Source organism: Anastrepha obliqua, chromosome 4 (genome assembly GCF_027943255.1).
Source record: "Anastrepha obliqua isolate idAnaObli1 chromosome 4, idAnaObli1_1.0, whole genome shotgun sequence".
NCBI lineage: Eukaryota > Metazoa > Arthropoda > Insecta > Diptera > Tephritidae > Anastrepha > Anastrepha obliqua.
In genome coordinates this window covers 13,815,553-13,945,322 of record NC_072895.1, presented here as the reverse complement: position 1 = coordinate 13,945,322, position 129,770 = coordinate 13,815,553, and the positions used below count along the sequence as shown (strand labels likewise).

Below are 129,770 nucleotides of genomic sequence, written 5' to 3'. Positions count from 1 at the left end.
CACGAACAGTACCTGCGCTTTCTCCTTTGCTTCAACATCCAGCAAATTATCTGCTTACTAAAATAGCGACCGTGCGACTGCGTATAATATACATACATCGTATCTTAGTTAAAACTTAGGATAATACAAAGTAATTTACAGCTAGCCAACACGACTTTTATATTGTGACGTAAATGGGCCGAACGAAGAAATGTTGTGCATCTATCAGGGCAAACTTTGTTTTCCATCATTCCTCTGGGTGGTGTGACTAAAACAGGCGATTTAGTATGTTTTTCTTCCATTTTGGTAGTTTGAATGTCAAAGTGACGAGTTTTTTTTTTTACTTTCTGATTGAAAATCGAGGTAAAACTAACTGAAAGTATTAACCTCATTTTTACACTAAAACCACCGAATGGCAAAATCAAAATTCGCATTTATGCAAATTTACATGTATGTGCCCCAAGTGATAGAATGCATGACTGTGCCTTCCGAATTCGCTGCTACGTCATCGCTTATGAATGTTCAAGCAAGAGTAAGGAAAATTACTTGTTTGTAAAGAGGAAGAATAAGCGAAAGTAATAGAAACTGCCAAACTCTACATGCTGCTACAACAACAGCAACGACCAACAAACACAAGAAATTAAACACACACACTTTCTTGCCACGGTGTCATTGGCATAGAAATTAAAAAAAACCGAATTTGAAATATTTTTATAATTCGTGCCTTCACAAATTTAACAGGCGGCACTTTATCTTCATAACTTTGTTTAACTAAAAAGTTACAAATCTTTAAATCACAAGCTATTACTGAATGTTTAGAAACAAGAAACTTTTTCTCCTTATTTGTTTCGTTTACTTCAAGCGATGACTGCTACCAGTAGGCAAAATTGGCAAACAAAGCTAGACTTACCAGAAGGCGCCATCTTTAGCTTCTGTACCCCATGATGGCTCACCTTGTACGAATTCGCCTTGGTCATTATGGAAGTAGAAAATGCAATCTTGCGATTTCGTGCTGCCACTTGTAAAATATTATATATAAATGAAAGTGATTTGAGGGGTTCGTTTTTTAAATATTTGAAATAGATCTTGTAATTTATTTGTGTTTGATATCCATTTCAAGCGCTTAATTGCCTTCAGATCTAGAGTGTAAAGTGAATTTTATCTAAATTTATTTTAGAAATGAATAAATGGCTTTGATACGCTATAACTAGTAGACTCATCACAATGTGTCCGTTGAGCCTTTGAATTTGACTGACAGCTATGTAGATAGGCTATATGTATTTGTTTCATGATTCAATTATTAAAGGTTTGCTCACTTTTGACATTAGAATTCTGACACTATTCACACACTACAATTCTGGACATACCGAGCAAGTTCTTGTTCATAGTACAAATTGTAATTAAGTAGAAATTTTAATTAAATATGCAGGCTCATTGACCTATTGTGAGCTCAACAGACCTATTGTGAGGGCTCTATAAGGAAGTTAGAAAAATAAGTAAACTCAGTATTATATTTTACTCAATGAGTCCCTTGCATGCAATGCAATTCTTTCAACTCCATTGGATATCAAATATTCAGATATTTTATACATCTCACCATTTCTTGGAATACTACTTTATTGTTTGTTGTTTTCACTATTAAATAAAGCACTTCCAAACAAACGCAATCATTTAATTCTCGCTATGAATACAAAATCAGGTGATTTTTAAGATTCATTTTCATTTTAAGGGGGGGTAAGGGATAAAAATCGATTTTTTTTTGCATGTTATTGTAGTAAAACATTTCAAAAATACCGTGTTAAAATTTTAAGTCAATCCGAGCAAAACTTTTTAAGTTATAGAGCATAAAGCCGAGCCGCCTCAAACGTCTGCCGAGACGCAGCAGTTGCGCGCGTAGTCCGTTACAAACTTTAAACGCGGTTTTCTCGAACCTTTTTTTTTTAAGTGCGTAGTCATTGGCATTTGAAAACTACTCAACCGATCCTTTTGAAATTTTGCACACATATTTTACATATAAAAAACCTCCCGCCAACGTTTTTTTTACGCCATTTTTTTTATATTAAGGTGGTTTTACACCTACAAAATGGCGGCATTTTTTCGTCAAAAATCACTTTTTACTTCAAACGACTACCAAATGGCTGAAAATGAAAATAAATCGTCAAAATAAACGTTGGGGGGAAGTTTAACTCATACTTTAACTAAATTATTCAATTTTTTTGATTTCAGATGATTCTACGCTGAGATATGCTGACTACTGCAAAATGTATTTTTGAAAAGGCGTCTACGTAAATGTGCTCTCATTCGCTCATTTTGCAATATTTTTACATGAAAATTTTATCAAATATTCTTGAAATGTTACTTTATAATATGCAACAACTTTTAATAAGCTGACTTGAACCGTTTCGCTACAATAAATTCATGAAAAAAGTGTTTTTTTTAGCGTTTATCCCTTTTGCTTTTAGTACAATTAAAGGAGAAATTGATAGTTCATCCCAATTACATGGCATTCACTTTCATATCCCCTCTAGATCTCTATGCATCACTTACCCATTTCATCTTAAATTGCTTAAGGGGTCCCGGTGGTCTAAAATGTTCAAAAAATCAATTTTTTTTTTTTGAATATTTCAAAAGTATAGGCTTTAAGAATTTACTATTAAATTTTTGGAATGATATTCCCAGTATTTTCAATTCTACAGCCGTTTTAGCAGGCAGTCAGATTCGCGGCCGCATCAATGGTCGCACTATCCACTCCCAAAACTTTAAACTGATTTATCTCAAAGCTACTTTTTTCGGCCAGGTGTTGTCAAAAAAAAGAAAAAACTATTCAACCGAATCGTCTGAAATTTTAATATGTTATTCTCAATACATCAATGGCTATCGCCCGTACTAGAATGATATTATTATTTCAATTATTTCGTATTTTTTTTATGAAAAACCCCGATTTTTAGAGAGTCAATTTCAAAACCGCTACATTTTGTAAATTTTTTTTTTATTATTAATAATTTTTTTGGTTTTTGTGTTTCAGATAAATAGAAGAGCCAAAATGGACAGCACTGTCCAGGTCCAATTTTTCGGGAGAGTCAACTTCAGCGTCATTTTTAGAATTATTAAAATAAAAAAAAAATTTTTTTTTTTCATTTTCGTACATGAAAGAAGTTAAATAAAAAGCCTAAAAAATTTAAATATGTATCAGTTTTCATTTGTTTCATTTTTATTTTTGTAAAAAAGTTCCTGAAAATACCCTAAATTTTCGAGCTCTAGACCACCGGCACCCCTTAACACAAATCACGCGCGTAATGCTCCTATTGCCCGAGCTCTAAGAGAATTTAGTGAGATCTCGAGTTCTATACCGCTTGACATTTCGGTGTCAAAGAATGAATTTTATAAATTTCTCAACTCTTTTTTTAATTTATTGATTTAACAGTCTGTAGTAATTTCAGCGCATATTAGTTCTAAGTGCTATGTAAAAGCTATAATTATATTTTAGACTTGAAATAAACGAAATATTTAACGAAATTAAGAATCAATTTACTTTAGCTCGATATGACCACCTTTTGCCTTGACTATGGCCTTGAGACGATCCAGAAACGAATCACAAGCTGCCCGAATGTGACTTGCAGGTATTTTGGCCCACTTGCGGACAATGGCTTTTTCAGCGGCTCGAAACTAGTGAATCTTTTATTTCGGACCTTGTCCTCTGAAATAGCCCAAAGAGAATAATCTATTGGATTCGCGTCTGGTAAACTTAAGAGCCATTGTGTGAAGTTCAGAAGGTTGTTTTTTAGCTATTCTTGGTTCACTCGAGCTTTGTGAGACGGTGCCGACTGCTGTTGAAGCGTCTTTGGACTGCCACCGAAATGTTTGTCTGCTCACGGCTTCAAAGCAAGCTCTAGAATACTTTCCCGATAATATTTCGCATTTACCTTGACGCCAGACTCCATGAAAACGATTGCAAAGTGCGGTTACAGCGGCCCAAAGCATTACCTGTGGCGGGTGCTGCCTCCTGGTGGCCAATCGATGATTCAAATGCACGTATGAACGGTTGGTCAAATAAACCCTCTCGTTTTGGAAGTTTACCAATTGCTCAATTTGAAAAACTTTCTCGTCAGAGAACACATTGTTCGGAACACGGAAATTGACCGCTTTGGGCCAAGTGAAGCAACTCCTTCGCTCTCTCAAGTCTGACTTGTGGCTGCTTTGGTGTGAGATCATGCGCCTTTTGGATCTTGTAAGGCTTGACTTTGAGATCATTTTTCAGTATGCAGCGGATGCTCTTCTTCTTCTTAATTGGCGCGATAACTGCTTACGCGATTTTGGCCGAGTTTTTGCCATTTACTCTCGGCAAAATGCTTCCGCGCGCTTGTAAAGAATACTCTGGACAGCCATTTAGTTGGACACTCTAGCTGTGTTATTGTAGTTGTTGTGATGCCAGGATGCCAGGTCATTTGCACTTTATTGTTAACTGCTCTGGAGTGTTATGCAGAATTGTCAATAATCCAACCAACAGCTTGCATCAAATTTTAATGAATTGGAATACATTCCTTCTTCGATTCTGCAAATGCAAATTTTTACTCATTTTCAGAATATCTGCACATTTCAAGGCGCATTCATTAAAGGTGGTGGCACTAGACCAATAACACTGTGCTGTACGTTTGATTGTCAAAGCAAAGTATTGAGTAGCTAAAAAACAAATCGTGAATTCGCCTTGTTTCATTCTGAGCTGACAGCCACATGGACACGGCGAAAGAAAAAAAAAACAACTTAGCTGATTTATAAATACCACCTTTAATAGGGATTCGCCTTGGTAAATTTCGTTTAAGTAAAAAAGTTCAGGCTTTAATATTAAATATTTAGAATTACATATATTTATTGCAATTGTAAAAGGGTTATCAAAACATCTAAGCTTCAGTATAAACCGTTCGTTTTCACGCATATTACATAATTAGTTAGGTATATTACAAAGTATTTCTTGTTTTTCAAGTTAAATTTATAGGATGATTTGCTAGTTGAAAATCGGCAGGAAAGCACTCTGTGGTTATGTAAGTTTATTTCGATAACTTTTTTTTATGTAATTAATGAAACGAAAGCGAGAAAGAAAAAATTGGAAATATGAACTACAATCGCATTTATTGAAACATTCCATAACAAGTCATTTTTTTGTTGTATCAATACAGAAAAGTCACAAAATAATAATATAAAATATAGGGTGTAAAAAAGAGAGACATACAAACGAATTATTTTAAAGTAATTTAAATACATTTAAAACGTCTTTAAAAAAATTAAGATTACAATTAACCTGTTAAGGGGGTCTTCTGGTCTCCAGCGAAAAAAAAATCGATTTTTTTTTTGCATAATTTTGTTGTATGTGTATGCGAGAATACGCCACAGAAAGGATTTTTTGAAAATCGGATTTTTTCACATTTTTCTGGGCACCGAAGTGTACCCTCCTCCGGCCGTTTTATCATAAACTTTATTTTTAAACGCGTTTCCCCGAAAATCGTGTTTTTTAAGCATTTTGGTCACACTTTTCATAGTAGTTATACTCCGATTTCAAAGGTTTTGGTCTTAAAAGGTTCGGAAAACTTACCGCTAAGTTTCCCCGTGTACGATTTTTGAAATTTTTTTTCATTCCATTTTTATAACCTTTTAAAGTTCAAAAAATTAGCAAAAAAAAATTTTTTTTGAAAATTGTTGCATAACTTTTGAAAAAAATTTAAAAAAAAAAATCTGTCACGGGGAAACTTAACCAGGGCAACTCTGAAGACAACGCAAATCTAATTTTTGCTTTTTGATTACCCAGGTGGAAAAACCGTGACCAAAATGGAGACCTGTTTCGTTTGGAGGTGGACGTCTTCAGCGCCATTTCAAGGTCGCGGGTGTTAATTTTTTTCAAAGTCAAAACCATTTTTTAAAAGCCAAGACATGTACCTTTAAAATAAAATATTCACAGGATTTGTCACAATCAATCCCCAAAAAAACCCTTCATTTCAGGGCCTCGAGACCAGAAGACCCCCTTAAGCGATTAGTTTTTCTTATACAGCTCGATTTACTGTGCTGAATTAATTTCAAGCGAAGACTGTCGATGCAAAACCGGTTTTCAGCCAAATATTGGATGCACCGTGCGCGTTGGCTGAACGGTTATCAGGAAATTCAGTGTTCATGCTTACTTTATAATGTCGAAATAACAGGGAAATTTTCGTTTTTTGCTTAACTTTAAATTTCATAGCAAATGCAATTTCCTTTTTCGGCATGACGCACATACACATACGACATAAACAAAAAAATGAACTTTTGAAATTGACGCATATATACGACATAATCACTTAACAGGTTAAATACAAGCAAACGGAAAGTACACAATTTTCGAGGCAAATCTGAAGTGTACAGAAATAAGGTAAACCAAAAACAGAAAAAAAATAGATTTCTTAAAGTACGTATATAGAATTTCGTGTTTCATGTTTTTCAAGCTTTGTCCAGTTATACTTATCGTCCTAATTCTTTAGTTTTTGCGCACGCAACACTAGTCAACGAAATATTACGTTCATTTTCTTAGACCAGTTTAACGTATTTTGCCATTACACAGCTTCTCACATACTTTACGATTTTTTCCACGCTTAGTATAAAATTTACAACGATTTTTGTAAGTTTTTTTTTTCGTTTTTCGTTATCAAAAAATGCCTATATAAATACATTATTACTTTTTCTCGTATCATATTTAGCTTTATTTAATATACATATATATGTTTTTTGTATATATATATTTTTAGGCAATAATGTATGTATGTATAGTAAAAATACATTATTAATTTGGCATAAATTTTATATAAGTATGCTAATATTAGAGAGGACGATTTGCAGCGTTGGACAGACAGCAGAAAAATGTACATACATAAATAGCCACCCTTAAAAGAGTTTTCGCATTTTTCGCATTTTTGTATTATATGCTTTTTGATATTATCAAATCTTTGTTCATTTTACGAAAATAAACTATTTTCAGTTCTCTGCTATCGCCGCGCATTGTTTCAGTCACAATAGTAGTGTGTTTTGTTAAATCTGATGATTAGTTTTGTTTCATTAATGCTGCTCAAATACATTTATTAATTGTTCTACGTATAACATCTGGGAAATGAAAATGAAAATCAGCAAATAATTGAACATTGAAAAATTGTATTAATCTCTTAGTATTTATTTAGTACAGCATTTTATAATTTGGCGCTCACCATTTTAAGATTATTTTAATACAGTACACAGGTATATTATTTTGAGGCAACTTGAACTAAGATAATTTTATTTTTCAATTATTCACAAACTCCATTTAAAATTAAACAATTTCGTGTTAGCATTTCGTACGCAATTTCTAACTTGCCATGCATATACATACGTATGCATGTATGTATGGCTGCATATTTAACGAAATAACCAACGCGCGCGTTAACGGAGTGCAAAAATGTTCTTATTTCGGTGAGTAGCAACAACTGATTTTAAAAATATATATTTCTATTCTTTCCTATAAAGTTATTGTACAACGCGAAAATTTGTGAGCATTAAAAGGCAGCAACGGCGGGAGAGAAACACATTCAAGTGTAAAAAAACTAATCGAAACGATAACTACATTTACGGCAAATATACAAATATCATATAATCTCGAAAATTTGAATTTAAGTGCGCCTATAGCAGTCAGTCAAAAACACAAAAAGAAAAAAAAATTCTACCAGACAATCTCTTGGCTCGTTTTGTAAGAGATACAGGCGTTGAGCGCGCTTGTATGCAGGCTGGCGCTCTGCTATTCAGTTATGTGCACGAATTGCAGATGTCTGTTAATTGCACGCTTATAAGAGCTGAATACCATAATATTAATGCGTTTTCACATAACGAATTATACTTCTTTTTTGTAATAATAGTAATTTTTTGTAATTATGCATGTTTAATCACGAATTTTATCCATACAAAATGACTCAAAATCACTCTTAATATCCGTTAAAACAAAACTGTTGAACAGAACTCTGTTCGTGTCGGCAGAGCACGCAGCTGTAAGCAGAGAATGTTAATGTAATACCAATGTGTGGTGTTTCCAATTTTTGTGTGCGCAAAACTTAGTGTGGTGTTGTTTTTGTTGTTGTTGTTGCATCAATACTAAGCTCTGTCAGTGTAGTGTATATCACCGGTGTGATGTCGATAATGTCAGTGTTCCAAAATCTCTTACAAGAAACCTTTCAAAACTCAATTGTACTGAAAATATTTAACAGTAACATTTGCGCCTTTTCATTGCATTAACATTCTCTGCTGTAAGCGTTTGCTTGCACTCAAACTATGTTAATATTCATAGTCAACTGCCCTGTGCCAAATTAACGTTACTGTTGCCGTCAGCTTCTGTGTGTGTGTGTGTATGAAAAGAAATATGCATGTTTAGAGTTAAACACTCTTCTACAATCTTAATATACAAATTTTCGATTTGCTTTATTTTCAGTTGTTTTAATTACAGACAACTTCTAACGATTTTCTAACAAGTTTTGCTTTTTACATTTTCTTGTTTTTATTTTTCTTTTTAATTGTTATTTACGATATTTTAAGTCTAACTAAAGCACATTTAGAGTGTGTGAGTGTGTGTGTAAGTGGACAATTTACAAACAATATTTCTTTAAGTTTATTTAAAAATGTAATAATGAAAATGTAAAAATGTATTTTTCTGGTTTTCATAAAATTAAAAGGTGGAAAAAGCTCTAAGTATTATTTTAAAATAATTTAAAAATCGATAAAATAATATTAATATTAATACAAACGAAACGTATTTTGAATCGATAAAGCGTCGCGGAGCAAGTTTAATTAAAAATTATTTTAATATAAATTTAATTAAATTCATCGTCGTTCGCAGTGGTGGTCGGGTGACTCTGATCGTTGGCACTGCTATTGTCGTTGCTCTCCTTTTGCGCGCCACCATCTGTTGCCGACTTGGACGAAGTATTGCCGTTGCCAGCAGCGGCTGCCGACGCCGCTGGTCTTGCATCGACATCGTCGCCTTCTTGTGCACGCACAGCTGCCTCTAGCGCACGTATACGATTCTCATGCTTCACAATAATCGCCTTCAGCTTACGTATTTCGTCGGTGATGTCTCGCAAATCCTTTTCCTGTAAACATAAATTCAAATTATGAACAAGTTAGTTTTTTTTTTTTTTTTAAATATATAAAATGGTTTACTTTTTGTTTATTTTGTATACTTACGCTGACACCGCTTATACCGCCGGACCCGCTCGATGCGTTGTTGTTAATCGACGTTGCATGATTGCCACCAATTACTGCGCTGCTCGCACTCTTCGAAGTACCCGCCGAAGCTTTATTGAGGATATTCGCTTTCTTTGACACCGACAGCGACTTGCTGGCCGATTGTGAGACATAGCCACCCTGTACAATAGAGACACGATCCTATTTCAGCGTTTTAGTATAACTGTTCCGCCCACTCAGGGAGCGGATGAAAAATGGAAAATAACAAAGAACACAACGAAAACACAACGACGCCATACAACGTGCGTATTAGCGGTGGAGATGAACGAATGTCGAATGTGAATGTATGTGGGTGATGTGGATGGCATGCGTTTTGAAAATGCTGTATTGTATGAGTGCTGTATTCTGTATGAGTGTGAATGCATGCGTTTGTGAAGTGTTGTTTGAGGTTGTTTCAATACCTCTTTCAATGAAATATAATTGCAGCTTCTTGCCGAAATGTGGATTGAATTGGCGTTGAACTTCTTCATTAGATTATTTATAACGGCTTTATGAAAAGCATATGAAATATTTGATGACCAAAATTATATGGAAATGGGTTAATTTTTGAATGGGTTAATTTTTGAATGGCTGATTTTTTGAAAGTGGCTCTTAAAGCAATGAATGTTTTAGTGGTTTTTAGAAAAACAAATTATATGCGTTTATGTTTTTATGGACAAAGCAGTCTCTTCAAAAAAAAAAGTAGTTTCATTTTGTAGAAAACAAAATTTCATTTCATTTTGTAAAAAAAAAAATATAGCATATGTTTTGTGTTTGAATGAAAAACGCAATTCAACTGGCACTGTACAATTATGTAATTAAAAATTTTGGAACGGCATTCAAACAAAATTCTTGCAATTTTAAAACTGTAACGAATACTTAGAGAATACTTTAATGCTATTAGTGGTATAAGTGGCCTTCAAACATGTCAGGCAGAAGTATGCAGCCATCAAACCATGAATTGAAAATTTCAAAAAACTTTCTGAATTGGAATACAAATCATTAGATTTCGCAACGCGGAAAAGTTTTGGCACAATAACGCAGATTGTATGGATTACATTTTGAGTATATCATAAAAAATAATGAACGGATGCGTCTAAAAAGCGGTAACATTAAACGACTTCTAAAAGACATTGAAAACTATGAGAGCTACTTTGGTCTGTTCTGGCTGACAACCTGGCACAAACGCTTAACAATAAAGGATCCAAAAAAATAGGATATGCAAATAACATTTCTGTAATAATTAAAGGCAACCACGAAAGGGTCATACAGGACCTCCTTAACTACGCGGACGATATCCAGGACAAAAAAGTCCGACAATTACTGGATCGGACGGTGTACAGACAGACAATTAACGACATTCTTCGGGAGACTCTTCCCACCTTCTTAAGGGGTTATATACCTTGTGTTGGATAAAAAAATCGAACATTTTTTCATGGCATATTCTAAAAGTACATCATCTAAAAAATATAAATTCAAAAAATCATAAAGATCGGAGCACTAGAACGAAAGTTACAGGCTGTGGAAGCGCGTGACCTTATCCATAAACGAAGTGCACGCAAAACTTTAGACGCGATTATCTCCAAGTCGTGTTTTTTGAAAATTTATCATTATTTATCAAAAACTATTTGACCGATTTGCATAAACTTTTTTTTTAATTATACGAAGTTACAACCTCGTGAATCCGAACGGTTCACTTTTTATAAATATTTGCATAGATCGCTGGAATTAATTTTTTTTTTAATTTTTCAACCCCCCAAAAATCGTTTTTTTTTGGTGCAAAGCTGTTTTCATATGGAGAAACATTTTTTTTGGTAAATAAACCGTTCAGATTCACCAAAAACATTTTTCTACAATAATCATTTAATTTTTTTGATTTCAGTTGAGCTGCTCATGCGCTACCGTGATCACCGCAAGCCTCTGCTAAAAAACGGCGTTTCGAGGGAGGGGCGATATCAACAATCAATAATAACATTTTTTAAAAATACAAACACCAAAATGTATTCTTCGAGAGTTACCCTTCAGTATGATATATGCCGCATTTGAATAAAAGTTCTAAAACATATTTAAAAAAAATGATGACAATCGTCCATTTTTTCGGCCTCACAAGGTATATAACCCCTTAAGCTCCCTACCCCCGAATGACGTCATCGGAGTCCAACTACCACCCACAGGTATACAAAGAGCTCCAACTTTCTCGAGAGCCCCGCGTAACCTTAGCACAGTTACGTTCGGGATACTGTAGTAGGTTAAACTCCCACACATCCAGAATCGACCACGACCACGACATACTAAACACATGTCCGGCATGTGAAGGCACCCCGCACGACACGAATCACCTTTTCACTAGCCCCAACACCCCTCTCCCTCTGGACCCAACCTGTCGAAACAGCAAGTTTCCTGGGCTTAGCGTTAAATGAGCTAGGCGAAAACGACCGGTGATTTACACTACACTGACAGCGCAAAGTTGCTGCTACAACAACAACAACAATCAATAGACCTTTTCAAAACCACATTATCTCCTTTACTGGGAAAAGGGTTTCAATATACTCCACTCCACTCTGGAAATAAATGGAGAGAGGTTAAATCTCTAAATCTCTAAAGGGAGAGTTTCAATATCTAGGAATTATCTTGGATAAAAAACTAACCTGGGAGGCCCACCACTCAGTAATAAAAAATGCTACGAAAAACCTTTGGACAACAAAACAACTTTTGAGTAAATCCTTAAATCCTGGGGCCTGAGCTCTAAAATGACTAAATGAATCTCCAAGGAATTGTGATGATCGCCGCAAGGGACTTCTGGAGAAACGGGCTCCACACAAACAGCGATAACTTTTACAATTATTAATTTTTTTTTTTTAATTTTTGCTAAAGTCAAGACGAAACATGATGTATTAATGCTATGTTTTTATTTTTGTAAAATAAAGCAATTGACAAGCAAAAAAAAAATTTTTTTTCGGGCCTCTGACTACCCCTAACCCCTTAACAGAGTGGCAATGGTTGATTCTCAATTTCAGTCATATGACTTAAAACACAACTCAGCTTGTTGCCCTGGTAGGTTAGGTTAGGTTAGCCTGGTTGGCATTAAGCCACGCAAAGACCTTTCGGCCCCTAGCGATACCAGATGGAGACTGAGTTCTATGAATACTGAAAGTAGACATCATGTAGGATGTCAACGCTTTTGGCGAATCTAAGCTGAGCTGAGAGATCCGCTTTTGAGACAACCTCCAGACACTCAAACAGTGGGGCTTCCAGATATTTTAAACGCGTTTTTAATAATCCGGGATAAACGCACAGAAGGTGTTCTAAAGTACTTGAGCAGTAGTAGTAGTCTGGTAGTTTTCGTTTGACTTTAGGTGGATTTTCTCCGCTTTCCCACTAGGTCAGAAACTTTTAAGCTCAAAAACTGTATGATTACAAAAAAAAAAATACATGAAATCAGCTACAACTTTATAAATCATGGACCTCAATATCCTAAGAAGTTATCCAATTTAGTTGGAGATTTTTATAAAACCATCTTTTCGGACAAACTTATAAAACAGCTCACTTATTGACCGACCACTGATGATGTTGGCTAATCAAGCCCCCGAACCGTAAATGTATTCCAATTTTAGGTAGCACTCAATGTCACACCCTACACCCAATACACTTACTTTAAGCGAAAATGTTAGTGGCTCTGCATCATTGCCAGCGATCCATTCTTCAGCTGTTTGTGCCGCATCTTCGGCCAGTGTATCCGGGTACAAATCCTCTTGGAACAGATCCGATTTACGCGGCACTGTCATCGAGATCACCTGACACAAACCATTATTATTGAGCCGGTAAAATTTGGCAATTTCGCAGGTTGTGACATCGCAGCCACGCTTTGGCATCAAACCAATACCGCGTTGAGGGTCTGGCGTTTGAAATGTGTTAATATAGTGCACGAACGGTGGCTCTGGTGTTATCTGCAAATGAACAGAAATAAATAATACCATTTTTTTTTTCTGAATATGCATGCATATCTACCTCAAAGTAACGTATGACTGAATCACCTTTACCGCAGAGGTAAATCAGATTCGTATCTGCATCGTAAAGTGGGAACATCACACCGTTGGATGTGTCCAACTCCACCATGACGATGGGTTCGTTGAGGGCGTCGGGTGCGCGTAGCGAGTACTGACGTTCCGATGAGCGATTGAAACCGGTGGTGAATATGAGTCCATGACGCAGGAAGATGGCGCGCGTTGCTTTCGATCCTTCATGACAAAGTGCTTCGCTTTCTATTTCACCGCTACGTGGATCATAGATACGAATCTTTTTGTCCTTACAGGTGGTAACCAACTTCGAACCGTCCCAATTGAAGCAAGCGCTGTACACAACATCCGGATGAGAGTCGATGTGTACCAGTATTTCACCAGTGCCCACATTCCAAATGACAACCTGTGGAAAAATAATTTCATTTTCAAGTTTTATGTAAATTAATATCACATGGAGGAAGAAAAGTCTATTTTATGTCGTATCTGTAGGTCTGCAACAATAAGGCACTTACGATACCTTCTGGTGTCCCCATTTCCGCAATGAGGCATTCTGGTTTCAGATAATTCACAACACACCTTGCTTTACAAGCAGTTTTTGATGAGATGCTGCCGCAGAGAACAACCTTGACACTTCCTGGAGGTCAACTCAGTCTCAGATATATCAGAATGTATCTATTCGAACAGGTTAATACAACCGCGAAATACATCCGAAAAATCATTGGCGCATGCACTTCTGTTAGGTGTTTGGCCACCCTCCTCCTATTTGTGGTATGCGTCTTGATGTTGTTTCACAAAATGGAGGGACCTACAGTTTCAACCCGACTCCGAACGGCAGATATTTTTTATGAGGAGATTTTTCATGGCAGAAATACACTCGGAAGTTTGCCATTAACTGCCGAGGGGTGACCGCTATTAGAAAAAAAACTTTTTCTTAATTTTTGGTGTTTCACTGAGATTCGAACCTACGTTCTCTCTGAGTTGCGAATGGTAGTCACGCACCCATCCACTCGGCTACGGCGGTCGCTACACAAAAGATGAAAATCTCGCAACATATAGCGAAAGCGGACTGTCGAGAAGAATGGAGGTATATGAGGAAATTTCATGCTGCTACAACAACAGCAACTAAATGTTAAAATTTCGAAGAAAAACTAAATTCTTTATTCGTCTAAGCTTTTCGCATTGATGGCAACAACAATCCAACTCGGTGCTTCAGAAATTATCAAACCTGTGTTACTTTTCATCCGCCGCATACTGAAAAATGATCTCAAAGTCAAGCCTTACAAGATCCAAAAGGCGCATGATCTCACACCAAAGCAGCCACAAGTCAGACTTGAGAGAGCGAAGGAGTTGCTTCACTTGGCCCAAAGCGATCAATTTCCGTGTTCCGAACATTGTGTTCTCTGACGAGAAAGTTTTTCAAATTGAGCAATTCGTATAATAAACTCCCAAAACGATGGCGTTTATTTGACCAATCGTCCATACGAGAATTTGAGTCATCGGTTGACCACCAGGAGGCCGCACTCGCCACAGGTAATGATTTGGGCCGCTGTAACCGCAGATGGACGCTCTCCAATCGTTTTCATCGAGTCTGGCGTCAAGGTAAATGCGAAATATTATCGGGAGGTATACAGGGTTGCCAATATTCGACGGACCCATTTGGCAATCCTGTATCTTTTGACAGAGACGTCAGATCGCTTAATGACATACCGCGTTGGAAGCGTCAGTCCAAGCAGATTTTTACCATGGAACAGTACACGCCACGTGAGCGCTCCCAAATTGTTGAAATTTACATTCAACAAAAGAAGTCAATTGTCAAAACTCAACGTGCGTATAAAAAATTAAATAATGTGAAAAGTGCGCCTTCTAAGAACACCATTCAACGTTTGTACGAAAGATTTTCGACTGGTGATGCTCTTTCTAATCCAAAAAGGCCAAATCAAAACCGACCAAGGCGTCACCGAGGACATCCCAAAATCGCCGTTCTCAGCAGTTGGGCATTGCTCGGACCACTTTACAACGAATTATCCGCATTGATTTGCATTTATTCCCGTATAAGATTCAATTGTTGCAAAGATTGTTGCCTGCGGACAAGCCTCGTCGATTGGAATGGGCCCAAAGAGTCATCGAAATCCGTCTGGTCCGTCGAATATGGGCAACCCTGTATATTCTGGAGGTTTCTTTGAAGCCGTGGGCAGACAAACGTTTCGGTGGCAGACCATGCCCGTTTCAACAGTACTCGACACCGTCTAACAAAGCTCGAGTGAACCAAGAACGGCTAAAATACCTTCCGATCTTCATAACGTCCGCACAATGGCTCTTAAATTCACCAGACGCTATTCTCTTTGGGTTATTTTGAAGAATAAGGTCCGAACTAAAAGATTCACTAGTTTCGAGCCGCTGAAAAAGCCATTGTCCGCGAGTGGGCCAAAATATCTGCAAGTCACATTCGGGCAGCTTGCGATTCATTTCTGGACCGTCTCAAGGCCATAGTCAAGGTTGTGATATCGAGCAAAAGTAAATTGATTCTTAATTTTGTACTATTCTCCACACATTTTTTACTTTGAACTGAATAAAAGTAATTTTCCAAACTAAATTGATGGCTTTTTTAATTGGTGACACTCGAGTGACGGATCCTGTAATGCGCATAAGGCTTCAGAGCTTTAGATTTCCATATCAAGGAGAAAATCAGAAAACTAATAACACCTTGAAAAACTTAATATTAACTCAATCGTGCTGTTAAAATGGAGTTTAGCCTCTAAAAAGTCACAAGTATTGTTTGATTTTTATATATATTTTTTTTACTTGTTCACTCCTCTCGGAAGCATAGGGTCTCGACAAGACATTTGCCTTGCGTTGGTTACGTTAATCTATTTGATTTCTGATTAGCCTGCTGCTACCAGTCCTAAATTTAGAAACAACGCCTTCTTACTGCTGGGGGCGCCATCTGTGTTTTACATTTTTTTGCCAGAAGGATCGCACAGAAGGCTCAGGCCTTCGTTAAAGTTGATGTGTCTGCGCTATTCACGCGGGTTTTTATGTTACGATCTTTAAATTAACATATTTCGATAGCCTTACCTGATTGTCAGAGCCCGCTGTCAGCAGCACATTCAGCGCGGACGGATGCCACAGCACAAGACCGACACGACGTTGATGGAACACCAAATCGACAACTGGTTCGGTGAGTGTACGCGACAGACCGCCATCAGGTATTTGCCAAACCTTCACCACACAATCCTCAGAACCAGAGGCGATCACATTATCATTGTGCGGACACCAGGCAATATCCAGCACAGGTCCTTTATGGCCACCCACCAATGGATGATCGGCAGCTATGCGACCGACCTGCAAGTGTAGAGGGAGAGAAATTAACGTACAAAGTATAAGTTTTAGATAGCCAGACCACAGAGAGCCAGCTAGCAATAAGAGCAATGCAAGTGAAAATAAGTAAAATTATGTAGATATGTATGTATGTATACATAAATAAATAAATAAATAGATAAGTGAAATAAATAAACGAAAGCAAACTTTTAAAAACAGCTGAAGCGAAAATGATTCTATTTTTGCATACGAGTGCCAAATTAATTATATTCCTACACCCGCGCACATCCGTCAAAAGAGTGTGTATGGCAAGCTTCGGTGTCCACATATGTATGTATGTATGTATGTATGTCTGTTTGGGTTTATATGTATAAATAAGTATGTGCCTGCCGGTATGATGCTTTGTCAACCTCATTTCCTAATTTCTGCCAACATAACAAACAGTTTATTTTCCATTCGCTTTTCAAGCGCGCTCCTCATCAATTCTTTCCACCTCTTTGCTGTCATTTGTTTATTTATTCGTTTTGTAGATTTTCGGAATTTTCAGTGTTTTCATATTTTTCTGAAAATTAAAACTAACACATTCGTACAACCAGCCACCACCAGCCGCATCGTCGCATTTCGCATTCGATATTTCTCACCTGCTAAGTAGTGCCGCAGCACTTCCACCGTACGCCACACCACCCCGCTTCCGACAGCACCGTCCGGACCGCTGTGTCTACAAATCGGCACATTTTTATGAGCCAGCGCCTGGTAAATAATAGCAATGTGCCGTGAAAATGCGTGAAGCAGGTGGCTCCGGCCCATTCAGTGAGATTCGTAATGCCACCAAAGCACCGAAACACCAAAACATCAAAACACCGAAACACCTGACAACCGGCCATTAATCGTATTAAATTGCGAACTACATAAATAAATGTACGCATACAAGTATAATATATGTATGTATTTAGGTGTATGTGCGCATACATACATACATTCATATGTACATACTGACATTTCTAGGATTTTTATGCATATTAAAGAGCAGAGTCGAAATTTAATAACTAGAGATTGGCGTACACGTATTTTCTCCAGATCCCTCCCACCGATTATCTTTGATGCACTGCAACTGCGGCATTCGTTGCCCGCTTGCTTGCACTTATATATAAAGGGTGATCAAGTTAGAGATGTCGAATTTTATTATTATTATTATAATATTATTATTTTTAGCACTTTTTGCCAAAATTGAGTGGGTTACAAAACTGCGTAATTGAAATTTTTTGAAACTTTAAGTTGTATGGTTTTTTATAAAAGGTGATCAATTTAGAGGTATCGGATAGAAATAAAACAACGAAAATTCAAATTCATCGGGCATTCTTTATTATTTTGTGAAGAACCATTCATGACATTTATGTATTTTTTGAGGCGCACGGGGTAGTCAGAATTTAAAAAAATTTGATTTTTTCTGCATTTTCGTAAAGTGTAATGTCTTAAAAATATTGTGTGAAAATTTGAAGTGAGTCCGACAAAAAATTTTCGAGTTATTCAATAATTAAAAAAGGGCGCTCGGGCGCTCTGGAGCCGATAGCAAAACTTTAAATGCGTTTTTCTCAAAACTATGTTTTTTGAACTGGTGATCACTGTAACTTTAAAATCGCTTGGTAGATTTCAATAAAATTTATACTGCTTTAGAAAAACATAAAAAACTCGTGCCTGATCGAAGAATTTTTTTTTCAAAAATTTCGATTTTTTTTTCGAAAATCTGAAAAATATTTGCTGGGGGCGCCATATGCGTCAATCGAAGCTGGTTCATCCACAAAGCATGCAGACTTTACATACCCCCCACAAATAAAAGTTCAAAGGTGTGATATCATACGAACTTGCTGGTGCTAGTGGATTAGTCAACGAAACGACGACGCAGTAAATCCATTGTTTCACGGGCTGTATGGAAAGTAGCGCCGTTTTGTTGGAAACAAATGTTGTGGAGATCACAGATAGCATTCGTCATCCACTGGTACATTGGCGCCAACCTCGTCTTTGAAGAAATATGGACCGATGATTCCTCCTTCCTTTAGTTTACAACGATTTGTTTGCTGTTTGGCAAAGGGTAAGTATTCGTTCGATAGAACTCTTTCTGCTCTGCAAAACTATGTTAATTGTATTTTTGAATTATTTAATTTTTTATTAGTTTTGAGGCTTAGAAATGGAATACCTGGGGCAAAAATCAAAACTTTCGACACCTGCTCTTCTTTGCTTTTCTTCCAGGTCAAAAAGTTGCCGAAGCAGCCTGGGACATTTACGACGTGCATGGAGAAGATGTCACAGGCGAGTATACAGCACGGAAATGGTTTGCAAAGTTCAAATATGGCGAAGGAAAAAATAACCAGTCGTGTATTGGCGGAAAAAATGAACTGGGATCATAAAACGATTCTCGATCACCTTCATTCAATGGGATTCACCAAAAAATTGGGAGCCTGAGTGCCTCAAGGGCTGAACGAAAGAAACAAAGAAAGTTGTCTTCAAATTGCTTCTCAGCATCTCGCACGCTATCGAGCAACACGCGGTCATTAACAACGCTTTTTGTACCGAATCGTCAAGAGATATGAGAAATGGTGCCTTTACATCAATATGAAGCAAAGAAAGGAGTGGGTGGCTCCAGGAGATACGCCAAAGCCGAGAGTCAAGCCGTATCTTCATCCAGAGAAGATCAAGATACGTGCTTAGTGGGACTGGGAGGGCATGGTGCACTGTAAATACTCGAAAAAATGCCACGGTTAACAGGGATCTCTACATTGCCCTACGCGAATGAGGCTATTCGACTGAAAAGACCTGATCGACATGGTCAAACCATACTCCTTCACGACAATGCCAGTCCCCAAGTCGCACAAGTCGTCAAAGCTGCAATCCAAGAGCTCGAATGGGAGGTCCTTCAGCATTCGTCGTATTCTCCGGAGCTTGCATCGACCGATTACTATCTTTTCCACTGCCTGTCAAACTATATGAAGGGTGTTACCTTCGATAACAAAGAGGTCCTTGAGAACTGGCTCAACAACTTCTTTGACTCCAGACTAGGCGATCTTTGGCGGAACGGCATCAATAAATTGATCGGGAGGTGGGAAGAGGTTGTAAACAGCCAAGCGGATATATATAATTGATGAACTTATTGATATAATTATTGTTTTTTGTTTAAATAAAAGTCTTCGGTAAAATTTCTACGAACTTATTCCCCAACCTAATAGTTTGACTTTGGAAAAAGTACCTCCAATCTGATCACCCTTTATTCGATATTCTATTAAGGCCGCTTAGTTTATGAAAGCGACATATTTTTGAGTCATTGATTGACCATCATCAGTGGCGAACACTGCGAAATGATGGCAGTTTCCAGAGGTTGCACAGTGGTTCCGCCATAGGACATTGGATGAAAATAGTCATGTTAAAATTATGCAACAATATTTAGCTAAATGTTAGTTCATTAGTCATAGTAACTTAGAGCACAAAAGAAATTTCAACTGCACAAACAATTCACTTATAATTGTGCCTCCAAAGTAAGAGAATTTGAAAAGTGATATGTAGTTAGCGTGGTCTCCGCTCCGTACTTACGCAGTTCCGGGAAGTGTTATTTTTCTAAGCATTACTGTGTTTATGACCTGTTGTACAATGAAAATTCAAGTTGAAGGTATTTTGATATAGGGTCTAATCTGTACCTATGTGACTCATCTACGAGTAAATGTTATATTTGTGGTGCGACACCTAAATAAATGAATGACTTAGAAAAGTGTACTCCAGTAGATTTGAATTTTGTTTATTACCCCTGCATTCTTGGATTAGATTTTTTGAATATTTTATTCATGTTTGTTATAGAATCGAATTTAAAAGGTGGCAAGCACATTCATCTGAGGAAAAAACACTTTTAGCTAAGAGAAAGGAATTTGTTCAGAGGGAGTTTAGAGAACAATTAGGCTTGATAGTCGACGAACCGCGAAGTGGAGGAAGTGGCACCTCTAACGATGGAAATACAGCACGAAAATTTTTCCTTCATTCAACCATATCATCCGAAATCACAGGAATAGACAAATACGTTATAGACAAATGTAGTTATCTCCTACAATGTCTTTCATCTGGTTTTAAAATTAATTCGAATAAATTCAAAATATACGCACTAGACACTGCTAGAATTCTAGTTAGTAAATATTCATGGTATAATTTACCTGCATCAGTTCATAAAGTGCTCATTCATGGGTCGGAGGTAATCGATCATTGTTTATTATCAATTGGAGAATTATCAGAGGAGGCAGCTGAATCATGTAATAAATTAGTGAAACAATTCAGACGTGACAATACCAGAAAGCACTCAAGAACTGTAACTAACACGAATCTTTTGCACAGGCTTCTTCTTAATTCCGATCCATTTATATCTAGTCTACGAAAATTACCATGTAAAAAGAAATCTATGATGTCGAGAGAAGTGTTAGATTTATTGAGTTAAAAGTTTTGTATTTCTAAGTACATTAACTTTTTTGGAAGGGAATATTTTATTGCTTTCATAAATAAGAATAAGCTAACTGGCATTAAAGTATACTTTATGCTCATCCTTTCGGAATTTAATGTTTTTTTCTATTATTGTTTATAATTTAAGATTTATGCAAAACTTTAAACGAAACAAAAGAATTTTATATAAAAAATGTGTGTACCTAATTTTCCTTTGACTTTTTATATTAATTATATATTACTTTATTATATATAATATTATTTTTATTATATCTTATATATATTCTTATTATATATATATATTACTTTTTATATGTCTTAATGTTTTTTTAACAAATAAAAACATTTCTCAACTGACCGCTCTTCCTACGCGGCGGGACCACTGTGGGTTGTAATAAAGTAATGTAAGTTGACGGCGTGGCGATGTGTGAATTAGCCATCAAGATTACGCGATTTGTTTTGCATTTCTTAAAAAAAACAGAAATAAAATAAAAATAATCCGCTTTAAAATTTCGAAGTGCTTGAAATGGCTGCTCTTAATGACACACCCTATACTCCCATAAATACACTCAAAACATGAAATATGCGTTTGATGCGTAATTTTTCGTTAAATGCCGCAGGTTATAAGCATTCAAGAGTCGACCATTAAATCCCAGTGAAAATTTAAACAACGTAAACAACAACAAATTATTTACACTTCATTCGATGTGTCAGCAAATTGTTTATGCCAACCAAATATGACTTTCAGACGGTCTAAAGGCAGATTAGATTAGATTAGATTTGTGGGTGGTTGGACTAGTCCAAGCACTCAGTCAGGAGACCATTGTACTATACCCGGATAGATTTCAGTAGAAAGAATAGGAAAGATAAAATGTGTCGGTAAGACGGAAAAATTATTTTGAGGTCACTCTTCCACAAGTTTTTTGGATTAATTGATGAATCTTAAGAGATCCGAAAGAGGAAGAGTATGAACCTTATCCATACTCAGTATATCGCAGCCCAATATCCTAAGTTTGATTCTGCAAAACGTCGGACAGCTACAGAGAAAATGCTCTGCAGTATCGTCATCCTCAAGGCAGGCTAAGCATATCGGGCTGTCGACGACTCCTATGGCAGCCATATGCTGACCTCAGGCGTTGTGCCCTGTGATTACACCCACCAGTACTCTCGGGTCCTCTCTGCTGAGTTGTAGGAGTTTTTAGGTCTAAAGGCAGACGTTTGCTTTATCGAAGACTTCTACATGCGACCCAAATCCTTTACTACCGAGCCACATTTTTATGTTTGAAGGCAGGAAATAATCGAATGCCGCTAAATCGAATATGTTTGATGGGGAAGCAATTCGTAACTTAATTCATGCAATTTTGCCATTATGATTGTAGTCTAGTGACCAGTGCGCTGACCTGGTGGAAGCGAATAAATGCCGCAGATTTTGCTTCAAATCCGCATTGAACCAGTCCGACAGTTTAGTTTAATATCCACCAGTGAACGTTTTATTCGCACTCTTCTATAGAGAATCGAGGTGAATGACACTGTACATATCCAAAAAAAAACTATTACCACGCATAATTTTTTTTTGGTCTGGAAACAGATGCAAATCGCTAGGGGCAAAATCATTAATTCGAACTTTAATTCATGGGCTTTAGCCATTGTCAGAATATTGTTTTGGGACTCGGTGATGAAAAAGATTTTTTCTCTTTGGCAAATTGGGTATTTTTTCATTAACTTTTTCCTTAAGCTGGTCCAGAAGGTTACAAAAAAAAAAAAAAGAAGGTTCCAAAAAAACAAAAAAGAAGGTTACAATAATATTCAGAATTTATTGTTTCACCAGTTTGCAAGTAATCCTCAAACGAAATTCCTTTCGCATCCCAAAAACCGGTTGCTTATATCTTTCTGGGGCCGAAGAATCAGTTTCACACTATTCTTTAGCCTCCTGTTTTGATTTACAGCCATAGTGATAGACCCAGGTCTCATCCATAGTGATGAATAGATGCTCAAAATTCTTCGAAAACGCTCTAAATCTTGTGTAGAAAGCTATATTCGAATGTGCTTTTGTTCCATTCCAGTCAATGCGGCACCGATTTTGCACACAGCTTTCTGAAACCCAATACTTCAATTAAAATATGGCTTACATTGCCCCTTTGAGATGCCTAAGGTGTCTACTTAATCTTTTTCAACGACTTTCCAATACGATTTCCTGTATTTTTCTACGACTACTGATGTTGTTGCAGTTTTTGAACGTCTTGTAATCAAAGCCTTCACTTCTTCTTAATATGAAAAGTGTTGGTGGGTTGGTTAAAGTGTAATTCATCTAGAATCCATTTAGCGCTTCCGCACTATTTTATTGCCACACGTCCTGCCAATTTTGCATTTTGTCTGGCTCTCCATCTACAATCCGCGAATCGGAGGTATTTTACGGAAATCGTTTCTTGACTGCACCTATTGGTGTGAATACCGATTCCGCAAGAGCTTCATTCATGGCAAATCCCCCTCTTGTCAGTTCATCTGCTTTTTCGTTACCTTCAATGTTCCGAAGTCCCGAGACCCACATTTAAGTAACTTTATGGTTTTCACTCAAGGTGGTAAGACTATTCCTACTTTGTTCCACTACCACAGAAGTTGTTGTAGCCGAATCCGATGCCTGGATTGCAGCTTGGCTATCCAAAAGAATAGCGATATTGCTCTTGAAAGAGAAATCTGCGATTAGTAGCCTACAAGCTTCCCCATTTGCTAGTACTTCCGCCTGGAAGACACTGCAGGCATTAGGGAGACGCACAGATTTTTCAATTTTAAGTCTATGAGAATATATACCAGCTTCAACAACACAATCCATTTTAGAGCCATCTGTATAGACTGTAGTATCGAAGAAAGAGAATGAGGAGTGTACTAATACAAAACAAAAAAAAAAATTAGGCTAGTAGTAGCGCCCTCTCTTATCGAACCGCACACATAATTATTATAATATCTATCGTAAGATTTATAATTTTTGCAAATTGTATACAAAAAGATAAGCAATGGAGCATGTAAAGGTCAAGTCGACGTAAATCTCATACAGCACATCGTTTCACCGCCTGCGATACTCGCAGTAAGATTCCATCCCTCAGCACAATTTTGAAAAACAAGATTGCACCACTTTGGAAATATATTTGAGATATAATAACATAACAAAAACTATAACTTTAACAATTAAAAAATTCATAGTGAAACATAATAAAACACTTCTTTTCATATCCTTTATAGTCCCTCGAAATTCAATTAAAATTCACAGCTCTTAATCTCTTCGTCCTCATTAAAAAAAATAATATATATTTTTTCAAAACAATTTCTGCATAATGTCTTCATGCAACATTCATATGTATATGTATATATGCATACATAACTACATTTGTCTATACCGAAAGCACTTCGAAATTAGTAATTCTTTCAGTCGCCAAGCAACACACACTTTAAGGAAATCCCTTTATTTGGCTAACAATTGTGAAAGTTCTAAATTTAAAGCTTAGCTAATAGAATAAAAAAAAATAAAAACATAGCAGCCAAAAAAATAAAAAAAAGTTATAAAAGTAGAAAAATCGAATGTATATTAAATGAAACAGCACATAACAGTTTTGTATGCAAATTGCTTTTATATTCTGCACATACATTCAGATCCCACCAGGCTGTGTAAATATAAAACCACCATTTTACGTGGGAACTAGTCTACTAGCGACTAGATTGGCATCGGTTAACATGAAACCAAAAACAGGTGTATTTAATCGAGCTGCGCTACGGCGCTTATTATCATTCATTCACCTAGCACGCACGTACACAATTCTCCACCGGGTTATGGTAATTAATTGAAAGTGCAAACTGTTTGTTTAATCTAATTCTTCATTGCATTCCAGTCAATAGCAACTTGATCATGCTCCGCTCACTAAGAGCAAGATTCATGGCGTAGAGTTTTCGAGATGCGAGGCTCCTGCCATTTTTTTATAAATGCTAGTTGAGCAACATTACGCGCCTTCGATTCAACACTTCTCTGCTCGCTTTCTCTGGGCTCTGCTCAATTGACAGGTGAAAGCAAAGCCAAAGTTATCGAGCAATATTCGCCGCTAGGGAGTGTGGTTTTGCCTCATAAAACTGGTACATCTCACTAGTTAGTCCTACCATAAGTTCTGTGACAAGTTAAGTCCGCTATAGATATGAAATTATAATACTTTTTTTAATAAAGTTAGTTTTATGATATTTAATCATGTAAATATTAAAAAAAAAAATTTAGTCTTCATTCGAAATGGTCACCAAACCTTCAAACGATTAGGCCATTCAGCTAATGCAGCACGCAAGGTTTCCATGGATATTAAGATTGTTTAAGACTCTCCAAATTCCTGTGAGGTCTTCGACAGGCCATTTTCTCCAATTTTGACCACAAACTGTAGTCCAATGGATTCAGATCTGGACTTCCAGACGGTCAATCTTCTGCGGCTATGAGCCCAGTAACTTTGTGTTACAGCCACGGCCGGGTGGTTTTTGGCTTATGGGCTGGCGCGCAATCTTGCGCAACTGCTGCACCACGCCTTTTATGACATCCTCTTGGTACACTTTTGCCACGGTCCAATTTTCCACAGAAATGAAGTGAAGCGAAGTGCTTTTACGAGACATGTGAAATCATGTCGCGGTCAATTCTGGATAAGTAGGAGTTTAACCTGCTATAGTATCCAGAAAGTAATTGTGCCAGTGTTACGCGGGTCTCACAGGGAAGCTGGAGCTCTTCATCTGCTGTAGGTGGGGGTTGAACTCCGATTAGGGCATTCGGTAGACGAGAGCTAGTGTCGTTTAATGTCTGTCTAAACACTGTCTGGTCCAGTAGATGTCTGTTAGTTTTGTCCTGAATCTCGTCGGTGTAATTGAGGAGGTGTCTCCTGACGTGCCTGGGAGGCGGCTCTGGCTCAAGCAGGTGTCTGCAAGGGTGAAACCTGTGGTAGCACCCAAGCATAAACTGTTTGCTAAGTAGTTTATTGTACTCCATTACAGGGAACATCTGTGCCTCGTTGTGAAGGTGTTGAAGAGGGGACATCGGGGTCGGAGGCAACCCGTTGCTGTCCGAATAGCAGTGTTTTGGCAAATCTGGAGCTTTATCCACTGCGTGTTACTAGTTCCAGGCGACCAGACAGGCGCAGCATAGTTTGCGATTTTGGACTTTAGTGCCAATTGCGGTTGAGTGCGCAGAAAAGGAGAGCAAACTGTGGAAGGTTACACCCAAAATTTTGGGATTGTTTACAGTGGGAAATGGTGTGTCATCGACTTTTACCTTGAGAGGCAGTTTAACCTCCTTTGCCCAGGTGTTAAGAGGGTCGCCATAGACTTTGTGGAGGAAAGTTGAAGATTTCTCGCAGTGAAAAAGTAAGAAAGCTCGGTGAAGTAGACTTTCACAGGCCATCAATGTCATTGCCCGACGCCATTATCGTGCAGTCATCAGCGTATGAGACCATGGAGACTCCCTCTGGTGGTTGGAGGAGCTTCGATAGATAGAAGTTGAACAGCCAGGATGAAAGGACGCCACCCTGCGGAACACCTTGCTTGATCTTCCCCTGTTTGGATGTTTGGTCTCGAAAAATCACTCGTGAGTGACGACCGCTCAGGTAGTTGGCGGACCACCTCTTCAGCCCTGGGTGAGTGTCGACTGAAAAATATCATCTAGTAGCGTGGAATAGCTCTTTGAGAAGAGCTGGTCACGAATTATGCTGTCGTAAGCTGCGATTGAAATCTATGAAAAGCCGACACGTCGTCATGTCGTATTCACGAGACTTTTCCAATATCTGTTTTCGAACGAAAATTTGGTCAATCGTTGATCTTCATCTACATCGGTCGAAACTCATTAGTTAGGAGTCCGCGAATTTATCTGCATGGTTAGCACATCCTCTTATATGCAAATATACACACACATATACATGTTGATGTGTATTTACGAATAAGTGTATTACGGTGGCGGTCTGGCAGAGTGAGTGGTCGAACGCTAAAAGACGCAACTCTGATGAAGAACTAAAATTAAACATTTATTTTTAAATAACACTTCACCGTGCTGCTCGCCACTCTCACACACATTTGCAAACCTGCTGGCTTGCTGGTGTTTGTGCAGATTGTTGAAAACCAAAGTTTTTCCCATCAACTATCCTGGGATGATATAGTTTTTTCATGTTTTGTTGTTTTCATTGCACGCAAATGTGCGTCAGCGTGACAGAAAAGGGAAAGGATTCAATCTCTGATTTTATTTTTAGTAATACTTTTAAAATCTATGACACCAACCAAGGGTTAAAAACTGTGGGTTTCAGACACACAAAACAACTTAAATCGCGTGGCACTTTGCCTGTCAAGCATTAAATTACCAGATTTTAATGTAATATTTACACTACTAATCATTCATAGCTGTAGCTTAAGCATCGCAATAAAAGAGGTATAAAATATTTATTTGTTTATTTAAAATGTCAGAATTTATAGAGTTGAAAGAAAAAAAAAAACAATTAAAAAAAAGATTTTTCTCAAAAGTCCACAGAAATCATAGAATTTAATATATCAGAATTAAAAAAAAAATTCTCAAATTCTCGATAGAAATTATAGAAATTAAAATATCAGAATTTATAGAGCTGAGAGCATAAAAAGAAATTAAAAAAAAGATTTTTCTCAAAAGTCCGCAGAAATCATAGAATTTATTATATCAGAATAAAAACAAAAATCTCAAAAGTCGACAGAAATTATAGAAATTAAAATATCCGAATTTATAGATCGAAAGCACAAAAAAAAATTAAAAAAAAAATTTTTTCTCAAAAGTCCGCAGAAATCATAGAATTTAAGAGGTTAGGGGTAGACAGAACTTAAAAAAAAAATTTGTTTTTTTTTGCATTTGCTTAAAGTATAATATCTTAAAAATATTGTGTGAAGTGAATCGGACAAATACTTTTCGAGTTATTCAACAATTAACAAAGGGCGCTCGGGCGCTCCGGAGTAGATAGCAAAACTTTAAATGCGTTTTTCTCAAAACTGTGTTTTTTTGAACTGGTGATCACGGTAACTTAAAAACCGCTTGGTAGATTTCAATTTCCAATTTATACTGCTTTTGAAAAACATTAAAAACTCGTGTCTGTTCGAAAGAATTTTTGTTTTTTAACAATTAATTGTCGTTTTTTTCTCGGAAATCTGTAAAATATTTCCTGAGGCTGCCATATTTGGAAAAAAGCTTCGATCAGGAACAAGATTATCTAAAGGGTGTTTTTTTTAGAGGTTAAGTTTTCACGATGAAATAAAACGTATATAATTTAATGTTATGGCCAAGAATTTAGCTTTATTATAAAGATAAGGGTTTGCCATTATGTTTTAAAAATGATTTCGGGCCGCCGCGGCTGGCTCGAATAAATTGGGGCCGTATGTCAGCAATAACGCGCCGAATATTCTCTTCCAAGACGTCAATCGTCTCGGGCTTATCTGCGTAGACAAGCGACTTCACATAGCCCCACAAGAAATAGTCCAGCGGTGTTATATCGCACGATCTTGGAGGCCACGCCACAGGTCCACGGCGCGAGATAATGCGCTCACCAAAAGTTTCCTTCAATAAATCGATTGTTGCGTTGGCTGTATGGCATGTAGCGCCGTCTTGTTGGAACCAAAGGTCGTCCACATCAACATCGTCCAATTCAGGCACGAAAAAGTCATTAATCATGGCTCTATAGCGCTCTCCATTGACTGTAACATTATGGCCGGCTTCATTTTTAAAGAAATATGGACCAATGATTCCCTCTGCCCATAGAGCACACCAAACAGTGACTTTTTGAGGATGTAACGGCGTCTCAGCAATGGCTTGTGGATTATGTTCACTCCAAATGCGACAATTTTGCTTATTGACATACCCATTCAACCAAAAGTGAACTTCATCGCTGAACGAAAATTTCTTCGATGCGTCGCGCGAACCGAACCATTATTTTCGTAATAAATTTGCACGATTTGCAAACGTTGTTCAGGTGTAAGTCTATTCATTATGAAATGGCAAACCAAACTGAGCATAAATCAAGTGACAGCTGTCAAAAAGACCATCTACGAAAAAAGTAGTGCCAACTTGAAAACCTAACCTCTAAAAAAAACACCCTTTATTAATAAATCTAATTGTGATGATCACCGCAAGTGACTTCTGGAGAAACGGGCTCCACATAAACAGCGATAACTTTTACAATTATAATTTTTTTTTTTTTTGAAATTTTGCTAAGGTCAAGTCGAAACACGTTGTATTAAGGGGAAAGATACCTGCAAAATTTCGAAAAAAATTTTTTTTTTTTCATAAAATGTTAATATAATCCTTTAAGAATATGTCAAAAAAAATTTAGAACGTAAATTTAAGTATTTCTTATATTATAAATCGTCAACATTTTTGCGTCCGAGCGCTGGGAGAGGTATAGTTACGTTGTACTCAAACTTTAGAGGCCTTTTTCTCAAAACTATATTTTTCAAAATGGCGTACACGATAATTCGAAAAGTTATTGACCGATCTCCCTAAAATTTTGCACTCATCTTTTTAATGATATTACTTTCCATGTCAATTTACAATTTTTCGAAGCAAAACTAGTAGGAAAATTGGCCCCAAAATTCATTTTTTTTTTTAGCATTTTATTCCGCGAATTTTTTTTTCCATTGTTTTTTAATTCATATAGAAGTTACGTTATAAACAAAAAAAATTTTGGTTTTTTGTGTTCAGGTCACTGACGCCGCTGAAAAGCTCCACTGCGACCTTTCTGGAAGAATTGAGTGTACATCCGCATTTTAAATGATTAAAATAAAAAAAAATATATTGACTCTTTTATTTTAAATAATTTTAATGAAAATCAGGGAAAATATGGCCGTTTACAGGTATCTGTCCCCTAAATGCTATGTTTTTATTTTTGTAAAATAAAGCCATTGACTAGCAAAAAAACAAATTATTGAAAATCATCATTTTTTCGGGACTCTGACTACCCCTAACCCCCTAAAATATCAAAATTTAAGTAAAAAAATTTTCTCAAAAGTCCGCAGAAATCATAGAATTTAAAATATCAGAATTTAAATAAAAAAATAAAATAAAAATGTCTCAAAAGTCCACAGAACTAAGTGTGTGTTTGTAATTCATTTGATTACAATAAAAATGTGGTGTTTTAATTTTTTTCGTCCATTACCTACATTGCTCATTCGGCAATGCCACAAATAATTGTCAACACTTTCTAATTCTGAAATTTATAGCAATGCTGAAAAATTATGCCGAAAAAGCACAGCTGCTAGATTTATTATTGCCTCGAATTATATCGCCCCCACCGTTCACCACCACCACCACCAACAACGCATTACACTCCCTGTCACCGCTTTGCCTGCCTGCCTGCCAGCCTGCCTGCAGCACCAACACTAACGTCGCTAATTTAAATTAGAATTTTTGCGCGCGTTACCTCAATTATTGGTCAATTGCCAAAATGTATCGTAGTCGTATTCTATTTTTAAGCGAGATATTCATTCTAAATGAAAAATCACTTTTGAATGCGTTTACACAACTTGGCTGCATATGTATTGGTGTCACCACCTCTTAGCCCCCACCACTTTCCCTCCTTTCTCAGCCACACATCATTCATTAGAAGAGCAAGAATAATGTTGTGTATTAAACAGATTTAGAAAGTAAAACTTTTTGGAAAATTTTTAGCTCATAAATAGAGGCCTTACACGCGTTGTGCAGTGGGTAGGTACACGGGCGCCCACGCAAAAAAAAATGTTTCACTAGCGAGCGAACGAGCGATCAAGTGGCCGGCTAGTGGTCAGTTTTGGTGCTACTTTTTGTTTTATACGCATGTATGTATGTATGAGTGTGTATGTGCTACTTTTGGCGGTAGGCTGCTCAGTGTTGCTCGCATTCAAATTACCATCGCTAACCATTTGTACTCGTGCATAAGTAGATTTTCGTGTAATTTCGCATTCATTCTGCATTCGATTGGCATTCATTCGCACAATCGTTTCTCATTTCTTTCTCCAAATGTGTTTCACATTGCTTTCACACGATTTTAAATTAATATTCCCATCGTGAGATCAAAGCGTGATATTTTTTTTTTTTTCGATATAATAAATTTATTGTAGATAGAAATAAATTGATTAAAAATCCAATATGCGCTAAATTTAGTTATTTTCTATACACACACACATACACATACGAACGCATATAGTCGCAGCACCACCTTCACCTACCGTTAAACCAGAAAAAGAGCGAAATTTTTATTTTAACCTTAACCTTATTTGGAATCGACTTCAGCAATCCAATTAGAGAGAAAATACATTTATGTAAAGTACGAGTATAAGCACACATATGAATGTAGTAGGTAACAGTATAAGCGTGTGTGTGTGTGCGTGTGTATTAGAGGCTGTGCGTTGGAAAACTGTAAAAATAGCAATATTTATATAATAAAGATGTTGAAGATCATTCAGATTTTGTTTTTGATCTTAATTATTTTTTTTTTGCTTTTTGTATGAGTTGAAGGACGAATTTATCTACGCGCGTGTGCATGTGTTGTTGTTTATTTAATATTGTAAAATGCTAATGTTGGCGTTAGAAGGCTGGCTGCGCCTCTTCGTCATGGTCAAATTTAATAAATTAGCTTACAGAATTAAATCTGCTCGAAGAAAATTTAGCCAAAAAACAAAGTGCATCGCACACTACTATACATAAATTATAATTGTTTATGACTAGGTGGAACGGCACTAACATTCAGTGATGAGGCCCGCTACTAAGGTCTAATACTAGACCATAGCACTCTTGTAAACAGCTAATAGGACTAAGTTGGGGTCTTTCCCCATCTATCGTATATTGGCTTTATACAGGAATTGTAAGACCAATCCTAACATACCGTATACTAGTATGGTGGCCGGCTTTAGATAAGTTATATATTAAAAAAACCATGGTACATGTACAAAGAATGGCCAGTCTTTGCATCTGCGAGGCCCTTAGGACTACACCCACAGAGGCACTAAGTGCTTAACCTATTACCAATAGAGCAATTTGGTAAGCAAACAGCTGCCAAGGCAGCTCTCAGATTAACAGAAATCGGTCTACTCAGAACGAACCAGAGACGACACTCTTCAATTTTAGAAAAAAATTCCCTGCATTCATGGTACAACTGATTTCTGTAAGACCAAAATATTAACTTAAATAAATCCTTCGTCACAGTATTTCCTTCCAAAGAGGAATGGGATAACGGGCTTATTGTTAGAGAAAATGATATAAACATCTACATATACAGATGGCTCAAGACTAGACAACAGAGTAGGTGGAGGGGTTTAGTGCGATAAACTCGCAGTTAGCCAATAATTTCGTCTCCCTGATCATTGCAGTGTATTTTAGGTGGAAGTCATTGCCATAAAAGAGGGACTTACGGTAATAAAAGCGAGAGTATTATCCACAAATGAAGTCTCCATATACTCGGACAGCCAAGCAGCAATAAAATCGCTAGAATCTAAAACACACTCGTCAAAAAAAGGCATGGAATGTTTTTAGCTTCTAAATGACTTATCTAAATACTACATACAAAGTACACCTTATTTGGGTGCCACGCCACAGATATATAGTAGGGAACTGCAAGGCAGATGAACTTGCTCGAACCGTTAGTACAACGCTTGATCTCCAACTGGATAAGACATGGTTGAAATGGAACAGCAGTCGATCAAAAAGCTTGTTAAGATTTAACAGAGAAGCTATAAGAAAAATGGTAGGGGTATTAACTGTTCATCGTCTGATAGGCAGCCACGCTAGAAGGTTAGAACTCCCGTAGTTCGATTTTTGTAGAAGCTGTCTTAATACAGAAGAAGAGGAAACAGTCAGACACCTTTTATGTGAGTGTGAAAGCTTAGCGACAAGGAGGCTCCGCACTCTTGATACGGCAGCTACCTACCCACCTATGACTCCGTCAAAAAATACGCAAAATGCAAGTGTTTCGAATTTTTTTTTAATTTTCATAAATGAAACACCTTGAAACCGAAAGGATTGGAGAAAAAAAATCGTAGTATTTTTCACAAAATGTAATAGCTCCGAAATCTTCTGACGGATTTTAATGAATGTTGCAAACTATACAGCTGAATACCGCCAATTTAATATAATAATAATATTATTATTATACAGTTTGTCTATTGGAAGCGTGACCGCCATAAGCGGTTAGGGGTAGTCAGAATGTTCAAAAAATTGAATTTGTTTTTTTTTTTTTGCATTTTCTTAAAGTATAATAGCTTAAAAGTGAATCCGAAAAATACTTTTCGAGTTATTCAACAATTAATAAAGGGCGCTCGGGCGCTCCGGAGCAGATAACACAACTTGAAATGCGTTTTTCGCAAAACTATATTTTTTGCACTGGTGATCACTGTAACTTAAATATGGCTTGGTAGGTAGGTAGGTAGGTATAGTGGTTGTCGGTTGACACACTTAGGCCTGCTGTAGGCCCATTGTGATACCACCAGGGCTGTCCCCCCTCCTCACTCTACATTGTCCTCATTGGACCAACCTGTGGCTTTAATATATCTAATAAAGCTTGTTACTTTTATATTGGCTACTTCTGCCAAGTTATTCAGGGAACTTTTTCCTAAAATATTGAACCTTCTGCTATCCACAGCCATGTACCCGCATATAAAGTGTTCTATTGTATCTTCTTCTTCAATGTCGTTACAGCTTCTGCAATAGTTGTTATAGGGTGCTCCCCGTCTACTGGCATGTCAGACAATCAGACAATGGCCTGTTAGGACCCCGAGAAGATTTCTCATGTTTTTCCTGTTTAGTTTCAACAGTCGGTTTGTGCGGCCCACGTTCCATTCTGGCCACGTCATTATACTAGTTGCACAGGTCAATGACTGAGACCACAGCATCATACTAAAGTTGCTAAAGGTATAGGTATGTTCGCTTTGTCTGGTTAGATCGGTAATGTGGTACCAAATCTCGCTAGTTCATCTGCTTTGCAGTTGCCTTCAATGTCTCTATGACCCGGCACTCAGAGCAGGTTTATTACAAAGTACTATGATAGTTCTGTCAAAACGTCAATAAATTCTTTTACTGTCTTCGAGTTAATATTAGGCGATTTTAAAGTTTTCAGGGCCGATTGGCTATCTGAATACTCGTATATGTTTATATCTCTTGTGGTGAGGACACTTTTATTCAGGTGTAGCAGGCCTTCCCTGATAGCCAGAATTTCAGCTTGAAATATACTACAGTGATTTGGTAACCGGAATGGGATGTTGGCATTCATTCCTTCATAATGAAGGCCTCCGCCTACTTGATCATTTAGCTTGGCATCATCAGTATATATATTTATACTGATTCCGCTTCTATTGTCCATTACCCCATTGTCCCAATCTTCTCTCAAGTCAGTCGTTTGATGTAAGAAGGGGTATTCGTTTAGTATTCTTGCGTGACCTCTTCTGTTAGTGGCTAAGTTAGAAGATTATCTTAACCTAAGTGCCGATTTTGCCGCCAGCTGTTTGCTGTAGGCCTCAATCGGTTATAAATGCAGCATGACATTCATCGCTGCCGTGGGCGAAGTCTTTAGTGCACCGCTTATGCAGAGACTAGCACCCCTTTGAATACTTTCTAGGCGTTTTACTGTTGTTCTTTTCTCAAGTGTTGGTCATTAAACTAAGACATCGTATGTCATGATAGGCCTTACCACTCCTGTATATAGCCAGTGTACTATTTTTGGGGTTAGGCCCCATTTTTCCCCCACAATTCTTTTGCATGTATAGAGTGCTGTGGCTGCTTTTTTACTCTATCATTAATCGTTTGTTTCCACGAGAGCATCCTATTTAATACTAGTCCTAGGTAGCTTGCCTTTTCCTCAATTGACAGTGTAATTCCCTCAAGGGTAGGGGGGTTTAGAACTGGTATCCTGTGTTTTCTGGTTAACATGATTAGTTCTGTTTTGTTGGGATTTACCCCAAGAACACTCGATACAGCCCACCGTCTTACATCGTTCAAAGCATTTTGCATTATATTATGGGAATTTTCCTTTTATTCTCTAGATTCTTCAACAATTGATTCATTGCCAGAATCCTCAGCAGAGGAGAAGTACACCGCCCTGAGGGGCACCCCTCCTGACGGATCTGCGTATCGTCGAGAGGCTCAACGTCGAAATTACGAACCTGCTTAATAGCAATTGTTCTGCAAATTTCACAAGACCCTCCTGTAGGATGTTGTTGAAAGTGCTTTCTATGTGTATAGGAAGGCTACCAGAGAATACTTTTATTCTCTATTGATTTCTCTATCTCTGTAACTAGTGAATTTAGTGCTGTCTCTTGGATCTACCTTTAGAGTATGAATGTTGTGATCTCGCGAGTAGCGACGGTGTCAAGTTCTCTCTTATAAAGGTGTATATTAATCGCTCTAACGCCTTTAATAGAAATGAGGAAAGGCTAATAGGTCTGAAGTCTTTAGGTTTCGTATGCGATCTCCTTATCAGCCTTTGGTATAAAAACTACTCTGACTTCTCTCCATTTTAGGGGGACGTAATTTAGTAGTAATGTTGCTCTAAATATGGTTATCAGCCATTCCATAATGTTGCCCATTGTCTGTTGTAGTTGCGCAGGGATTATTCCATCTGGTGCCGGTGTTTTATATGGTTGAAAGTTTTCTACAGCCTACGTTATCTTGGCTTCTGTGACAATGTTGAGGATATCGGAAACCGCATCCGCAGTTGGAATATTGGTGGTTATCGCTTCCTCTAAATTACCTGGGAAGTGAGTATTAAGTAATGATTCTTCGCTGGATTCTGTCCAGCTGTAGTCTGGCTTCTGAAGATACCCTATGGGTTGAGCAGACTTGGTTAGGATTTTTCTCAGTCGAGATGCCTCTACCGTAGTTTCGATGTCACCACGAAGATCTTTTTGCTTTTCTTATCTCTTTCTTATATATTTTTAGTTTATCATAATATAAGTCCCATTTTTTTCTTTGGGAGAGTTTGGCCCTGTTGAATTGTTTCCTGCAATTCTTTTGTAGCTTTTTCAGTTCGTGTGGCCACCAGGGTGGCTTATTCTTTCCTCTATGCTTAGCTGCTGGGCAAGCCTTGTGGAGGGCTTGGTTGGATACCATAAAATTTATACTGCTTTAGAAAAACATAAAAAAACTCGTGGTTGATCAAAGAATTCTTTTTTTTTCTTCAAAATTTCGATTTTTTTCTCGAAAATCTGACAAACTTGGGATGAGCAAGTGAGTTCTGGAAAAACGGGCTTCACACAAACAGCGATAATTTTTACAATTATTAATTTTTTGACGTGATAACGTCTTATAATTCGATTTAGCCGGCTGCACGCACGAAAAAATGTGTCGTTACCTTGCTCATTAGTGTTACCTTGCTCATATGTAGTTACCTTGCTCATTGCATTGAATGAACTGCAAGCGAAAGCGCGGAACGAACGACAAAGCAAACAAAGCAAACGAACGGCAACGTTCGACATCTTGCTCTCTCCTACTTAAGTGAGCGTATATATGTATGTATATGCGCATATGTACATATATAAATTCACGTATTTGTATTTGCATATGCCTTCTTATTGATTATTATTAATTTGATTTACTTGAAGAATTTAAAATAAAACCAAGTTTGTTAATAATACCTGTCGTTTTAATGTTATTATTATTTTTTGACGTGATAACGTCTAATAATTCTATGTAGCCGGCTGCACGCACCAAAAAATGCGTCGTTATCTTGCTCATGCGTCGTTACCTTGCTTGAACAGCATGTTATGTTATGTTAAGTTATGTTAAGTTATGTTATGTTATGTTATGTTATGTTAAAGTATATTATGTTATGTTAATGTTACCTCATTCTCTATATCCATACAAAATATCTATCAAACAAATAAAATTAAAATTTTCTTTTGAAAAATGCAACCATTCAATCAGTATTTTCTTATGACGTTATCACGTTAAACTATCGTCAGTAAACCGACTTTACAGACAACCTCTTTTTTTTTTTGGAAATTGGATGTATTAATGCTATGTTTTTATTTTTGTAAAATAAAGCAATTGACTAAAAAAAAAAATTATTGAAAATCATAATTTTTTCGGGCCTCTGACAAGCATTAATCCCTTACATCCCCTTCAATTTAATTTTATTTCCTAATTTTTGAAAATTATATGGTAATAAATTCATATTAGCGTCCAATATGTTTTGTTCGGCACTGTATGTGTGTATGCATGTCTACCATGCAATACCTGACGAACGTCAACAGTTATAAAAACTGATTAATCATAACAATTTTACTTCCACTTGACGCACGTAGTCCAACTAAAACGTAACTGCACCCACACTCAATATCCACTTTTGTGGCACTCTTTTTTCTTTTTTTTCACGGTTTTCTCTATTTTTCAATAATTCTTTTATAGAAATTACATTTTCGTCAGTCTGTCTATTCTAAATTCTTTGAACGTGCGTTCACGCTTACAAATAAATAAATAAAAGAAAAGAAAAAACATTTGATATACGTGCATGCAACACACATAAATGTGTACAAGTGTGTGTGTGTGTGCGCTTACCTTATTATGTGGCAGTACAATGAAGGCTCCACCGCCAGCGGATTCCACAATGATGGCCAAGAATTTCGGATTCACCGCACAGAATGTGGAGTCCCAACTACTTTTTGAGACGCGTATATTGTCGTAGCATTGCTCACGTTTCAGTGCCTGACCGTAGACGTGACGAAATTTTGAACTTCGTACAACGCGAAATGACATTTTTTTGGCCGCTCTTAGTTTACTGCTCCTCTACTATAGCCGTTTACTACTACTACTACAACTACTTTACTTGCTGTAGTTATTGTTGCTAGTGATATTTTACCGCTTTTACTTAGGTTTACTATTTTTTTTTTTTTACAAAAAAACTTTATTTCTTCTTTAATTCGCCTAATTCATTTGCTATGAGTCGCCGAAGTAATGAGCTATTTTGTTTTTTTTTTAGCTTTTTTATTGCTGTTGTAATTTTTTGTTATTTTTTTTCTAACGGAAATGTTTAGATTTCCAATTGGTGTTAGTCGTCGTCGTGTTTGCTAACTTGGCTTACTTATTTGTGAATTCTTGATTGTTGACGGTTGACGATTGATGTTGCTCGATCTGTGAGTTAGGTGTTTTTATTGTTGCTATATTTGCTGTTATTTATTGTGTATTTTTGCTAGTTGATCTATTGTTGACTTTGTTTTTTTACTGTTACAAATCGTTACTAGGTAGTAGCCAAGTGGAATTCTTCTTCCTTCGTTCATACACACTTTTTAACGCGTTGAATCTGCCAATAAAAAATAAATATAATAATAAGTAAAGTACACACCAGATAATGAACAAAAATAAATAAATTTTACTAAATAGGCAAACATAAAATATAGTCGTTGCGATGCACTAACTATGTTTTGCTTGTTCGTTTTTAACTCAAACAGACTATAGAATTTGAAATGCGCCTTCATGGAGAAGTTTTTCCCCACCAGTTTCGTATAAAATTTGTTTTACAATTTCTACTGCATCTTCTAATCCTATCTCTATTCATATGTACAGTCTGTACCAGAAGAAAAGAACCGGTTTTTTTCTTGTAACTTCAAGATATATAGTATTTCGTTCTGCTTTTTTCTGCGTAATAGTCCCTCTCGAGGGCTACGACGGCAGTGCTAACTCAGGTTAGTGTCGTTCGAAACTTTCCCGTAAACGCAAAAATGAGTGAGAAGTGCGCGGGACCTTTCTTTGTGATTATGCCAAGCACAATTAGTTCTGGCTAAAAAGGGAATAGATGTGAGTATCAACACCATCGAACGTCGACTGAGGGAGGCGAACATATCCCACCATCCCACATCATCAAAACCACTGCTCTCAGAAAAACACCTTGGGGAACAACAAAGCAAGACTGTACTGGACTGATCTTCCTAGTCGCCAAACGCCAAACCCATTGAAAATGTGTGGGGAACTATGAAAACACATCTTGCCGGAAGGCCAGACCATGATTTAAAGCATCTCGTGCGTCACGTTCGCAAAATCTAGTCCTGTGTGTCGGCGAGCTAAGCGGAAAAGGTGGTTCAAAGCATGAAAAAGATGCCAGGCTATATTCGACAACGATGAAGACTACACGGCTTATTGAGTAATTGCGACTCATAGTTTTGTACATACTTTCGTGTAAAAAAAATTTTGAATATGTATCTTTCCGTTTTTCTGACACAGACTGTATATCCATTATCTATACTAATATCATATTATAAAGAGGAAAACTTTGTTTGTTTGTTTGTTTGGTTGTAATGAATAGGCTCGAAAACTACTGGACCGATTTTAAAAATTCTTTCACCATTCGAAAGCTACATCATCCACGAGTAACATGGATTATATTTTATTTTGGAAATAGGGCTCGACATATAGGTCAAAACGTGGACCCGGGTAACCTTCGGATGCGTATGTACAATATGGGTATCAAATGGAAGCTGTTGGGGAATGCTTTAGTACAGAGTATTTTTTTTTTGAACCAGCCATAATGTCGCTTACTTTTTTAACGCTTGGGGCGGAACTGAACTGTCAAATTGACAGTGTGAGTTACAATGTGTCAATATTTCTTTCTGATTTGGATGCCAAAAGGAAAAAACGTAAGTGCAACATGTAAAAATTGTTTGTGAATTTTTTTGGAGTGGATTTTGGAACAGTGAATAATTTCTTACGAAATTTGAGAATTTAATGTGAAATCCGAATGAAATTATGTGTTCGTGGAAAAAAAAATAGAAAAACAAAAAATATTGCTTATGCCAAAGCGGTTGAATAAAGAATAAAGAAATAAATAATATGAAAATCATATATTTTCTGTTCTAAACCATATCTATTCTATTTTAGTGTGCCCAGCGAAGGGGGCCGGGTTTGCTAGTTTTCAATATTCTCAATGTTCCTAGCGCGTTTATTTTTTCTTTTATTCTACAAAGATTTGTTTGCTGTTTGGCAAAGGGTAAGTATTCATTCGATAAAACTCTCACTGCTCTACAAATCTAATATATGTTAATTGTATTTTTGAGTTATTTAATTTTTTATTAGTTTTGTAGCTTAGAAATGGAATACGCAGGAGGCAAAACTCAACATTTTCGACACCTGCTCTTCTTTGCTTTTCATCCAGGTCAAAAAGCTGCCGAAACAGCCCGGCGTATTTGCGAGGTGCATGGAGAAGGTGTGATAGCTACAGCACGAAAATGGTTTCCAAAGTTCAAAAATGACGACTTTGACATCGATGACACGTCCGGCAGCGGCAGGCCTTCTGAATTCGATGAAGAACGTCGCAAATCACTTTTGAAGGAGCGGAGGAACGGTCGCCAAACCAGTCGTGAATTGGCGGAAAAAATGAACTGCGATCATAAAGCAATCATTCAATGGGATTGCCCGACAGCGCGCAACAAACGATCAAAACAGCGCTTTTTGTACCGAATCGTCACAGGAGATGAGAAATGGTGCCTATACATCAATATGAAGCAAAGAAAGGAGTGAGTGACTCCAGGACATACGCAAAAGCCGAGAGTAAGCCGCATCTTCATCCAAAGAAGATGATGATATGTGTTTGATGGGACTAGGAGGACACGGAGCACTGGAAAGTGCTCGAAAAGAATGCCACGGTCAACAAGGAGCTCAATTACTAGCGTGCATCGAGCTTTCGAAGGCAATTTATAATAAATTATGATTTATCCTTCTTGTGTATACTGCGCTGGGCAACCTATCTGTATGTGGCATCAAACTAAAACATGTGGGAAGCTCAACGACGAACGAGTAGCAGAGAGGCTGAGTGCTTGTTGTTGCAGCAGCATAAACATTTCCCATACACGTGCGGAGAATGCAGCTGAAGTGAGAGTCCTTGGCCAGATATCAATCCGAGTCGTTCCAGTAACGTAGAACCGACTGTTGTGGAGTGATAAGGTTAGATTAATCTAACCGGTAATCGGTAATTAGAAGGGGGAGGCAATATTAATCTAACCTTATCACTCATGTCCTCACAACAGTCGGTTCTACGTATTCTTCAAGAGAGTATAGAGATGCTCACTTGGAACTGGAAGCTTAGTATGATGCTTGTTTCCCCCTTCTAATTACCGATGTGGTGAATCCATTTTCAGATAAAGTAAAAAATATTATGGATGATTTCAGATTCCCTGTTTACCAGACATCCAGACACACAAAGTAAGACATAAGACAGCGATGTCGAGCTCTGGCATCTTCGACGGAAGTCATTAGACGGAAACCCCATACGCTTCCTATGTATTCCTATTAGGCAGTGTCCGGCAATGTTACCAACCACTGTATTAATGGAAGGCCAATCTAGATTGATGAGGGACCTCACTCCTTCTAGACCTGACCTAAATACCTCACAAGCGGGCTCCGTTGCCCATCTACTGCTGGCTTGCGCGATATACATCGACCTAATCCAGAGCTTAACTACTGACATTCCCACGACATTCGGTGCTTCGTAACCGGAACGACCCGGATTGATATCCGGCCAAGAACTGTGGCATCAGTAGCATTCCCCGTATATGTATGGGGAATGTTTATGCTGCTACAACAACAACAATAACAAGAGCTTACTTGAGCATAGAAGGATGCTCACATAGCGAGCAGAATTGCATTCTTTCATCGTCACTTCCCTTTCTTGCCAGCTCATCTGCGTTGCAATTTCCAGAAATGATAGTGACAAGAGACTGATAGAGCTTATCCTAAAAATTTACAAACATTTTTTTTTATTGTATTTGAGTTTGTAAATTCTAAATTATTACTTATTTTTAAGGCATTTGAAGCGGTCAATTCTAATATTTTCTCTTTTTTGTTTTGTTCTCTTTTTAATTATTTCCATTTCAAGTTTGCGAACTCGTAAATAATTTTCAGTGTCACTACGTTTTTTATATACAAGTACGTATATATTATTAAATTTGCGACCGCAAAAATGTAAATAATATTGCATAATGTCACCGATACATGTGAAGGTAATAGTAAAAATCATAACCTACGACAAATTTTCCGTAACGATTTCAGCAAAAAAAAATATTTTTTAAAGCAATAGCACACATACATATGTATAGAATTAATATGGTATTAATGTTATCAATATTTCTAATCCAATTAAATTGTATTTAAAATACAGGGTAGGCCACCAAGAGGTTTCTCTACTAACAAACCAGCCAAGGTAGCCACTAGAAGGGTCCTATCAGACTGCCTTCAAAGTGGCCTGCCCAGTATCCTTTAGCAAGAAAGACTTTCCTCCCTGGTGGAGCAAGACGCTGACCGACTTGAAAGAGAAGGTTAGGAGAGTCTTCAACAAATGTTACCAAATAAGGAACTTTCAAGATTACCGGGAAATTTTGAAAGTTTATAAGAAAGCCATTAGAGATGCGAAGCGCAACTCTTGGAAAGAGTACTGCGAATCCATTGAATCCGTAAAAGACTCGGCCAGACTCAGCAGGATCCTATCCAAGGACCACTCCTGTAAAACTCTTGTCAAAAGAGAGAACGGGGAGAAGCTGCACATAGAAAATCGAGTTAAGAAGGCTAATATAGCCTTCTACGCCTGTAAATCTATGTTCGGCAAAAAATGGGGCCTCAAGCCACGTGTCGTACTCTGGATGTACAACTTAGTGGTTCTGCCAATTTTGACATACGGTTGCCTAGTTTGGTGGTTAGCTCTTCAGAAGGGCTACAACTTCACTAAATTAGAGAGAGTGCAGAGAACTGCATGTGTGGGCATCACTGGTGCCTGTAGAACATGTCCCACCGCTGCGCTCAACGTTATACTCCACTTAATTCCTGTGGATCTGCAGGTTAAATCCATTGCTGCTCAGAGTGCTATTAGACTGAAGGAGTTTGGCCTTTGGAGACAACTCCCTGTTGGGCATAGCATCATCTTGAAGCAGATCTCCCCTTCCTTCTCTGATATTCGTACCGACCTCTCCATCCGCAAACTGTGCTTTGAGGGTTGTGCTAGGGCTATCTTTCCGAGCAGGCAAGATTGGAAAGAGGGAAGACTTGTTGCGGATATAGATACCTCTGTTTTTACTGACGGATCCAAAATGGAGTCTGGAGTAGGAGCGGGGGTCTACTCCAAATCAGCCAACATTTCGGTCTCCTATAAACTGCCGGAGACAAGCAGCGTCTTTCAAGCAGAGGTCTTCGCGATCCTGCAGGCATGCAAAATGCTTCGGGATCGCTGTTGGGAGGGAGACATAAATATTTTTTCCGATAGCCAAGCTGCAATCAAGGCACTGTCGTCGCCGTATTGCAGTTCTCTTCTCGTGAACTCCTGTAAGGAGGAACTTAAACGCCTCGAACGTGCAGGAAACATCTCCCTCATCTGGGTTCCTGGGCACAGGAATATAGAGGGAAATGAAATTGCCGATGAGCTTGCCAGGAAAGGGGCCCTCTTCTCAGACATCGGTATCCCCTTGGCCGTCGTTAAAGGGAAACTACACAACTTCTTTCTAAGAAAAGCGCAAGACAGATGGAGGTCTGTCTCATCGTGTGCCATTTCAAAGCACTATGGCCTCAATACGATATAAAGAGAACGCTTAAGGTGATGGGAACCCCCCGCCATTCAATTTCCAAACTCATTGCGGTGATCACTGGCCACTGGGTGATCGGCACTCACGCGGAGAAGCTTGGAATTCCGTACAACCCCCATTGCAGAAGCTGTGGGGATCCTACAGAGAAAGAGACTGTGGAACACTTTCTCTGCAGATGTCCGGCTTTGGCGGCTAGGCGCTTGAGATTCCTCAGCATTCCCTTTGGGGATGACTTGATGAAATTCTCCAGCCTAGATCCCTTTTCTCTCCTCCGCTACATCAACAGCACTGGATGGCTGTAGACGGTCTTATCTCCTCCCTTAATCCTTTCACAGGTAGTGGTCCACTTTATGGTATTAAAACGGCACGTAAGTGCTACTTGTAGCGTACCTGGGGTACTCTTGCCATCTTACCTACCTACCTACCTAGTCACTTGAATGAAAATGTGTTCCATGAATAACACAGCCATGATTATGTACATTCTGAAAATTCAAAAATATCGGGAATTGTTCATTTAAAAAGAGCGCGTTACACATATGCCTCAATTTTTTTGCTGGAATGTTGGTACAACTGTCCTCTATAGTGTCGCAGAGTTTGAGGGTGACCTGTCAATTAGCTTGTTTTTGGCATTTAATTATATCAGTCAACCGCAGGTGTGCTCTGTGATTTTCACTATGGATAAAAATATCGAATAAAGAATTTGTCTCTAAATTTTTTGAACATTATTATTTGAACGTGATTTCGGGTGCCAAATAGTTGAAAATGTTGCAGAAAGCGTATGGCGAGTATGCTTTATCAAAAACACAGGTCTACGAGTGGTATACGGCTTTTGCAGAGGGCCGAGAAATCGTGGAAGATTTGCCCCGATCTGGTCGCCCATCAACGTCTTCAACGGATGAAAACAAAGCCGTAGACAAAGTCAAAGAAATAGTGCTGGAAAACCATTATTTAAGTTTGAGGTAGGTACCTCATGACCTTAGCGTCTCTCAAGAATCAATTCGCAACATTTTACACCATCAATTGGGCATGAGACTCGTGGATGCTCGACTCGTTCCAAGAAAGTTGAAATTCTTTCAAAAAATTCATCGGAAGAAGGTGGCTGAAGACATGCTTGAGCAAGTGAATTCGGACCCAACGTTTATCCAGAGCAACATAGCAGGTGACGAGACGTGGGTATATGAGTTCGACATGCAAACCAGTCAACAGGCGGCTGAATGGCGCTATCCACATGAACCGAAACCCAAAAACCACGTCAAAGTCGGTCAAAAGTGAAAGTCAGGCTACTCGTTTTCTTTTATTATCATGGGTTTGTGCACTCGGAATTCGCTCCAAATGATTCTATGATAAATAAAAAATATTATTTGGAAGTTATGCGACGTTTGAGAGAGGATGTGGGTAGAAAGCGGCCCAATTTGTGGAAAGAAAACTCGTGGATCTCGCACCATAATAACACATCGCCTCACAAGGCTCATATTGTGAACTCTTTTTTGACCAAAAACTCGACAAATATCATCGAGCAACCACCGTATTCACCGGATTTAGACCCCTGTGACTTTTTCCTTTGCCCAAAACTTAAAATGTCACTCCGCGGACGCCGCTTTGAGTCGATAGAGGCCATTAAGGAGAATTCGCTGAAGAAGCTGAAGAAGATCTCTTCAAACGCGTTTCAAAGGTGCTTTGATGACTGGACCAATCGTTGGCATTTGTGTATTGCATCGAATGGAGCCTATTTTGAAGGGGAGAAAATAAATTTTGGTGATTAAACAATTATTTTGCGCTTTATTGAACAATTCCCGGTACTTTTGCGACACAATGTTTGTTATTAATTTATTATTAATATTAGACGAATTTCAATATTCTCATTTATAAACAAAAATATACTGGCTACTTTGAACACAACTTTGCTGGGGAGAAACTTATTTATGTGATACACTGCATGTGGCTGGTTTCAAAAATCTCCCAATCGAAATCTTTATATGTTTAAAAAACCACAAAAATAAAAATAAAAAAAAAACATCCGCTATATTTATTGCGTAACTTAAATTATTTTAACCCAAAACTATTCATACAAGCAAAAGCGCCAGTCATAATTTTGGTAAACTTTCGATTGGCACGGCAATTGAATAGAGATGGTAATTTTTCCCCCCCAACGCCTTTCAAAATGAAACATAAATGAAATGTTTTGACCTTCAACGAAAGAAAAAATGTAAAAGCAGTTTTTGAAAATTTGTTTTACAAAAGAATGAAAAAAAATATGCACATGCATCGAAACCTCAACACCATTTTGCATAAGACTTAAATAAACAAGCAATAACTATTTTAAACAATATGTGACAGTTTACATCATATCTTATGGGCATTTCTAAATATTTATGGTTTAACATTAACCCACTTTGTGGCGTTTAACACGGCTTCGCGTGTTGCCATAATTTCCATATACTCCTATTGTGCAAACAACCGATAGGTGTTAAATCAATGGGCTATTATTTAAGGCAAATACCATAAAAAAGTACTTTGTTATCCGATAAATTTTGGTTGGCACATTTTAACAATTTAAATATACATGCATACATACCATAATGCTAGGCTTGTGTGGTATATATGTATGTATGTATCTGCACATTCGTGTGTATGTGTATTTTCTAAAACTGTCTTTCTTAAAAACACATGGGCTGAAAAGTCCCGGGCCTAACACATAGATGGCGCTACTTTTGTTGCATTCGCCTCTTTTTCAGTTAGTACTAACCTTAAAATGACAGCTGTTAAAATTTCATGATATTCTATTCATTAGTTCGTGAGTTATTGTGCTAAAAGTCACGCTACTTTTGTTATTTTCAAAACAATGGATCATCAAGAATTTCGTGTTTTAATTTTACACTGCTTCTTGATGGGGGAAAAATACCGTTCAAGCGAAGCAATGGCTTAAAAAGTGTTATGGGACTTCGCTCCATCAGAAACAATAACAAATCGATGCTTTGTTGACTTCAAATACAGAGGTCATGATCGTAGAGACACCGATGATGCACAACGCAGTTGACGTTCAAATGCGGCAAAAAACCTCAAAAATCCCCAAAATCGTTTTGAATGATCGAAAAATCAAGTAGCGTGAGTTAGCGACATCGTAGGTAGGTAGGTGAAATGGTTGAAGTTCCAGTCTGGCACTCCTCAAGTAGCACTGAAGCGCCGTTTTGATACCATTATGAGACCTCCAACAGGCAGATATCTACAGCCAACCAGAACTGTTGTTGTAACGAAGAAGATTGATGGGATTTAGGTTGGTGCATTGGTGCACTGCCCCAGGCTGTCGAAGAAAAGAGCGCCCAGTGATCTTAGTCGTCTAACTGACAGACCCGGACATTAACAGAGAAAGTGCTCTACAGTCGCCTTCTCTGAAAGGTCCCCACAGTTTCTGCAATGGGGGTTAAATGGTAACCCTAGCTTTTCCGCGTGTGTGCCGATCGTCCAGTGGCCGGTAAACACAGTTACGAGTTTGGAAATTGAATGGCGAGGAGCCCAAAGGACTTTCTGAGTCCTCCGTATATCGTATTGGTGCCTAAGGGTTTTCGAAAAAGCACATGAAGAAATGGAGGTCCATCTTTTCTGCACTTTCCTGAGAAATAATTTATGCAGTTCCCCTTTAACAATTGTCAGTGGATGCCGACGACCGGGTAGGAGGTCTCTAAGGCCAATTCAGTCCCCTTCCTGGCAAGCTCATCAGCAATTTCATCGTAAAGATATCAAAAGAATGTATTGTCTTTATATTGCATGAGCATTTGACTATGAGAAAGCTCTGTTCACAGTGGGTGCTGTGTTTTCTCATTGTTGACCAAAATCAAGACAACGCACAAGTCAATCACAACAATGACAAAACTACGTGAATTGAACTTCGAGTTGCTCCCACATCCACCTTATTCTTCAAATTTGGCTCTCAGCGACTACTGACTGTTCGCAGACTTACAAAATGCTCACTGGTAAGAAATTTCGCTCGAGTGAAGAGGTTATCGCTGAAACCGAGGCACATTTTGAGGCAAATGTTTTCTTTGCTAGGTCCGGGAAATGTAATGAGCCGGGTACAAGAGAAGCCTTCGAAGATCTTCTAAACTGCTATCCGGCTCTCTCGAAAATTAGACTATGCTACCTGGGTGGTTGCAGCTTTGAAAGGCTAGAATCTATCCCTAAACAGGAGCTCAAGCGACTCCTAAAATTTGCGAACAGTAAACGCATCTTGAGTGATACATATTTTCGCTAAATAGGAATGTGATCTGGTATCGCTATGGACCAAAATGGTCTCTGCGTGGCTTTGTATAGCCAGCCAGTATAACTTAACCTAACCTCTGTCCGGGACTTTTCAGCCCATGTATTATATGGTAGTGCTTTTGCTTGTCAGTAGTGATGGGGAAATTTTTAAAAATTCACTGCCGAATAGTGAATTTTATAGAAAGTATTCAAAAATTTCGTTATCTCGCGTCAAGGCGAAGTGACTTGTCCACCAAGTAAATGTAATTTAAGGACATGAAATTTATTGCTGTGAAGTTTTTTTTACGGAATATGCATGATAGTAGGTTAGTTTAGGTTGACCTGGATGGCTGACAGCCATCACATAGACCTATTGGTCCTTAGTGGTACCAGATGGAGCTTGACTCTTACGTTCCCTTGTAGTAGGCTTCTTGTAATCAGCCTGTGTCTTTTGCGAATCTAATTAAGCTCTGAAGCTGTAACCCCGAGAGACATTCTAGCCTCTCATATTGTAGAGTTCCTAAACATTTCATTCGGGTTCTAGCTAATGCAGGGCAAGAGCATAGAAGGTGTTCAAGAGTTTCCCTCTCTTCTAGTTCATTGCAAAATCTGCAGCTATCATTGTTTGCAATTCCCATCTCGTGTGCGTGTGCCGCTAACAAATTGTGGCCTCTCAGTATACCTACGATAGTTCTGCTTTCCTTTCTAGACAGGGCTAGTATGAATCTGGCGTATTTATCTGCATTCTGTGTACACCTGATTTTCGCGGTTTCACAAGTGGCTGGATTATTCCACCTCCTGTCTATCCACGTTTTCAGGTCCGCAGCGATGTCATTGTATACCGTATTTAAAGGTTTCAGTATGTCGTTTTCTTGTTCGAGTTGCGCTTTTGCCAATCTCATCTACAATTTCGTATCTTGCAATGCCCTTATGTCCGGGTACCCAATAGCTGTGTAACCGTCTGTCTGCGGCTAGTCTCTTTATGGCTACCCTGGTTCTAAGAATATTTATAGATGTAATTTCATATGAGTTGATTGCCTTTATTGCCGCTTGACTGTCAACGTATATATTTATGTTGGAGTTGCTCGATGTCCTTGCAGTGCTATTTCTGCAGCCTTTCCTACCGCAAATATTTCTGCTTGAAAAATACTGCAATGGACGGAGAGCTTAATTGGCCGCCTGATGCCCAGCTCTGCGCAATAAATCCCTGCACCTACTCAGTCCATCATTTTCGAGCCGTAAGTAAATATATTAAGCGTATTGGGTTTCATACCTACCAACTATACCATACCAACTATAGAGGTGGAAATCTCTTCTTCTATTGTTCGGAATCTCTTCACCCAATTGTATTTCGGAGTCATATAGCCCGTATTGGACTCATACCTATTGAGCTATGTCCGAATATTTTACAGGCAAATTCACCCGTTGCGTTAAGGGGACAGATACCTGTAAAATTTTGAAAAAAAAATTTCTTTTTTTTTTATAAAATGTTAATATAATCCTTTAAGAATATGTCAAAACAAATTTTAGAACATAAATTTAAGTATTTCTTATATTATAGATCGTCAACCGTGACGAGTCTATTCTTTGCTTTCTAGCGTTGGGAGAGGTATAGTTACGTTGTACTCAAACTTTAGACGCCTTTTTCTCAAAACTATATTTTTCCAATTGGCGTACACGATAATTCGAAAAGTTATTGACCGATCTCCCTGAAATTTTGCACACATCTTTTTTATAATATTACTTTCTATGTAAATTTACAATTTCGAAAATTTTTCGAAATAAAAAATTTTCCGAAGCAAAAATAGTAAGAAAATTAGTCTCAAAATTCAATTTTTTTTTTAAGCATTTTGTTCCGCGAATTTTTGTTTTCCATTTGTTTTTAATTCATAGAAATTATGATTAATAAACAAACAAATGTTGGGTTTTTTGTATTCAGGTCACTGACGCCGATTGAGAAGCCCCGCTGCGTCTTTCCTGGAAGAATTGAGTGTACATCCGCCATTTTAAATGATTAAGATAAAAAAAATTGTTTATATTATTTTAATGTATAAATAAACTGTATGCCAATTTTGAAAAAAAAGGATTGACTTTTTCATTTCAAATAATTTTAATGAAAATCAGGGAAAATATGGCCGTTTACAGAAATTGCACTAATACTACGCACCATTTGTCGGCTTATGTATGCGTACACGGAAGTCGATATACGTCAGCATTGGTATTAGTGGCTGCATGCGGTTCTTGTTTAGCGATAAAACTTACTTACTTACTGCGCGAACATTCTTAGGGTAGCATATACGAGTACACACACACATATGTATGTTCATAAATGTGTATGTAAGTCGGGAGTACGAGCTTACTTGTTTGTTGAGTATCGGCTTGTACTCGCACACAGTTGTGGGTAGTGCGATAAAGCTCTGACACTTGTGGCACGAGAATGCAGTGAATAGTAACTAGAATTCAAGTGCACTTGTAAATTGCGAATTAGCGATACCCTACAGGCAAACCGTTTAGTTCTAAACTAACGAATCACTAATTCGTTTCACAGCTTAAGCGTTAGTTCGCCTTTTATTTTTATTCAATGCCAACAACAGCTGGGTCAGCTGCATTAGTTGACAAAAAACAAAAGACTTTATTTAATTCTTGGCAAAAATAACCAATTCTGAAATGGCAACAGTGGGATTTTTCCATGAAAATATTATTATAATAATTGACTCAAAGAGAGAAAAGAAAATAGATATAATTTTTTTCATTTTCATTTTTTTTTTTGATAAGACTATGTTTTATGTTAAATGCATACACAAAAGTTGTAGAAAATTTAATTCAAATTAAAGGAATTATAATTCTATCTAATTTCGATTTGTTAGTTTGCAAAAGCACTGCATTGCATTCATAAATAAATTACATACTTTTTGAGGTTTAGGATTGTAAATTAAAACAAGAATCACAACTAGCAGAAAAATTATATCGGGCTTATGAAATTGAAATTTGAATAGGTCGAGCCAAGGAGCACCAAGAGATTTGGTATTTTCTAAAACACTCAATCTAAAAACACTCAGCTCTGAAAAGAGTATCAGAAAATTATCAGAGAAAGAGAAAAGAAAGAATAGAGATAGAGACAAACGTAGTTAGTTAGTCCTGTGAGAACTTTCCAGATTCTTTGGCAAATCTATAACTATCCCCCAGTTTTAGAGAACGAATATTACTCATTCTCACGACATCGGAACCCAAAGTTCGTAGCCTTGCTCTAGCAAAGGCAGGACACTCGCAAAGGAAGTGCTTCGTGCTATCCGCCTCCTCCAAGCAAGACAGGAACATCGGGTCCTCATTGATTCCAATGGATTCATATGCTGACCTAATGGGTTGTGTCCTATAATAATACCGACGTCTTTCTTTACAAGTTTTAGAAGAAAGTCCGAAAGTTTTCTGTTCAGGCTTGTCACAAAATACTTTGCAATTCTGCAGCATTCTAGACCGGACCGTCGCTCTTTATGTAAACTACTTACATAATCGCTAATCCACTTCTTGACTCCTGCAAAACTGATTCCGATTATTGGCTCTGGCCCTTGTGTGGGAACCGCTGATCCACAGTTGGCCAATTCATCGGCAATTTCGTTTCCTTGAACACCGGAGTGTCCTGGATCCCATATACATAAGTACAAGCCTGTTTTGTCTTGCGACAGAATTAAGCTTCTTCTTATATTCTTGAACAATCTTCAAGGTTTGCTCCGCCGTCTCCAGGGCTTTGAGTGCAACCTGACTGTCACTGAAAACTTCAATCTGTTTCCCGCCCCATCTCCTCTGATTATCCATTCGGCTACTTTCAGGATGGCAAAAATTTCCGTTGGAAAACAGTTGCCATTTCCCCAATAATAATAGTAATACTTATTACTATCGTTATCGGGCATATGACGGCGAGCCGACCAATCACCTAGCGCTAATTATTTATTTATTTTTGTTTATAAGACAGCGAAGCGTATGAGGTACGAATTTCTGGAGTTTCATGTTGATTTCCAAGGCTTAAATAGCTTCTCGTTCGCTTCAGATAGACCTGCAAAAATAGTGCAGAGATATAAGATCACATTCTTTGGGAGACCTGTACACGGTGATATTCCTGGATAGTCTTTTCACCGAGTCGAGAATTTCGTGGGCGACCAAGACGTCCGACAGACGGGGCTACCGAGGAAAAAGTCCACAACATGATGAACGAAAGTGCGCGAAGTAACAGAGGCTATAGGTGTTTCGACCGAAACGGCAATACATTTTTTACATGACTAGTTCGCAATGAAAAATGTGTCGTCCCGATGGGTGCCGCGATTACTCACAAGCAACAACAAGCGGAGGCGGCTGTTAACTTCGAAGCAGTGTTTAGAGTAATTAAAGCGAGATCCGAAGGAATTTTTGCGTCGAGTTGTCACCGTTGATGAAATCTGGATTCATCTGGTACACACCACAAACTAAACAACAATCAAAACAATGTATTTCTCGCGGTGAATCTGCTCCAAAGAAGGCGAAGACAGTCTCATCGACCGGAAAGGTCATTCCGACGATTTTTTGGGATGCGAACGACGTCATATTCGTCATGGATCTTTTAAAAAAAGGAAGAACGATCACTGGACAATACTACAGTGAGTTATTGGGCTGCTTTCACAAAAAAATTAGGGAGACACTGCCGCATTTGGCGAAAAAGTAGGAGATGTGTCACCACAATAACGCAGCAGCCTATTCATCCGGAGTTGTCGACAAACTGTATGAATTGCTGCCGCAACCCCCGACGGCTCCCTGCAACTTTTTCTTGTTCCCTAACATGAGGAAATGGCTTGCGGGAAAAAGTTTTTGTTGAAACGAAGAAGTCATCGCCGAAACAGAGGCGTATTTTGGAGAGTTTGACAAATCCTATTTTTTGGAGGGGTTAAAAATTGGCCGGAGCGTTAGGAGAAGTGTATCTTTCTGAAAGGGGACTATGTTGAAAAATAAAATTTTTTTTTGAAAAATAATTTTTTTTTAATATAAATAAAAATTTTTTTTTTTTTGAAAAATACAAATTTTGGTTTAGAAAAATAATATTTTTTGGAAAATAAATTTTTTGTGTTTTTGAAAATTAAAAATTTTTTTTTTTTAAATAAATTTTTTTTTTGAAAAATAAAATTTTTTTGTTTTTGAAAAATGCTTCTGAAAATTTTGGTAAGCATTAAACTTGAACTAGTCATTTTGCACCTGGTAAAATTCTAGAGGCCGCCACCTTAAATTCTATTACAGACTCTAGAATATTTATTTATTTATTAATATCTTAAATTTACCACCAAAGGGTATGCAAGTATACCTACTGATGTAAACACATAACTTGGATTAGAAAGTAGATTTGTAAAAAAAATAAAATAAAAATACAATTTTTTCTTGTTACTCCGTCGCATTGGTTGCACTCGTAAATATTGTCAATTTGCTTTTAATTTGTCTATGAAATCATAAATAAAAATACGCTCATCATAAATTCCGTTTTTGCACGCTCAATCACCAATGAATAACGCTTCATTGCATACCAAAGCAGGGCGGACTCAACATTCGTTCGAGTCAATGGCGGCCGGCAGACAGACAGGCAGTGGTAGAGGCAGACAAGCGTCACTGCAACGTGAAAATATTTCAAGTTTAATTGCGACTGCTGCATTTCCACACAATTAGTAGTTTAACGCGATTATCTATGCAATTTGACATTTACTTTTAATGCGAGCGATGGAAGTTTGGCAGAACATAAATATTAATTAATATGAAGATAAATTATGATAATTCAAATGCAAATTGAAACAATTAAAGAATTTGATGCGAATGTTACATTCCATTTGCCAAAGAATATTGGGAAGTTTGGGGATAATTGTGGGGGAAATATTTACTTAAGGTTCTCGCCTCATTTGAAATGGTGTTTTTAGGATTTTTCTTTAAAAACGTGTAAAACGGAAACGAAAAAAGATTTTTATTTTTGTTTTCAATATTTTATTTTCTGATCCATTGTTAAAAAATAAACATTTTTTTTGGGTATACGAGGTTTGTTCAAAAAGTTGTCAGCCTTCAAACAATGGTCTTCACACGGACAATGGACACAGATATAGCCGGTTCTACTCAATCGATTTTGATGAAATAAAACTTAAATGACGTAGGATTGATGTCGTTATCGTGTGAACTACGATCATGCGTGAAAAAGATTTTTTAGTAATTTTTTCGAGCCTTTAAAGTACAAAAAAGAGGTCTAACTACGGGTTTTCATATTAAGAATTTTTTTTTAATGATCGTAGTTCACACGATAACGACATTCGTACTAAACAAAAACCTTGTCTTTTTGATTTCAGATACCTGTGAGCCCCGGAATCCGTGTCGCCAGCGACATACCTTTGTTTGGAAGACAATTTTTTTTAAGGCTGACAACTTTTTGAACGAACCTCGTATGACCAAAAACAATTTTTTTCCCGCAACGGACCCATTGTGTCAGGCGTATAAATAACCAGCACGAATAATGAAGCTAATATGTTCTCCTCCCCGCTCATGCGCTCAACGGTTAGGCAGAAACATTAAATTTAAAACCTAATTCTGCCACTGCACACCCTGTAATAGCGCCATGAATTTTTCACACATTTCACACTTTATGCGTAAATACAAAAATGTGAGTAAAAAAAATCTGTTTTGAATTATGACACTACTGCAAAATAATTTTTAAATATCTTTACCAAAATTTGCAGAAGCTCCTCAACTTCACTCAGATTGCAGAAACTTCGTCAACGCAAGCGAAAACAAAGTATGAGGAAAAACAACCAAACCTAACTCCTCATCGAGCCTGAAGATACTAAAAAGAATGGAAGCTGGTTGTAAGCTGGTGGCGTTTGGTGTTTTCTAGCTGCTCTGACTACGCTTTATGTCCCACCTTTATCCTACTTTTCATTTCGATTTTTACAGCCCCACCAAACTGTGGCGTCGTAGTCAGAATGTATTTTACGGCTGAGATATTCATCACAGATTCACATAAAGTTCAGTTGAAGAACCCAATGCATTTTTTTTGGCTCCATTTCGTCAATTTGCATTCTTTCCTTATGGCAACGACGAATGCGAATAGCAACACTGTAAGATCTTTATGCCGATGCAAGCGCACTATAGGTATTATGCCATTTACTACTTAAGTTCATTTTTAATATGTTATTAAAACATTTTATGCGCTATGTTAATAACTGTATTGAATGCGGTTTATGTATTATTATTTGCGAGCTGGTGCGGGTAGGCGGTCACAACAATTGCATTTATTGCAACACAATGCATTTACACACACCAAACAACGAAGTGTCAACGGCAAGCGCACTTACACAAACATTTGTATGTGCGGGCAGGCAGGCAGCAGTGGCTGGTTTAATTGTGTAAAAATATTTCACTGATGTCTGCAACGCGATAAGAAATTACATTTGCCGCAACTGCTGTTGCATTTTTGCGCTCTTGATGACACATCGCAGGCATTTGGCATAAGCGAATGATGAATGTGAAAAAAAAAAAAAAAAAAAAAAAAAAAAAAAAAAACACAACAAGTAACAACAGTCGCATAATGGTTTTTAGGATTTGTAAAAACTGCGCTATTTCTTTCAAATGCCTAGAAAAATTGCAAATAGAGATAGAAAGGCTAAGAATGGCAGCGAAGTGATGATTTTGTCTTAAGGATCTTAAGGACCCTTAAGGTTAAGGTGGTCTAGAATTTCTAAAAACCCTTTTATTTTTGATATTTCGAAAGAATGGAGGTGGTCTAGAATTTTCAAAAAATCGATTCTTTTTTTTTATATCGCAAGTATAGGCTTTTAAGAATATACAGTCAAATTTTTGTTAGGATATTCCCAGTATTTTCGATTCTACAACCGTTTTAGCAGGTAGAGTCAGATTCGTCACGCGGCGGCATTAATGGTCGCATTATCCACTCCCGAAATCTTAAACTCAATTATACCAAAATTACTTTTTTTGGCTTGGTGTTGTCAAAAAAAATATATATATATATTAGGGCGGGTCGATTTAAAAATCGCTCATTGCTCTGTGAAAATCGTATTCTAGGGATCAAAATGAGAAACTTTGCCGAAGGAACCATACCTCTAAAACGAATTCTGATGTCCCCCAATTTGGGTCGAACGAAAAATCCCACTTTGACCCATTTAGAGTGCTCCAATCGAGTCCAAATGTATGACCGACCCCCACTAACTTTGGACGGCCGATCCACCAATGCCAGTGGCACACCCCCTGGAACTCCCCTGGGGGTTCCCCATACAATCATTTCAAAATATCACCATTTTTGGCCTTTACGTGAGAAAAGAAACTAAAAAGTTCGACCCAAATTGGGAGACATCAGAATTTGTTTTAGAGGCTTGGTCCCTTCGGCAAAGTTTCTTATTTTGATCCCTAGAATATGATTTTCACAGAGCAATGGGCGATTTTTTTGCCTCCCCACAAACGACACTAAAAGTTCGACCCAAAGTGGGGGATATCAGAATTCGTTTTAGAGGTATGGTTCCTTCGGCAAAGTTTCTTATTTTGATCCCTAGAATATGATTTTCACAGAGCAATGGGCGATTTTTTTGCCTCCCCACAAATCGACCCGGCCTAATATATATTCACCCGAATCGTCTGAAATTTCAATATTATTATTTCAATTATTTCGTATTTTTTTATTAAAAAACTGAAAAAAAATTCCATTTTTAGAGTGTCAAATTCAAAACCGCGCCATTTTGTCAAATTTTTTTTAGCTACAGTTATACTGATTAATATTTTTTTTTTGGTTTTTGTGTTGTAGATAAATAGAAGAGCCAAAATGGTCAACGCCGTCCGGGTCCAATTTTTCGGGAGGGTCAACTTCAATACCATTTTTAAAATTATTGAAATGAAAAAAAAAAAAAAAATTTTTTTTTCCTTTTTGTCTCTAAAAGAAGTTAAATAAAAAGCCTGAAAATTTAAAATATCGTTTTTATTGTAAAAAAAAATACTGAAAATACCGTAAGTTTTCGAGATCTAGACCACCGGGACCCCTTAATTAAAGTTTGCACGAGTTGTCAAATTTGTACCCTTTTAACATACCTTATGACCAAAAAGTACCGGGTATGTTAAAATAAAACAAAACAGAGTTAAATTTCTGGCAAATTTATTTTATCTCCTTCAAAATATGACTCGTCTGAAGCAACACACATGAGCCAACGTTTAACCCAGTCCTGCATGCACCCCTGGTAGGCCGACGAAGGGATGGCCTTCAGCTCCTTCGTCGCATTCTCTTTGATCACCTCTAACGACTGAAATCTTGGGCAATAAAAAGGAAGTCGCACGGGGCCATATCAGGTGAATATGGTGCTTGCTCGATGGTATTTACTTGGTGTTTGGTCAAATAATCCAGCACAATTTGGGCTCGGTGCTATGGCGCTTTATCATCATGCAAAATCCAAAAATTGTTTGCCTACATTTCCGGCCGGCCAGGCAGACACTAATGATCCACTAATGTCCGCTAAAAAGTGACAGTCCTACCAACATAAGAAAAAAATATAGACCGGTTCCCACGTGCGCGGTTCATTTAAATTAAACATTCCCATTTGATCATAGTGTAGATATGTGTGTGTAAATGTCCAAGACCTTTAGGTCCCAGTTTTCAAATGGTGAACAGATTTTTTAAGATTGAAAGTTAGAGCTCATGGCAAATGCACCTGCATGCATCAGTATAAAATTTGGCATTTCTTTCATGAAAAGATTTGGAGATGCTAAATAAAGGGTGTTCAGATTGGAGGTACTTTTTCCAACAGGGTCTTTTTGACAGATCAAGCGTGACTACTGTCAAACTAAACACATAATTTTTTTCAATATGCGTTGACATTTCATCATGGAAAGACTTATGCCTCAACAAAGTTTACAAATCGTAAAATTGTATTACAAAAATCGACGCTCTGTCATTATTTAGCCCTGTTGTGGTTTAAATGTCAAGGTTAGGTTAGGTTTCTGTGGCAGTCGGCTGAGTACCACTGTGTACCACTGTTCATTTTTTTTCATGAAACCAGTTAGATTCTCTTATGAAGCGTAGGTTAGGTTTTATCCCAACACCGGATAGTTCCGTAAGAGACTCAAAATGGTATTTTCCTAACAACCTTGCTCTATGCTTAGCTAAGGCTGGACAATTACAGAGAAAATGTTCTACTGTTTCTTCTTCCTCCTCGTCTCTACAACTTCCGCAGTATTCATGAGAAAATACTCCTAGCCCAGAAGATAGCCTACCTAACAGCCAATGGCCGGTGATGTTTTCTCTTTAGGGGTTAAGCGATTCTCCTGATTCCCCAATTCTTCTTATCTATTTGCGGCCTTCTCTCCATGAACTATTGGTCAGCTACAAAAATGATCAAAAAGCAAGCATTTCAAACTTGCATTTTATTATACGAAAATTTAATGGGGTATAAAACTACGTACCAAATTGTAAACATTTTAAAAGCTTGTGAACTTGTTGAGTTTTTGTTAATCTTTTACAAATTTTGTTTTCGAATGAACTATAATATATTTTTATAAAATAAAAAAAGTACGAAAGAAAAGTAATCAAAGGCTGCCAAAAAATAGCGATTCTATCACTTTGTCTATAATATGAATGATGTTTCTTGAGCTCTTTTTTATTACACTTTACTATCACTTTAAATGCAATGACTTGGCTTTATGTTTACCAAATATCACGAAATTTTTTTCTACAAATCCGAAAAAATGTACCTTTTGAAAGACCTGTTTACTTTGGAGTACTCCTCACATATTCAATTTTGTTTTTTTTTTAATCCAAGAGTATACATTCACAGTGAATTATGTTGTGGAAATGAAAAAGTGATAACTGAGATAAGAACGCCGAGATTATTGTGGTAGTTTATGCATGACTATCATTCGGTTAGTCCCGGGTACGATGCACACTATGGGCATGACACACCAAATGATACCTAATGCATGCAAAGGCTGACCTCTGAATAGATTTCTTGTAGGAGAAACTTGTCATAAGAACCATTTGCTCTACACCTAGAATGTCGTAATGCTGTGGATCTCTCCATTGGTAGCGCAACAACAAGACGCATCAGGCTCCTTTTTTTTCTAGTTACTTGAAAAGTTCACCATACCTTGCGCTGGAACTGAACTTTAAATTAAAATTAGTTGTCTAAAAATCAGCTTTGCCGTGATGTCTGTTTCATTGATATCATTTGTTTTATAGTAGAATCAATGGAAAAAAGGTTTCAGGTGCATATTGATAAGATTAGTCTTTGATATGGCTGTGTGTATTACAGTGTCGTCATCATAGAAAATCACCTGTTTGCACATATATATATAATATACAGGGTTAACCGTTTAAAATAGAGGCAATTGTTTCTAAAAAATCCTTTAAAAATATATTTTTTTTTGTTCAAGGAGATTTATTACGGAGAGGATTACGGTCCGGTGTTGTTGTTGTAGCAGTAACTTTGCCCTGTCAGTGTAGTTTAAGTCATCGGTCGTCTTCGTCTAGCTCATCTAGCTCGCTGTTTCAACAGGTTGGGTCCAGAGGGAGAGAAGTGTCAGAAGAGTAGGTTTGGTGGGGCATGTGGAAAGGTGGTTAGTGTCGTGCGAGGTGGCTTCACATGCCGGACATATGTTGAGTATGTCGGGGTCGAGCCTGGATAGGTAGGAGTTTAACCTGTTACACGGGACTCTCGGAGAAGATGGAGCTCTTCGTCTGCAATGGGTAGTGGTTGAATTCCGATAACAACATTCGGGGGCCGGGAGCTTAAGAAGATGGTAAGAGTCTCCAGATGGATGTCGTTTAATGTCTGTCTGTACACTGTCCGATCCAGTAATTGTTGGTCTGTTTTGTCCTGGATCTCGTCAGCGTAGTTGAGGAGGTGTCTCCTGACATTTTTGGGAGGCGGCTCAGGCTCAAGCAGGTATCTGCTTGAGTGGGACCTGCGGTAACATCCTAACAAGAACTGCTTGCTGAGCAGTTTATTATGCTCCTTTACATGGCGAATACGGGCCTCGTCATGTAGATATTGAAACGGGGACATCAGAAGGCATTCTGTCGCAGTCCGAATAGCAATGTTTTAACAATAGCTTCGTCCACTTCGAATCACTGGTTCCAGGCGACCAGACAGGAACAGCATAATTTAGAATCGGTCCCCCTATTGCCTTGAAAGTCAACAGCAACATTTCTTTGTCTTTGCCAAAAGCTGCCGGCAAGCGATTTGAGGACTTTGTTGCGATTTTGGACTTTACAATAGTGGCAATAGCGGTTGTATGCGCTAAGAGGAGAGAGCAGAGCAAACTGTCGAAAGTAACTCCCAACATTTTTGGGGTTGTTAACAGTCGGAATTGGTGTGTCATCGACTTTTACCTTAAGTTGTAGTTTGACCTCCTTTGTCCAGGTGGTGAAGAGGGTCGCCGTGGATTTCGTGGCGGAAAGTTGTAGGTTCCTCGCAGTGAAGATGAGAGAAAAGCAGGTGAGGTAGTCGCTTACCTTGGCGCACAGGCCATCAATGTCATTGCCCGATGCCATTATCGTCGTGGCGAATGACGGCCTCCCGGGTAGTGCGCGCTCCACCTCTTCAACCCTGGCGGGAGTGTCGACTGTAAAATATCGTCTAGTAGCGTGGCATGGCTGACTATACCGAAAGCATTTTTTAGGTCTAACGCCACTAGAACAGTCCTCTCGCAGGGCCCGCTTTGGTTGAGCTCACGGTTTATCTGAGTGTGTGGTGGTACTGTGCACTCTTCGAAAGCCATGCTGGTGCGTGGCTGGGATCAGGTGTTTCGTGTAGAGTGTGAGTAGAAGTTCTTCAAGAGTCTTCACTACTGAGGAAAGGAGAGTTATCGACCGATAAGAATCGTGTTGGTTGGCGGGTTTCTCAGATTTCAGTAGCGTGCCGCTCTCCCTGATTTCCACTTGACAGGAATCATGAGAATGGCCATAGACATATTGAAAACCCTTGTGAGGTATTCCACTCCCACGGCAGCCGTTTCTACGTTACCGGAATGACTCGGGTTTTCCCCGACCAAGGGCTGCCGCCCCAGTAAACTAGCCCTGTCTACTATACCGTACCCCATTACGGCCCGATAATCATAACCGCTTAAATACCACGCCAAACTGAAACTTTAAAGAAGTTGTTCTTCAGTTAACCGAGGATTTTCGGTGGCATAACAACGACAATTTTGCTTATTTATGCCTCCTTCAAGCAGAAATGTGTGTCGTCGTTAGTTTTTATAAATCAGAAGTTATTTTGAAGGTACACTGTACTGTTTCAGGGTATACATCTCATTCGACTAACGCATCAAACGTGGTATGACATTAGCCGATCGAACGCGAATCGAAAGTGTAATTAAAACGGCAAAAAACCCACATGGCAAGGCTCACCCGATACTTCCAGTTTAAATGGCCAACCCTGTATGCAATTTTAACGAAACGGAACAACAGTTGTATCTATGCAGATATACAATTTCACTATGCGCCACCTTATCATTTAACGCACCGAAATGCAATGCTGCCACCCACTTAATAAATACGTACATACATATGAAGGTATAATCGACCGCTAAAGTTGTATTACAAACATTGGTAGGTACTTATTGGAGTGTACAATCGAAGCTCATATAACCGTGTCGTATATTCACGTATTCCAATTTCATTGTATACAAATATAGCAGCGAAGTTTTACTTATGTAAGCAAAAACTTTTAATACAAATTAGGCTATCAATTGCTTATCAGAACTTTTTTTAGAACTTAATTTTCAAACAATACAATTTAGCAGTTCATAGCTTCGGACAAATCGGTTGAAAATACAAAAAAAAAAAAGCAACAACAAAAAACTGCATTTCATTCTTTTCGTGCCATGATGTCATCCACTGAATGAATTGATTTCGAACAGCAAAAAGTATATAGTAGAACGCAAAGTGATAAAAGCGACCCTTAAACAAAAGAGGTTATTACTAAGATTAAATAAATATGACTAATATAAATTTAAAACTGATAACTTTGTCATATCTACCTGCGTAAATTATTAAAAACAAATAAAATACCCTCAGAACGTATCGTAAAAGCCAGTCAAAGTGAGTCAGTTTGCCGAATTTTGTATTGTTTTTTTTAGTTTTATTCGCATTATCAAAATTTACTACAAAAATTTGTTTACAATTTTCTAATAAAGAAAATTCTAGTGTTTTTTGTGCATAAAACATCCCTCACAAATTTTTGTTGAATACTGCAGAAGTGATTGTGCTTGCCCGGTTATAAAGAAAGATTAGATTGGAGGTACGTTTTCCAATAGAATTTTTTTGACAGTTCTTCGTTGATTACTGTCAAAGTAAACACATACTTTTTTTCAATATTCATTGACATTTCATCATGGAAAGACTTACGTTTCAACAACGTTTACAAATCGTACAATTCTAGGTATAACGAAAATCGACGCTCTGTGAAAAGTGTTCATGCGCGCTTAGGCCAACTTATGGTGTTCCGCGATGAGGCCCATGTTTGGCTTAATGACTACGTCAACAAGCAAACTTGCCATGTTTGGGTTGAAGAGCAACCCGAAGTCTTTCAAGGACAGCCATTACATCCTTTGAAAACAACTGTTTAGAGCGGCCTATGGGCTGGAGTATTCATCGACCCATATTTCTTCAAAGATGAGGTTGGCGGCAATGTAACAGTGAATGGCGAACGCAATCACGCCCTGATAAATTACTTTTTGATGCCGGAAATTGAAGCCCGTGATCTCTACTACATTTGGTTCCAACAAGACGCCGCACGGCGCTATTTTCCATACAGCCCATGAAACGATGAAGTTACTGCGTCCTCGTTCCGGTGAGTAATTTATCTTTCCTCTCGGACCAGTGGATTGTCCACCAAATTCGTGTGATATCACACCTTTGGACTTTTATTTGTGGGGGGTGTGTAAAGTCTAAACCAGCTTCGATTGAGGCAACATTCAGCCAACTAAAGGTATTCACGAGACACCGACCGAAGTTCTCCAGCGAGTCATTCAAAATTGGTGTTTATGGTGCCTGTTTAAAGTGGCTAAAAATTCGCGTGGAATTGGACAATTATTTGTTTTGATTGTTTATGCATTTGCTTCCATATAGAGAAAAGTACAAAACCGCCAGCAAAATAAATGTCAAAAATCAGCGCAATTTTTGAGCCCCTTCAAATCAATCCCACGACAGTCCGGCCAAGGACTGTCACTCTAGTAGCACTCCCCGTATATATATGGCAAATGTTTATGAGGCTACAACAACAAGTTTGAACCTTATTGTACCAAAATGCAATGGGTTATAAAACTAAAATAGGCCACCGTAGCCGAATGGGTTGATCCGTGACTATCATACGGAAGTGCGTAAGTTTGAAACTCCGTGCATGAAACATCAAATAATAGACAAAATATATATAAAAAAAATAGAAAGAAAAAAAATAGAAAAAAAAGAAAACAAAATAGAAAAGAAAAAATAGAAAAAAAAACCAAATAGAAAAGAAAGCAATAGGAAAAAAAAAGAAAAAAATAGAAAAAATAATAAAATAGAAACAGAAAATAGACAAAAAAAAATAGAAAAAAAAAAACAAAATAGAAAAAGAAAAACGAAATGGAAAAAGAAAATAGACAAAAAACAAAACAAAATAGAAAAACAAAACAAAATAGAAAAACAAAACAAAAACAAAAAACAAAATAGAAAAAAAAGAAAATAGACAAAACAAGAATAAAAAAATATTGTTTTTCTTAATAGCATTCGCCCCTCGCCAGGCAATGGAAAACTTCCGAGTGTATTTCAGCTTTTAAAAAAGCTCCCCATAAAAAACTATTTGCCCGTTGGGAGTTGGCCGTGAAACTGTAGGTCTCTTCAAACACTCAAAAGGGGTGCAAGCGCTAATTATAAAAAAAAATAAATTTAAAAAAAATATATAGTATAAAAAAAAAATAAAAAAAAAAAAATAAATAAAAAAAAAAAAAATACAAAAAAATAGTTAAAAAAAAATAATTAAAATAAAGAAAATAAAAATATAAAATATATAAAAAATAAAAAAATATAAGAAATAAAGAAAATATATATAAAATAAAATAAAACTGCATTCTTGCAATTTTATGAACATTTGTTGAGTTTTTCAAGTTTTGTACAAAGTTTGCAACTTTGAGTTATATGGTTTTTGTTGCAGCATGAGCTATATTTTCATAAAGAATTTAAGAAATTAAATAAAAACTAAATAAATAGTGAAAACTTTGCAATACGTCGCGTTGCTATTATTTTGAACACAGGTATATGCACATACATATGTACATATGTGGATATTTATTAGCAGCAATGTGCGAATTATACATTAAGAAAGGAAAACAGTTACATAAGTAGGTACATACGGGCTATACATAGAAAAAATTTTAGGAAAATACAAATTGTGAAAAACTCATTAAAACCTGCACGCGAACATAAGAAGCGGAAAATACAGAAGTCAATATATATGTACATATGCATGTATGTATGGATTCGCGTATGTATGTGTGTATGTATATACACATGTATGTATACATGTACATATGTATGTATGTATGTTTGTATGTACAGATAGCAAGTTATGTAGCCCAAGACGCTAGCAGGCACAGGATGCAGCAAGCAACGCAACGGAATATCTCACACCAGCTAAATATATGTGTATATACGTAGGTATGTATGTATGTACGTATGTTAACTCGGAGTTTGCCATACAACAGTAGCCGATATGCAATCAAAGGCTTGCTGATGGCGACTACGAACGGCAACTCTGTAATGATGAGCAATGCCAATGCGCCGATAATGACGACGCCAGTGCTAGCAATATGTTTTACAGTTTTTGTTGCTACTGCTACTGTTACTGTTGTGGCTGCTGTGCCGCCGATATGGATGACGCATTCGTCTTCAACGCATGCTAGATAGATACATATGTATGTATGTGTGTATGTATGTAGGGGCATATGCACATACTTATGAGTTGATAATTTTTACTCCTCCGTTTGCTATAATTTTTTTCTTCTTATTGATGTATGAGTGTGTGTGTGTGTGTTTAGCTAACTACAGTGTGCTAATGATTATTGCATTTATACAACTTTTTAAAATAATTTTTGCAACGGGTGACAAAAATACCAACCAACTGTCTGCCTGGTTGTCTCTGAAACACTTTGCTACACGAATGTACACTCGTTCTGTTCGTCCGTCCGTTAGTCCATGTGTCTGTTAGCTGTCCAACTTAGCAAGCCAGCTATCTTTAGCTAGATTCATATGTATTTATGTATGTATGTATGTACATACAAACATTTGTACATACATATATAAGGGAGCTAAGAGTCTATCTGAATGGCTGGCCAGCTAACTGGCTGGTGGTCGATCGTGTTGTCGCAAGTTGACAAGTTGCTTAAGGCGTTGAGGCATTGCGTTGCTAAATCACATTTCTGATATTACTGCTTCGGCGCTTTTGCTGTGGTTTCATTTTGGCTTTTCGGAGCTTGACTGCGCCAGTGGCTGCCTTGGCTATGGTTGGTCTGCGCATGAATGCTTGCTTGCCGCCTGCGTCACATTGGTTGCATGCATGTTTTTTTTTGTTTCTTGCGTGCGTGCGTGATGCCTGCAATAGCTACGGTGCTTACGGCGCACCTCCTTGTTTGCCTGGCCAGCCAGCCAGTCAGTCAGCCAGCTTGCTGTGCGACAAGTGAAAGTGGCACTCTATTTCTAATTTTAAATAAAATGTTGAGTTTTTTCTATTCATTGTGGTTTTTGCGCGTTGGCTTATAAATTAGTTTGTTCTTTTTTACGTACACACGAATACATTTTAAAATTGTGCTAATTTGGTGCTTGTTTGTTGGGCGCATAGGAAATCTGCGAATGAATTGCTGAGATATTTGTATTACCGTAGTTTTCGCGAAATGTGCATATGTATGTGTCAACTCCCGAGAATACTGAGATGTATGTATGCACACTATGATGATCTGATCAGCAATAACCTAGCCAGCTTCTCGAGCACAGTCTTATCAACAATGCTGCAAGCTCTACAACTACATTGCCTGGCGTGCGTGGGCATTACGGAAGCAATACGGAAATTAGTTACAGCTGCGATGGAGGTTTGCTCGAACTATCACCGCTGGTTATAGGAGAGGGTTGCCAATATTCGACGGACCCATCTGACAACCCTGTATTTTTTGACAGAGACGTCAAATCGCTTAATGAACATGGAACAGTACACGCCACGCGAGCGCTCCCAAATTGTTGAAATTTACATTCAACAAAAGAAGTCAATTGTGAAAACTCAACGTGCGTATAAAAACTTAAATAATGTGAAAAGTACGCCTTCTAAGAACACCATTAAACGTTTGTACGAAAGGTTTTCGACTGGTGATGCTCTTTCTAATCCAAAAAGGCCAAATCAAAACCGACCAAGGCGTCACCGAGGACATCCCAAAATCGCCGTTCTCAGCAGTTGGGCATTGCTCGGACCACTTTACAACGAATTATCCGCATTGATTTGCATTTATTCCCGTATAAGATTCAATTGACGCAAAGATTGTTGCCTGCGGACAAGCCTCGTCGATTGGAATGGGCCCAAAGCGTCATCGAAATCCGTCGGGTCCGTCGAATATGGGCCGCCCGGCATGGAGTGCTCATGGAAGACTTTGGAAAAAGTAAAGTGACGTATTCACGATAAATGTAGGCAATGAGTGTTCAGCTCAAGCTAAATTCACTCCCCAGGGATGATATCATAACGGTTATCAACTTTTTGAAAATAGTCAAGCAAGAAATAAACAACAAAAAAGCATGCTGGAACAACTCTACTCTTAAGGCCATCGCATCATTTAAAAAAAAAAAAATTACGAAAAAAAATTATTTACAAAAAACAAAAACAAATATACCAAAAAAAAACACAATTTACAAAAAAAATGTGCAAAAACAAAATTTACAAAAACAAATTTCAAAAAAAAAAATTTTCGAAAAAAAAATTACGAATAAAAAAAATTTACAGAAAAAAATGTGTACAAAAAAAATGTACGATTTTTTTCCGCAAAGCTTTTCGAAATTTTCCAAAAATTGGGGCATTTTGTTATTTATAAACCGTTATTTGAAAAATTCAAATTTGAAAAGGTCGAGTCAAGGAGCACCAAGATATTTGGTGGCTCCTAAAACACTCAGGCTAAAAAGCCCATTTAGAGCTCGCTGATCCACTGCTTGACTCCTGCAGAACTGATTCCGATTATTGGCTCTAGTTCCTGTGGGGAAACCGATGATCCACGGTTGGCCGATTCATCTGCAATTTCGTTTCCTTGAACACAGAGTGATCTGGAACCCATTCACCAAACTCTAGGTTAGGTTAAGTATATCTGGCTGATTTGAATAGATCTCACATATACCATAAGAGGCCATAGTGTTACCAGCTTTGTTGAAGTCGTGTTAAACATAATTCGTGATGGATGTCTTGCCGAGTTTTAATAAACAGTTTAAACTTTTGTCAGCAGTATCCCTCAGAGATGAAAATTATACCGATCCCAGGTAGTTGCAACGAGTTCTGCTTAGAGCAGGACAGTGGCAAAGGAGATGCTCTAACGAACCTCTTTCTTCTTCGCATAAGTTACACGCGTTGTTCTATACCAGCCCTATTTTAGTTGCGTGATATGAAGTGAGACAATCACCCTTCAGTACTCCAACTCGTAGCATTATTTTAGCAATCCTGTGGGAGGTCGAGGCTTCCCATATAGACTGTGTTTCCAGAGTTTGTTCCCTGTCTAATTCGGCCTTCAAAGCCGAGAGTGGGGGGCATATGTTTGACGTACCCATCCTCATCTCAGGCCTGCCTTAGCAAACTCGTCAACTCTCTCATTTCCTTCTATTCCCTTGCGCCCTTGTACCCAGTAAATTGTGGCCTGTCTATTCTCGCAGAGCTCGTTCATTTTGGATCTACAGTCTTGCACGTTTTCCGAGCTAATCTTAACAGCCACTATTGCTTTAATAGTAGCTTGACTATCGATGAAGGTAGTGATGAGGAAGCCTCAAGGATTTTTGGAAATCAAACTGCGGGCACAATACAGTGGCTCCCACTTCTTCCGTCATTTTGGATCCATTTGTAAAGAAATTGTATGCGTAGTAATCGGATTCTAAACCCTTCTGCGGGCCATTCTGTTCTATTACAAAACCAGACGTCTTGCCAAAGTTTACTTGTGGAATAACGTAGTCTGACCTTCCGTTTATGTCCTGTCCTGGTCTGATCTTCCATTCATGGTCATAATACTGTGACCAAAAAGCCTTTGTGAGAATTGTCCAGTCATCCTCAGTCTTAGTGCAGATCTTTTGGCTGAATTTCTTATTACAATACTAATTTTATTGGATGCCAGTTCAGAAGCCTTTCTAATGCAGCTGTTCGAGTTGTTCTCATACACAATAACCTAATTTCTTCGCAGAAAGGAAGATACTTCTGTGATAAGATTTGTTGTAGTTTTTTACGAGTACAGCTCTGATAGAGAGACTAAGTTCTCTAGGGGCGTTCAGCTCTTATGGAGGCTAGGCAAAAAAGATTCGGTTTTATATTTAAAATTGAATTGTAACCCTCTCGAACAACTCTTAGTTAAAACGTAATTGAAGGCTAATAATTTTTATTTATTAATAATTTATATATTTCTATGTTTATTTCAAAGGTGGCGCAAAATTAATCATCCAATTTAATTAAAACCAATTGAAGACTATTAATTTGTTACCCCCACTGCGATATTTTGTTTGTTTTTAAATTAATTTCAAATAAATACAAGGTGGCACAAAATTAATCATCCAATTTGGTTTTTGAATAACTTTTCTACTAAATAAAAAACAAAATGATTTTGAGCGATGGATATCTTTATTTTGATCTTTCCGCGCTCCACGTACGAAGCCACTTGCAAAAATTATAAATTTGGGATGGAGTGATTAATTTTGCGCCACTTTGTAGTAATCGTATCAATATACTCAAGTACAAATCCGGTACTGGTAATACTTTTGTTCATATTTTAACTTTTGTATAGTTAAATAAATAAAAAATTTTACTTAAAATGAAAGCTGGTAATACCCTTTTATTAAATTTTTAATTTATATACATATGTATATTTTTTTTAATTTTGGATGTTTTTATTTTGTTTTTTTTTATTATTAATTTTTTTTAATTTAATTAATATTTCTCAATATGCGCCAATATATAAGTTAAATATTTTTTTTTTATATTTCGTTAGTTCAATAATAGGCATAGCTATTTTATAATACTCTATAAATATAAAAAAAAAATAATTAAAATGGCATTGTTTTTCGTTAGTCCGGCTTTACTCCTTATGCCTTATATAGAAAAGCAGTTAACGTCGTCGGCCTCAGTATGTCGTTCTTTGGTACTGTGCGTGGGGGCATCAACCAGCCAAAATACATATTTTATATATAGAGGCATATGTATATTAGTGTAGACGTATAGCACAAGCAATTTAACATTCGCGAATATCTATGTGGAGACGGCTATTGCCGTGACCATACGCTTGCGCGCATGCGCAATAGCACAAAAAAAGTGTTGTTCAACGCGATTTCTTGCCGCTCTCTTTCACAGTTGGAGGTCACGTTGTCGATTTGTTTTCACACTTGCTTAGCCATTTGATGTTAACCCTTGTTTTACATGATTTTTGTTGTTGTTTTCATTAATTTTTCCAATTTTTTTATTTTCTTTTGTTACACATTTCTGCTGGCTTAATGACTTTGGTAGTTATTATTTGCTACATTTGCATGTCGACTACTGTTCGCTGCCACACAACTTCATTGCACACACAAAAACATACATACATGTATATGTATGCATGTGTAAATATGAACATTTCGCCTATTGGTGCGTGTGGCGAGATGTGGGGCGCACCAACTGATTGACGGTTCGTTTACCCGCTGGCGCACCAGTTTTTTATGTGAACAAAAATGCCAAGTGTAGTGATGAGCCGCGTCTAGTAGTCATGAGAAAATAGTCACAAATATTTAGATATTATTTTTATTTTACTATATGAATATGTTTCGATGACGAAGATGGCGTAAAAAACAAGTGGCAGGAATTAAAAAAAAAATCTCGAATTAAACCATTTGTTTTAGATCCAAGCTTCCCAAAACTGGTTTCTACACATGGATGTTTTTGTACTCATTGCACTCACAGAGGATCATAAAAAAATATTCAATGGTTTAGCAAAAAAAAAAATGCTAAATTCTCGTTTTACATTTACCACAGCCGAATGGGTGGGTGCGTGACTATCATTCGCCAGTGCGTAGCTTCGAATCTCTGTGCATGAACATCAAATGATAGAAACAGTTTTTTCTAAAAGCAGTCGCCCCTCGGCCGGCAATTGCAAACCTCCGAGTGTATTTCTGCCATGAAAAACTCCTCATAAAAAACCATTTGCCCTTCGGAGGCGGCTTAAAACTTTTTTATTATTCACTTATTCACTCTTCTCAGGAGCGTAGGGCCTCGTTGCTTAGAAACAACGCCTTTTTACTGCTTGAAGCGCCATCTGTGTTTCACATTTTTCTGCCAGAAGGATCGCGCATATGGTTGGGGACTTCGCTAAATTTGGTGTAATTGCGCTATTACCGCGGTTGCCCGCTTCCTCTTACTGGCGGCACTGATGCAATGTATAACTGTGCGTTTTTCTTTGTTTTTGCTTGTTTTAGCAGCCACAATGCAGATAATGAGCTGACCATTGTGCGGGAGTAAGGATGAAAAGGATATGTTTTTGGGGTTGAAAAATGCGTTTTTTTTAGAAACAGGGAAAGAGGTAAATTTGAAAAAGTGCGAGGACCGTGCTTTACGTGGTTCTCTTAAAAACTTTAGGTCCGTCTCTCCATTTGTGACGCACCACCAAGACGCACCACCACAAATAGGTGGAGGAGCTCGCCGGAACACCAAACAGAAGTGTACGCGCCAATTATTTATTTATTTTTATGATTTTAATTAAAACTTGTTATTTTCACAAAAATTCTTCATCATTTCAAAAAAAATTGCTTGTGATAAATCGTGTTTTTTATTTAGGTTTCAAACCGTACAGTTCATATCGCTCATTTGCTGCAAGAGTGTGATCAAGGCGAATCCACACAAGGTGAGTTCGCTATAGCAGCTGATTTGTTTTTTTTTGCGATGTGTTGGTTGAAAGTTAGAAGTGCCTCTTTGTTCTTGCCTTATTTGTTTGTTTACATTCTCATTGAAATTTGACATTCTTACAAGCAAATTGCTAAAATTTGTTGGAATGTGCCACTCTTGAAGCATTTGAACTAAATTTATTTTTCCTTTCTAGTGCTGCTGCTAGGATGATTGCGGGCTAAACTTCCATTACAACTACAATGTGATGTATATGATGATGAGCGGAGGGAGAGGGGGCATGTCACCACTCACCAGCCCCAACGAAACGAACAAGGACCCACTATTCAAATTGTGAAAATTGTAACTTCCTAGGGTAGAGCGGGTAGAGCGTAAATAATTAGGTATTTTCATGACGTATTTGTTTATTGTATATTGAAATATAATTGAAGAATAGTAAATAGTGCCGATGATGTCCAAAGATTATAGCACGCAATCAATAGAATTCTCATTTTTGTTATCGCAGTAATATGTATTGAGCCCGTTCTTCCACTCTCTTCTGCAGCCATAAAAGCCACGGTTAGCAAATGGGTTACTACAGCCCACAAGCGAGCTTGGCAGGCTGAGAGAGGCTGTAAAAGGACTTAACTGATGTTACCTGTCATGTCCGACCGACTGTCGCAAATCATCCTGTCATTAAGCAGTAGGGACTGCAGACAGCTGATTGGACTGATGACGGGCCAATTTCTGTGGACGAATCACATGGAAAAGGTGGGCATCTCAGACAGTGTACTCTGCTCAGCTTGTGAAGAGGAAGATGAGACGGCGGACTACTTCCTGTGCGTCTGCCCCGCCTTCGCTCGAATCAAGCATGAGGTCTTTGGCTCCTTGGCACCACAAGATCTACTCAGATTTCTTCGGAGATGGGGTAGATTTAAAGAAAATTAAAGGGGAATCCGAGTGCAGTACAATTGAATTGTTTCGGAGTGCTGTACATTTTCCAATAACAGGTGTTATTGGTGAATTGATCGCACTATCGAGCCATCAATAACGATTTTTTATGGCCGGAATTGGATCGTATTGATCTGAACAACGTTTATTTTCAACATGATGGCGCTACGTGCCACACAAGCAACGAAACCATTCATCTTTTACGGGAAAAGATTCCGGACCGCGTTATCTGTCGAAGAGGCGATCATAATTGGCCACCGAGATCTTGCGATAAATTCTTGACTATACTTGTGATTTAGCTTTCATGAATAACAAAAGTGAACGTCAGCTGGCGCACTCGCGGTGGTGTGATTGTAGGAGGGTACAAAACGAGTCGAAAAAAAATTTCTACCAACTCATTTAATACCGGCTGAAATTTTTTTTGTGTATTGTTGACACTTAGTAGAATAAAAAAAAATAGTCAGCGCACGTAGAGGGGGAAATACGTGAGCTGAACGCAATGATACATTCTTGCTTCGGCTGACGGCCTTCCCACCGATATAAACGCAGCTGACCATCATTATTATATTTTCATATGTGTCCAAAATTATGTAAAAAAAATTCAATCGGCATAAGTAGTTTTACTTTTTAATTTATTTTACAAGTTCGCCTGTTCAGCTGACGTATTTTCCCCCTCTACGGCGCAGCTGACTATTTTTTTTTTAATCTATTAAGTGTCAACAATACACAAAAAAAATTTCAGCCGGTATTAAATGAGTTGTTAAAAATTTTTTTTCGACATGTTTCGCAGCATCCCACGCACGTACCCACCGCTACTGGACCAGGTGGCGGTTGGTTTCGTCATCCATTGGATGGCGTCTGCCTTCAGTATTAAAATCAGTCAGCATGAAATGATGAGATCAAAATGACCCCTGGCTCCCGGACTACTATAGATTATTTTCTTTTTCGAGCTTAGTCCCTAATCCGTAATTAAAAAATTCTCAATCCATACAAAATGTCGCTCCCGAAATCCGAGATTATAAAATAATCTCAGAATATAAAATAATCTCAGATTATACATATAGCCTTTGCTGTACAACCCTGTGTATTTTGTGTTATCGATAATTATTATTACAAATGTAAGGAGAAATGCAAAAGTAAAAACTTAATAAAACGGATGGCGGCAAAGAGAAGATGTTTGTAGACATAATTCTAAAAAAAATTGTTATATATTATTAATTATACGGGTAAATTACAGAAAAAAGGGGGATTCTGCTGTTTCCGTGGCGCCGCAATCTGATGACGGATTCTTATAGAACTCGACAAAAGAAAACGAAATGAAAGAGTAAAATTTTTTGATATCTCGCTTAGTTTTCGAGATATTGAATAAAAAAGGTTTCAAAATGCCCTTTGGAACTTCACTATAATTTGCCACATTACACTATATATTTTTTAACACTTCACTAAAATACACGAAATATACACTCACACGCGTGTTTTTACTTATTTTTATCCTTATATTCGAATTATTTTTATTAAAATAAAATGCAAATGCATTTGTCCATACAGTCACTTTCCAATTTTAAACGCGAATAAGAAGAAGATTGGAGTGACAACAGTATGGTGTTGCCAGATGCCTGCAAATGAAACAAAAATATGAACAAAAATTAAGTATTTAAGTTTAGTGTTAACGTTGGGGATGGGGGTTATTGTGCCTCCTTACTACGTACACGCATATGACGTTTTAATTTTGGGTTCAATGGTTTTAACACGGAAAGAAGTTCTACGCAAAAATACTGTGGATTGCGTAGCCGGAGTTGGACTGATGAGGGTTATTTTTTTGAACCGTGGCCGAAGGCCGCCCACGCGAAAAGGAGTTCTACCCAAAAATACTGTGGATTGCGTAGCCGGAGTTGGACTGATGAGGGTTATTTTTTTGAAGCGCGGCCGAAGGCCGCCCACGCGAAAAGAAGTTCTACCCAAAAATACTGTGGATTGCGTAGCCGGAGTTGGACTGATGAGGGTTATTTTTTTGAAGCGCGGCCGAAGGCCGCCCACGCGAAAAGAAGTTCTACCCAAAAATACTGTGGATTGCGTAGCCGGAGTTGGACTGATGAGGGTTATTTTTTTGAACCGTGGCCGAAGGCCGCCCACGCGAAAAGAAGTTCTACCCAAAATTACTGTGGATTGCGTAGCCGGAGTTGGACTGATGTGGGTTATTTTTTTGAAGCGCGGCCGAAGGCCGCCCACGCAAAAAGAAGTTCTACGCAAAAATACTGTGTTAATTAATTGAATTTCAATTACTTTATTAGTTTTTGAGATACGCTTAATATCATTGTTTTTAAGTTTGAATGAGTTGTATGTTTTTATTTTCAAAATTATTTCTCAACTTAAAATTAGAGCAAAAAATACTGCAGTTTTACAATGAACCTTCTACTAAACATCTCTGCATACGAACTTCGTTTTTATTTCAGGAGTATGGCAACACCAACTTTTCGCTAAATTAGAGAACTTTAACATTAAATTACTTGAAAACTAAGCGAGATATCAAAAAATTTTACTTTTTCATTTCGTTTTCTTTTGTCAAGTTCTATAAGAATCCGCCATTAAATTGCGGCGCCACGGAAACAGCAGTATTGCCGAAAAAAGCCTGCGCCCATAGACGCTTTGGCCTGTTGTTTAGCTTATATTCGCAGCCGCCATTACTTTTTATTGCCATAATTTTTTGCAACATCAGTAGACGTCGTTTACGAATTTCTCCAAATTGCGCAGCGCAAGGAAATTAACTATTGATTATTAATAAATAAACAAACCGAAAACACTAAGCTATTCCACCAAACCAATTTGTGTGAAAAAAGACCTTTCAAAACAGTCTGGACAGCTAATTGTCAATTTTGCAGCTAATCTGCCATATGTAAACGGGTAGATTCATTTTGTGGATTTATTGCTAATCACTGCATATCGATGGTTTTCGAGAAAAGCGACACAACTCAAAATTAACTCAAAATTCGGAGTTTTGCCGTTACAAGCAAAAATCAACTACAGAGTTTATATATTTTTATCTGGAAAAGCGTCATAAGCGAAACTTGAAGCAATTCTGAGAGATGGCGTTAGTGTTGTTTTGTCAGGTGATCGAATTGGCGCGTCACTTATCTAGAAAACTGACCCAACTCAGTATTTTGTATTTTTGAATTATGTCACTTTTCTCGAAAACCATCGATATGTGAATGTACTTTAAGCAAATAAAAAAAAAATAGTTTTTGCAACATTAGTAGTTGTTTTTTTTTTTTGGGAAACCGATTTCTTTTTTAAATCCCTGGCGCTCACAAAGCGTTCCTCTTCTCTGCTAATAATACCGATGCTTTTCATAAAAAAATATCCAAAGGAAACTCTTTACAAATGTCCTTGGCCGGAGAGACGCTCTCACTCTCTACATTCTAACGACTTGTTGCATACTGTATCTTCGTCGGATGTTATTTAAAACGAAAATAATTATTTAAATGCTTTCACGCAAACATTTAAATATTGTTTAGCTTTTGCGACTACTATTTCTAAACAAAACTTGACATATTTATGAAATGCAATGCGTTTACTGTAATTTAATAAAACAAACAAAAATGCTCAATCGCTCTAACAAAGTTTGTGTCGCTGGCCCAACAAACTACGACAGCAAGGGTGCTACAAACAGTGCGGGGGTCAGCGTAGCAGCAATCGACGGCAACAGCAACATTTTTATTCCCTTTTTTGGGTGTTGGACTCAGATAACACACTCTCGCGTGTACGTATGGCGAATGAGAGGCACTCAGCAACATAGCATTTATTGTGCTAGTCGCTCTGCTTGCACACACGTACTTACAATGCCGACAATGTGCAAATTCCGCACGCACACAAGTTCAGCGGCAAGTTGCACACACATAAACGCGCATATATGTATGTACGTTGAGCGGTTTGCGTAAAAACGAAATGTGAAAAATTAAAAAAATAAAAATAAAACTGTCATAATTTTATGATATTCCTGCGGCTTGACTACAAATCCGCTTGCTACTTCCTCGTCCTATTAGATTACAATTTATTATATTTGCAATATTTTGTGTTTAAACTTGATTTGACGCACACAAACGTTACCGATAGCAGCGCAAATCACGTCAACACTTTGAGCTTGACTCAGACGAATTCAATTCAAAAAACCAAATATAAAATAAATTCGAATACACATAAATTGATGTTGAAGAGCTGGACAAATTGCCGCTCAGCATCTCACACTCACTCACTTTTCTTTAAGATTCACTTTGGATTCTTTCTATTTCAATTTTCCTTTCGCACAAACAAGGACGCGCACAAAAAAGCTTTCGGCTTAACCTGATAAATTTGAACCGCTTTTCTGCTTCAATAAAGCGTGGCGTGAAAATTTTATCCGCGGAAAATTTTTGTTTTGAAAGAATTGAAAACTTAAAAAAAAATTTTAAGGGGAAAGAAGAAAATCCAACAAGAACGAATGAAGAAAACTGCCGACTGCCGACGTATTAAAAATTATGTGGCGACGAATTCCGGTAGACTGACAAAATTTCAACTTTCCGATGTAAACACGAACCGATTTTTCACCATTCCACCAAAATGTCAGAATGACATAAGATAAAAAACGTCAAAATTTCGTGGTGATGCCAGACAGAAATGTTATAGTTAAGGTGTAAAGTAAGACTCTGATTACATTGGACTGAACGCAAAGTAATCATGGACTAGGGATAATTAAAAATTCTTTACTTACCATTCTTTTTCTGAAGCGTGGTTCTGACTTATTATACAACAAAAACAGTACCATAGAAACACTGTACCGCCGCGCCGTATAACCAAAAAAATATATCTAAAGTCAATGCAAATCTATTATGGGTTTGAAGGTTAAGCTTTCGTTATAATCACCGTCATTTCTGAATACTGGTAGTGTGGGTTCATACCGTTCAACGCTTGTGTACATATTTTTTTCACAAGTTATTATTTTTTGTTTATAGAATAGCTGTCAAAATATCATTAAAAGCAAATTTTCATAATATAACCAAGGCGAATCAGCTGATTTGTTTTTTTTCCTTTCGCCGTGTCCATGCGGCTATCAGCTCAGAGTGAATTAAGGCGAATTGATTTTTTGTTTTCTAGTTCCTCAATACTTTGCTTTGACAATCAAACGTGCAGCACAGTGTTGTTGTTCTAGTGCCACCAACTTTAGTGAATGCGCCTTGAATATAACAAATCCAGAATTTTACTGTTTTTGTAACAATACTCGGTAACAAATCTTGAGCACAGGGACGAAGTAAGAATCCTTGACATTATATAAGCCCGGATAGTTTTGAAAGAGTGACCAATGCTCTCATGCGAGAGATTTTTAAGTATAGTGCCGAAGTTAGTCTCCTTGACCTTATATAAGTCCGGATAGTTTTAGAAAACCCCTATCATGACCCCTGCTCTCATGGGTGAAATTTTCAAGTCTAGTTTTGTAAGTACCATCTACTTTTCCCAATTGAACCTTATGGAAATTATTATTACATATTTAAATTTTAATGTAATTTAATTTCAGACATCACTTAGAAATACATTATACCTAAAAGCACGAAGAATATCTAGAATTAGTTATAGAAAGGTCTCTCATCATTGCCAAAATGAAGTTTCAAACGCGAACAGTTTCTACAAGTTTACCAGTTTTCGCCAAGTAAAGTAGTTCTTGTATTTTAAATTGCAACATCGCTCGCACATGCGGCTCTCTTACATGCGCCAATTGCAGTCCAATACTTTCGCCAAACACCTGACATTCACGCATTTCCGAAGCTGCTAAACCAATTGGTATAGTTTGCAAATGATTTGGATGAACTATGGTAACTGGCGTTTGGCTTAGAGGTGCTGCAATCTGTGGCGGTTGTGGTTGTATTGTTGGTGCTTGCATTATTGTTGGAATTGGTATTGTTGCAGCGGAGGTTGAAGAAATAATTGGCTCGTTTGGTATGGCGGTCAAAGTAGATTCGTTTTGTGCATCTACACCCACAGATCCAGCTTCGATAGTTACCGTGTGTGGTATTGTTGCGATAAAGGACGGACAGGCACGCTTTCGTTGAGGGCGCGCAGAATGACATGACCTTGCGTTGAGCAGTTGCGGTTGCTAAAATATTATACTATGATTATTGAGCTATTAATAGTGGAGCAATTTTTTTTTGTTTGTTACCGTTTCATTTAGGGGGGCGTGTGAAAAGCTTTCCTGCTTCGAATTTTCAGTAATTGTGGCTTCTTCTTCAGTAGGTACACTTAAAGTGATTTGACCTATCGGTGGTGGACTCATCGATTCGGTTTTCATGGCGCACCTTCTACTTCTCTTTCGGTTGCTGACAGCTGCAGGCTTAATCTAGAAATTATATTTTAATTATATATTTGATCGTTTACACTAATATTAAAATTACCCACATTTGTAACAGATTTGACCTCGTCCGCCTCCATGTCTATTGATTCTTGTGGTGCATTCAAAGATAATTCCACTGCCGTTTGCTTGCAACCTAATTCATTGGCTGCTGACCATGTTTCATCCTCGTTTCCGGCTTCACACACTGACTCACACAACAATGATGGCACAACACGTTCTTGTCCCTCTTGAGCAGCATCCAGTTCATCAGCCGCTGTCAGCGCATCCTTAAAGAGCTCATAATATTCCCACGCTATCAGCGACTGCATGCCACTATCTTCTTTTATTCGATTCTTCTTGTATGTCTGTAACATGTTGCGATATTTTAGATCGCAAACCTCTGCTGTTAACGAAAAATCACATAATCCTTGTCGCCTCATTTCAGTCGCAATCTCAGACCAAAGTTCCTTTTTTTGGCGTATTCGTTGTTGAAATTCCAGTTGGCGCTCAAAGCGTAACTGTAACATAACTCGCGTACACTCTGGTGTCCATCGTGTTTGGGCTTGTGGCGACTGCAGCTCACAGTTTTCGGCGCTTTCATTGAACTCCGCGGCTTCATTATCACCATTTTCAAAGGCAAGCAAAGTCCTACTAGCATCTTCTGCTTGCGGTTCACTTTTGTAGCGCTTCGATTTCATTCTTCACAAAAAGTTTTCACTCCACCCTAAATAAAATCTTCAGATTCATCGGCCTCAACACCAAAGCGGAAAAAAATCATTTATTGTTTCCACCAACTTTCGTTTTCTTCTTTCCTTTTCGTTGACTGTTGCCAAACAACCAATAACAACAATAATACCAGTCACACCAATCATAACCACCACTAATCGCAATTGCGTTCAACTGTGCTGCCACCATTTTGGTGAAACTGTCAGTTAGCTACAGCAGCGAAAACCCAATACCAACATCACTTTTTCCAGTCGGTGTAAATAACCCAGCATCTAAAACACAGGGCGGGGCTGAAATTAATTAGATTTCATTTTGAAAAATTCAAATTCATAGCGATCAATTTGGTTATGATATAATTAATTTATGAGCGTTTATTTTGATCACTATATTTTAATTATTCCCAACCAAATAAAATTGTGAAAAATTCTTATTTATTTATTTAGGGTTTACAGAATAAAATTCTTGTAGGTTAATTAAATTAAATTAAATCATTTGTATCAGTTTTACAAAAACTAACACACCTATCGATTTGTTCATTTTCATCTACAGGGTCCTGCACTCGAAGTGTAACCAATTAAAAATTCCACAAATTCAGTTTAGAAAACTACTTTTATTCAATTCAACGTAAAAAATGTGTGAAAATAATACAAAATTAAGAATCACTTTACTTTTGCTCGATATGACCACCTATTGCTTTGACTATGGAGAGAAGGACCCTGTACATATATATCTTAAATATTTTTTGAGGAGTAATAAGGACTTGGCGATTAGCCGTTTTCGTTGGATTTACAAAAACAAAATAGTATACGTAAAATTGCGAAGTAACGACGCATACGATAACGAAATTGACAATTAAATATAATATAGTTTAGTTGTCTAATAGCCTAGACAGACGGTGGCGTTAATCGGGATTAACAACTTAGTTCGGAACTATCAAAGGAAATTAAGTGCAACGAATGCGGATTGACCATTTGACTTAATTCTCATAATTTAAGCGGATTAGGGGAATTTTCGATGACAGAATTGCTGAAAAATGGCAGTTAATATTCATTGTTAAAGAAAAATAATGAAAATTTTAAAAAGAAGCACCAGGAAGATTGGACTAGTTTGCATTAAGGGGTAACATACAGTTAGAATTTTCAAAAAATCGATTTTTTAATAGTTTTTATGTACATATAAAGGGCGGTAAAATTTCAAGGGCCGATTTTGAATGGGAACCACACCTAAACGTAAAGTTTTTTTCTGCACTTCATTTGACATTTTCCAATTTTAGACTAACTCAATTTGAACCATGGAAAGTTACACAATCGAACAATGCGTTAAAGTTATTCAGGCTTATTATGAAAACGGGCGTTCTAATCAAAATGCAAATCGCGCACTTTGCCTTCAGTGATGAGGCACATTTTCACCTCAGTGCATTCGTCAATAAGCAGAATTGTCGCCTTTGGGCGAATGATAATCCAAGAATGATTGCCGAAAAACCAATGTACCCACAAAGAGTGACTGTTTGGTGCGGCATAGACCCTCAAACATGCCTTAGCGTCATCGAAAATTTGGATCATCGGATGGAGGCGTGCCGCCGAGGCCGTGGCGGCCTTTTGGCCGATATTTTGTTCTATATGTAATTGAACCATACCAATATTGTCATAATAAGGAGAAATTATAATAATTTCCTGCAAAAATTGTATTTTATTCAAAATCAACACCGGCCCTTGAAACTTAACCACCCTTTATTTAGGAATACACACAGAAAATTTAATATCGTCCCGGTGAATATTTTCGAAGTAACAGGCAAATATGAAAAGTCGTTTTAGAGTGCTTGTTAAGTGCTTTTTAAACTTTAAACGCGTTTTTCTTAAAATGTTGTTTTCAAAGTCGGTGACCAATATTACTCGAAAACAGCTGAACCGATTAGTCTCAAATTTTAGTACGAGCTTATTAAATATATTTTTTAGTAATTAATCGAAGATTTTTTCTCACCGATGAAAATTTTTTTATAAAGAATTTAAGGCCGACATTTTAGTTATAAATCGATTTCTTTTTTTTTTGTTTGAGAAGCCGCCATTTTGTCAAAATAATTTATTTTGCTTATTCCTTCGATGAATTACTAGATTTAACATTACTTTAAGGGGGGGTAGGGTCACAAAATCGAAATTTTTTTTCTTCACTCATCTTATAGTAAATCATTTCAAGAATGTTGTGTCAAAATTTTAAGTGGATCGGAGCAGAACTCTCAAAGTTATAGCCTTTGTAGGCACTCTACTTCGAATGCGGAGCATCGATAGATGCTTGGCAATTACGTCATACTTTAACTGAAAAATTCGACTTTTTTAGTTTCAGATGATTCTACGACGAATGCCGATTGGCACCGCAGAGCACCTCTCGAAAAACATATCTCCAAAAAAACTCTGTCATGGGCTTATTTGTCAATATTTTATTATTAATATTTTTTAAAAACTTATTGAAAAGATGTACAATAACATGCAACTGATTTTATTAAAGTATCTTAAGCCATATTTCTGTAAAAAATTCAAAAAAAAAGTGTTTTTTTTTAGCGCTAAACCCTACCACCCCCTTAACGAAATCTGCTTGGGTTTTTAATTTCAGAGGATCCAGTTCAGAGATATAGTGGTCACGGCCAAACGGCTTTTTTGAGAAGAGCTCTCGGATATCAGCTGTAGCTCCTTTCCAAATAAATATTTTTACTAATACTAAGTCTTAAAATACAGTGAAAAGATAAATAACAATTTTTAGATCAATAAATTTAAAAGTTTTCTCAGAAAAAATTCTGGAAAATTCGCTTTTTTCGGCCTTTTAACCCTTAAGGGGCTATTAACACGTTCGAAATTATCAAATTTCTGAGCACCTTCAGAAATTTCAATTTAAATTTTTTTTAATATTATATAATATGTAAATAATTATTTTTTGGTATCAGGACAGCTACTACCCACATTTGTAGCCTGCGTGTCAACTTTTACTGACAAAACTATCCAATAAACAAATCAGCTGTTCACTAGTCCGTCTAATAACCGCCTGTCACACTACAATTTTAATCAGACTTAACTGCACCGGTAATCCCGATTAACGCCGCCGTCTGTCTAGGCTATAGTTTTGCACGATTTTATACATAGCTTAGGTGTCGCAAAATCGACGAACTCAACACCTGTAACAACAAAGAACACAGTCGCAAAAGTAGAAGCCAGACGATTTATACTAAACCACATCCGAAACGTAAGAGTACAGAATTGCATTCCCATGGCAGCCGGTTCTACGTTACCGGAATGACTCGGGTTTTTCCCGACTAAGGGCTGCCGCCGCAGTAAACTAGCCCTGTCTAGTGTACCGTATCCCAGTACAGAATTGGTTTAATTTCAACCACCATTACACAGCCATAAATCGAGAACTCACGACGCCTTTATTATCCAACAAATGTTTCAAAAAAGCTCATTCAAACGTTCATAAGACTCTGCCTAGGTCACAGTCTTTGCACCCATCAACACCTTCTAACAGGCAATAAACCACCAACTTGCCCGCTTCGTCCACATATTTTGACTCTGAAGCACATTTTTTCTGAATGCACTGCTCTCGAAGAAACCACAAACCGTCTTCTCAAACACAATTGGATTGAACTTCTCAAGATTCCCAATGAAGTGAACATAATTTCAATCAACAACTTTATCAAAATTGTGAAAGCAACAATCTAAAATTAGTATAAAAAAAGAGGTTGTCTGTAAAGTCGGTTTACTGAGGATAGTTTAACGTGACAACGTCATAAGAAAATATTAATGGAATGGTTGCAATTTTCAAAACAAAATTTTAATTTTATTTGTTTGATAGATATTTTGTATGGATATAGAGGAGGAGGTAAATGGAATTGCAATGGAATAGGTGAAGTTACATTTACACAAACGTAAAAAATGACGAAACATTTATCAAATTCATGAAAGATATTTTCAATTTCGATTGTGCATCAGACGTTAATAAGTCAACAACACTAAGAGGCATCATCGTCGATTTGCCTTTTTCAAGACACTTTACACTCGAAACACTCCCTTTCATTTCCTACTTTTTCTATCATCGTCCTATTCTCAACAGAGAAATGGTTCATTACCATGCACACAGGAAGAAGGCATATGCAAATACAAGTATGTGAATTTATATACCTACATATGCGCATATACATACATATATATGCTCACTCAAGTAGGACAGAGCCAGATGTCGAACGTTGCCGAACGCGGGGGCCGATTGTGCTCTTTGTCGTTCGTTCCGCGCTCTCGCTTGCAGTGCAAGCACATTAGCTTACATTTGCTTGCGTACGGAATAGGTTCGTATATTTGATATGTCCATATGATTTGTATGCATCGTTACATATAGATTTGTTCTTTTTGAAAATTGCGCGAAATTGTATATGTATATGCATGTTTATATACATATATTAGTATACAACATATCTTATAAGGTATATGGTAAATATTACCATACATTTTTTCCTTCATATATAATAAAAAAATTAATAATAATAACATTAAAACAACAGGTATTATTAACAAACTTGGTTTTATTTTAAATTCTTCAAGTAAATCAAATTAATAATAATCAATAAGAAGGCATATGCAAATACAAATACGTGAATTTATATATGTATATATGCGCATATACATACACGTATACGCTCACTTAAGTAGGAGAGAGCAAGATGTCGAACGTTGCCGTTCGTTTGCTTTGTTCGTTCCGCGCTTTCGCTTGCAGTTCATTCAAGGTAACGACAAATGAGCAAGGTAACGACACACTTTTTCGTGCGTGCAGCCGGCTAAATCGAATTATAAGACGTTATCACATCAAAAATGATAGGCATTATATTTATATAAGAAGAGCTTGGCCGAAGGCCCAAGCAGCAAATGTGCTCCTTTTTGTTTTTAAGTTAGTGTAATATTTTATATTATTCTAATAAATAATAATAAAATTAAGAAGAGCTGAATAGCAAGAGCAAGTTAATTTATATAATTTTGTTAATAAATTATAATAATAATAATAAATATACGTAGCTTACTTAGATCACTATGATTTTGATAGGCATTGAACGGGGGATCTTCCTCTCTCTCTCTTTGTGAGCATTTTATTGTTTGCTCTTCAAACCCAAGATCAACCGAATGGTAGTCACGCAAAACTTAGCCTAACTGAGACGACCGCAGTTTCGGGATATGTGGAGTATTCGTGTGATAAGTATGCCTATGATCCTTTGAAGGCGCACATTCAACACGCCTGTTGCATGTTCGAATACTGTAAAATCATCACGTGTACCTGCGAGACCTTAATACTATAAAATACTCTGTACTACTACAATAATAAGGGCGTATTAAATTTAAACTTGAAAAACGAGTCATATATGTATGTAAGCACATTTAGTATACTCGCATCCTGCCTGACTCATCTGCTTATTTATGTAAGCTCATATGACGACCTTAGTAGATCTGCATATACATACTTACACACACTACATACATACGTATATGTATATGTATAAGCATTTGGGTATTCGTTTTATGACTCTACGTAAAAAAGCCGCGCAAATAGTGGGGTTTTCAATAGGGGCTTACAATTTGGTGCTACATACAAATGCACGAATTAATTTTATTTGGAATAGTATGTGGCAATGAGAACATTTCATTCAAGGTCTATATTTTTAACATGATGATTTTCAGGATTGCGAAACTTTTGGAAAAATTACTTGCGAAATTTCGAATTCGTGGTCGAGAGTTCAATTTCCAATCTTAACTCTTTGTGGACGGTACCGTTCAACGGACGAGCGTTGCTGAGGACGAGAAGTATTGGAGTGCGCAGTAAAGGAAATAAATACATTGAATGTTATAAAAACTAAGGCTCTTTATTTAACACAAGAAAAAAATTTCATAAAATCAAAAATTAATTATAAACAAACTGCTATCACTGCTAATATTGAAATGCCTATGTGGATTCCTACTGCACGGATTTCACTTCCACTTGACGAAGTATTGCCGTCATCTTCCGTCTTATCAGATTCAAAGTAATATTCGTCAGAACAGTCACTATCTAACGCATCATCTCTAGATCGCTTAACCATCGTGCGCAGGATAAAATATATAAAAAAGCCTGCTGGTTCCTCTGGCAGGGACGCTTCTTCTTCTTTCATAGCGCTAGAACGCGGGGTGCGTCAAAGCTTCCTTCAAAATGCTCCTCCAAAGCGGTCTATCTTGAGCTGTGGCTTCGTTGTTACATATTCCCAGCTTCTTAAGATCGTGTTCCACTGCGTCTATCTAACGGTTCCTCGGTCTGCCTTTGGCCTTCACACAGATTAGCTTTCCTGTCAAGGCTTTCTTCACGGTACAGTCAACAGGCATACGGATCACATGACCTAGCCGCCATCTTACGCGCTGCGCTTTAACAAAACGCACAGCTGTCTCGTTCTGAGTTAGATCGTTCAGTTCAGAGTTCAATCGGATTCTATAGGTACCATCATCCATTCTTATTGGGTCAAAGATATTTTTTAAAATTTTCTTTCCATGTGAGCAATCTGAGCACAATCATCAACCTTAAGAGTCCATACCTCACAACCATATGTTAGGATTGGTCGAATAAGAGTCTTGTACATAGTGAACTTTGTAGCTTTAGACAAAAGTCGGGACTTGAACAAGTTAAGGTGGGCGTAATACGCTTTGTTAGCGGCGTTGATGCGATCCCTGACGGCGGAAGTTGAATCACCGATACCTGCGAACATAACTCCTAGGTACTTAAAATGCTGCACTGCTTCAAAAGTATAGGCTCCCACATGGAAATTTGGCATCTGTGCAGGCCGCCTCGATTGCAACAGGTATTTGGTTTTGCCCTCGTTTACAAAAAGGCCAATATCGTTCGCAATTTTGTTAATTTTTAAGAAAATTTCATTAAAGTCATTCCTATTTTTTGAGAGAGTAGCGATGCCATCTGCATACGCACATATTTGTGTTGTTTTAGTTATCAAGGTACCACCTTTGTTGACTTCCCTTACGACAAAGTGTAGCATCAAATTGAATATGACTGTTGATAAGGCATCACCTGTTTACACCTGTTTCAATAGGGAACGACTCTGTGCGTTTCCTTTGAATGATCACTTTTGCTTGTGCATTTGTGAGCGTTGCGCTAACGAGCCTTATTAGTTTGGCAGGTATTCCAAGAACAAGCAATTTTTTGCTGGATCCTATCTCTTTTAACACTGTCGAAGGCTTGTTTGAAATCAATGAACAGGCAGTGAACATCTAGCCCGTATTCATAGTGTTTTTCAAGCATGTGGCTAAGAACAAAACATTGGTCGATTGTAGACTTGCCTCTACGAAATCCGCATTGGGAGTCTTCAATTATTCTTTCAGCATATTCGTTGGCAGGGACACTGAGAGACTGATAGTGCGCACACTCACCGACGCACATAGGGGTATTTGAACAATCTAAGGGGCCAAAAGTATTTTTTGGGTTTAACGTGTGCTAATGGATGTTTCTGAATAAAACCAACTAAAATAATGAACTTAAAACATTTATTGAATGAAATATAATATGAAAATGAAGAAAGATTTACAAGATCAAACATAAAAAAATATAAACAATTAAAAAAAGCATCCAATCAAATGGTATTATCTAGATTTTCTTCATCGCTACGTGAAGAAAATTCTAGGTTTGGATCGGCAGGCATGAGCATTTCCAAGGTTTCTGGCAGAAATGATTGGGACTTTCTTCTTTTTATTTGCCTCCTAGAGCTCATTAAAGGGTCCGAACTTAAAAGGAGGCGGTTAAAACTATCCCTGTTGCAATTTTCTCTTGTAAATTTTCGGGCAAAATCTAGCCGGTAAGAGCGGAAATGCTTATTTCGGGCTTCTGCAGCCTCTTCAGAGAGCTGGCCAATTGGTAACAAAGCACTCTTTATTATAACAGCTCCATGAATAAGTATTTTGTGCATTGTGGGTATCATGGGATGCCACGGATAAAGATCCACATATAATCGAGCAGTTTCTGTTGCATAAATATCATATTTTTCAGGATTAATTTTATGACCACTAGAAATTGTTTCTAGAATAACTTTCAGTCTATATATTAATTCGTAGCTGATGCCTGTTATATCGGATGCTAATTGAGGATTGTCGAAAAATCTTCGGCTTGTGTTACCGTCATTGGTATTACCGAAATTCGCCTTTGGCATATCTATTAACAATCCCGTTTCTTGGCGAAACCTGTCCTGAATCTCTTGTTTTCTCTCTTTCTCGAGGCTTTTTTCAGTTTCTGCTCTACATTTTTTTACTGGCAACTTATAAGCCAAATGGAGAATGCTCTGAAATATTCTTATCCTGTCATGTAGTACCGAAAGGCCGAATTGAATAGCCTCGAAATTAACATCTATTGTTTTATCCAAATTGTTGAAATCCTTTGAGGTTGTGCCGCAAAAGTAGCAGCGACTGGTTGATGTGGTTCCTGTGGCAGCATTACAGACCTTTCCGTCAACCATTATCATTATAAATTCGTGTTTCACTGAATAATGTTTGCCAATCAAGTCAAATTCTGTTGCAACCAGACTGTTTATCTGATTATTGACGTGATTAATTTCTTGCTCCGTTACATCAGTAGTCTCTTTGATAAATTTAAATCTTATAGGCCGACAAAATCGAGGAGAAGATGGTGTTGGATTTTCCCATATAGTCTTTTCCATGTTTTGGCCGCATACTAATTTTACAGGAACAAAGCAGCTTTGAAAAATGTTCGTATCTACTTTTTTCGTAGATGGTCTTTTTGACAGCTGTTACTTGATTTATGCTCAGTTTGGTTTGCCATTTCATAATGAATAGACTTACACCTGAACACGCGCGTCGCACGTTCGGTGAATGGGCCCAAAACGAGATGGCCACCGATCCCGATTTTCACAAGAAAATTTTGTTCAGCGATGAAGCTCACTTTTGGTTGAATGGGTATGTCAATAAGCAAAATTGTCGCATTTGGAGTGAACATAATCCACAAGCCATTGCTGAGACGCCGTTACAACCTCAAAAAGTCACTGTTTGGTGTGCTCTATGGGCAGAGGGAATCATTGGTCCATATTTCTTTAAAAATGAAGCCGGCCATAATGTTACAGTCAATGGAGAGCGCTATAGAGCCATGATTAATGACTTTTTCGTGCCTGAATTGGACGATGTTGATGTGGACGACCTTTGGTTCCAACAAGACGGCGCTACATGCCATACAGCCAACGCAACAATCGATTTATTGAAGGAAACTTTTGGTGAGCGCATTATCTCGCTCCGTGGACCTGTGGCGTGGTCTCCAAGATCGTGCGATATAACACCGCTAGACTATTTCTTCTGGGGCTATGTGAAGTCGCTTGTCTACGCAGATAAGCCCGAGACGATTGACGTCTTGGAAGAGAATATTCGGCGCGTTATTGCTGACATACGGCCCCAATTGCTGCAAAAAGTGGTCGAAAGTTGGGCCTCTCGGCTGGAATTTATTCGAGCCAGCCGCGGCGGCCACTTGTCCGAAATCATTTTTAAAACATAATGGCAAACCCTTATCTTTATAATAAAGCTAAATTCTTGGCCATAACATTAAATTATATACGTTTTATTTCACATTGAAAACCTAACCTCTAAAAAAACACCCTTTATAAGTGTTTTGGTTAAATATTTAAGAGTATTAATGGTGTATTATTATTTTTTTAATAAAATATTCTTTATATGGCTACGTACGAATAATATTTTTGCATAAAATTGTGCCTTATTTCGTAATTGCCTTAAGTTCGCTAATTCCAGAAATGAATTTGGAAGTTTTTGTTCCTTAAATATTGAATAAAAATGCGTTATTTTTTACGAATATATCCAAATTTTGTTTTTTTGTATGAATCGTGCTAAGTATCAGGTGTATCAGTTTATAAACTGTGAGTGTACGAATAAATTGTGTAACCACTGTATATAAATGACTCAGTTTAAAATAAACCAAATTACGCCTTTACGTCCCCGTCAGGTATGAATTTCCCTCTGATCCTACCCCAAATGATCAAATCAGCTCAAGCAGTGGAGCCTCTTGATCACTTGAATGGCTAAGCATTTTCTCAATATGCTCTTCAAAAGCTATATTACATCCCTAGTGAAAAACCCTTTACAACAACCTTGCCTTTGCTTAGCTCCAATAGTTTCAACAGTCACTGCCACTGCAACAATAATGGCTTTTGCAAGCCTAGATATGGAATCTGAAGATGAACGCTGAAAGCGCAATCAAATATGCAGCTAGAATGGTTTCTTCGTTCCTTTTCGATTAAGAGTTGAAAAAATGTAGGTATGTGGCTTAAAAAATCCCCCAACGAAAATACGTTACAAGTGTACACTCGCATGTTAATTCTTGTTCATAAGGTGCGTTTCATAACCATAAGACACCTTTGGTATACAATTTTTGAACTATCATAAGCTCGCTTTTACTTTGCGGAGTAGCTTTTATTTGGCGTCATTTTAACAGTTATAGACTTAAGACTTCCATCAATTGTTTCTGGTGCGAAAGCTCACTCTATTTTGTAGAACCGTTATCTTTTTCCAAGAAGCTGCACTTTTGCTAGTCTTTTCGGCGTTTCATAATGATAATGGTTAAGTTAGGTAGTATTGGTTGCCTAGAGAGTGGGCCTACTTGAACGAAAGAAGTTTGGTTGATTCCATTGCAAGAGCGGAAAAAGAGGTGAAGGAAGAAACGATAGGACGAAAAGGAGAGGGGTGGGTAGGGTTGAGTATTTGTGGACTATCTCTGAAGAGATAGAAGGTGCTGATTGTTGTTTTGGATGACTTTAATTACAATACAATTTTTTTTTTTCAATTTAACCTAAAATGCCGAGAGGTTCAATATTATCGCAAGAGGAGCGTGGAAAAATTTTGGCCTACAAGGATTTATGGCTTGTCAATCAAATTAAATGAAAAAAAAACAGCAAAAGTCATTGTGTTATCCGGAATTTTTTACGGAGTCCTGAGAATTGCAACATTTCGAAGCCCGTTGGAAGAAAATTATCACTATCAAGTCGAGAGCAGCGAGCAATCATAAGAAAATCTTCTAACTCAACTCAGTCTTGCGCCAATTTGGCCGCTGTGGTTCAAAATAAGATTTGAAAAACAACAGTTTGGCGCACATTACAGAGGTGCAGCCATTTAAAAGTATCAAAAATAAGAAAGGGACCCTAATTTTTGCCACGGCTCAAGGTGGCGCGTCTTGGTTGGTTGGTTGGTTAGAGTGGTGATTCATCCAGAATCCAACTAGCGCTTCCGCACCATTTTGTTGCCACATCCTCCTTACCAAATTGTTTAACAGTTATTTACAGCAAGACTATATCCAGTCTGTGCGGTGTAGGAGCCTTATTAGGCTGTTGACGTCTAAGCCAGACAGTTGCTCGAGACTCTCCAACAGCGGTTTGCCCAGGATTAACATTCTGTCCTTCCATAGGGTAGGGCATTCACAGAGGAAATGGAAGATTGTTTCCTTATTCTCCGGTTGTTTACAACTATGACAGTATTTATTGTGAGGGATACCCATTTTGGCGGCTTGTTCTCCGATACACCAGAAGCCAGTTATGACTGCCGTTAGTCTACAGGCGTCCCGTCGTTTCATGTTTATCAATGTCGACGATTGCTTGAGGTTGTAGGTGGGTCATAACGTCCTGCTGATTTTGCATTTCGTCTTGTTTCTCCATCTACAATCTGCGATTCGAAGGTATTTTAGGGAAATTTGGCGCGTCTTTAGTTTGCAGAAAAACATCTAGACACCAACTGGGTCACAGTAAGATATTTGGAATATTTCGAATGTTGCTGAATTTCATATTATTTTTTAAAAGGGTTATATTTCCGGATGAAAAAAATGAAACCTTGATGGACCCGATGGTTTTTTAAATTATTGGAGAGATTTGCGCAAGAGTCCTCTCTTATTTTCCAAGCGCAACTTTGGTTCGAGGTTCTGTTAAGGTTTGGGATGCATTTACAGCGAAAGCAACTCTTGATATACAGTTTACATCATCGCGAATGAATAGTGGGGACTACAAAAACGTTTTGGAAAGTAGTTTCTATCCTTTTATTCCGGATAATCGGGAAGTGTTCCTCCTTCTTCAGCAAGACAGCGCCCGAATCCACGTGAGCAGGGAAACAAGGCAGTATTTGACCGATTTTTCCATAGAAACTATGGACTGGCTGGCGTGTTCTCCGGATCTAAACTCAATAGAAAACTTTTGGCGTATAAAGGGTGGTTAAGTTTCAAGGGCCGGTGTTGATTTTGAATAAAATACAATTTTTTTAGGAAATTATTGTCATTTCTCTTTATTATGACAATATTGGTATGGCTGAATTACATATGGAACAAAATATTGGCCAAATAGCCGGCACGACCTCGGCGGCACACCTCCAACCGATGATCCAAATTTTCGATGACGCTGAGGCATAATTGAGGTTCTATGCCGTTAATGTGCCGAATTATCTCATCCTTTAGCTCTTAAATTGTTGCTGGCTTTTCGACGTACACCTTTTCTTTCAAATAACCTCAAAGAAAGAAGTCCAACGTTCACATTCAACATCGGCCCTTGAAATTTTACCACCCTTTATTAGTCAGAAAAGTTTACGCCAACAATCGGCAATTTGACCGCACCGACGAGCTGAACGAGCGGCAATTAAAGCAGAATGGGCTGACTAAATGTAAATTTACTTAAAAAGTTGGCAGAATCGACGAAAAAAAGGTTATTTTGTGTCGCTAAAGCAAATGGTGCTTCCATAGAATACTAAAATATTCTAGACGATAGGAGAAAAATTCGAAAAAAGCATAATTTTGTTAAACCATCACTTAAATTAAACAGTGTGTTATAATTTTGAAACGCCAGGGAATACGTTTTTGCTAAAAATTTTCTTTATGTATAAAAAAAGTTCTAAATTCGATAATGAAACAGATCAATTTTGTTACTTTAATCGATGTGTAAAATTTTTATTTTCCTCTGAAATCTATTGAAATTGAAATATTTTGAAAAATTAGGGGTGTCTTATGATTATGAAACGCACCTTATTTACTAGTATGTATGTGTGTCTGTATATAGCAGAATATGCAGTCAATAAAGCAAGCCACAAAATCTAAAACGCAGCTTTTTACACGATTTGATTTCTGATCCTCATGCATTCGGGCTCACCCGATATGCCAATTTACTATAAAAGATGCGTCAGTTCACAGCCAAGTTCAGTTTCAATTGCAATTTAGAAGTAACCAACACACTTTAGAACGAAATTTGAACGCCCAACTGCCCAGCAAAGTTCAGCGGCTCGAAAGTGTTAATTATTTCGAAAATTAAGTGCTAATTCGCTGAGTAAATAGAAGACTTACAGATACATAAATCATGGGGATGCACACTGCACAGGTACGCGTGTCAATGCACGGAAAATAAACAGAAATTTGTTTTTGCACTTATTCAAATTGTTTTCTTTTTCGATTTGGCAGTGTTTTTTAATTTTCGGGACTATGCTGCTCATTGGCCAATATTGCTTTGTAAATGGTTATCCTCAAGCTGCTGCTAAAGCTACTGCGCTAGCCAACGCTGATGCGGTTCGTTGTTGTTGCTGCTTATGCGCTAGTGTTTGTTGTTTGCTGATTATTTTTGTCTTTCATTTAGGAAACCATTGGTGCTGGTGGCGCCGGTGCAGTTGCTGTGGCATCAGCCGAAGCAGACGCTGATTTAAAGGGCTCGGAAACCTTTGGCTTGGGCTATTATTCGGGTATTTATGGCAGTGGTCTATATGGGCATGGCGGAGGTTATGGCGGATATGGGTATGGCGGACGTTGGGGCTATGGCGGCTATCATGGTTATGGTGGATATGGAGGATTTGGTGGCTATGGCGGCGGCTACTATCGTCGTCCCATCTATCCAGTATGGGGTTAAGGATGTGGCACATGTGTGAAAGTTATCAGTATTATAGGATTCATTTGACTCATCACACTGCTGTTTTTAGTTGCAATCAACTCAGTCTTATATCAAGCATTCTGTATTTCATATGAAAACAAATAAATTTTTTATTTAAACTGCAAACAATGATGTTACAGTATTTCAAAAGACTCTTAAATGCTCACACGACAGTTGGTTCTACGTAACCGGAACGACCCGGATTTATATGCGGCAAAGGACTGTCACTTCAGCAGCATTCCCCATATATGTATGGGGAATATTTATGATGCTACAACAACAACAACAACAATAACTGCTCTTATATGTAAATTTCAAATTTAATGCACAGTTCTTTTCGCTTAAAAATGCGCCCTAAACTATGCAACATTTGCATTCACATAGGAACAAGTAACCCAGCAAGAACACCACCAGCGCATTAGGTAGGTAGATAGGTATAGTGGTTGGCGGTTGATACACCTAGGCCTGCTGAAAGCCCATTGTGATACCACCAGGGCTGTCCCCTATCCCTACTCTACATTGTCCTCATTGAACCAACCTGTGGCTTTAATATATCTAATAAGGCTTGTTATTTTTATATTGGCTACTTCTGCCAAGTTATTCAGGGAACTTTTTCCTAAAATATTGAAAATTCTTCTATCCAGAGCCATGCACCCGCATAGAAAGTGTTCTATAGTCTCTTCTTCTTCAATGTCGTTACAGCTTCTGCAATAGTCGTTATAGAGCGCTCTCAGTCTACTAGCATGCCTGCCAATCAGACAATGCCCTGTTAGGACCCCGAGAAGATTTCTCATGTCTTCCCGTTTAGTTTCGACAATCGGTTTGTGCGGCCCATGTTCCATTCTGGTCACGTCATTATACTAGTTGCACAGGTCAGGGACTGAGACCACAGCATCATACTAAAGTTGCTAAAGGTATAGGTATGTTCGCTTTGTCTGCTTGGATCGGTAATATGGTACCCAATCCCGCTAGTTCTTCTTCTTTGCAGTTGCCTTCTATGTCTCTATGACCCGGCACCCAGAGCAGGTTTATTATAAAGTACTATGATAGTTCTGCTCACTAGAAATGAAAGCAAAATTCCTACGAGTTTCCTAACCCTTAAATGATAATGATATGAGAGTCCACGCTTTATTTTCGATTTATTGTATAAAAAATTTAGCATACAATTAACGGGTGATTTTTTAACTATTATCTTTTTAAACAGTTGGTTTAAACAGCTGACGCACGTTTCGTGTTTTGTTTCACTGTCAGACATTTTCAGTTTGGTGTATAATTTAACCATGAATCGTTTTACAAACGAACAACTCTTGCAAATCATTGAATTTTATTATAAAAATGCGTGTTCTGTTAAGAAAGTTTAAAGTCGAAAAATTGTGTTCAGCGACGAAGCTCATTTTTGGATCAATGGGTACGTAAATAAGCAGAATTGTCGATTTTGAGTGAGGATCAGCCTGTTGAGTGAAGATCAGCCAGAAGAATTGCAAGAGCTACCAATGTATCCAGAAAAGGTCACAGTTTGGTGCGGTTTATGGGCTGGAGGTATCATTGGACCGTACTTCTTCAAAGCTGCTGCGAATCGTAACGTAACTGTGAATGGTGAGCGCTACCGTGAAATGATATCCTACTTTTTTTTGCCCAAAATGCAAGAGCTTGACTTGCATATCATGTGGTTTCAGCAAGACGGTGCCACATGCCACACAGCACGCATAACAATGGACTTGTTGAGAGGCGAGTTCGGTAAACATTTTATTTCACGTTCGGGACCTGTCAATTGGTCACCCAGATCGTGCGATATAACGCCTTTAGATTATTTTTTGTGGGGCTATGTTAAAGCCTGTCCATTCAGACAAGCCTGCTTCAATTAACGCATTGGAAGACAACATTAAAGCATTTATATGTGAGATACCGACCGAAACATTGGAAAGAGTATGCCAAAATTGGACTAAGCGGATGGACCATTTGAAGCGCAGTCGCGGTCAACATTTGCATGAAATAATCTTCAAATATTAAATTATATGGACTGTACTATCGTTTTAAATAAAAATTTCATGCATTTTTCTGAATTTTACGTGTGTTTTTTTTGAAAAACTTTTCTATAGCTCTTTAAAAATCCCCCTTACTTTTAATAAAACTCGTAATAATTCCGATTAGGAAAGAAAATATATTCCAATATGACAAGCGAATGCATAGAAAAATGAAAGACTCCCCGTCAACGGTTAATGGTGTAGTGATTGACTTAATAATGCGTTAATCATCAACATAAGCACATAGAGCGTGTTAGCTTATACGATGTATCTAATGGGTGTATGATGTAAATGAAAATTGTCCAATGGTGTAAACCACGACAGCAGATTTCTAAGGTTAACTACCCTACAAGACAGAGCTGAGTATTTGGCCGAGCTCTTCCTCCTATTTGTGGTGTGCGTCTGGACGTTTTTCCCCAAATGGAGGGACCTACAGTTTTAAGCCGACTCCGAACGGCAGATGGTTTGTTTTTTATCAGAAGTTTTTTATGACAGAAATACACTCGGAGGTTTGCCATTGGGGCGACCGCCATTAGAAAAAACTTTTCCTATCAATTGGTGTATCATGCTCGTTGTTTCGAACCTGTGCCCTTCCGAATGGTAGTCACGCACCAACCATTTTTGGTAGAGCTTCGTTATTTCCAAACAAGTTGAATTTTGTTGCACAGAATTGTTTAAAATGTATATTATAAATAATAAAGAACGGTCAAGATTAAAAAAAAATAAATAAGAGGTGAAGAAGAGGTTCAAAAAATTAGCATAAAACCAATAATACTGAGAGTTTTCCTGATCATAAAAAAAACATTTATTTATTTTGACGGCATATCAGAATTGCACAATATGCTTATAAAATTCTGTAAGCTTAAATTTTTGTACCCAACGCGTATACCGCGGCCGCCGAATCCGAATTGATGGTGCGTGACTACCATTTGAGAGTGCGTAGGTTCGAGTCTCCGTGCATGAAACAGCAATTGATAGGAAAAGTTTTAGCAGTCGCTCCTCCATTTGTGGAACAGCATCAAGACACACACTACAAATAGGAGGAGAGCTCGGCTAAACACCTGACAGAAGAGTATGCGCCAATTATTTACTTTTTATTTTACTGCATTATGAAGGATGATTCCGTGTTTTGCACCTACGCAACTGGGAATGGTCAAACTGATTCTTCTACTCGTACATACGATTCCAGAGCCTCCAGCTTCCGACTTTGGTGAAATATCTGGATCGCAATACTGGATTCTGATATTTATGAGCCGTGTAAGGGTACATATAGATGGATCATAATTCAGCAGTCGCCTTAGGATTTTTTTAAACGAGATTCAGAATCTTAGCAGTAATTGTCTATACCTACTATCTTCTTCTTTATTTGCAAATTCTTAATACAGAATGTAAGCGTTCAGAGTAATAAATTGCTCCATAATTTTAATACAAATGTGATAAATAATTCTTTCTTCTTTTTTACATTTAACAAAGCTATAAAATATTATATTAGATATAATATTATGGTAATTGTCTCTGCTTCAGGCTGCTTCAACCAACTGCCCAGTAGTCCTTAATCGTGTCCACTCTCTTATGTTACGTAGCCAAGACATTTGCTTCCTTCCAATTCCTCGTTTGCCTTCGATTTTACCTTACACAATCAGTTGCAACAACTCATATTTAGGACCAAAATATACGGTTTTGCGGCGCTTTATCGTTAATAACAGCTCTCTATCTTTTCTAAGTTTCGTTAAGGGGACAGATACCTGTAAACGGCCATATTTTCCCTGATTTTCATTAAAATTATTTAAAATGAAGAAGTCAACATATTTTTTTCAAAATTGGCATACAGTTTATTTATACATTAAAATAATATAAACAATTTTTTTTGTATTTTAATTATTTAAAATGGCGGATATACACTCAATTCTTCCAGGGAAGACGCAGCGGGGCTTCTCAATCGGCGTCAGTGACCTGAATACAAAAAACCCAACATTTTTTTGTTTATTAATGTCATAATTTCTATATGAATTAAAAAAAAATCAAAAAAAAATCGCGCAATAAAATACTTTAAAAAATGCTTTTGCGGCGAATTTTTCTACTAAGTTTGCTTCGCTAAAATTATTTTTTCGAAAAATTTTCAAAAACTTGTAAATTCACATAGAAATTAATATACATATATCATGAAAAAGATGTGTGCAACATTTTATGGAGATCGGTCAATAACTTTTCGAGTTATCGTGTACGCCAATTCGAAAAATATAGTTTTGAGAAAAACGCGTCTAAAGTTTGAATACAACGTAACTATACCTTTCCCAGCGCTCGAACGGAAAAAATAGAGTCGTCATGGTTACCGATCTATAATACAAGAAATACTTAAATTTACGTTCTAAAAATCTTTTGGCATATTCTTAAATGATTATATTAACATTTTATGAAAAAAGAACATTTTTTTTTTTTTGAAATTTTACAGGTATCTGTCCATTTAAGACTTCTTTGTTACTAAGTTTGTCTGTCCACGATATTTTCATCATCCGCCGATAGCGCCACATCTCAAACGCCTCTAATTTATTCATACTCGTAACCTTTAGTGTTCAAGCCTCCGCACGGTACAACAGAACAGACCAAATGTAACATTTAAGGTACCGAGGACGTAATTTCATGTTCAAGCTTTTATTGGAAAAAACTTTCCTGTAATTGAAGAAAGCTTCCCTCGCTGCTTCAATCCGACAGCAAATTTCTCTGTCATTTGTCCATGTTTCACTAAGCCAACATCCAACTTAAATGTGGATACTCTTTGGATCGGATTCTCATATAAAACACATAAATGTTTGGCTTGGTGGTTTGTTGAGAGTTTTTTGAAACAACCATGAAATTGGTTTTTGGGCGTTAATACTAGGGCCGTATTGCAGACCTTTTCCGCTGACTTCTTTAAGGAGACATTGCAGATCAATAATTATGTCAGCCCCTATTGTGGTGTCATCGGCAAATCGTATGTTATTTATTATTTCGCCGTTGACTTTTATTCCTAAGTTGATTGATGCCAAAGCTTCTTCAAATCTATTTATATTCCGAGTATAAACTAAAGAGTATTGGCGATAAAACACATCCTTGGCGAACTCCTCTTTTGATTGAAATATCACTCGTGACATCATTTTGTAGTCTCACGTTCGTAGTTTGGCCCCAATAAAAGTTGGAAATGCACCATATTTCTTTTTGATTAATGTCCATTTGCCTTAAAATGTCAAATAGTTTTGTCTGCAGTACCTTATCCAAAGTCTTTTCATAGTCACTACTATATGCGACGATAGTTCAGAAGACATTGGTTTGAAATTATAACGTTTGCGAAATACATACATATAAATTTGTGCTTAGGGTATAAAAATTATGTTATTAATTATATTATTTATAGGAAATATTTGTTTGTGCACGAGTTTAAATTTACTTACACGTTTTTCTTATTGTTGTTTATTTGGTGATAACCCACAATCCATTCACCTCAATAATCACTTACGGCTCTATAAAAGCACCATGGCCACCAAAAATTTTTTCAGTTTCAATTGAAAGATTTAATAATTAAACAAGTGAAACATTCCACGCTCTAAAAATGGTCAAAATTATGGTAAACAGCAAATATCTCTTTGAAAATTTCCTGTTACATTTTGAATTAAATTTTAGATAATCCTCGCTGTATGTGTTGCGCTGGCAGTGGCACATCCACAAGTTTACGGAGGCTATGGCGGCGGTCAAGGTGGCCACTATAGTCACGGTGGTCGAGGTGGTGGTCATGGCGGACAGCATGGAGGATTTGGTGGTGGCTATGGCGGACAGCATCGAGGATTTAGTAGTGGCCATGGAGGATGTGGTGTTGGCCATGTTGGATTAGGAGGTGGCCAAGGAGGATTTGGTGGCAGTCAAGGTGGTGGTTACGGTTTTGGATATTATTGAAAAAATTACTCTGTTAATAAGTCGTTAAAATGGCCAACTTGAATCACGTTTCGTTTATAAGTAAATTTTATAAAATACTAGCGTACCCTCGCCCGCTTCGCTAGACGATAAATTCAATGATTTGCTGAAAGAGAATAAAATTAATACGAAACAAAGCAAATTCTTTGATACAATTTCATTCGAACTTTATTGTAACACTTTTTGGTAGACAACGTTTTTGGTTTTTTCATCTTTCGCGTGAATAATGACGATGGTTTGCCAACTCGTGAGCAAGCTACATACAATTGTCCATGAGAAAAAATTTGGTATTCTAAATTAATACCGCACATTTGTAGAGACTGTCCTTGCGCCTTATTAATTCTCATAGCGAAGGCAAGGCGAATAGGGAACGGCAAACGTTTGAAATCGAATGGTAAATCCGCCGGAATCAGTGGAATTCAGGGTATCAAAATGTCTTCTCCTTTGTACTTCCCTTTCAAAATTGTTGCTTCGATAACGTTACCCATTAGCTTCTTCACAGCGAGTCTGGTACCGTTGCAAAGTCGGGGCACATTACTATTGCGCAGCATAATAATCGGTGCTCCAATTTTTAATCGTAAATTATGAGGTGGTAAGCCTGGCAAATCGAGTGAGTTTAAGAATTCAGTTGGATAATTTACGACCTCATCTTGATCAGTAATAGTGTCCATTGACTTATACGCAACTATGTCACCAGGTATTTGATCTAAAATAGCGGAATTTATATCATTGACGTCCTTATTTTTCCCAGCTAAAATTGCTCTTTCGCTGAGCCAATCATGGTTTTTGTAATGTTGAACTATGTTTGGAAATACACTCTGTATCAATGCCTCTTTAGACTGTGCAAAAGTGCAGAAATTGTTAGGCAATGTTATCATTCCTGTTGTTTTTGAAAAAAGGTTTATTTTTTTGGTTAAAAAGTGTTTCTTGAAGTTTTGAAAAACACTTCGCTCTAACAAATTTCTTCTCAGTTAATTGCTGAAAATTAAATATTTTTTTTAACTTAACGTTTTTGAGAAAATTTTGTTCTTGAAAAAATTTCATACTTTTGTAAAAGTTTAAATTGATTTGTTAAAAAAGATTTTTTTCCGCTTTGAAAAACACCCCCTCGAAAAAATGTATTCTCTATTAATAGTGGAATATGAAATGCTTTGAAAACACCATTTTTTTTTAATTTTGTTTGGTTTTCAGAAAATTTTGTTTTGAAAAAATTTCATACCCTTGAAAAATTTTTATTTTATTTTATTTGTTTAAAATTTTTGAATTTTTTTTTTTTTTGTAATTTTAGAAAAAAACCTTTCGAAGAAATTTCTTTTATCTTTTTGAGGAAAATTTGGTTTTGAAAAAATTTCATGCTTTCGAAATTTTTTTATTTTACTTTATTTCTTCAAAATTTTTGAAAACAATTTTTTTTATAATTTTCGAAAAACACCCCTTTGAAAAAATGTTTTCTATGTGTCATAGTGGTATTCCATTAACTTTTAGGATTATAGTCAAATACTTACAAATATCTACGCTTTCACAAATAGCAACAATAAACAAATTTCCTCAAAACTAAAAAATTTACTTTTTTCTAAAAAAATTCTAAACAAACAACGTAATAAATTTAGAAAAAACAGTATTGTTTTTATTGTATAATATTAACTGAAAACCAAAATGTTGCAAAAAATCAAAACAAAACTAAATTATTTTTTTGTGTTCATTTGGTCTGATATACGCAAATTTCCATTGACCATTATAGTGACAAAATTATCGATCACCAATTCCAACAGGATTTCAAAATCAGAGTTGGAATGAGTTGTTGTGATGTGTACTTCTGAAAAAATGAGAAATAAACAAAATAAATCTAAAAATTCGAATTCTAACTTTATCTTGTGTATGTTCTTATTACCTTTGAATTTTTCCAATGAAGCACCATTCATTTTAAATTTTCCAAGAATTTTTTTTATCATTTCGCGTTTCTTTCCTTTTTCATTCGATTCCAACATTTGTTCATAGCCGAAAACATCGTTTGCAAACGCATTCATTTCCATATAGAATTGGTCAAAGAAAGCATTGCTCAATTGAATTGAAACATTATTTTCATAAATACTTAGGACCTTAACTAATGCACCTTGGTACATACCTAACGCAGATATTCATCGCGACCTTGACATCGATACTATTGATGAAACAATACAAAGCGCTAGCAGAAGACACATAAATAGACTATTAAGGCATACAAATCCTATGATGAGAAGACTACCAAATAAAGAAAAATCTACCCAAAGTCGGCTTAACCGTCAAACACCAACAGATCTTGCAAAATCCTTGTAATCAATTGTCAACTAATCGTATATATCATTGTTTGTTAACCACTTGTTTTTAAATAATATGTATATATTTCTTCTAAATGAGCTTGGGGGCATTGGCCCTTCAATATCACTCTCATTCCATCTTTTTGTAAATCAAATTACTTATTGTCTAACGACAGGTGTAATATTTTATGGAAGAAATAATAAAAAAAAAAAAAAATTTTCATTCGAATCATTTGAAATTTCTGTATACAATACATTTCTGTATCACAATACAAATACAAAAAATTCAAAAAAAGTTGTACACATAAAATGAATGTCGATTCGAAACTTACTTTAATCTAAGAATCGAGCAAGTTTTGTTTTGTACAATGTTTTGATTTTTTCTTTTTTTTATATGAAGAAAATATTTAAAAGACATTTTTTTTACTAAAAACCTTCCCCTAGTGGATCCCTATAATATGAAAAAAGAACGAATAAAATTGGCCTCGTATCGGCCCAAAAAAATGCGTACAAACGAACATCATTTCATTTTTATATATATAGAAGAAGATAAGATAAATACATATGCACATACTTGTATGTATGTTTGTAATTTTAAAGCGTAAATTCTATTTGACATTTTTCATTAAATTAGCTGTAAATGCGGTTTAAAAAAATGTTTAAAATAGGCCCGAGTATACTGAATCCTTGTTATGTATGCCGGTGAAGCCCTCCAATCAGTAACTTTCGCAAAATGATTTTTTCCATTTGGACAAGTTAAAAAATCGTATAAAGCGAATTTCCCTAATTCTTCTTTTTCATGGCAGAAATATACTCGAAGCTTTGCCATTGCCTGCCGAGTGGCGATCGGCATTAGAAACAACTTTTTCTATCATTTGATGTTCCTGCACGGAGACTCGAAGCTACGCACTTCCGAACGGTAGTCACGCACCAAGCCATTCGGCTACGGCGGCCGAATCCCCATCTATTAGCCTTTGACCATTTTAGGAACATTTTACATTTTCTCATCAACGGACGACATTTGTACATACAGTGGCTCAATAAAGAACTCGGACGCCCAAGTGACAAAAAACATAATCAAACCTCAACCCATTCGTACATAGAAAATACAAACATAAAAACTAAGCAAAATACCTGACAAAGAAGAACTCGGACATTTATACAAAGTAGAGTTAGGCAAAAAATATTTAAGGCAAAACAATACAATTAATATTTAGTCGGCAAGCCTTTATTCTTGTGACAGCACTCAGTCTGCTCGGCATGGATTCGACCAGCTTCTTGCATGTTAAAGGATCTATTTTCCTCCACTCCTCTTTAATAGCATCTTCTAGGTCTTTCTTGATTCTAATAACAAGCTTTTTCAGTTGGTTTTCCAAATGAGTCCACAGATGTTCCATTACATTGATGTCTGGAGATTGTGGAGGTGTTACACGGACATCAAGTGCCTTATACTTGGGATCATTGTCATGATGGGGTTAACGGTGTGGCACATCTGTGAAAGTTATCAGTATTATAGGATTCATTTGACTCATCACACTGCTGTTTTTAGTTGCAATCAACTCAGTCTTATATCAAGCATTATGTATTTCATATGAAAACAAATAAATTTTTTATTTAAACTGCAAACAATGATGTTACAGTATTTCAAAAGACTCTTAAATGCTCAGACGACAGTTGGTTCTACGTAACCGTAACGACCCGGATTTACATTCGGTCAAGGACTGTCACTGCAGCAGCATTCCCCATACATATATGCTGCTATAACAACAACACCAACTACTACTCTTATAAAAAATGGGGTCTCCCTCCAAAACTAACCAATTGGTCCTACACAGCCATTGCAAGGCCAATACTAACATATGCGGCACTAGTCTGGTGGCCTGCAACAGAAAAGAAATACCACAAAACTAAGCTGAACAAGATACAAAGAACAGCGTGTATCTTAACTAAAGGAGCGCATAGCACCAGTCCTACTGAAGCGCTCAATGTACAGGGTGGCTGATGAAAGCCGCTACCAAAAAAAAAATTGAATAACTTTTTTTCTTTTTAAGTTATCTGTTCCATTTTTGTTTTAATTTGCAGATTGATCTTTAAAATTTATTAAAATGTATAACTGGGACACGCAAACAAGAATTTGGATAGTCCGCCGCTATCACGCATTGGAGTCCGTAGTTTTAGTACAGAGAGAGTACAGGCGGATGTTTGGCGGCGATCCCCCGAGCAGATGGACCATAATGAGACTGGTGAATAATTTTTCTGAGCAAGGAACAGTCGCAAGAAGGCCTTATCATCGAAACCCACCAGTTCGGACGGAGGAAACGACCGCTGCTGTAGCTGCAGCTATACAAAGCAATCCAAGGGTTTCAACAAGAAGCTAATCTGCTCAACTTGGTGTCAGCCGACAGTCTTTGCAAACAATAATGCACAAAGATTTATGCTTATTTCCCTACAAAATTCAAATGGTTAACAAACTGAATGCAGCAGACTTGCCGATTCGCTTGGAATTTTGCCAGAAGATCCTGCAAATGGTGGAAGAAGACCAAAACATGTTAAACTGCCTTTTCATGTCTGATGAGGCCCATTTCGATTTAAACGGCAATGTGAACAAACAAAATTGTCGAATATGGAGTACTTCTAACCCACAGATACTCCACGAGACGGAATTGCATCCTCTTCGCGTGACAGTGTGGTGTCCGGTTTCTTCACGCTGTATTGTCGGGCCTTATTTTTTTGAAGAAAATGGTCACACCGTTACGGTTACTGGAGACCGTTATTTGAAAATGCTGAAAGAATTTTTCTATCCAGAACTACGCCGAAAGAGAATTCCTTTCAACTCTGTGTGGTTTCAACAAGATGGGGCTACGTCTCACATAGCCCAGACTGTTATGACAGAGTTGCGACGAAAATTTCCCAATAAACTGATTTCAAGAAACTCCGAATTTCGTTGGCCCCCCAGGTCGTCTGACCTTACTGCACCTGACTTTTTCTTGTGGGGTTTATGCAAACAAGAAGTTTATAAAACAAAGCCAACAAATTTGGATGAACTAAAACAATCCATTCGGGCAACAATTGCGGCTATTCCTGTCGCAACTCTCAAAGCAGCAATGAACAACTTTTTACTAAGATGCCGCACTTGTGTCAACGAGCATGGGGGCATTTAAATTCAATTATTTTTAAAACTATATTAGTTAAGCTACATTTAATAAAATTTAATGACCTTCAACTTGAAAAAAAAAAATTAATGAATTCCATACACTAAGAAAAAAGTTATTTGAGTTTCTTAATGTAGCAAAATTCATCAGCCACCCTGTACTAACTCATCTGTTACCATTAGATTTACACATCAAAACAATCGCTACTTGCAGCGCAGCGAGACTCAGAGACATAGGAAGCTGGACAACAAGGGCGTACGGTCACAGTAAGATCCTCCTACAAGGACCCTCGCTGCTCAAAAACAGATCAGACTACACTGTCCCCGACCCTAACTTTAAGAAAGACTTTACGGTGCGTTTCCCACCGAGAGCCGAATGGAGCAAAGGAAAGCTGATTGGAAAATACGGTATCGAAATCTATACCGATAGTTCCAAGATGAACTGTGGTGTGAGAGCTGGCTTCCATTCGGAACCGCTCAACCTATCTCAGTCAATTCGTCTTCCTGACTATGCCAGCATGTTCCAGGCAGAACTGTTGGCGATCAGAGAAGCATGCAAATCACTAAAACTCTACAAGGAAGTGGTGCAAGAGTAGCTATCTTTTCAGACCGTCAAGCAGCTATTAAGGCCTTAGACTCTAACTGCATTGCATCCAAACTAATCTTACAGTGTAGAGAGGAGCTGGAAATGTTTAATCATTGGCTTGAAATGACTTTGATATGGGTTCCCGGTCACAGGAACATACGGGGTAATGAGATAGCGGATGAGCTAGCAAGAAAAGGTTCGACACTAGAGATAGCAGAGGCGGTGGCAGTCTCCGCACCACTGAACACAATAAAAGCATCCATCGCTTCACACTATCGTGCTTTAGCCAAAAGAAGATGGAAGCAAATACCTACATGTATTACAACAAAAAACACATGGCCGTCATACAAAATCCAAAGGACGAATGATCTGTTAGGATGCTCTCGGCCAAACATCTCACGCATCACTGCAACCCTTACAGGCCATTGGAGTCATGCAGCTAGACTCAACCTACCCTTCAATCCTATCTGCAGAAGCTGTCAAGCGGAAGGAGCGAAGGAAAGTCTTGTCCACTACTTATGTGAATGTCCAGGTCTAGCTAGGGCACGACTCCGCTCCTTTGGTAAGCCTTTCTTGCAGCAAATTAATGAAATCTCAGGCATCGAGATAAAGAATTTGCTGCTATACTTGGACCTCACTAAATGGATCTGACTTAGAACCAAAAAAAAAAAACAAAAAAAAAAAAAACAAAAAAAACATCATTATACTAGAACGGTGGTAGCAAAACGGTGCTGGTCACTAATTAGGATTATTTCAGTGGAAATACTCAACCACTTCAACAACAACAACTACTCTTATTTGTAAATTTCAAACTTAATGCACAGTTCTTTGTGCTTAAAATTGCGCCCCAAACTATGCAACATTTGCTTTTACATAGGCACAAATTACCCAGCAAGAACACCACCAGCTCACGAGAAATGAAAGCAAAATTCCTACGAGTCTCTTAACCCTTAAGAGATAATGATATGAGATTGCTCACTTTATTTTCGATTTTTTGTATAAAAAATGTAGCATATAAGTATACTACTTTTAATAAAACTCGTAATAGTTCCGATTAGGAGAGAAAATATAGCCAATATGACAAGCGAATGCATAGAAAAATGAAAGATTGCCCGTCAACGGTTAGTGCTGTAGCTAGTGATTGACCTAATAGTGCGAGTAATCATCAACATAAGTACGTAGAACGTGTCAGCTTATACGATGTATCTAATGGGTTTATGATGTAAATGAAAACTGTCCAACGGTGTAAACCACAACAACAGATTTCTAAGGTTAACTACCCTACAAGACCGAGCAGACATTTACAATTATTTTATTAGTCTCTAATATATGCGCATTATCAGAATGGCATATACAACATTTTTTGATGTAGAAATTAAATATTTCACTTGATATACCTTGTTTTTGTTGTTGTTGTAGCAGTAACTTTGCTCTGTCAGTGTAGTGTAATCACCAGTCGTCTTCGTCTAGCTGATCTAACGGTAGGCCCAGGAAACTAGCTGTTTCGACAGGTTGGGTCCAGAGGGAGAGGGGTGTTAGATGAGTGCGTTTGATGGGGCCAGTGAAAAGGTGGCTAGTGTCGTGCGGGGTAAACTAGCCCTGTCTAGTGTAGCGTATCCCACTTGATATTCCTTTCCCCGTGTCGATGTGAATTCTATCTCTCTTTAATAATAGCAATTTCATATAAGTGAAAAATATATCTACTGTACTTTAAACGGCAAGGCAACTCATTTGTATGCTTATAATGTGGCTGCTCTGAAAAAGTGAAATGTGTGCGTGAAAAGTGAATGTGAAATTTTGTTGTGTTTTTTGTATGGTCATCATCTTCTCTTCTTAATTGGCGCGATAACCGCTTACGCGATTTTGGCCGAGTTTAACAAAGCGCGCCAGTCGTTTCTTTCTCGTGCTAACCGGCGCCAATTGGACACACCAAGTGAAGCCAAGTCCTTCTCCACCTGATCTTTCCAACGCAGAGGAGGCCTTCCTCTTCCTCTAATAGCACCAGCTGGTACCGCATCGAATACTTTCAAAGCCGGAGCGTTTGTATCCATTCGGACGACATGACCCAGCCAACGAAGCCGCTGGATCTTTATTCGCTGCGCTATGTCTATGTCGTCGTAAAGCTCATACAGCTCATCGTTCCATCTCCTGCGATATTCGCCGTTGCCAACGTGCAAAGGTCCAAAAATCTTGCGCAGAATCTTTCTCTCAAACACTCCAAGCGTCGCTTCATCGGATGTTGTCATCGTCCAAGCTTCTGCGCCATACGTTAGGACGGGCATGATGAGAGTCTTGTAGAGTGTTAGTTTTGTTCGTCGAGAGAGGGCTTTACTACTCAATTGCCTACTTAGTTCATGGTAGCACTTGTTGGCAAGGCAGATTCTGCGTTGGATCTCAAGGCCGACATTATCGGTATTAATATTGGTTTCTAGATAAGGGTAGTTTCTTAAAACCTCGAAATTATAACTGTCAACAGTGACGTGGGTGCCGATACGCGAGTGCGCTGACTGTTTGTTTGATGACAGGAGGTACTTCGTTTTGTCCTCGTTCACCACCAGACCCATTCGCTTTGGCTCTTTATCCAGTTTGGCGAAGGCAGAATTAACAGCGCGGTTGTTAAGGCCGATTATGTCAATATCATCGGCATACGCCAACAATTGTACGCTCTTATAAAATATTGTGCCTGAGCGATTAAGTTCTGCGGCTCGTACGATGCTCTCCAACATCAGGTTAAAGAAGTCACACGACAGCGAGCCACCCTGTCTGAAACCTCGTTTGGTAACAAACGGCTCGGAGAGGTCCTTCCCAATTCTGACGGCGCTGCTGGTGTTGAGCAACGTCATCTTGCAAAGCCGTATTCGTTTTGTAGGGATACCAAATTCAGACATAGCGGCATACAGGTAACTCCTTTCCGTACTGTCAAATGCAGCTTTGAAGTCGACGAAAAGATGGTGTGTGTCGATTCTCATTTCATGGGTCTTTTCCAAGATTTGGCGTATCGTGAATATTTGGTCGATGGTAGACTTTCCAGGTCTAAAGCCACACTGATAAGGTCTAATCAGTTGGTTGACGGTGGGCTTCAGCCTTTCACACAATACGCTCGCTAGAACCTTATAGGCGATATTTAGTAGACTAATCCCGCGGTAATTGGCACAAATTGCAGGGTCGCCCTTCTTATGGGTTGGGCAGAGCACACTTAAATTCCAATCGGCAGGCATGCTTTCATCCGACCATATTTTGCATAGGAGCTGATGCATGCACCTTACCAGCTCCTCGCCGCCATGTTTGAATAGCTCAGCCGGCAGTCCGTCGGCGCCCGCAGCTTTGTTGTTCTTTAGCCGCGTTATCGCTATTCTCACCTCGTCATGGTCGGGTAGCGGAACGTCAATTCCGTCGTCAACGATTGGGGTATCGGGATCATCACATTCTCTTTGACATGCGCAGCTATCACTATTAAGTAGGTTCGAGAAGTGTTCCCTCCATAATTTAAGAATGCTCTGGATGTCGGTAACCAGATCGCCGTCTTTGTTCTTACAGGAAAACGCCCCGGTCTTGAAACCTTCTGTAAGCCGCCGAACTTTCTGGTAGAATTTTCGGGCGTTGTTCCTATTGGCCAGCATCTCAAGCTCCTCGCACTCACGTATTTCGGCCTCTCGTTTCTTCTGTCGAATAATACGTCTCTCTTCTTTTCTTAGCTCTCTGTAGCGATCCTACATGGCTCGCGTTGCGCCCGATCGCAGCGTGGCTCTATAGGCAGCATCTTTTCTTTCGGCGGCAGCATGACATTCCTCGTCGTAGCAATTGTTTTTTCGGGCTCGCCGGAATCCGATTTGTTCTTCGGCGGCGGTACGTAGAGAACGAGAAATATTGCTCCATTGCTCGTGCATGCCGGTTTGTTGGGCAGTACTCTCTGAGAGCAAGAGTGAGAGTCGAGTGGCGAATCTTCTGGCTGTCTGTTGTGATTGCAGCTTTTCGATGTCGAACATTCTTTGCGTAGTTAGATGGACGCTTTTCGCTGCACAGAGGCGTGTGCGCAGTTTGGCTGCAACAAGGTAATGATCCGAGTCGATGTTGGGTCCTCGGATCGTCGTCATAGCCGAATAAATAGGTACTTGGCTAACATTAAAAAATGCGGCAGTTCGAATCTCCGTGGATGAAACAACGAATTGATATTTAAAAGTTTTCTAATGAATACAAAAAAAATATAATATTAATTTTATATTGTATATTTTTAAATAAAACAATTTATGATAACGAAATTGAGAAGTATGATTATTAGTGCTGAGAAGTTTGTGATGACGACAATGAGGAGTTTAGTTAAAGTTAGTCAGAAGTTATTACATTGTAAGAATAAAAATGATTTGTTGCCATGCCTTTAGAGCATAGTAGATATATTTCTCAGTCATATGAAATTGCTATTGGTAAAAAAGAGAGAGAATATCACACCGACAAGGGGAAGCGATTAGAACTTTCCCATGGCTAGAATGATAATGTGTAGTTTAGGGAGGATAGCGTTAATGATAATATGAGTGCTTATATGATAGTCAAATTAAATACATTTATGAATTTTACCGTCACAATGGACGAGGGAATACAAGCAGGATATAAAGCATTCTACCGACTTATTAAACCTTTTTGAATCTAAGATGCTGAACAGACCTTGCAACATTTCGTTGTATAAATCAATAGTTCGACCAGTTCTTTGCTACGGAGCGGAGTCTGGACAATAAGTGAAAAAGACAAAAAGAGTTTCCAAGTATTCGAGAGAAAAATGTTGAGGCTAATTTTCGGTACTCAAAGGCAACGGCGAGTGGCGTCTAAGATGGAACCACGAACTGGACCAAATTACAAGAGGGGGAAATGTTGTGCGGTTCATGAAAGCTCAAACACTAAGATGGCTAGGCCATACCATGAGAATGAACTCCACGAAAACTCAATGAAAAATAATAGACGCTAAACTATTTGCAACGAAAGCCAGAGGCATCCCAAGATCAAGATGGATTGACGAACTAGAGGACGAATGCCAATAGCAGCACTTCTTTACATCTAGCAGATATTTGCGCCATTTTCGACTCATGCATATACTTATATGTATGGTGGATTTGATTTTCTGTTCTACTATCGGGGGAGAGCCAGTTTTTTTTTTTTTGCCGCCAATAGCCAAATCGAAGGAACTGCAGAATTTAAAGAACAGTTCACCGCCGTTTAAGTTAGCAAGGGCATGTCTTCCCATTATGTGCTGGAAGCTGTTGTTGTTGCGAGACACCAATATTCACTAGTTTATTGGTTGCCAAGATAAGAGGGAGCTTACAGCTTTCGCCATCGGTGTGATTATAATTGACGTTTACGCCTTTTTTGGGTATTTGGCCGAGCTCTTCCTCATATTATATTTGTGGTGTGCGTCTGGACGTTTTTTCACAAATGGAGGGACCTACAGTTTTAACCCTTTCGCTCCGACTTTTGCAGGGGATTTGCTCAAACTTTATTTTTGAGTTTTTGGATACCAATTGGTACTTTATGTGCGTAGAAACTAGATGAAGCTTGTAACTTATGTAGATAACGGTATTTTGAGGTGGGACATATGTGTCCCAACAGTATTTAAAAATGGGACATATTTGTCCCAACAGGGTATAAACTACACCTAGAAAGTAGAAATATTTTTTTGGTAATAACATATGATTTGTACTTTTATTTATTTTATGAATGTGATGAAGCGAAACATTGTATACAGAATGGCAAATTACAAGCCCGGAAAATAATTTTTGTTCTTTTCTCGACTTTTCGATTGGCGCATGCTACGCACCGACGTCTTTTAGACTGCTCTATAAGTAAATGATCCCCCACATTTGCCATTGATTTGTACCTATTCGATGATCTTCCAGACCGACGGGATCGTTTATATGCGGTAGATTCCTTTCTTTTTTCAATTAGCGACTCAGCAATCTCGACCAGCACTGGTAAGAAGGCAGGTTTCTTCCTATTCAGCTCATAATATGTAACCCAAGTGTTTACAGCAGCCATCATCATGCCACGATAAAATACTCTTTTCCACCATTTATTTGATTTTCTGTTTATATCATTCAATCCCGACATTTGATCTGCCAAGTCCACACCGCCCATTATTGCGCGGTACGCCTTTACGATGTCAGGGCATGGAAACTCTGCCTCAGTTCCATTTTTCATTTTGCGTCTAACAGTGCTCATTTCAGAGTGTGGCAGTTACTGAGCAGCATTACCTCTTTGACGTCCTGCCACTTGACCGCTATGGTACCTGCAATCAAGAAAGTTACTTAAAAAATTAATTAAAGGGTTTTAGTTTAACTTCGTACCCGCGGAATTAACTTTGAAAATAGCTTCGCCTCGCTGCAATTTTTCTGGTATTTTCGGAACATTCTTCCGGTTGGACATTAATGTTCCCAAAGCTGGATATTGTATGTTGTTAATAAGATTAACAGTGGTGACAAAACGATCAAAGCAAAGTGTCACGTCAGGGTTAGAAATCGTTGCTGTAAGATCATTCACAATTCGTTCGCCGAGTGTCCTTTCAAGGACAGATCCTTCTGTTCCACAATAGATACTCATGTCATAGGTGTATCCAGCGAAGCCACATTTTGATGCCCCGTTTCATTGGTTTGAGTGGCATATATTGCTTAGGCAATGTACAAAGATATGGGTCTCCCCTGAATCGCTGGAAGAATCGTCATTGCCAGTGGTTTTATCTAACTCAGGACTATAAATATCATCACTTTCGTCAGTAAAATCAGTTTCTGATTCCATGGATTCATCATCATCTTCTTGAATTAATGCACTAATTTGATCGCGATTTAATTTCGACATTTTTGCTGTTTACGAGGTTGCAAAAATAAAAAAATTAGCTGTGTGATACATTATGTACAACGTACTGCTGGGACATATATGTCCCTATATAAGGCCCTGCTGGGACACATGCATCCCAAAATTAATTTTCGCTGAATATTTTTCACAAAACTCTTATTAAAATATATATTTGTACTTACCAGTAAAACGGCAATATTTTTCTTTAGAAAAATTAACACTTCTTATAAAAATACGTATTATTTCACCAAAATTACGCGTAAATTTGATGCAATATTAGCGACTGCTCACAAACAACTGATCAAAACTAAACACGATTAAAACAGCGACTGATTAGGACATTTCGGTTGAGTTTACTATGAAAATTGCAAGTTTCAGGGTGAAGTGGACATGCTGTTAAGCCCACTCCGAACGGCAGATGGTTTGTTTTTTATGAGGACCTTTTTGTCACAGAAACACACTTGGAGTTTTACCATTGGAGCGACCACCATTAGAAAAAACTTTTCCTATCAATTGGTGTTTTATGTCCGGTGTTTCGAAACTGTGCACTTCCGAATGATAGTCACGCATCAACCTATTTTTAGTAGAGCTTCGTTATTTCCAAAAAAGTTGAATTTTGTTGCACAGAATTGTTTAAAATGTATATTATAAATAATAAAGAACGGTCAAGATTAAAAAAAAAAAATAAATAGGAGGCGAAGAAGAAATTCAAAAATTAGCCTAAACCCATTGATACTGATTTGGGTTTTCCTAATCATAAACAAAACATTTTATTTATTTTGACGGCATATCAGAATTGTACAATATGCTTATAAAATTCTGTAAGCTCAAATTTTTATACCCAACGCGTATACCGCGGCCGCCGTAGCCGAATTAATGGTGCGTGACTACAATTCAGGAGTGCGTAGGTTCGAATCTTCGTGCATGAAACAGCAATTGATAGGAAAAGTTTTGGCGGTCGCTCCTCGGCAGCCTATGGCAAACCTCCAAATGTATTTTTGCCATGAAAAAGCTCCTCATAAAAAAATATCAGCCGTTCGGAGTCGGCTTAAAACTGTAGGCACCTCCATTTGTGGAACAGCATCAAGACACACACTACAAATAGGAGGAGAGCTCGGCTAAACACCTGACAGAAGAGTATGCGCCAATTATTTACTTTTTATTTTACTGCATTATGAAGGATGATTCCGTGTTTTGCACCTACGCAACTGGGAATGGTCAAACTGATTCTTCTACTCGTACATACGATTTCAGAGCCTCCAGCTTCCGACTTTGGTGAAATATCTGGATCGCAATACTGGATTCTGATATTTATGAGCCGTGTAAGGGGGCATATACATAGATGGATCATAATTCAGCAGGCGTCTTAGGATATTTTTAAACGACATTCCGAATCTTAGCAGTAATTGTCTATACCTACTATCTTCTTCTTTATTTGCAAATTCTTAATACAGAATGTAAACGATCAGAGTAATAAATTGCTCCATAATTTTAATACAAATGTGATAAATAATTCTTTCTTCTTTTTTACATTTAACAAAGCTATAAAATATTACATATAATATTATGGTAATTGTCTCTGCTTCAGGCTGCTTCAACCAACTGCCCAGTAGTCCTTAATCGTGTCCACTCTCTTATGTTACGTAGCCAAGACATTTGCTTCCTTCCAATTCCTCGTTTGCCTTCGATTTTACCTTACACAATCAGTTGCAACAACTCATATTTAGGACCAAAATATACGGTTTTGCGGCGCTTTATCGTTAATAACAGCTCTCTATCTTTTCTAAGTTTCGTTAAGGGGACAGATACCTGTAAACGGCCATATTTTCCCTGATTTTCATTGAAATTATTTAAAATGAAGAAGTCAACATATTTTTTTCATAATTGGCATACAGTTTATTTATACATTAAAATAATATAAACAATTTTTTTTATATTTTAATCAATTAAAATGGCGGATATACACTCAATTCTTCCAGGAAAGACGCAGCGGGGCTTCTCAATCGGCGTCAGTGACCTGAATACAAAAAACCCAACATTTGTTTGTTTATTAATGTCATAATTTCTATATGAATAAAAAAAAAATTAAAAAATAAATCGCGCAATAAAATACTTTAAAAAATGCTTTTGGGGCGAATTTTTCTACTATGTTTGCTTCGCTAAAATTATTTTTTCGAAAAATTTTCAAAAACTTGTAAATTCACATAGAAATTAATATACATATATCATGAAAAAGATGTGTGCAACATTTTATGGAGATCGGTCAATAACTTTTCGAGTTATCGTGTACGCCAATTCGAAAAATATAGTTTTGAGAAAAACGCGTCTAAAGTTTGAGTACAACGTAACTATACCTTTCCCAGCGCTCGAACGGAAAAAATAGAGTCGTCATGGTTACCGATCTATAATACAAGAAATACTTAAATTTACGTTCTAAAAATCTTTTGACATATTCTTAAATGAGTATATTAACATTTTATGAAAAAAAGAACATTTTTTTTTTTTGAAATTTTACAGGTATCTGTCCATTTAAGACTTCTTTGTTACTAACTTTGTCTGTCCACGATATTTTCATCATCCGCCAACATAGCGCCACATCTCAAACGCCTCTAATTTATTCATACTCGTAACCTTTAGTGTTCAAGCCTCCGCACGGTACAACAGAACAGATCAAATGTAACATTTAAGGTACCGAGGACGTAATTTCATGTTCAAGCTTTTATTGGAAAAAACTTTCCTGTAATTGAGGAAAGCTTCCCTCGCTGCTTCAATCTGACAGCGAATTTCTCTGTTATTTGTCCATGTTTCACTAAGCCAACATCCAACTTAAATGGGGATACTCATAAATGTTTGGCTTGGTGATTTGTTGAGAATTTTTTTAGAACAACCATGAAATTGGTTTTTGGGTGTTAATACTAGGGCCGTATTGCAGACTTTTTCCGCTGACTTCTTTAAGGAGACATTGCAGATCAATGATTTTGTCAGCCACTATTGTGGTGTCATCGGCAAATCGTATGTTATTTATTATTTCGCCGTTGACTTTTATTCCTAAGTTGATTGATGCCAAAGCTTCTTCAAATCTATTTATATTCCGAGTATAAACTGAAGAGCATTGTTGATAGAGCACATCCTTGGCGAACTCCTCTTTTGATTGAAACATCACTCGTGACATCATTTTGTAGTCTCACGTTCGTAGTTTGGCCCCAATAAAAGTTGGAAATGCACCATATTTCTTTTTGATTAATCTCCATTTGCCTTAAAATGTCAAATAGTTTTGTCTGCAGTACCTTATCCAAAGCCTTTTCATAGTCACTACTCCATATATGCGACGATAGTTCAGAAGACATTTGTTTGAAATTATAACGTTTGCGAAATACATACATATAAATTTGTGCTTAGGGTATAAAAATTATGTTATTAATTATATTATTTATAGGAAATATTTGTTTGTGCACGAGTTTAAATTTACTTACAGTTTTTTCTTATTGTTGTTTATTTGGTGATAACCCACAATCCATTCACCTCAATAATCACTTACGGCTCTATAAAAGCACCATGGCCACCAAAAATTTTTTCAGTTTCAATTTAAAGATTTAATAATTAAACAAGTGAAACATTTCACGCTCTAAAAATGGTCAAAATTATGGTAAACAGCAAATATCTGTTTGAAAATTTCCTGTTACATTTTGAATTAAATTTTAGATAATCCTCGCTGTATGTGTTGCGCTGGCAGTAGCACATCCACAAGGTTACGGAGGCCATGGCGGCGGTCAAGGTGGCCACGGTAGTCACGGTGGTCGTGGTGGTGGCCATGGTGGACAGCAAGGAGGATTTGGTGGTGGCCAAGGAGGGCTAGGAGGTGGCCAAGGAGGATTTGGTGGTAGCCATGGCGGACAGCAAGGCGGATTTGGTGGTGGCCAAGGAGGACTAGGAGGTGGCCAAGGAGGATTTGGTGGTAGCCAAGGAGGATTAGGAGGTGGCCAAGGAGGATTTGGTGGTGGTCATGGCGGACAACAAGGAGGCTATGGCGGCGGTCAAGGCGGCTACGGTAGTCACGGTGGTCGTGGTGGTGGCCATGGTGGACAGCAAGGAGGATTTGGTGGTGGCCAAGGAGGGCTAGGAGGTGGCCAAGGAGGATTTGGTGGTAGCCATGGCGGACAGCAAGGCGGATTTGGTGGTGGCCAAGGAGGACTAGGAGGTGGCCAAGGAGGATTTGGTGGTAGCCATGGTGGATTGGGAGGTGGCCAAGGAGGATTTGGTGGTAGCCATGGTGGATTGGGAGGTGGCCAAGGAGGATTTGGTGGTGGCTACGGCGGACAACAAGGAGGATTCGGTGGCAGTCAAGGTGGTGGCTACGGTGGCAGCCAAAGTGGTCGCGGCGGTGGACATTATTGAAGAAGTTACTCTAGCTAATAAGTCGTTAAAATGGCCAACTTGAATCAAGTTTCGTTTAAATGTAAATTTCTTAAAATATAAATACATATGAACATACTTGTATGTATGTTTGTAATTTTAAAGCGTAAATTCTTGTTCCGGTTAAAAACAAGGTTTAAAATAGGCCCGAGTATACTGAATCCTTGTTATTTTAATTGTCGAAGTTCTGATTGACTGAACCAGTGAATCCCTTCAATCAGTCACTTCCGTAAAATGAATTTTTTTCCATTTGGATAGGTTAAAAAATCGTATAAAGCGAATTTCTCTAATTCTTCAATCCGAGGCACAAGCGAGTCCTGGGAAACCAATCTAAATGTAAAAAAAAAAATATTTGACGCGCACTCTTCAGTTAGGTGTTTGGTTGTGGTGTGCGTCTCGATGTTGTTCCAGAAATGGGGGGACTCTGAAGCCGACTCTGAACGGCAAGATGGTTTTTATGAGGAGCTTTTTTCATGGCATTAATACACTCGGACGGAAGTTTGCCATTGTCTGCTGAGTGGCGACCGATATTAGAAACAACTTTTTCTATCATTTTGCTGTTTCACGCACGGAGATTCGAAGCTACGCACTCCCGAATGGTAGTCACGCACCAAGCCATTCGGCTACGGCGGCCGTCGAAATGTTTATAATATCCCCATCTATTAGCCTTCGACCATTTTAGGAACATTTTACATTTTCTCATCAACGGACGACATTTGTACATACAGTGGCTCAATAAAGAACTCGGACACCCAAGTGACAAAAAACATAATCAAACCTCAACTCATTCGTACATAGAAAACACAAACATAAAAACTAAGCAAAATAATTGACAAAGAAGAACTCGGACATTTATACAAAGTAGAGTTAGGCAAATAATATTTGAGGAAAAAACATACAATTAATATTTAGTCGGCAAGCCTTTATTTTTTCTCACAGTATTCAGTCTTCTCAGCATGGATTCGACCAGCTTCTTGCATGTTAAAGAATATATTTTCCTCCTCTCTTCTTTAATAGCATCTTCTAGGTTTTTCTTGATTCTAATAGCAAGCTTTTTCAGTTGGTTTTCCAAATGAGTCCACAGATGTTCCATTACATTGATGTCTGGAGATTGTGGAGGTGTTTCAAGTTCTTTAGGTTAGTTGTACATAAGCCATCGCCGGACATCAGGTGCCTTATGCTTAGGGTCGTTGTCATGATAGTATTGGAAATTGTATTTAATTCCCAACTTTTCAGCACTTTGGATGAAATCTTCTTCCATAATTGTTAGGTATTGTTTGTGCTCCATATTGCCGTTAATGAAGCACAAATTTCCAGTACCAGCAGCGGACATACAACCCCATACCGATTGCCCTAATTCAATTGCCTGAAAACAAACTCTCATAGGATTTCAGAGGATTCATTAATTAATAAACAGCAAATGCGAGATAATATTTCACTCTAGCGAAGGCCTTATACTACAAGTACGGCGGGGTGGTCGTTCAGTGCTTTGGTGTAATGAACTTTGTTTCTTCGAGAAGCCAATCACGTGCCGGGATTTCGATTTAAAATGGAATGCTATTACTTTAGAATAGTTGCCACGGAGGCACCCTAGGAAGAGTTATTTTGATATGCTCGTTCACTGATTTCATTTCATTTTCGTCGTGAAGCTTATGATTCGATGTCATAAGAAGGCCTCCTGCAGCCGTACGTAGGGCCACACTCTGTACCGCTAGTCTCTATCATCCACACTCTACACAGATCAGTTGATTTCCTTTGTAAATTGTAGTCATGGCTTCCTAGTCTGTATTCCAATTGCCGTCAACGCTGGGCAGGGATTTGAAAAAGTTAGCAAGTTAGCAATTTTGGAGAAATATTTCACCTATTTCAATTTTTTCATTGCATGGATTTTTTCATTGCAATGTTTAGCGTAAAGGATGAGAGACATATCTGTTTAGAATGGCGGATGCAAAATCAAAAAGTTGAGCTAAGGTCATCCAAGAGAACACTGAATTTACATTCGCCAATTTGAATACCGGATTTGTAATTAGCGATCCCAAAGACCCAATTATCTCAATTATATTTTTGTAATTTGGAATTTGTTTAAATCAATGGACCTTAATGGGTTAACCCCATTTTATTCAAAACTGCTTTTTTTTTTAAATACCACCTGTTCGGCCACCAATTTTAAAATTAATTAAAGCACTTTTATTTTCATACAACTTTATAATTTATTTTCCGATTTAAGATTTACGCGATCGTGTGTTTGTTGTTCTTTTTTTCAATTGCTAAAGCTAACCGGTCCCAGCAGATATCGAAATTCAAGTCTCGAAATATTTGCTTAGCACAGCTTGTATATAATATGTATATGTATCATATATTAGAATGTAAGTCGACAAGAAAGTTAGGAAATGACAAATATGGGAGAATTTGTATTAATATATATATAATATTTGCGCCATTTTCGACTCATGCATATACTTATATGTATGGTGGATTTGTTTTCTGTTCTACTATCGGGGGAGAGCCAGGTTGTTTTATGGCCGCCAATAGCCAAATCGAAGGAACTGCAGAGTTCAAGAAACAGTTTACCGCTGTTTAAGTTGGCAAGGGCATGTCTTCCCATCAGAGGCGTAGCGAGCTTTTTCAGCGCCTGAGGCAAGATGACAATTTAGCACCACGAAAAAAAAGTTCTCTATTATATCCGTACGATTTCGGCGCCCTCTTGGTCTGGCGCCTGAGGCGGCCGCCTTACTCGCCTCGCCCTCGCTACGCCTCTGCTTCCCATTATGTGTTCGAAGCCGTTGTTGTTGCGAGACACCAATATTCACTAAGTTACTGGTTGCCAAGATGAAATGAAATGAGTTTTGAAAAATATTATCAATATTAGGAACTGAATTAAAAAAGAAGAAGACTGTAAGACTACAAATTTTAAGAGCATACGTTTGTTAATTAGGCAAGAGGTTTGTTTAAACAATGCTATGCATAAAAATTTATTAAATAAAATAAATATAGTCAATCTGGAGCAATAACTATGTGTATGGTTGATAAAATTTTAGGAATTTTGTGCGATAAACAACTTCGACAAATATAATGTTTATAAAAATTGTTAATAACATTACATTTGTTTGTTTATATAATAACAATTAGTTTCATTCATAATCACTGTTAGACTAAAAAAATTGAAAATCCAACTGAATTCAATAATTAAATATTCATAATTCGAGCAAAACAGCTCTTGTCCACTTATTTGTTTATAACAAATGTAATAAATTTTTTAACAATGCAACCAATATCAAAATTTATTTGTGAATAATTGTTTTAAATATTTTAAGCTTCCTTAAGACAATAATATTATTTTACAAGAAAATATACTTGTATAAAGTGGAAAAAAAATTTTTTGTCAATTTGAACATTAATTAAATTATTTAAATTTTTTTTTTCAAAAAACAAAAACGGTGGCGTTATGCGCAATTTTATCAGCTTTAAGTTAAAAAAAAAAGTTAAAAAAGAAGAAGAATTGACCTCTATCCTCACTTGTCCACGGGCACTTTTTTTGCCCCACTGTGCGGCAGGTGGTTTGTTTTTTATGAGGATCTTTTTGTGACAGAAACACATGCGCGTTGTTTCGAACCTGTGCACTTCCGAATGGTAGTCACGTACCAAAACATTTTTGGTAGAGCTTCGTTATTTCGAAAAAAGTTGAATTTTGTTGTACAGAATTGTTTCAAATGTATATTATAAATAATACAGAACGGTCAAGACTAAAAACAAAAAAATAAGAGGCGAAGAAAAAATTCAAAAAATTAGCCTAAACCCTAAATTGCTATTAATATAAACAAGTACTGATTTGGGTTTTCCTAATCATAAACAAAACTTTTTAATTATTTTGACGGCATATCAAAATTGCACAATACACTTATAAAATTCTGTAAGCTCAATTTTTTATACCCAACGCGTGTACGGCGGCCGACGTAGCCGAATGGCGTGGTGCGTGTCTACCATTCGGGAGTGCATAGGTTCGAATCTCCCTGCATGGAACAGCAATTGATAGAAAAAGTTGTTTCTAATATCGGTCGCCACTCAGCAGACAATGGCAAACCTCCGAATGTATTTTTGCCATAAAAAAGCTCCTCATGAAAAACAAACCATCTGCTGTTCGGAGTCGGCTTAAAAGGCACCTCCGTTTGAGGAACAGCATCAAGACGCACACTACAACTTTGTGTTTATTTATTCAAAATAATCCCTTCTGCCCACGATACACTGTTTTGCGTTTGAAGTCATTGACTGGAATGTCCTCAGGATGTCGGTACAAGCCTTTGGATGGCCTCCACGTATGCAAAACGTTTTCCTTTCATGGCGAAATGCAATTTTCCGAATAGGTAGAAGCCACAGGGAGCCATATCAGGCGAATGCGGTGAGTGATTGATGGTTAAAATACGATTTCTAGTCAAAAAATTAGTCACAAGAGTGGATCGATGAGATGGTGCGTTGTCATGCAATAAGCGCCAGCTTCCTCCTTTGCAGTATTCAGGGCGAATTCGACGAATGCCATGCAACAAACACTTCAAAACGCCAAGATAGAAAACTTGGCACGAACTCCTTGTGGACAATTCCCTTGAAATCGTAAAAACAAATGAGCATCGACTTGATTTTTGACTTCTCCAAACGCGATTTTTTTGGGTGGTGGCTCGTCTGGGGCCTTCCATTCGTGACGATTAGTTTCAGATTCATGTTGGAAAGACTCCGATTCATCACCAGTTACAACGTACTAAATGAAGTTCTCGTGTTTTCTCGCCTCTTTAATGAGGTCCTTCGAATGTTGAATTCTGAGTAATTTTTGGTCCTCAGTTAACTTGTGCGGAATGAAACGTGCACGGATCTTCCGTGAGCCCAAATGATTAGTTTAAATGCGATAAATCGATGTTTTGGAGATATTCAGCTCTAATTCCATGAACTTAAACGATGATTTCGATTCATTTTTGATAAATTTACGAATAATTTTGATGGAGTTTTCGGTGATTACTGATTTTGGGCGGCCCGTATGTTCATTGTCATTTATGTCCGCACAACCATCTCTGAAATGTGTAAACCACTCATGAGCTCTGGCACGAGATCGACAATCATCCCCGTAAACTTTTTGCATCAATTCAAATATTTCGGCAAACGTTTCACCGATTTTAAAACAAAATTTGATTAGCTGGGAGCTCTTTGTTCGAAACTCATTTTTGTACCGATGACACAAACAGACTGACATTTTAGACGCAATAACTACGCTTCCACTGCACCGAATGTCACGAAACTTTCATAGGAGGTCCGCTAGGGATGCAACTTCCAACGCACTACCTCATTAAAAAGATGGCGCTATCAAACACATTTTTATGACGTCCGTCTTGTTTATTTTGGGCTTCACCTTGTACAAATAGGAGGAGGAGCTCGCCTAAATGCCTGATAGAAGAGTACGCGCCAACTATTTATTTTTTATTTTACTGCATTGTGAAGGATGATTCCGTGTTTTGCACCTACGCAACTGGGAATTCGATTCAAAACCGATTCTTCTACTCGTACATACGATTCCAGAGCCTCCCAGCTTCCGACTTTGGTGAAATATTTGGATCGCAATACTGGATTCTGATATTTATGAGCCGTGTAAGGGGCATATACATGGATCATGATTCAGCAGGCGCCTTAGGCGTTTTTAAACGACATTCAGAATCTTTGCAGTAATTGTCTATACCTCCTATATGCGACGCTATTTTAGAAAGCACTTCTTTGAAATTATAATGATTGCGAAATATAAATTTGTGCTTTGGGTATAAAAATTATGTTATTACTTATTCTTAGCAATTAATTGCACGCTTATGTTTAAAAAATATTTGTTTGTGCACGAATTTGAATTTACTTACACGTTTTTCTTATTGTTGTTTGTTTGGTTATAACAAACAATTTATTCATTTCAATAGTCGCTTAGGTCCTATAAAAGCACCACGGGCTCTCAAAATGTATTCAGTTTCAATTTAAAGATTTAATAATTAAACAAGTGAAAAATTTCTCTAAAAATGGTCAAAATTATGGTAAGAAACAAATAACTCTTTAAATAATATATTTTCTGTTACATTTTGAATTAAATTTTAGATAATCCTCGCTGTATGTGTTGCGCTGGCAGTAGCACATCCACATGGTTACGGAGGCGGTGAAGGCCGTGGTGGACAGCACGGTGGTAGCCAAGGTGGTGGCCATGGCGGACAACAAGGAGGACTCGGTGGCAGTCAAGGTGGTGGCTACGGTGGCAGCCATGGTGGCAGCCACGGTGGTGGCCACGGTGACAGCCAAGGTGGTGGTCATGGCGGACAACAAGGAGGAATCGGTGGCAGTCAAGGTGGTGGCCACGGTGGCAGCCACGGTGGTGACCACGGTGGCAGCCAAGGTGGTGGTCACGGTGGCAGCCAAGGTGGTGGCTACGGTGGCAGCCAAGGTGGTCGCGGCGGTGGACATTATTGAAAAAGTTACTCTAGCTAATGAATCGATAAAATGGCCAACTTGAGTCAAGTTTCGTTTAAATGTAAATTTTTTAAAATATAAATACATATGCACATACTTGTATGTATGTTTGTAATTTTGAAGCGTAAATTCTACCTGGCATTTTTAATTAAATTGGCTGTAAATGCGATTTAAAAATTTTTTTAAAATAAGCCTGAGTATACTGAATCCTTGTTATTTTAATTGTCGAAGTTCTGATTGACTGAACCAGTGAAGCCCTTCAATCAGTCACTTCAGTAAAATGAGTTTTTTTCATTTGGATAGGTTAAAAAATCGTATAAAGCGAATTTCCCTCATTCTTCAATCCGAAGCACAAGCGCGTCCTGGGAAGTCAATTGAAATGTTAAAAAAATAAAAACTATGTGACGCGCACACTTCAGTTAGGTGTTTGGTCGAGCTCCCCCTCCTATTTGCGGTGTGCGTCTCGATGTTGTTCGGTTGCTTTTTTTTTAAATACCATCTGTTCGGCCACGAAGCTTTTTTGGCAGCTATTAGTTTTAAAATTTATTAAAACACTTTTATTTTCATACAACTTTATAATTTATTTTCTGATTTAAGATTTACGCGATCGTGTGTTTGTTGTTCTTTTTTTCAATTGCTAAAGTTAACCGGTCCCAGCAGATGTCGAAATTCAAGTCTCGAAATGTTTGCTTAGCACAGCTTGTATATAATATATGTACAGTTTGTCAAGAATATCTTTGCATAGTGAAGAAAAATTTAAAATTTTAGCTTTGATCGAGAATTCCAAAAACAAATAAAAAAGCAAACAAAAAATGTATACACACATTCCATTACTGTACTTGTCTACGACTATTAGGCGCCAACAGTTATTAAATAATCACAAACATTAGAAAAACAACAACAAAACAAGATTTTTACTCTATTTAAAAAGTGTCAAAAAAATCTTTGCATCTATATAATCTATATATATAAAAATGAAATGATGTTCGTTCGTCCGCATTTTTTTCAGCCGATACGAGGCCAATTTTATTCGTTCTTTTTTCATATTATAGGGATCCACTAGGGGAAGGTTTTTAGCAAAAAAAAAATTTCTTTTAAATATTTTCTTCATATAAAAAAAAGAAAAAATCAAAATATTGTACAAAACAAAACTTGCTCGAATCGACATTCATTTTATGTGTACAACTTTTTTTGAATTTTTCGTTATTGTATACAGAAATTTCAAATGATTCGAATGAAAATTTTTTTTATTTTTATTTCTTCCATAAAATATTACACCTGTCGTTAGGCAATAAGTAATTTGATTTACAAAAAGATGGAATGAGAGTGATATTGAAGGGCCAATGCCCCCAAGCTCATTTAGAAGAAATATATACATATTATTAAAAAACAAGTGGTTAACAAACAATGACATATACGATTAGTTGACAATTGATTACAAGGATTTTGCAAGATCTGTTGGTGTTTGGCGGTTAAGCCGACTTTGGGTAGATTTTTCTTTATTTGGTAGTCTTCTCATCATAGGATTTGTATGCGTTAATAGTCTATTTATGTGTCTTCTGCTAGCGCTTTGTATTGTTTCATCAATAGTATCGATGTCAAGGTCGCGATGAATATCTGCGTTAGGTATGTACCAAGGTGCATTAGTTAAGGTCCTAAGTATTTATGAAAATAATGTTTCAATTCAATTGAGCAATGCTTTCTTTGACCAATCCTATATGGAAATGAATGCGTTTGCAAACGATGTTTTCGGCTATGAACAAATGTTGGAATCGAATGAAAAAGGAAAGAAACGCGAAATGATAAAAAAAATTCTTGGAAAATTTAAAATGAATGGTGCTTCATTGGAAAAATTCAAAGGTAATAAGAACATACACAAGATAAAGTTAGAATTCGAATTTTTAGATTTATTTTGTTTATTTCTCATTTTTCAGAAGTACACCACACAACAACTCATTCCAACTCTGATTTTGAAATCCTGTTGGAATTGGTGATCGATAATTTTGTCACTATAATGGTCAATGGAAATTTGCGTGTATCAGACCCTGCATATTATTTACCATATCAACTTTTTATGGAACATATGGACCAAATGAACACAAAAAAATAATTTAGTTTTGTTTTGATTTTTTGCAACATTTTGGTTTTCAGTTAATACAATAAAAACAATACTGTTTTTTCTAAATTTATGACGTTGTTTGTTTAGAATTTTTTTAGAAAAAAAGTAAATTTTTTGGTTTTGAGGAAATTTGTTTATTGTTGCTATTTGTGAAAGCGTAGATATTTGTAAGTATTTGACTATAATCCTAAAAGTTAATGGAATTCCACTATGACACATAGAAAACATTTTTTCAAAGGGGTGTTTTCGAAAATTATAAAAAAAATTGTTTTCAAAAATTTTGAAGAAATAAAGTAAAATAAAAAAATTTCGAAAGCATGAAATTTTTTCAAAACCAAATTTTCCTCAAAAAGATAAAAGAAATTTCTTCGAAGAGGTGTTTTTCTAAAATTACAAAAAAAATAATTTCAAAAATTTTAAACAAATAAAATAAAATAAAACTTTTTCAAGGGTATGAAATTTTTTCAAAACAAAATTTTCTGAAAACCAAACAAAATTAAAAAAAAATGGTGTTTTCAAAGCATTTCATATTCCACTATTAATAGAAAATACATTTTTTCGAGGGGGTGTTTTTCAAAGCGGAAAAAAATCTTTTTTAACAAATCAATTTAAACTTTTACAAAAGTATGAAATTTTTTCAAGAACAAAATTTTCTCAAAAACGTTAAATTAAAACAAATATTTAATTTTCAGCAATTAACTGAGAAGAAATTTGTTAGAGCGAAGTGTTTTACAAAACTTCAAAAAACACTTTTTAACCAAAAAAATAAACCTTTTTTCAAAAACAACAGGAATGATAACATTGCCTAACAATTTCTGCACTTTTGCACAGTCTAAAGAGGCATTGATACAGAGTGTATTTCCAAACATAGTTCAACATTACAAAAACCATGATTGACTCAGCGAAAGAGCAATTTTAGCTGGGAAAAATAAGGACGTCAATGATATAAATTCAGCTATTTTAGATCAAATACCTGGTGACACAGTTGCGTATAAGTCAATGGACACTATTACTGATCAAGATGAGGTCGTAAATTATCCAACTGAATTCTTAAACTCACTCGATTTGCCAGGCTTACCACCTCATAATTTACGATTAAAAATTGGAGCACCGATTATTATGCTGCGCAATAGTAATGTGCCCCGACTTTGCAACGGTACCAGACTCGCTGTGAAGAAGCTAATGGGTAACGTTATCGAAGCAACAACTTTGAAAGGGAAGTACAAAGGAGAAGCCGTTTTGATACCCTGAATTCCACTGATTCCGGCGGATTTACCATTCGATTTCAAACGTTTGCCGTTCCCTATTCGCCTTGCCTTCGCTATGAGAATTAATAAGGCGCAAGGACAGTCTCTACAAATGTGCGGTATTAATTTAGAACACCCAATTTTTTCTCATGGACAATTGTATGTAGCTTGCTCACGAGTTGGCAAACCATCGTCATTATTCACGCGAAAGATGAAAAAACCAAAAACGTTGTCTACCAAAAAGTGTTACAATAAAGTTCGAATGAAATTGTATCAAAGAATTTGCTTTGTTTCGTATTAATTTTATTCTCTTTCAGCAAATCATTGAATTTATCGTCTAGCGAAGCGGACGAGGGTACGCTAGTTATTTTATAAGTCTCTAATACATGCGCATTATCAAAATGGCATATACAACATTTTTTGATGTAGAAATTAAATATTCCACTTGTTGTTGTTGCTGTAGCAGTAACTTTCCTCTGTCAGTGTAGTGTATTCACCGATCGTCTTCGTCTAGCTCATCTAACGGTAGGCCCAGACTGTTTCGACAGGTTGGGTCCAGAGGGAGAGGGGTGTTAGATGAGTGCCTTTGATGGGGCCAGTGAAAAGGTGGCTAGTGTCGTGCGGGCTAAACTAGCCCTGTCTAGTGTACCGTATCCCACTTGATATTCCTTTCCCCGTGTCGATGTGAATTCTATCTCTCTTTAACAATAGCAATTTCATATAAGTGAAAAATATGTAATATATATTGTACTTTAAACGGCATTTGTATGCTTATAAATGCTCTGAAAAAAGTACTAATGTGAAGTTTTGTTGTGTTTTTTGTATGGTCGCCATAGCCGAATAAGTAGATGTTTGGCTAACATTTGAAAATGCGGCAATTCGAATCTTCGTGGTTGAAACAACGAATTGATATTTAAAAGTTTTCTAATGAATACAAAAAAAATATTCATTGTGTATATTCCTAAATAAAACAATTTATGATAACGAAAATGAGGAGTTTTTCTCATCGGTGCTAATTGCTTTTTATCGAAATGCGTAGTTTGGCCCATCAATGCTGATTACTTTTTGATAACGAAATTGAGAAGTATGATTGCATGAATTGATTGTATGATTGAAGTGCTGAGAAGGTTGTGATGATGACAATCAGGAGTTTAGTTGTCAGCAGTTATTACATTGTAAGAATAAAAATGATTAGTTGGCTTGCCTTTAGAGCATAGTAGATATATTTCTCAGTCATATGAAATTTCTATTGGTAAAAAAGATAGAGAATATTACACCGACAAGGGGAAACTATTAAAACTTTCCCATGGCTAGAATGATAATGTGTAGTTTAGGGAGGATAGCGTTAATGATAATATGAGTGCTTATATGATAGTCAAATTAAATACATTTATGAATTTTACCGTCACAATGGACGAGGGAATACAAGCAGGATATAAAGCATTCTACCGACTTATTAAACCTTTTTGAATCTAAGATGCTGAACAGACCTTGCAACATTTCGCTGTATAAATCAATAGTTCGACCAGTTCTTTGCCACGGAGCAGAGTCTTGGAAAATGAGTGAAAAAGACAAAAAGAGTTTCCAAGTATTCGAGAGAAAAATGTGAAGGCTAATTTTCGGTACTCAAAGGCAACGGCGAATGGCGTATAAGATGGAACCACGAACTGGACCAAATTACAAGAGGGGGAAATGTTGTGCGGTTCATGAAAGCTCAAACACTAAGATGGCTAGGCCATACCATGAGAATGAACTCCACGAAAACTCAATGAAAAATAATAGACGCTAAACTATTTGCAACGAAAGCCAGAGGCATCCCAAGATCAAGATGGATTGACGAACTAGAGGACGAATGCCAATAGCAGCACTTCTTTACATCTAGCAGATATTTGCGCCATTTTCGACTCATGCATATACTTATATGTATGGTGGATTTGATTTTCTGTTCTACTATCGGGGGAGAGCCACTTTTTTTTTTTTGGCCGCCAATATCCAAATCGAAGGAACTGCAGAATTTAAAGAACAGTTCACCGCCGTTTAAGTTGGCAAGGGCATGTCTTCCCATTATGTGCTGGAAGCTGTTGTTGTTGCGAGACACCAATATTCACTAGTTTATTGGTTGCCTAGATAAGAGGGAGCTTACAGCTTTCGCCATCGGTGTGATTATAATTGACGTTTACGCCTTTTTTGGGTATTTGGCCGAGCTCTTCCTCATATTATATTTGTGGTGTGCGTCTGGACGTTTTTTCACAAATGGAGGGACCTACAGTTTTAACCCTTTCGCTCCGACTTTTGCAGGGGATTTGCTCAAACTTTATTTTTGAGTTTTTGGATACCCATTGGTACTTTATGTGCGTAGAAACTAGATGAAGCTTGTAACTTATTTAGATAACGGTATTTTGAGGTGGGACATATGTGTCCCAACAGTATTTAAAAATGGGACATATTTGTCCCAACAGGGTATAAACTACACCTAGAAAGTAGAAATATTTTTTTGGTAATAACATATGATTTGTACTTTTATTTATTTTATGAATGTGATGAAGCGAAACTTGTATACAGAATGGCAAATTACAAGCCCGGAAAATAATTTTTGTTCTTTTCTCGACTTTTCGATTGGCGCATGCTACGCACCGACGTCTTTTAGACTGCTCTATAAGTAAATGATCCCCCACATTTGCCATTGATTTGTACCTATTCGATGATCTTCCAGACCGACGGGATCGTTTATATGCGGTAGATTCCTTTCCTTTTTCAATTAGCGACTCAGCAATCTCGACCAGCACTGGTAAGAAGGCAGGTTTCTTCCTATACAGCTCCTAATATGTAACCCAAGTGTTTACAGCAGCCATCATCATGCCACGATAAAATACTCTTTTCCACCATTTATTTGATTTTCTGTTTATATCATTCAATCCCGACATTTGATCTGCCAAGTCCACACCGCCCATTATTGCGCGGTACGTCTTTACGATGTCAGGGCATGGAAACTCTGCCTCAGTTCCATCTTTCATTTTGCGTCTAACAGTGCTCATTTCAGATGTGTGGCAGTTACTGAGCAGCATTACCTCTTTGACGTCCTGCCACTTGACCGCTATGGTACCTGCTATCAAGAAAGTTACTTAAAAAATTAATTAAAGGGTTTTAATTTAACTTCGTACCCGCGGAATTAACTTTGAAAATAGTTTCGCCTCGCTGCAATTTTTCTGGTATTTTCGGAACATTCTTCCGGTTGGACATTAATGTTCCCAAAGCTGGATATTGTATGTTGTTAATAAGATTAACAGTGGTGAAAAAACGATCAAAGCAAAGTGTCACGTCAGGGTTAGAAATCGTTGCTGTAAGATCATTCACAATTCGTTCGCCGAGTGTTTTTTCAAGGACAGATCCTTCTTTTCCACAATAGATACTCATGTCATAGGTGTATCCAGCGAAGCCACATTTTGATGCCCCGTTTCACTGGTTTGAGTGGCATATATTGCTTAGGCAATGTACAAAGATATGCTTTTTGGAAACAATTAGCGAAAAATTTCGTAGGGGGTTGAGTGGCGCCCAATATTTACTGCATTTTTGCATTCGCGGTGGTTACTAACCGATTTTCTTGAAACAAACGACTCATTCGGTGTGCTCCAAATAGCCGTGCCTGAGGCTTCCTCACCTCGTGCAGGTTGATCGTCTATGCCACCATTCTCGTCACTCAATCCGGTCTCCCCTGAATCGCTGGAAGAATCGTCATTGCCAGTGGTTTTATCTAACTCAGGACTATAAATATCATCACTTTCGTCACTAAAATC

At 37.5% G+C, this 129,770-nt stretch overlaps 5 protein-coding genes across 7 annotated transcripts; 3 read left to right on the top strand and 2 right to left on the bottom strand.

The window, feature by feature from the left end:
- Positions 1 to 8,404: 8,404 nt before the first annotated feature.
- LOC129243763 (coronin-1C-A) lies at positions 8,405 to 76,386 on the bottom strand. Of its 3 annotated transcripts, none has more exons than XM_054881045.1 (7): positions 76,099 to 76,386; positions 37,576 to 38,317; positions 16,332 to 16,598; positions 13,246 to 13,659; positions 12,891 to 13,184; positions 9,199 to 9,399; positions 8,405 to 9,104 (listed from the first exon to the last, which is right to left on the bottom strand). In XM_054881045.1, exons 2-7 carry the CDS (start codon positions 37,771 to 37,773, stop codon positions 8,826 to 8,828), a joined length of 1,653 nt encoding a protein of 550 aa, XP_054737020.1. In that variant the 5' UTR covers positions 37,774 to 38,317; positions 76,099 to 76,386; the 3' UTR covers positions 8,405 to 8,825. The 3 variants fall into 3 exon arrangements, with proteins under 3 accessions (XP_054737020.1, XP_054737022.1, XP_054737021.1); XM_054881047.1 differs by having other exon boundaries at positions 9,199 to 9,378; XM_054881046.1 differs by having other exon boundaries at positions 76,187 to 76,386.
- A 974-nt stretch (positions 76,387 to 77,360) lies between these two features.
- LOC129244545 (uncharacterized) lies at positions 77,361 to 79,098 on the bottom strand. The gene is made up of 3 exons (XM_054882232.1): positions 78,269 to 79,098; positions 78,033 to 78,209; positions 77,361 to 77,969 (listed from the first exon to the last, which is right to left on the bottom strand). Exons 1-3 carry the CDS (start codon positions 78,899 to 78,901, stop codon positions 77,484 to 77,486), a joined length of 1,296 nt encoding a protein of 431 aa, XP_054738207.1. The 5' UTR covers positions 78,902 to 79,098; the 3' UTR covers positions 77,361 to 77,483.
- A 13,086-nt stretch (positions 79,099 to 92,184) lies between these two features.
- LOC129243412 (uncharacterized) lies at positions 92,185 to 98,931 on the top strand. Its single transcript, XM_054880388.1, has 5 exons — positions 92,185 to 92,340; positions 92,421 to 92,525; positions 92,593 to 92,854; positions 96,094 to 96,167; positions 98,562 to 98,931. The coding sequence occupies exons 1-5, from the start codon at positions 92,320 to 92,322 to the stop codon at positions 98,829 to 98,831; spliced, it is 732 nt and encodes a 243-aa protein (XP_054736363.1). The 5' UTR covers positions 92,185 to 92,319; the 3' UTR covers positions 98,832 to 98,931.
- Positions 98,932 to 115,528: 16,597 nt separating this feature from the next.
- On the top strand, positions 115,529 to 116,112 carry LOC129243411 (ctenidin-3-like). Its single transcript, XM_054880387.1, has 2 exons — positions 115,529 to 115,552; positions 115,615 to 116,112. The coding sequence occupies exons 1-2, from the start codon at positions 115,529 to 115,531 to the stop codon at positions 116,110 to 116,112; spliced, it is 522 nt and encodes a 173-aa protein (XP_054736362.1).
- A 6,056-nt stretch (positions 116,113 to 122,168) lies between these two features.
- Positions 122,169 to 122,610, top strand: LOC129243408 (holotricin-3-like). Its single transcript, XM_054880385.1, has 2 exons — positions 122,169 to 122,183; positions 122,245 to 122,610. Exons 1-2 carry the CDS (start codon positions 122,169 to 122,171, stop codon positions 122,608 to 122,610), a joined length of 381 nt encoding a protein of 126 aa, XP_054736360.1.
- Positions 122,611 to 129,770: the final 7,160 nt, after the last annotated feature.

Excerpts from the sequence above, each read along its gene's own strand:
- LOC129243763 (XM_054881045.1), bottom strand. The coding sequence starts at position 37,773 with ATGTCATTTCGCGTTGTACGAAGTTCAAAATTTCGTCACGTCTACGGT. Across the intron at positions 13,185-13,245 it reads CAGTCATACGTTACTTTGAG|ATAACACCAGAGCCACCGTT; the intron begins GTAGATATGCAT and ends GTTCATTTGCAG. Across the intron at positions 9,400-12,890 it reads CACTAACATTTTCGCTTAAA|GATCGTGTCTCTATTGTACA; the intron begins GTAAGTGTATTG and ends ACGCTGAAATAG.
- LOC129243412 (XM_054880388.1), top strand. The coding sequence starts at position 92,320 with ATGGGGATGCACACTGCACAG. Across the intron at positions 92,341-92,420 it reads TGGGGATGCACACTGCACAG|TGTTTTTTAATTTTCGGGAC; the intron begins GTACGCGTGTCA and ends TCGATTTGGCAG. Across the intron at positions 96,168-98,561 it reads TATTTATGAGCCGTGTAAGG|ATAATCCTCGCTGTATGTGT; the intron begins GTACATATAGAT and ends ATTAAATTTTAG.
- LOC129243411 (XM_054880387.1), top strand. The coding sequence starts at position 115,529 with ATGGTGGACAGCAAGGAGGATTTG. Across the intron at positions 115,553-115,614 it reads TGGACAGCAAGGAGGATTTG|CAAGGCGGATTTGGTGGTGG; the intron begins GTGGTGGCCAAG and ends CATGGCGGACAG.
- LOC129244545 (XM_054882232.1), bottom strand. The coding sequence starts at position 78,901 with ATGAAATCGAAGCGCTACAAAAGTGAACCGCAAGCAGAAGATGCTAGT. Across the intron at positions 78,210-78,268 it reads AGGTCAAATCTGTTACAAAT|ATTAAGCCTGCAGCTGTCAG; the intron begins GTGGGTAATTTT and ends TATAATTTCTAG. Across the intron at positions 77,970-78,032 it reads ACGCCCCCCTAAATGAAACG|CAACCGCAACTGCTCAACGC; the intron begins GTAACAAACAAA and ends ATAATATTTTAG.